The sequence below is a fragment of the Dreissena polymorpha genome, chromosome 2, assembly GCF_020536995.1.
Source record: "Dreissena polymorpha isolate Duluth1 chromosome 2, UMN_Dpol_1.0, whole genome shotgun sequence".
NCBI lineage: Eukaryota > Metazoa > Mollusca > Bivalvia > Myida > Dreissenidae > Dreissena > Dreissena polymorpha.
The window spans coordinates 103,489,594-103,633,772 of record NC_068356.1 but is presented as its reverse complement, the minus strand read 5'-3'; the positions used below and the strand labels follow the sequence as shown (position 1 = coordinate 103,633,772).

The 144,179-nt window shown below is 36.5% G+C and overlaps 3 protein-coding genes and 1 long non-coding RNA gene across 5 annotated transcripts in view; 3 read left to right on the top strand and 1 right to left on the bottom strand.

The window, feature by feature from the left end:
• Positions 1-50,935: 50,935 nt before the first annotated feature.
• Positions 50,936-59,018, bottom strand: LOC127869958 (alpha-2A adrenergic receptor-like). Its single transcript, XM_052412615.1, has 3 exons — positions 58,689-59,018; positions 58,276-58,449; positions 50,936-50,959 (listed from the first exon to the last, which is right to left on the bottom strand). The coding sequence occupies exons 1-3, from the start codon at positions 59,016-59,018 to the stop codon at positions 50,936-50,938; spliced, it is 528 nt and encodes a 175-aa protein (XP_052268575.1).
• A 2,186-nt stretch (positions 59,019-61,204) lies between these two features.
• Positions 61,205-108,404, top strand: LOC127868328 (uncharacterized). 2 transcript variants are annotated; one of them, XM_052409980.1, is made up of 60 exons: positions 61,205-61,486; positions 68,840-69,018; positions 70,013-70,163; positions 70,417-70,482; positions 70,916-70,990; positions 71,739-71,801; positions 71,974-72,051; positions 72,498-72,566; positions 72,955-73,026; positions 74,059-74,136; positions 74,365-74,436; positions 74,800-74,871; positions 75,812-75,964; positions 76,205-76,282; positions 76,416-76,553; positions 77,195-77,344; positions 77,722-77,871; positions 78,087-78,152; positions 79,098-79,241; positions 79,983-80,126; positions 80,705-80,872; positions 81,076-81,357; positions 82,007-82,216; positions 83,169-83,312; positions 83,650-83,856; positions 84,220-84,404; positions 84,709-84,835; positions 85,312-85,523; positions 85,650-85,914; positions 86,450-86,539; positions 87,020-87,293; positions 87,568-87,695; positions 88,167-88,267; positions 88,752-88,877; positions 89,177-89,361; positions 89,715-89,884; positions 89,972-90,225; positions 90,532-90,651; positions 90,905-91,116; positions 91,498-91,657; positions 91,923-92,092; positions 92,287-92,449; positions 92,716-92,934; positions 93,158-93,249; positions 93,718-93,966; positions 94,539-94,688; positions 95,002-95,106; positions 95,227-95,334; positions 95,570-95,729; positions 96,251-96,446; positions 96,571-96,656; positions 96,769-97,092; positions 98,401-98,591; positions 98,781-98,953; positions 99,112-99,336; positions 104,276-104,478; positions 104,754-104,824; positions 106,149-106,229; positions 106,871-107,065; positions 107,408-108,404. In XM_052409980.1, the coding sequence occupies exons 2-60, from the start codon at positions 68,895-68,897 to the stop codon at positions 107,459-107,461; spliced, it is 8,778 nt and encodes a 2,925-aa protein (XP_052265940.1). In that variant the 5' UTR covers positions 61,205-61,486; positions 68,840-68,894; the 3' UTR covers positions 107,462-108,404. The 2 variants fall into 2 exon arrangements, with proteins under 2 accessions (XP_052265940.1, XP_052265941.1); XM_052409981.1 differs by lacking the exon at positions 61,205-61,486 and adding an exon at positions 61,544-61,708.
• Positions 108,405-137,217: 28,813 nt separating this feature from the next.
• LOC127868330 (uncharacterized) lies at positions 137,218-137,918 on the top strand. Its single transcript, XR_008044079.1, has 3 exons — positions 137,218-137,295; positions 137,555-137,626; positions 137,833-137,918. It is a non-coding gene; the product is annotated as an uncharacterized LOC127868330 (long non-coding RNA).
• A 5,591-nt stretch (positions 137,919-143,509) lies between these two features.
• Positions 143,510-144,179, top strand: part of LOC127869956 (leucine-rich repeat-containing protein 15-like) — a 4,382-nt gene continuing 3,712 nt past the window's right edge. Inside the window, exons 1-2 of the mRNA XM_052412614.1 lie at positions 143,510-143,608; positions 144,062-144,179. The exon at positions 144,062-144,179 is cut by the window's right edge and continues 26 nt beyond it. Coding sequence (XP_052268574.1) covers positions 143,574-143,608; positions 144,062-144,179 — 153 coding nt within the window. The 5' untranslated portion in view covers positions 143,510-143,573. The remainder of the gene's footprint in view (positions 143,609-144,061) is intronic.

Sequence of the window (144,179 nt, the reverse complement as noted above, 5' to 3'; positions counted from 1 at the left end):
GTGTTTGACCTTCAATCATGAATGCATGGCTTGTCAGGAATGCACTCTTATCTCAACAATTGAACCCATTCAGCCAACTGCTTATCATCAACTAATTAATTCTCTATTGACTGTGCCTGAATTGTTCTGGTACAGTAGTATTCATTGATGCCTTTTGAAATGGTAATGTGATGAAGGGTGTAACAGGCTTGCAGCTTAAATGCCCTTAGTCCCTAGAAATAGGCCCCAGCTGGGAACTCACATCAAAGACCTTCAGACTGATGAGAGTGGAATACAAATTGTTATGGCACACAGTTTATCAATGAGGTCCGTAGTTTTGGTGTGATTATCAAAGATTAGAGTTTTAAATAGGGTTGATTGTTGTTTTAATTGGAAATATAATTGCAAGGTGAGTCTGAAAATAGTTCCAGTTTGTTTAAAAGCAAATCCCTGAGGTGGGTGTCAGATTTCTTATTATTGCTATAGTGAAACATTGTGAACTCTCTATAAGTCTAAATAAAACATGCTGAAAACAGTATGTTCCTATAATATCTTGATTTAGTTTGAAAATGGTTCCGGTGCTTTGAAGAGCATGGTTTCCAGGAGCGAGCAAATTTCTTCGTGTGAACCTCATGATAATATTTATGTTTCATGAAGTACTTTTATTATTTGAAGTTCCTTCGGGTCTCAGGTGAGCGCCTTAGGGCCCATGGCCCTCTTGTCTAGTTCTACTTTGAGTTTATTTGTTTTGTTAAATCTATTCAATTTAGGCATTCAATGACAAACTTCCAACAAAGATCAAACATCTGTTATCAAGTCCCTTAAATCATGTATGTTTATGTGTAAATGCTGAATATCTAAAGTAAAACTTGACAGTTCTTTTGACTGCTGTTTTGTGGTGTTCAGGCATCCTACAAAAGCACAGTGCCAGTCCGCTGGTTTCGAATCAAATAGCAGACTTCCAGAGCATCCAGGATATAAGGGGCTCTAGTACAGGAGGAAATCTTGTTGAAGCGCATGGTATGTAGATGTGTACATTATGTACATTCTTCAAGGTCATTGGTCAGTGCTTATATATATATAAGTTGTAATAATATACTTAATTTAAATGTTAATGTAATCACTGCATTTCACATATTAACTATCTGTATTCCATCACAAAACATTTATTAAATTGCTTTTTTTTTCAGAATTTACCTGTTTTACAGGTATCTTTATTCCTTCCGCAAACACATTTTAGAGAGGGTATATTGGAGTGACTCTGTAAGATGGTCAGTTGTTTGCTGGTCGGTGTATTGCGTAATATGTTATAAGCTTGTTTAGCAAGGTACTTCCAAAATTTCTCAAGCGATTATTTTGAGATCTGAATTTAGACATTACTATGAAGTTAAGATTTCTATGACACAGTTTTTACGCACCAAGATCCATTTATTTCTCGTTAACTTAAATTTTATGTCAGCATGGCTGCCATACTAACGCATTTGGTCAAGGGTAGGTAATGACGCGGTCTTGAAAGTCCATAAAGCTGGAGTTTTCTATCTTATAATTATTTTTGTAAACAAATTTGGTCTATAATACAGAAGGTGTGTGAACCTCATTCAATTTGTATACAAAAACATTGACCGGTATATTATATAACATATGGACAGTTGACAAATAGAATGTCAAGAAGCACTGATATTCGAATATACAAGAGTTTTGTTGAAAACTCATTTACTGTCAGTTTTTTTCGCAGATAAATATGAATGAATACGTAAGTATCGGCGTAGGGTAAGAATTATTTGTCTTTATAAAGACGTTCACGAAAATATGGTATACATATCATTTATAACTCTGTATTTCTTATTCATCACAGTAAAGAACAATAGTGAATATAAAATATGTATTTAATAATATAATGTTCGTTGCGTGCGAGGTAAATTATCTTTTTTTTATCGATATCTGTGTAATAGATATGTTTATTTTGTACATTTATTGGAATTCGCAGCATACTTCATCAATGTAAACAGTGTCGACCACTTTACTGTTTGTCTAGATTGTGGCAGGCTGATATGTCTGAACGGATGGACGCTGGACTTGAATCGATGTCCATGTAATGCTTGAAATCATTTCATATGCGACCAAATTGTTCGCTTGAGTATCGAGCAAACAGACTTATACCAATAATTGGTACTGGTCCGTTGATAAGCTCCACTGTTACTCAATTCATTTGTTATTTAAAAGAACCAGAATTCGAAGATTAATATGACTTGTTACGACTTTTTTACAGTGAATTGTACGGACGCCCTAGATGACAACTATTGTCAACACGCTGTAACAAAATATCAGAAACATCATCGAAACATTTTCTACTATGACCACCACTATCGTTGCCACCATCGCAGCTCTGTTTTTATCCACACAACATGCACATCTTTTACACATCCACTACCCATACAAGGACAACAAAACCACCATTATTACAACGGTATCACCAAGCAACCGTGACAGCAAGGGCCCGAGATCCAAAACCAACATCGCGATACTTTAATTAAATCTTAAAAATTATCCCCAACAAAAAAAAACAAAAAACAACAGTTCTTCAGATTGTAATACAAAATAAATTGAAACACACGAGCAATGAACATGCATATATAATTGCAGTTTCTTCAATGTTTCAGACAGCGAGTTTGACAAGGTGTTTCATGGATCAGATGCATCTGCATTATCTCAAAACACGATCACGACCAGTGCCATTGCCATATTAGCTTTTGCATTTCAATAAGTGCTCCTTTATGGATGTTTTTGGTCGCTTATATGTTTTGTTATTCTTATTGAAATATATACGAAACTTATGATTACAAATGCGTATGTATGCACTTTATGTCATATATTTTTATGTTGGCTTGTCGGCGAGAATTGTTTTTAACTCGCGTGATGTTTCTTCTATTTTATATACATGTCAAATGTGATGATAGAATGATTATTTTGTAGATTTATTTATATGCCCCGTGATCGAATGATCGGGGTCATATTGTTTTTGGTCTGTCTGTCTGTCATTCCGTCATTCTGTCATTCTGTCATTCTTTCCCAACACTTTAACCTTGGTTAAAATTTTGCTATAACTTTTGAAATATTGAACATAGCAACTTGATTTTTGGCATGCATGTGAATCTCATGGAGCTGCACATTTTGAGTGGTGAAAAGAAGGTCAAGGTCATCCTTCAAGGTCAAATGTCAAAAAAAGAATTTAAAGTGGCGCATTAGGGTGTATTGTGTTTCTGACAAACACATCTCTTGTTTCGTTTGCTTCTTTGTTAATTATAATGAGTTTACGTGTAATTTTTCGTAAATGCAAAATATAAGATAATTATTATCAATGATTTTATACACAAGTAATGTGAAAGCTTATTATTGTATTTATCCTGTCTTAAATGTTGTTCAGATACATTTGATATCATATATAAGTTATTATGCCCCCGGATCGAATGATCGGGGCATATTGTTTTGGCTTGTCTGTCTGTCTGTCATTCTGTCCCAAAACTTTAACCTTGGTTAAAGTGTTGCGATAACTTTTGCAATATTGAAGATAGCAACTTGATATTTGGTATGCATGTGTATCTCATGAAGCTGCACATTTTGAGTGGTGAAAGGTCAAGGCCATTCTTTAAAGTCAAAAGTCAAAAAATACAATCCTAGGGAAGTAATAAGCTTTAAAAGGGAGATAATTTCTAAACCTGCCAAATGATAAATTGAAATATTATTTCAAAGCGGCGCAATATGGGGCATTGAGTTTCTGACAAACACATGTCTTGTTTATTTTCAATCTTAACATTCCAATAAAAAATGGAAATCCAAAGTTACTACCAGATTGTATATATGACACATTGCTTACACACATATGTTTATAGACACTGGTAAGTTTGTGTAAATTGAAGAAACGCATTCAATTTTAAATATATAAATAAGAATGTTAATAAACATGTAAAATTCATAATCGTGTATCGTATATTATCATAGTATAATAGCAATGGACATGACACACATGACAATGCAATGATGGCCGTACCATGTATCGTATATTATCAAAGTATAATAGCAAAGGACATGACACGCATGACATTGCAATGATGGCCGTACCATGTATCGTATATTATCATAGTATACTAGCAAAAGACATTACACGCGTGACAATGCATTGATGGCCGTACCATATATCGAATATTATCATAGTGTAATAGCAAAGGACATGGCACGCATGACAATGCATTGATTGCCGTACCATGTTTCGTATATTATCATAATGTAATAGCAAAGGACATGACACGCATAACAATGCATTGGTGGCCGTACCATGTATCGTATATTACTATAGTGTAATAGCAAAGGACATGACACGCATGACAATGCATTGATTGCCGTACCATGTATCGAATATAGCCATAATATAATAGCAAGGGACATGACACGCGTGACAATGCATTGATGGCCGTACCATGTAATGTATATTATCATAGTTTAATAGCAAAGGACATTACACGCATGACAATGTAATGATGGCCGTACCATGTTTCGTATATTATCATAGTATAATAGCAAAAGACATGATACGCGTGACAATGCATTGATGTCCGTACCATGCTTCGTATATTATCATAATATAAGAGCAAGGGATATGACACGCATGACAATGCATTGGTGGCCGTACCATGTATCGTATATAATCATAGTGTTATAGCAAAGGACATAACACGCATGCCAATGTAATGATGGCCGTACCATGTTTCGTATATTATCATAGTGTAATAGCAAAGGACATGACAAGCGTGACAATGAATTGATTGCCGTACCATGTATCGTATATTATCATAATATAAGAGCAAGGGACATGACACGCGTGACAATGCATTGATGGCCGTACCATGTATCGTATATTATCATATTGTAATAGCAAAGGACATGACACGCATGGCAATGCATTGATTACCGTACCATGTTTCGTAAATTATCATAGTATAATAGCAAAAGACATGACAAGCGTGACAATGCATTGATTGCCGTACCATGTATCGTATATTATCATAGTATAATAGAAAAGGTTATTACACGCATGACAATGCATTGGTGGCCGTACCATGTATCGTATATTATCATAGTGTAATAGCAAAGGACATGACACGCGAGACAATGCATTGATGGCCGTACCATATATCGAATATTATCATAGTGTAATATCAAAGGACATGGCACGCATGACAATGCATTGATTGCCGTACCATGTTTCGTATATTACCATAATGTAATAGCAAAGGACATGACACGCATAACAATGCATTGGTGGCCGTACCATGTATCGTATATTACTATAGTGTAATAGCAAAGGACATGACACGCATGACAATGCATTGATTGCCGTACCATGTATCGAATATAGCCATAATATAATAGCAAGGGACATGACACGCGTGACAATGCATTGATGGCCGTACCATGTAATGTATATTATCATAGTTTAATAGCAAAGGACATTACACGCATGACAATGTAATGATGGCCGTACCATGTTTCCTATATTATCATAGTATAATAGCAAAAGACATGATACGCGTGACAATGCATTGATGTCCGTACCATGCTTCGTATATTATCATAATATAAGAGCAAGGGATATGACACGCATGACAATGCATTGGTGGCCGTACCATGTATCGTATATAATCATAGTGTTATAGCAAAGGACATAACACGCATGCCAATGCAATGATGGCCGTACCATGTTTCGTATATTATCATAGTGTAATAGCAAAGGACATGACACGCATGACAATGCATTAGTGGCCGTACCATGTATCGTTTATTATCATAATATAAGAGCAAGGGACATGACACGCGTGACAATGCATTGATGGCCGTACCATGTATCGTATATTATCATATTGTAATAGCAAAGGACATGACACGCATGGCAATGCATTGATTACCGTACCATGTTTCGTAAATTATCATAGTATAATAGCAAAAGACATGACAAGCGTGACAATGCATTGATTGCCGTACCATGTATCGTATATTATCATAGCATAATAGAAAAGGTTATTACACGCATGACAATGCATTGGTGGCCGTACCATGTATCGTATATTATCATAGTGTAATAGCAAAGGACATGACACGCGAGACAATGCATTGATGGCCGTACCATGTATCGTATATTACCATAGTATAATAGCAAAAGACATTACACGCATGACAATGCATTGATTGCCGAACCATGTATCGTATATTATCATAGTGTAATAGCAAAGGACATGACACGCATTACAATTCATTGATAGCCGTACCATGTATCGTATATTATCATAGTATAATAGAAAAAGACATTACACGCATGACAATGCATTGATTGCCGTACCATGTATTGTATATTATCATAGTGTAATACAAAAGGACATGACACGCACGACAATACATTGATGGCCGTACCATGTTTCGTATAGTATCATAGTATAATAGCAAAAGACATGACACGCGTGACAATGCATTGGTTGTCGTACCATGTATCGTATATTATCATAGTATAATAGCAAAGGACATAACACGCATGACAATGCATTGGTGGTCGTACCATGTTTCGTATATTATCATAGTATAATAGCAAAAGACATGACACGCGTGACAATGCATTGATTGCCGTACCATGAATCGTATAGTATCATAGTATAATAGAAAAGGACATTACACGCATGATAATGCTTTGGTGGTCGTACCATGTATCGTATATTATCATAGTGTAATAGCAAAAGACATGATACGCGTGACAATGCATTGATGGCCGTACCATGTTTCGTATATTATCATTATATAAGCGCAAGGGACATGACACGCATGACAATGCATTGGTGGACGTACTACCATGTATCGTAAATAATCATAGTGTAATAGCAAAGGACATTACACGAATGACAATGCAATGATGGCCGTACCATGTTTCGTATATTATCATAGTATAATAGCAAAGGACATGACACGCATGACAATGCATTGATTGCCGTACCATGTTTCGAATATAGTCATAATATAATAGCAAGGGACATGACTCGCTTGACAATGCATTGATGGCCGTACCATATATCGTATATTATCATAGTTTAATAGCAAAAGACATTACACACATGACAATGCAATGATGGCCGTACCATGTTTCGTATATTATCATAGTATAATAGCAAAAGACATGATACGCGTGACAATGCATTGATGTCCGTACCATGTTTCGTATATTATCATAATATAAGAGCAAGGGACATGACACGCATGACAATGCATTGGTGGCCGTACCATGTATCGTTTATTATCATAGTGTAATAGCAAAGGACATTACACGCATGCCAATGCAATGATGGCCGTACCATGTTTCGTATATTATCATAGTGTAATAGCAAAGGACATGACACGCATGACAATGCATTGGTGGCCGTACGATGTATCGTATATTATCATAATATAAGAGCAAGGGACATGACACGCGTGACAATGCATTGATGGCCGTACCATGTATCGTATATATCATATTGTAATAGCAAAGGACATGACACGCATGACAATGCATTGATGACCGTACCATGTTTCGTATATTATCATAGTATAATAGCAAAAGACATGACACGCGTGACAATGCATTGATTGCCGTACCATGTATCGTATATAATCATAGTATAATAGAAAAGAACATTACACGCATGACAATGAATTGGTGGCCGTACCATGTATCGTATATTATCATAGTGTAATAGCAAAGGACATGACACGCGTGACAATGCATTGATGGCCGTACCATGTATCGTATATTACCATAGTATAATAGCAAAAGACATTTCACGCATGACAATGCATTGATTGCCGTACCATGTATCGTATATTATCATAGTGTAATAGCAAAGGACATGACACGCATTACAATGCATTGATAGCCGTACCATGTATCGTATATTATCATAGTATAATAGCAAAGGACATTACACGCATGACAATGCATTGATTGCCGTACCATGCATCGTATATTATCATAGTGTAATAGCAAAGGACATGACACGCATGACAATGCATTGATGGCCGTACCATGTTTCGTATATTATCATAGTATAATAGCAAAAGACATGACACGCGTGACAATGCATTGGTTGTCGTACCATGTATCGTATATTATCATAGTATAATAGCAAAGGACATTACACGCATGACAATGCATTGGTGGCCGTACCATGTTTCGTATATTATCATAGTATAATAGCAAAAGACATGACACGCGTGACAATGCATTGATTGCCGTACCATGTATCGTATAGTATCATAGTATAATAAAAAAGGACATTACACGCTTGACAATGCTTTGGTGGCCGTACCATGTATCGTATATTATCTTAGTGTAATGGCAAAAGACATGATACGCGTGACAATGCATTGATGGCCGTACCATGTTTCGCATATTATCATAATATAAGCGCAAGGGACATGAAACGCATGACAATGCATTGGTGGCCGTACTACATGTATCGTATATTATCATAGTGTAATAACAAAGGACATTACACGCATGCCAATGCAATCATGGCCGTACCATGTTTCGTATCTTATCATAGTGTAATAGCAAAGGACATGACACGCATGACAATGCCTTGGTGGCCGTACCATGTATCGTTTATTATCATAATATAAGAGCAAGGGACATGACACGCGTGACAATGCTATGATGGCCGTACCATGTATCGTATATTATCATATTGTAATAGCAAAGGACATGACACGCGTGACAATGCATTGATTGCCGTACCATGTATCGTATATTATCATAGTATAATACAAAAGAACATTACACGCATGACAATGCATTGGTGGCCGTACCATGTATCGTATATTATCATATTGCAATAGCAAAGGACATGACACGCGTGACAATGCATTGATGGCCGTACCATGTATCGTATATTATCATAGTATAATAGCAAAGGACATCACACGCATGACAATGCATTGGTGGCCGTACCATGTTTCGTATATTATCATAGTATAAAAGCAAAAGACATGACACGCGTGACAATGCATTGATTGCCGTACCATGTATCGTATAGTATCATAGTATAATAGAAAAGGTTATTACACGCATGACAATGCTTTGGTGGCCGTACCATGTATCGTATATTATCATAGTGTAATAGCAAAAGACATGATACGCGTGACAATGCATTGATGGCCGTACCATGTTTCGTAAATTATCATACGATAAGCGCAATGGACATGACACGCATGACAATGCCTTGGTGGCCTACTACCATGTATCGTATATTATCATAGTGTAATAGCAAAGGACATTACACGCATCACAATGCAATGATGGCCGTACCATATTTCGTATATTATCATAGGGTAATAGCAAAGGACATGACACGCGTGACAATGCATTAGTGGCCGTACCATGTATCGTATATTATCATAAAATAAGAGCAAGGGAAATGACACGCGTGACAATGCAATAATGGCCGTACCATGTATCGTATATTATCATAGTATGCTAGCAAAATACATTACACGCGTGACAATGCATTGATGGCCGTACCATATATCGAATATTATCATAGTGTAATAGCAAAGGACATGGCACGCATGACAATGCATTCATTGCCGTACCATGTTTCGTATATTATCATAATGTAATAGCAAAGGACAAGACACGCATGGCAATGCATTCGTGGCCGTACCATATATCGTATATTTTTATAGTGTAATAGCAAAGGACATAACACGCATGACAATACATTGATTGCCGTACCATGTATCGCATACCATCATAGTATAATAGAAAAGAACATTACACGCATGAAAATGCATTGGTGGCCGTACCATGTATCGAATATTATCATAGTGTAATAGCAAAGGACATGACACGCGTGACAATGAATTGATTGCCGTACCATGTATCGTATATTACCATAGTATAATAGCAAAGGACATTACACGCATGACAATGCATTGATTGCCGTACCATGTATCGTATATTATCATAGTGTAATAGCAAAGGACATGACACGCATTACAATGCATTGATAGCCGTACCATGTATCGTATATTATCATAGTATAATAGCAAAGGACATGACACGCATGACAATGCATTGATTGCCGTACCATGTATCTTATATTATCATAGTGTAATACCAAAGGACATGACACGCATGACAATGCATTGATGGCCGTACCATGTTTCGTATACTATCATAGTATAATACCAAAAGACATGACACGCGTGACAATGCATTGATTGTCGTACCATGTTTCGTATATTCTCATAGTATAATAGCAAAAGACATGACACGCGTGACAATGCATTGATTGCCGTACCATGTATCTTATAGTATCATAGTATAATAGAAAAGGTTATTACAAGCATGACAATGCTTTGGTGGCCGTACCATGTATCGTATATTATCATAGTGTAATAGCAAAAGATATGATACGCGTGACAATGCATTGATGGCCGTACCATGTTTCGTAAATTATCATACGATAAGAGCAAGGGACATGACACGCATGACAATGCCTTGGTGGCCGTACTACCATGTATCGTATATTATTATAGTGTAATAGCAAAGGACATTACACGCATGACAATGCAATGATGGCCGTACCATATTTCGTATATTATCATAGGGTAATAGCAAAGGACATGACACGCGTGACAATGCATTAGTGGCCGTACCATGTATCGTATATTATCATAAAATAAGAGCAAGGGAAATGACACGCGTGACAATGCAATGATGGCCGTACCATGTATCGTATATTATCATAGTATACTAGCAAAAGACATGACACGCGTGACAATGCATTGATGGCCGTACCATGTAGCGAATATTATCATAGTGTAATAGAAAAGGACATGGCACGCATGACAATGCATTCATTGCCGTACCATGTTTTGTATATTATCATAATGTCATAGCAAAAGACAAGACACGCATGACAATGCATTGGTGGCCGTACCATATATCGTATATTTTTATAGTGTAATAGCAAAGGACATAACAAGCATAACAATGCATTGATTGCCGTACCATGTATCGTATACCATCATAGTATAATAGAAAAGAACATTACACGCATGACAATGCATTGGTGGCCGTACCATGTATCGAATACTATCATAGTGTAATAGCAAAGGACATGACACGCGTGACAATGAATTGATGGCCGTACCATGTATCGTATATTACCATAGTATAATAGCAAAGGACATTACACGCATGACAATGCATTGATTGCCGTACCATGTATCGTATATTATCATAGTGTAATAGCAAAGGACATGACACGCATTACAATGCATTGATAGCCGTACCATGTATCGTATATTATCATAGTATAATAGCAAAGGACATGACACGCATGACAATGCATTGATTGCCGTACCATGTATCGTATATAATCATAGTGTAATAGCAAAGGACATGACACGCATTACAATGCATTGATAGCCGTACCATGTATAGTATATTATCATAGTATAATAGCAAAGGACATGACACGCATGACAATGCATTGATTGCCGTACCATGTATCTTATATTATCATAGTGTAATAGCAAAGGACATGACACGCATGACAATGCATTGATGGCCGTACCATGTTTCGTATATTATCATAGTATAATAGCAAAAGACATGACACGCGTGACAATGCATTGATTGTCGTACCATGTTTCGTATATTCTCATAGTATAATAGCAAAAGACATGACACGCGTGACAATGCATTGATTGCCGTACCATGTATCTTATAGTATCATAGTATAATAGAAAAGGTTATTACAAGCATGACAATGCTTTGGTGGCCGTACCATGTATCGTATATTATCATAGTGTAATAGCAAAAGATATGATACGCGTGACAATGCATTGATGGCCCTACCATGTTTCGTAAATTATCATACGATAAGAGCAAGGGACATGACACGCATGACAATGCCTTGGTGGCCGTACTACCATGTATCGTATATTATTATAGTGTAATAGCAAAGGACATTACACGCATGACAATGCAATGATGGCCGTACCATATTTCGTATATTATCATAGGGTAATAGCAAAGGACATGACACGCGTGACAATGCATTAGTGGCCGTACCATGTATCGTATATTATCATAAAATAAGAGCAAGGGAAATGACACGCGTGACAATGCAATGATGGCCGTACCATGTATCGTATATTATCATAGTATACTAGCAAAAGACATGACACGCGTGACAATGCATTGATGGCCGTACCATGTAGCGAATATTATCATAGTGTAATAGAAAAGGACATGGCACGCATGACAATGCATTCATTGCCGTACCATGTTTTGTATATTATCATAATGTCATAGCAAAAGACAAGACACGCATGACAATGCATTGGTGGCCGTACCATATATCGTATATTTTTATAGTGTAATAGCAAAGGACATAACAAGCATAACAATGCATTGATTGCCGTACCATGTATCGTATACCATCATAGTATAATAGAAAAGAACATTACACGCATGACAATGCATTGGTGGCCGTACCATGTATCGAATATTATCATATAGTAATAGCAAAGGACATGACACGCGTGACAATGAATTGATGGCCGTACCATGTATCGTATATTACCATAGTATAATAGCAAAGGACATTACACGCATGACAATGCATTGATTGCCGTACCATGTATCGTATATTATCATAGTGTAATAGCAAAGGACATGACACGCATTACAATGCATTGATAGCCGTACCATGTATCGTATATTATCATAGTATAATAGCAAAGGACATGACACGCATGACAATGCATTGATTGCCGTACCATGTATCGTATATAATCATAGTGTAATAGCAAAGGACATGACACGCATTACAATTCATTGATAGCCGTACCATGTATAGTATATTATCATAGTATAATAGCAAAGGACATGACACGCATGACAATGCATTGATTGCCGTACCATGTATCTTATATTATCATAGTGTAATAGCAAAGGACATGACACGCATGACAATGCATTGATGGCCGTACCATGTTTCGTATATTATCATAGTATAATAGCAAAAGACATGACACGCGTGACAATGCATTGATTGTCGTACCATGTTTCGTATATTCTCATAGTATAATAGCAAAAGACATGACACGCGTGACAATGCAATGATGGCCTTTCCATGTTTCGTATATTATCATAGGGTAATAGCAAAGGACATGACACGCATGACAATGCATTGGTGGCCGTACCATGTATCGTATATTATCATAATATAAGAGCAAGGGACATGACACGCGTGACAATGCATTGATGGCCGTACCATGTATCGTATATTATCATAGTGTAATAGCAAAGGACATGACACGCATGACAATGAATTGATGGCCGTACCATGTTTCGTATATTATAATAGTGAAATAGCAAAGGACATGACACGCATGACAATGAATTGATGACCGTACCATGTTTCGTATATTATCTTAGTATAATAGCAAAAGACATGACACGCGTGACAATGCATTGATTGCCGTACCATGTATCGTATATTATCATAGTATAATAGCAAAGGACATTACACGCATGACAATGCATTGGTGGCCGTACCATGTTTCGTATATTATCATACTATCATAGCAAAAGACATGACACGCGTAACAATGCATTTACTGCTGTACCATGTATCGTATATTATCATAGTATAATAGCATGGGACATTGCACGTATGACAATGTATTGATGGCCGTACCATGTATCGTTATCGTATGGATATTATAGTTAAATACTTGATGTGACTGTAATGACGCTGTAATACACAAGGGTCGGACTTATTTCATGAGATGTGCACATAGAAGAACACGGCCAATCACATATGAAAAGAACGTGATACCCCAATGGCATTGCCTCATCTTACACGTGTGCTTAGTTGAAGATTTTGAAGTTCATGACATAAAAAAGTAACCTTCTCGTCTTGAGCAGCTCTGAAATAATACTCATAATAGAGTAGACAAGCTTTTTTTTATGTTGGTATTTTCATTATGTGATAATATAGCAAGTACCTGTAACTAACATAATGTCGTTTTATTTCAGTTAGCTTTTCGTGGATCTTCCATATTTTAACTGCAGAAGTCACGTATCAAAAATGGAAGTTAAACATGAGATTTTACTAAAATGTACTCCATTGTGTGTGCAATATTTGTTGTATTTAACACGACTGTGCACAACTACATGTACATATATTTTTGTCAATCCGAGAGATGCATATTGCGTTTATTGGAGCTCAGTGACTGAAGTAATGATTGATACGTCAGACATATTGTTCGAATTAATCAGGAACCATTGAATAATTTATCGGAACATCTGATGCGCTCTCTTCATTTAAACTATACTATTTCATTATTAATTTACATTATTGAATTCCCTTCGCGGAATCTATTTTAAAAATGGCAGCACTGTCGGTATCATTAATTATCAAATGGGTATTTTAAGACAGATTGTTTAAAATCAGCAATGAGACAATTTTGAAATTGCTATTTGGTGGTTTATGAAGAGGAACGTACTTGACAACGGTACAAAAGAGAACGGTTGACTTGCCTGGTTTATTTAGATTTCATAACACGCGTGCTACATGTACAATGAGTCTTGTTCTGAGAAAACTGGGCATAATGCATGTGCGTTAAGTGTCGTCCCAGATTAGCATGTGTAGTCTGCACAGGCTAATCTGGGACGACACTTTCCGCTTCTATGGTATTTTTCCTTTAAAGGAAGTCCCTTTTTACCGAAAATCTAGTTTAAGCGGAAAGTGTCGTCTCTGATTAGCCTGTGCGTACTGCACAGGCTAATATGGGACGACAATTTACGCACATGCATTATGCCCAGTTTTCTCAGAACAAGACACAAATAGTTGTAATTGTTAACGTGTGGAAAACACATACACAAAAAACCTATATTTTTCATAGTCTATTTTGTGAGATTAATTCTTAACTATCATTATCCGACTAATGCATTTTGTTCATGTAACTTTAAATGTATTAACCAGCTTAGTGCAACATGGCATACACTGATTTGATAAATGCTTATCTTAACTTCAGCAAGATCATTATTGATAATTTAAATTGGTATCATGAAACTGCCAACGATGACTTAGCCTTATCCTGAATATTTTTTTTGTATAGATGCTTTCCTGAATTTAGATCCATGAGTTTACACGTCACATAGACATGTTATTCTCACGAACAACCGGTAGTTCATAGTACATAACAGGACGTAGTGCATTAAAAAATAACATAAATCGTACTCAATGTGCTGATATGTATCTACCAAAATTGAGAAGGAACTATTACATAGACCGTACCATGATACGCTTTAAATCTCCTCTGGTTGAATTAGGATGCTATACTGAGTATTAATATAAAAGAGATCCATCAGGTTGAACGGGTATTAATACATGTGCGTAAATGATCAACTTAAATGCAAATGTGCAGTCCGCACATGCTGACAAGTGACGACATATTCTGCCTGAACGTTATTTGCGCTAAGAAGAGAATCATTGCAAAATCACGATGCAATAAATAGCGGAAAGTGTCGTCTCTGATTAGCATGTGCGGACTGCACCGTTTAATCTTGTTCGACACATTTCGCCCATGTATAAAGCCCGGTGTGGGTCGACACATAACGCACATATAAAAAGTCCGTTCTTTCCAGAGGAAACGCAATTACCGGTATATACATTTTAATATTGATTCTGTTTTTATTTTCTTCCAAGTACGTCATAGTGGTCATCTAGGTTCATACATAATTAAAGCCGAATTAGTAGAAGACCAGATGATGGTGGCCAAGGGGAGGACTTGTTTTCGGACAATTGCGTTATATGGACACATCAACAGTGTCGAGAGGGGGAATGGACAATGCTCTGCTCTTTTTTCGGCGTAAGCTGAATAAGCCAGCTTTTCACCCTGACTTGACCTTTGTAAGTGTCCAATAAAATTCAAATAAAATTTCCCGCGGCTAGGTACGAATGAATACACTTCATTTATTCCATTGGCTGATTTGAGTATACCACCAGAACATTGGAAACATATCCGCGTCTTTGTAACACTGTTTTACTGTATGAAACAATTTTATCTCTAATGAAAAGGCTTAATAGATAGAACAGTTTTACACTCAATTCTCGACATCAATACAGTTTGTGCGTACACCTTTTATTTTCAGAGTATTACCAGCGCAAAAGCGTTTATACTTAAAAGGCTATGTTCTCATATTTAGTACTTACTTCCATATTCCTGTCAACATGTTAACATGTAAAAGTATAAAGAGCAGTGGAAGCGAGGCCTCACTTTAAAGAATTGCATTTCAACCCGCGAGGTTTCGGGTCAATTCGCGGACATTCAGAGTTTATATACAGGTCATCACCGGAGTTCGCGGTCAGTAAAATCATCGTTATATAATAAAGACGCTATCCGTGAACTAGGTGACCTGGAATTTTCTTTAGACCAGAAATATGTTAAAAGAAGATATTCAGCAATATAATTATGGTATGTCAATAATAGATTCTTAATGTGTTTTCAACAATACAATGATAAATATTATTTTTAATGAATTTAACAATAATTATTCCACCATATTGCCTAATGTACTAAAGTGATATTATGAGCATGTAACAGTTTATAGGTGTCTATCGCAACCGTTGATTATTTTTGATGTTTCTACTTCATATACACTTATAGTAATTAATGCAGCATCAACATACTAAAACAATATACCAGAAAGAGAAAAATAATGCATTTGAATATCAACCGTACTTTCGTTTGACAACTGATCATGCGTTTACGAGTTGAACCTAAATTTAGTTTTAGTGCAGATTTGTTCATACGACACAAAGACACAATATTGTTTTACGGATCATTTCGGCTTACAGGACTGGGTGGGTCACGTAAGAATATCGAATCTAAAATATATTTTTATAAACAACTGGTAGCAAGGTGAGTTGCAGGTAATTGATCAGTAACCACATTTTAACTAACTATTTTGACCTGTTAATTCTTTTCAGCTCAATTCAACAGTGCAAAATGCCCATAATATCACTTTAAGCATGAGCACGATGATTCTCGATACTGTTAATAATCGAATCAAATAGCAATGCCCGACAGACCACTAAAACAGGTTTGTTCTCGTGTGGCCGGTTGACTCAACTGTTTAAATTTCACTTCCATTCTTCTTTTGGTTTTCTGTTTTGTATCTATAGGTTTATGACCAGCAATATGTTATAATGTAAAATAAGCCGCGAAAACTCCCCGTAACATCCCGTACTGCGTGTGATGCAGCTAAGAACTGCACAGAAAAAGACATTCGCTATCCTTGATCTCATTCATTAAACTATTAACGCCGTATATCTTTTTTAAAGATATTTCTTGTTCCACATGTCACTGCGTCGAGGCGATGTCATCTTTTATTCTCGCTCAAGTGTGTTCATTTAACAATGTTATGAGAGGACGCGAAACGTTTGAGTATGAAATTTTGCTTTCAGCACTTAAATAACTTGCTGTTACATTTATATTTGTATTGACTAAATACTTTAAAATCTAATTGTTCTAAAAGATGTGATGTTTATACTCACTGACATGTTTGCCAAACTAGCTTCTAAAGTCTTTGCATTAACACACAGGTTTCGTCCACAATACATAGCTATGGTAGATGGCCCAAAATTAATTTGTAATAATGTCGTAATTGCATAGTGTCAATCAATTATATGCTGATAAAATGAGATTTAAAGATATATTTAAGATTTGACATAATTACTGTGTATATCGGACAAACTGGTTCTTCGTGTGTGCGCGTGTGTTTGCGTGTGTATGTGTGCATGTTTAGAATAAAACATTAGTTGATGTATATGTATTTATTTGTGAAATTGCGTTATTTGTAAACGAGTTAATGTGTATCGCTAGTTCTTTTGAATGCGCATTCATGCTTAATTTTGTTTCGACATAGATTTTTTTTAAACAACACTTAACAAACAAAACCAACCCCAAGTGGCTTTTATGTAATTTTTAACACATTTATGCAAAGTGTCTAGAAAAAAACGCCTTATGCACTGCTCAGGACCAAACAATGAAAATTTACTAATGAAGTAATTAACATTCTTCGTCGGTAAATAAATAATTCAAAGAGAGCAAGAAAATGTCACTAGCATGGAACATTGCGCAGTTACTTGAACCTTAATTGACGAATGCGGCGCAAGTTAGGAAACTGCTCCTTCGCAATGTTCCATGTGGAGCGACAGTAGATTAATTGTAGGTATTGTTTGACCTTATACTACTTAACGGTTTCTAACAACTGTTTTGTCGAGCGATTACTTATCAAACACAGAATCAGTGATACTCATTGTAACACTAAAATGCTCGCCAGGGTGTCAAAGCGTTAAATGTATATTATTAGTTTAATTATTATGCCCCCTTCGAAGAGGAGAGGGTATATCGTTTCGCTGGATGTCGGTCGGTCGGACGGGCGGTATGTAGGTCTTTCGGGAGACCAGTTCGTTTCCGATCAATAACTTGTGAACGGTTTGACCAATTTGCTTGATATTTCTCATGTGCATTGGTCTTGTAAATGACCCAGATTGAAATTAACGTCAAAGTTCAAGGTCACTGTCACACTAAGAGTGAAAATTGTTTCCGATCAATAACTTGTGAACGGAGGGACCGATTTGCTTGATACTTCCCATATTCTTTTACAGCAGATGACCCCTATATAAATTGATGTCACAATGTCGAAGGTCAATGTCACTGTTGCACTTAGTGTGAACTTGTATCCGATCAATAATTCATAACAATATCATGGCGTTATTTTGGCGAACTGACATCGTCAGTGTCAAGTAACAACAAGTGCGAAAGGAATTATAAGCATTTCAATGAAATTTGATTTTTTAGTGACTTTTTTTTTTACAGATTATCATTTTTGTCCTGTAGGTCATAAGCTTGCTGCTTTACATAATTCTAGAACTTTGTTTCTTGCATTAGCAACTTGTGAAGATAACTCTACTTTCAAGACACGATTAACATACGTGTCAGACTCAATTCCATTCGTCGCAATTAAGTCGCAAATTGCCGGCCACATACATACATTTCTATGTGTCATTGATACACGTGACAGACAAGTATGGGATGTTTGTTTTACAGAACAGGACGATATAATGTCTAATAAGGCAAGACTTATATTGAACGTGAGTAGATTGACGCTACGTTTCCAAATCCACCGATTTGTTCCCAACGAAACTATTTTCATTAGAAAGATAAATGATTCAAGAATAATAAGACACAGGTGTTCACTATTTTAAGTCAGTTTTGAAATACAAGATAAACACTAAAAATTGCCGCGTCATGCGAACAAGGGTTTAATGCATTTTTATTACAACCATCCTAGCTCAATACAAACCTGCGCGATGGCGTACTCTGTTCAGGGATTAACCTGTCCGCCGTTTAGTTAAACAGTCTGCACGATTGTACAGGATTGTCTGGATCTACGATGGCCGTATGTGACAAAATACCATTTGTAGAGCGACGCGGTTCACATTATTAAGAATTGTATTATAACGACATAAAAGACGCACTGAATATTAATAATTTAAGTAAACAACGACCTGTACACGTTAATAGTCCAAATGTAATTTGCTATGTTATCTGTTGACAAGATAATGTTCTCCGTAAATACGGCGTTGTGAGTTGGCATTCGGGCATTTATAACCGGATTATTCATCGCAAACGTGGCACATGCTGCAAAATATGCAACTTCTTACGCAGACAAAATACTTTTCTGAATAAGTGTTTATATTATTACATATATTGCATTTAGATTTTTGCCTATAAGATTAATGTAGACGTTTTATCTCTTCTACAACACATCTACAGCCTATGACAAGGCAGTCGTAGTTTGATGTTAAAAATAACAACATTAACAAAACAAGCACATTAAATTGTTCTTGACATTTTCATTATCACTAAAATTTATAATATAAATCTGAAAACTACATAGAAACGTTGCAGCTAACATCCGTTTAAAGATACGATTCATTAACCCATTTATGCCTAGTGGACTCTCCCATCTTTCTAAATTGGATCAATTTATTTCCAAAATTAGGGATGTCTAGTATATTTATTTCTATATTTAGAATATAGAAATGCCTTTAAGCAAACAGCGCAGACCTAGATGAGACGCCGCATCATGCGGCGTCTCATATGGGTCTACGCTGTTTTCCCATGCCTTTTTTATAGACGCTAGGCATAAATGGGTTAAAGTAGTCGTACGTGAATGTATGTAAACACTTACAGTATCTTCTAATTGGTCCTTCAACTAGCATCAGCATTTGACATTTCTGAATACATACTAACGTGTGAGATACACCCCATACACAAGAAAGAACGATGTCATACTTTAAATAATTCGCCACATATATTCGGTAGTAAAATGATTATACAATTTCTTTATTACATATAAACACTCATCTTATCATAACGGCAGAGCAATTTACCTCGATAGATTTAAAATTGGGCATTGAAAACAATTTATCGGTTTCACAAACATACTGATTACACATAATATCATGGCACAGTTGCGTTCTTAAGGTAGGCGTATAATACTTTAACGGATATATTAAGGGTAGATGAAAAACACCAAAACATTGAACATACAAAACTAATTTGCTATTACATATGTATCACGTGAGCAGCGAAGTCCACGGCGTCTTTGCAAACTTTCCCACAAACGTTACACTGCCAATGATTGTTGACATTATGGAGTCCCATATGTAAGAAGTAGATCGCTCTGTTGAAGAATACAATCTCGCAGTATTTGCACATGGGCGCATTTGACGCGTCGTTCACGTCCAGTGCACAGATTTCATTCTTCTTGTCAAACTTTAGAGGTTTATAGTCTGACGATATTTCTGGTGAAACGTGAGGGCGAAGTTTGTCTTGAGCCCTCGTGAGTTCAACCTCAGAATCCTCAACGGTGTGGTCATGTTGTGCTTTAGGTTTGTTTGTCTGAAACTTTAAATCGAGGTCTTTTCCGAACACTGAGTATATAATACGTTGTTCATTTGTCGATAAAGCTAGAACACTGGATATATCAGTTGCCGTATCTAACGGCGTATCTCTGTCCTGTGTACTGCCCTGAGTTAAACTAAAGGCTGTGTGCATTATTTCAGTATGTCCTGGTTGAAGACTCTGAAGTTTTGTCGTCGTAGATGTATCGTCAACTGACACAGGTCTTGTCGCAGATATATCGCCCACTGACACAGGTTTTGTCGCAGATATATCGCCCACTGACACAGGTCTCGTCGCAGATATATCGCCCACTGACACATGTCTTGTCGCTGATATATCGCCCACTGACACAGGTCTTGTCGCAGATATATCGCCCACTGACAAAGGTCTTATCGCAGATATATCGCCCACTGAAACAGGTCTTTTCGGTAAACTGTATCTATCCTTTGACTTGTGCTCTGTCAAAAAAGAAGCGCTGTTTCGTCTCAAACGAATCGTATCGTGGTTAGTAGGGTCATTCTCAGGTGTAGTGTTCGCTATTTCAATTTCGGGTTGACATTTTAGATTATGGTTACATTTATTGTACGTTGGTAACGACCCTTGTTCATGCTTAATCATGTGCCACGTTAATTCAGGTGAAGCATTGAATCTTATATTGCAGATCTTGCAAAACATGTTACCGTTACACTTGCAATCGCGTTTTTCATGACAAACAACCCCGTTTGGCGCGGAAGAATACCGCGATTTCTTACCCGCAAAAGAAACTTCAACATTGCTGGTAGGGTAGTGGCGTTTGTATGAATTTCTTGATTTTTCAAAGGGCTTCTGATCAAATTGCCTATGTGTCAGCGCGTGCATTGCTAGGATGTCACGTGACCGGAAGGTCTCGTTGCAGTGCGATTGAGTGGCCTGCCATGGCATATAGTTGCTGGCCGTGGTGTTTTGTATTATCGCCGAGGACGGCGTTAGGTGCTCGTGCGACCGTCCATAATATTTAATGGTGTCTGTGTGATTCGACATCACATGCATTGCGAGCGAGTCCTGGTCGGAGAAGACGCCACCGCAGAAAGAGCACAACTTACCATCTTTTAGAACATCCGCTGCCTTGTCGCGTTTATCTGGATCCGGAAAACATACCTTGTCAAGGACGGACATGAGATATTCATCCTGATCAACGCTCGACGTCACATCCTCTAAGCATCGCTGCTGGTACGCGCCCTGCGTTTCACGGCTAACGGTGAGATCTTCAGCGTCCGACTGGAGACTGCTGGTTTCAATGACCACACTAGAGCTCTCGTCGACGTTATTGCTAGAGTGGACCTTGTTTTCAGCGTGTTTACACGTCTGGTTCATAGCCCGCACCATCATATGCATTGCGTAAGCGTCTCGATGTAGAAACACGGTTTTGCATTCTTCACAAGAGAAGGTCCCCCTGTACCCTTCTACCAAATCAAAATATTCTTTCATGCACTGTTCTCCGGCTCCTAATAGAGCGTTGATCCTGGTATCATCTAAGCCGTGACACAAATATCTAGAACCCACACTCTGATGTGACATGCTGTGAGTCACGTATTTTTTAACAGATTTGAATTTTGCGCCACACTGCGCGCAAGAATACCTGTTATTCATGTTACCTGCGCTGTCAGGAGAAAATCGTTCGCTGTTCTCCGGAAAAATAGTCACATTGATTTTAGCAACATTACTCCTTGTAAAATGGTGATGTTTCACACGCTTTCGCGAAAAATCGCTTTTTAGCAGACGACATCACATAAGAGACACAAACAGTTGTTTGTGTCCGTGTATACATTTTCACTGCTATTCTATCATTTTGTATGACACTTCGGAGCGCGTTCGACAGCAGACGACACGTTGAAAGTAAGGTAATCCTCCAGTTAAATGTTACCGGTTACACCCTTCATTGCACTCACGAATCTGCGCGATCAGAATAAACTAAAACTAAGTTTTACCGATACGTCGCCATGGGCTGATAAAGGTTGTGAATGGCGGACCCAGGCCATGCGTCCATACTATACGCTGAATATGTCATAAATTATTTACCAAAGTAGTGTCAACAAATGCATTATTTGTGAGGTACCATTCTTTATCAATGATGAACAGAAAACTAATTTGAGTGTTCGCCGACTCGCGATGAATAATTTATGCACATATCTTTAGACCGCAGTTCGTTTTGTCAATGACGCATTAATTATGAATGATATTAAAGTAATCATTATTCTCATAATATGGTCAATATACAGCCGATTAGTACAAACGAGTATATAGTTTAGGTTTCCGACGATGCACTTAAGCACATATACAAGTGTAGTGCACATTTGAATTCACGACATAATTGGTATTTTGCAGTTATACTAATAAATAATTATGTTTAATCGATGGGACATATTGCAGGACAATATATGCACATTATTGAATATTATGTTAATTCTTGTTTATTTCAATCGCGAAATTAACATAGAAAACATCATGTAACAAATACGTTTTTAGTTTCGGATCTAGCTGGTTGTATTTGTATGTACACGTTGTCAATAAGGAGCATTAAACCACAAATGGACAGTGCTCTGTGAAAAGTGTTACGTATTATTGTGCGTAAAGTATCGTCCAATATCAGCTTGTGCAGTCTGCACAGGCTTATCAGAGCTGACTCTTTTCGCTTGTATGGTATTTTTCGTTCACAGAAAGTCTCTTTTCAGCAAAAATCAAGTTTGGGCGGAAAGTGTCGTCCCTAATTAGCCTGTGCAGTCTGCATAGTCTGGGACGACAGTTTAAGCATATTGATTACACCCCGTTTTCACAGAGCACCGCCCAAATGTATAGTCTCGGTTACTCATGATCCCGCTTGAGTTAAACAAATAGTGAAACATTTGCGCGAAGTTCTTGCTGTTTCTATTTCCAATCCTTGACAATGTGAAGTCAATAAGTCGAAAGATTATGAATACAACCATAATTGTATTGTTTTTATTCATGTAACATTTATAAATATTGATAAAAAGGTTAAAAATGGAAATTTAGTGATATTGCAATATTGGTTATTATTCGCCATTACACAGTTTCCGATGACATGAAGAAGCGGAAAGTGTCGCCCCTGATTAGACTGTGCGGTCTGCAAATGGCTAATCTGGGACAACACTTTACGCACATGCATTCAGCCCATTGTTCTCAGAACAAGGCTCATTGAGAGATTGCTGGTCAAAGCAGTCTCTCCAAATTGACAATTGGATGGGGGGCTGGGGGGGGACAGCTTGACGACACTCGCTTCCGGTTCGGGTCTGCTTAGCACCATTTAAGCCGTAGAGCCACTTGTAACTATACAAAGCAGTATTGAGATGAGGCAAGAATTTGATTTAAAAGACAAACCGCTAAATACTTAACTCATCTACAAATCGTAAATATAATCTCAGTGAATTAGAATATTATTAAACTGATAACATAGATATGTTTTAATACCAGTTGTTTAAGAAATTCAAGTGAAGACATGATCATGTTATTTACCGTCATTAAAATAATCGAACCATAAAGCGTTAAAATGAAATTAAATGAGCAATAAGTAAATATACGGCGTTTGAAACTATACCGATAGACACTGTCGACTCTTATGTATTCGGTTATCATTCATACGGAGGGAAACAACTGTACGTAAATATGTGCAGAATTTTTAACTCTTTTACCTTCCTTGAAAACTCGTCGTAGTCTGGTCATGATGCTTAATCGCTAAGAACAAAAACCGGTGCGATCAACCAGTAGTATTTCCTTCTCGCTTGTAGCGCCGTTAAATGTCGCAACTCCGATATATTGCGCAGGCTACAGGATTTGTCGCAACGTCGACGATAAATGTCTCAAGGAGCGATAAATGTCGCAAATCCTACTGACGATAAATATCGCAAAAATTTCATCTGCCGAAATGTGTCGCAACATTAACGATAAATGTCGCACACCTTTGTTAATCATGTTGATCAAAGCGCTGAGAGCACTTTAGGTGTTCGCTTTTGTATACGTTAAGACGCAACTCAGTTTAAAAAATTATGTTATAGCTTTTTATATTGCAAGTTTTAAATGAACACAACCCATTCAAATTTATAAAGAGTGTGTATTAAAGCACAGGACCAGATTTTGTTTAAATATTTAATAAAAAATATAATTTAAGCTTCATTTTGGGAAAACAGGGCTTAATGCATATGCATAAATTATCATCCCAGTACCAGATACTCTCTCAGTACCAGAGACTCTCTTTAAACGAATAACATTATAAAATCAGAAATGTCGTCCTTGACTAGCTTGTGCGGATTGCACAGACTAATCAGTATGCATAGGCTAATCTTATTTGACATGCATTAAGCTCCGTTTTCCCTGAAAGAAGCCAATATGTACAGATTTCCATGATACACACTAGACTGGCCAATTTCGTCTTACAAGCTATTAAACACTATAAGTCATATAAAACCTCTGCAGTGTACCAGTGGTGAACTATAAACCGGCAAATGTGGTGGCTATGTTTCCTAGCAGACGCTCAAAGCATTTTTCGTCTGCTGCAACAGGCAGTGGTTGTCTTTCTAAGCACATACTGATTTGCAAAATATGGTCTGTAACATTAGTGTGAGCGTTAAATGAAAAGTAGAAGTTAAATGACTAAACAATAAGGTTAGATCTAGATTACACGACGAGATTCTTTGGACCGACTTCCACCAGAATGGTCAGTTTTTAGTTAGAATTGTCCGCAATAGTCAGTTGTGGTCAGTATTTTCCAAAATTGTCAATTGCCGTCAGTATTGTCCGCAATGGTCAGTTGTGATCAATATTGACCCAATCAATTCTTATAATGATTGGCTCGAGAAGACAGTACTTTATTTCCCTGTGCTAAATAGACTGTTGTTATAAAGATTCGCCAAAGGTTGTAAGATGTGATAAAACTGTAACATTATTACAGCAACACAAATTACGATAAAATTTTATTGAATATTGTATGCTAGTTATATGACTGTAGTACATCTATCAATATTTAGTTAATGTATTCCTATTATGAAGACACACTGGCATATGGCTGAGTTTTTACTGGCATACTGATGGACTAACTGAAGAATAATATGTTATTTTTATTTTTTTCAATATCGTTGCCTTCAATTAATGCTTAACATATAGGCAGTGGTATTATATGTCGCCGATTCACTGGCTCGCTGCAGAGTATCAATCTAGTGAAAAATACTTCATCCCCCTTTTTATTAGTGAACTTGGCCTTCTGATAGTTATTTCCTTTACTTTCGTAAATATAAAAGTATTTGGTAAGTAACCGTGTCCAATATCATCCTCCGTACCACAGATGGTTAGCGTGTGGCTATGATATTAATTAGTAAAGCATGTTCATTGATTGTTACATTAAACCCATTTAACCTTTTTGATGGTTTCACATGTCTTAAAAATAAATAAATTCAGGAACAATTTGAATTGGCAAAAGGCAAACTGATGAATGTATATCAAAGTGAAGCCGAACAAACTTATGATTTATACTTGTGTCATTTGATGTGACTCTGTGTTATGCTTTCAAAGTTTAAAATTTGTGTTATTCGTCCCAGAATATAAAAGCAAACACGTAATGCAACGTTCTTCTTAATAGATATATCGAAATCATCAATTGTAGATCTAGTTATCTTCAGATATTTTCTACTAGTTATACCTCATTCATTCTTGAGGTTAAATACTATACATTGTTCCTGAATCATCGATGTGTCGCATTCTGCAAGTCTTGACATAGCCATTTGAAACACATTTCAAGTCAAAACAAAGACACGTGTTTCATATTTCAATTCCTGACCAAGCCATGTGTAACATATTTCAAATCCTGACCAAGCCATGTGTAACATATTTCAAAATCTGACCAAGCCATGTGTAACATATTTCAAATCCTGACCAAGCCATGTGTAACATATTTCAAATCCTGACCAAGCCATGTGTAACCTATTTCAAATCCTGACCAAGCCATGTGAAACATATTTCAAATCCTGACCAAGCCATGTGTAACATATTTCAAATCCTGACCAAGCCATGTGTAACATATTTCAAATCCTGACTCAGCCATGTGAAACATATTTCAAATCCTAACCAAGCCATGTGTAACATATTTCAAATCCTAACCAAGCCATGTGTAACATATTTCAAATCCTGACTCAGCCATGTGTAACATATTTCAAGTCCTGAGCAAGTCAGGCAGACATTTAAATTTAAACAATATCCAAGCTGTGTCAAGTTCTTGATTTTCTCGTTAGACAACTACATCTAAATAATTCAGAAGATATGCTTACACTCAGAAATAAACGTATATTATTTGAATGTAAGTCATTCATAGTTTCAATTTTGGAAGTCCTGTGTCATAAACTTGAAATAAAAAAGAGAGACTTCATTTAATGCATGTATTGTACTGTTTGTTAATTCGTTTGATGTTTAGCCGTCTGCAATAAAGCTATGCACATTCACACACAAACATTCCTGTCAATGCGTATCCTTGCCTATCCGAGAGAGGCTCTTGATGTTCTATGATAGTTCAGTGACTTAACTAACGATTAAATACGTGAGACAATTTGTTCGAATCAATCATGAACAAATGAATAATATATCGCAATAGCGTGCGCAACAATCATTTATACAACGAAGTTTAATTATTCATGCATTTAAATTGTTCTCCTACTCACTGCGCGGTATCTATTTTACAATGGCAAAATGCCTGGATCTTTATTTATCAAATGGGTAGTTTAAGACGCTCATAGAACTTGAGGCAATTGCGAATTAGCATTTTGAAGTTGTAATAAGAGGAGACGTTTTTTATAACTGCGCAAATAAGAGGCGTACAAATAAGAATTTGAGCCTTGTTCTGAGAAAACTGGGCTCAATTCATGTGCGTAAAGTGTCATCCCAGATTAGCCTGTGCAGTCCGCACATGCTATTCAGGGACGACACTTTCCGCCTTAACTTGATTTTCGGTAAGGAGGGACTTCCTTGAAACTAAAAATACCATAAAAGCGGAAAGTGTCGTCCCTGATTAGCATGTGCAGACTGCACAGGCTAATCTGGGACAACGCTTTACGCACATGTATTGAGACCATTTTGCTCAGAGTGCTGCTCACTTGTTTATCCGCCAGCACATCCACTCTGCTAAATGACTCGCCGCTGTCCATCCACTCTGCTGAATGACCCGCCGCTGAACATACATTCTGCTTAATAACACATGCATTTTTTATCCATACATTCCGGATTTTCGTAATTCCGTCAGTTTTCAGTCATGATGAATTGAAACATTAATATGATTAAACAGTTGTTACTCCAGCAAACATCTTGTTTGAAAGGAAGAAACAGCATTCTGCAAGTTGTATTTTGACTGTGTCATACTTTCACGACCACCTTTAACTGTCAACAGTGTTGACACGAGTTAATGAGTTAACAGTAAGTGTTGTAAAATAAATATCTTCTATTATTAACAATCATAATGTTACATTCTTGTTACAGTAATGAGGTTTGTGCTTCAACATGGTACAAATGTGTCATTTGGTAAAGGGTTACAGCATTTTTAAACATTTAATCTTTCGAGCTTATTAAAAAATTCTTATTTTCAATCTCTTTGTGAGTAGGATATCTTTTGAGCGCATTTGACAAGTATTGAACATTGTACTTACCGTAATTTTGAAATGTGTATCCATTCTACCTCTGCAAGAGGGCATGCGTTTACGTAAAGTTTGAAATTTAACCCATTAATGCTCGATTGGTCATTGTCGGCTCGGGTACAACTTACATGTACCCCGGGTACTCTTAAGTATACTTACATGTACCCCGGGTACGGTAAATATACTTAAACATACCCGGGCTATATTAGACTGTACCCGAGTTGTTTTCCTGCCCAAAATCTGATGTCGTAATAAATGCTACCGATACAGTAAAACGATATTGTTTATCTTAAACGAACTTTTCTTTTAAAAATAAACACTACATCACCATGCTTTTTTAGTATGAGTTTCGATGATATAGAGGCCATTTAACAGAAAATAAACACTTATGTTAACAAAATTAATTTAACAAAAATAGCCGACAACGACCGATTTAGCGTTCGAATTCCAGGGTACGTTTAAGTATATTTATCGTACCCGGGGTACATGTAAGTATACCTAAGAGTACCCGGGGTACATGTAAGTAGTACCCGAGCCGACAATGACCAATCGAGCCCCATTAATGCCTAGTGGAGTCTCTCATCCTTCTAAATTGGATCAATTTATTTCCAAAATTAGGTTTGTCTAGTATATTTATTTCTATATTTAGAATATTTCTTACAGAAATTCCTTTAAGCAAACAGCGCAGACCCAGATGAGACGCCGCACCACGGTGTTAGCCAATGCCTTTTTTCTAGACGCTAGGCATAAATGGGTTAAACAAACATCAACTCATCTTCTAAGCAAGCGTAAGGTATTTCGAATTTCTTCAAACATTTCAAAGCGCAATAATGGAAGTATTTGGTCACAACAACCGTATAATAGTATCGAACCGGCTTTACCCTTTTCTGTTTTTCATATACTTATATTTAACGAATATGTCATTTATTCACTGGCTTGGTACTTCGACGTAATATTTTTTGTTTGATTTGTGCGTTGCCATATACCTTTCGCTTTCTAGAGCGGTACACTCTACGTAACCACCTTTATTAATCTCGGCATCTTCAACGTCTATAACTGGCATATTGATACCTGAAAATAGTAAGCATTCTATTCCGTTAAGTAAGGACATTATTCGGTTTAGGAATATTCATATATAATTATGTTCATATGTGTTAAAGTAAACAGGTAAGAATAATACCGTCAACTGCAATATATTACACACTCCAAAGTAGGTGAGAAAACATTTAATAATTACAATTAGCAATAAAAAAAAGATAACTTACCAAACAATTCGCACCAATGCGGAATTCATTCACGACTGTTATGTCGTGTAAAACATTTAACATAGGAAAGACCTGTTGTCATTTGGGAGTCAGTTCCCAAAATGAGCTTGAAAGGAAGTAAGTTCGAAAAAAATGGTCAAATCAATTTTTTGGTAATATGTAACTTATCAGATATTAAACGGCGTCGGTAAAAAACACACCAAGAGTTCCGCCCATGCGAAGTATCAAGCCAATCAGTCAATTCGTGGACAAGTTATTGATCGGAAACCATTTTCTCACTTATTGTGACAGTGATCATGACCTTTTACCTAGTGACCCCAATTTCAAAAGGGAATATCTACTGTCCAAGGCCAATGCACATGGAAAGTATTAAGCCAATAGGTCGATTCGTTGAAGAGTAATTGATCAGAAACGACTTATTGTGACAGGACCTTGACCTTTGACCTTGTGACAATTTCAATAGGAGTCATCTACTGTCCAATCCCAATGCACATGTGAAGTATCAAGCTTATCGGTCAATTCGTTGACGAGTTATTGATCGGACACGATTTTCATACTTATTGTGAGTGACCTTGACCTTTGACGTAGTGACCCCAATTTCAATAGGGGTCTTCTACTGTCCAGGGCCAGGTTCGGAAACGAACTAGTCTACCGACAAACCGACCGATATCCAGCAAAACAATATACCCCCTCTTCTTTAAAAGGGTACACAATAATCGTGCTTTTAGTTATTTTTACTGAACACGTGAGTCAATGCTGTGTATAATAAGAGAAAATTATATTTGAACATTCAATTTCTCGATTGTCACTTAAGTAAACAACATATTTTTGGACGGTTTTTCTTCAATAGCTTTTTTATCCCGACGTCTACGATCTCGAAACAAAAAACCGAGGGAAGCACAAACACCGTTGAACCGAAAGGGCGTATTCATTTAAAATATTATATGAATACTAAGTGGCTTACCGGTTGAAAATAACCGCCACTCCTTCACGAAAAAACCCAAAACGACGCCATCTTAGAAGTAAGTTCAAACTAACCTCTCTTAAACCCGATTAGCTCCCATATACATGTACGCATGCCCCATCCCCTGCTCGACTTACAATGTGTGCATGCTTACGATCAAATGTCATTGTTATTATTGAATGAATCGAGAAATTCAAGGATGTTTAACCCCTGAGGGCATGGACTGCTTTGTTTTATAAAAGGAAACCATTCAGAATTGAGAGGTTACATTATACTAAACAATCGTGTCATGTAGGATACTCTAAAAAAATAATAGTTAAGTCAAAGGCATGTTTTACACTTTAAACTACTGTTCTGGTTTTATCTTTTGGAGAGTACATGCATAGGTGTTTGCTACTAAATCCCTGAAATATGATAAATCTAGATACTATAGTAAAATTGCACAGAAGAATGTTTCATTCCACTAGAAAACGGCCGGAAAAAAATTGCAAAAACCATAGGGATCCGGCACAAGAAAAAAGGTAAATGATATATAATATATAGACAAGGGGTTGAAGATGCCAAATAGGCAGAATGTCACACATTTAACAAAAGTTCAAATTACAAAGTCATTATCGTTTGAAATTTATAAACCTATATATAAAATTGTAGCTAAATATCATCTGCAAACGTTGGCCATAAAACGCCTCATTTTAACCGTTTAAGAATAACAAAGTGAAAAATCGGACGAAATCGACAGTTTTCGCTTGGTAAGACAAACCTGCACTCTGATCTAACCATAACCTTTCGTGTAAATGCGTGCTTACAAACAATACTATCTAATTTATCGGGTTACATTGATGAAAAAGAGTTAAATACACAAATTAACCTTACAAACTAATTCCAATACAATCAGAATGAGTAAGTAATTTTCATTTAGTTACATCCATTCCGTGAAAGTAATCAGCGGTCGACATTTGTCAAAGCTTCGTTGTTGTTGTTGTGGATTTTGCCTGGCTTTTTCAGTATAATTCACTGCTAAGACGGGTGCAAGAGCATGAATGGCGACTTTCGCTTTCAAGTAAATAAAATAGGGTTAAAACAGTTGTTGCAAAAAAAAAAAAACTTTTGGAATTCGGTTTTAGGGGATAGTTGTTAATTAAACTCTTTTTTATCAATGTTAAGCGATAACTTGTGATAGTATTGTTTGTAAGCACGCATTTACACGGATGGATATGGTTAGAGTGGAGTGCGGGTTATTGTCCTTCATATAAAAAACTGTCGCTTTCATCCGATTTGTCAGTTTGTTATTCTTAAACGGTTGAAATGAGGCCAATTTTTGTATTGCCGACGTTTGCAGATGATATTCAGCTACAAATTTATATATAGGTTTATACATTTTAAACGATAATGACTTTGTAATATGCACTTTTGTTGAATTTGCGACATTCTGCCTATTTGGCATGTTCAACGCCTTGCCTATGGCAAAACAGTCGATTTTGATTCGTTACAAGGTCTTTCTTGATTTGTACACGACATACCTATTTTATTGCATAAATCGATTCCGCTTCGATTGCCTTTAAAAAATGGTTATTGGGGGTCTCTATATGCAAAATGTTGCATTTATTTCGCCTAAAGTTGTGGCTTTTACATTCAAGGTATTTACCAAAAGACAAATCCGGCAGGTGAACAATAACGTCCTGGCAGTAGATGGTTTTTGTGGTAACAATAATGTAGGTTTAGTTTCGCTGATAGTTAATCCCGCAAAGAGATGTATTTGTTAAGAATAATTCATAAATACAGAACATATATTATTTGAAAATTGTATATGATATGGACCCTTGACTGTAAGTCCGCGTAGCAAGTGAGCGATAAACAAGTGTGTGCCTGCAAGTGTATGCGTGTGTTTAAATGGGAGTCCACCAGGGTGAGATGCGTGTGAGTATGCGTGGGTGCTGCGTGTGTTCATGTGTAACTTCGTGCGTTTTACGAGGCAACCTTGTGCAATGACTCAAACTATGAACCAGAACCAAACATCAGTAAGAATGTAGGCGTGAGCAATTTTTACACAACGTGCACAATGCAGATATATTATTTTGAAGATCATGTAAGCAGCTTACCGGTTTTTCAACAGCAAAAATGTGACCATTACATTTTACTACGTTCAGTTATAAGTATGAGGATTCAAGCTTAAAATAAGAGTTCTCAGTGCGTCTACACACTCACAGATGTCAAACAATGTACACAAATTTCTTCAAACTCTTCTAGAGATATAAAAATTAACAAAAATACCACGATGGCCATGAAGCGCTCATCTGGATTCCAGTTACACCATTTGTCAACACTTATAATGGGTTTGCACAAACGTAACACAGATTAAAACTCAGTGTATTTTCAATATCAACAATTTACCATCGTTTCATCAACATTAAGTCATTAACGTAGTCTGTATAGTGGTGACAAGGTATTGCCAGGTTTTTTTTCCATGTGTCCTAATGTTCGAACATTACCCAGAATCGAACTCGGCCTTGATGAAAAGAAAACATTCTGACGAAGTGTCATCAAGATTAAGTCATACAACTGACCTCTGGAGTTGTTAATAGATTTTTCTAAATTTTAACTTGGTGACCTAGTTAAAGGATGCACGTGACACAAATTTATATTCGGCATATATGTTATTATGAACAACATTCTTACAAGGTGTCATACATTCTTAGTAATTAATGGATCATAAGCAGTCGCCAAGGAAACGCACAACTGGACCTGGTCGTAAGAAATGGCTCTTCTGTAAGATTTCAACCCGTCATTACTAAAGCAGTCATCACGTCATTGTCATTATTCATACTTCTTTGAAATCATTTGACCAATGCCATTTGCAGGGACTAGTCTTTTTTTGTAAAAAAAATAGGCATGTTTAATAGTCAATACATTTCTTGAAGTCTAATATTCCCGATGTTCTTGCTTATCGCTTTCCGCGAATAACAAATTACAAATTGTTATGGCGCATTTGCTTATCTTCATGTTGCCCTTACGTTCCAGTATGTTTGTAAAGCCGAGTGAAAGATAATATGCATTTTGATATACAAACATGTTGTTGTATTAGGTTAACATGAAGTTGTCATTAAGATATATGCAGTTGTCATTGCACAATATATTGTTGTCATTTAGTAGCACGCATAGTCTGTTGACTATTACATTCCATATGTAATTGAGTGGATTATTAAGAATTCATTTAACACACGTGAGCAGCATTCAAGTTCTCACTATGGACCCTAACTCGTGAATAATAACAATGTGCCATAACAGCTGTGACGGTCATAATCTTAGCGGTAAAAATAAACAATTTTCAAGTCTCGTTGATCGAGAATAATGTTTTTAAACTAGTATCAGCTATTTCATAGATTGAATGATGCTTGTTTTTTGTTTTACTTCTTTCATGTATTTTATGGTGATCATTATTGACATATACATACATGTAAGTTCAGGCGAATAATTATGTGGACAGACGAGAATAGCTTAGTGAGACGACCACTAATCTGGCTATTGCGTTAGATAAACACACGGTGTTATGGCAGTGGGTAATTTATAGCGTTCTATTTGAAGATCCGACGGTCGGTTTGTCGATCCGGACTGATAACTGATGCCGTCACCTCGTGAAAGTCTTTTTTCAAAATATCCAGCAACGACTCATATTTTCCCAAGGACTTGTGTTATGTGTGTGTGTGTGCGTGTGCGCGCGTGTGCGCGGGCGCGTGTTTGTGTATGTGAGAGAGAGTGAGTTTGTGTGTGCGGGCGTGAGTTCCTTCGTGCGCGCGTGGGTGGGTGGGGTGGTTGTTGAGTGTATGTGTGTGTTATTATTGACTGAAACACTATCTATAAAAGTATCTTTATGTACATGTACATGCGCGCGTCCCGTATCCCTCCTCAATATATTTATGACGAAATAAATGCAAAACCTAATACCATCTGACATGCATGTGACCTAACAGATGAATGGCATTGTTTAACCCGTTTATGCCTAGCGTTTAGAACGAGCCCTTGGCAAACAAAGTAGACCCAGATTATGCGCCGCATGATGCGGCGTCTCATCAGGGTCTGCGCTGTTAGCTTAAAGTTATTTCTGTAAGAAATATTCTAAATATACAAAGAAATATAATAGACATTCCTAATTTTGGAAAAAAATTGATCCAATTTAGAAGGATGGGAGAGTCCACTAGGCATAAATGGGTTAAGAAATTCAAATTATGTGTGAGTGTGTGTATACTCAATATTTGTTAATAAAGCAGACAAAAGTAAAGGGAACAATAGCATGGAAATAATAATACAATTAAGGACAGTATACATGTATATACCTGTTTATGCGTTCTAGGCCAGTATTATAATTAAAAAAAACAGCATGTGTCGATGGTAAAATGGAAAAAAACAACACAATTTTAACCCATTTATGCATAGCGTCTACAAAAAAGGCCTTTGCAAATAGCGTAGACCCAGATGAGACGCCGCACAATGCGGCGTCTCATCAGGGTCTGTGCTGTTTGCTAAAAGAATTTCTGTAAGAAATATTCTAAATATAGAAATACATATTAAATTTCGAGGAACTCACTACACTACCGATGAAGCACGATTATTAAATCAATATTGCACATACAAACCAACAAATGACGCTTTACCTATTCCCTGCCACACTATGAACTGGCAAGAAATGCTTATTAAATAATTAAATCAAAAGGCAAAGACCTCGTTTCGCTTACACTGTTTTGGGGTGAAAACAGCTCTGAAATATTCATGCCCTGCCCAAGAATACACAAGACATGTGTTAATGAAGCAATTAGCATTCTTCGTCGGTTTATACATTATTCAAAACGGTACAATGAAGAACATGTCAAAGGCTTACTAGAATTGACGCTGCTTTTCGCGTTCAGAAAGTTCTCCTTCATTATATTCCATGGGGCGTGACAGTAGATTTCTTAAACGTATCGTTTCACCTCAAGTAATTTAACGGTTTGTTACCACAATATTCACGAATGATGACTTGTCAACCAGCACAGATCCATAGCTCGCTCATTGTTAGGCTAAATATGCTCTTTATGATGTCAAATATTTTTAAACTGTTAGGTGTTACATTAGTACCAAATGAACTGGCTGATTGCATCGCGTTTGCTACGCTCGGTATATACCCTTATTTAACATTTATCTTATAAGTGCCTATATCTAAAACATGTCAGTGATGCTATTTTAAAGTGATATGCGCATTTTCACTGTTGAATTGAGCTGAAAAGAATTAACAGGTCAAAAGAGTTAGTTAAAATGTGGTAACTGACCAATTATCTGCAACTCATCTTGCTACCAGTTGTCTATAGAAAATATGTATTATATTCGATATTATACATGACTGTACAGTCCTCTAAGCCGAGCGGAACTGTCTTTTTATAAGGATCGGAGATAGTGTCCGTATGTTGTGTGAACGAATCTGCACTAAAACTAAATTTAGGTTCACATCGTACATGCATGATCAGTTGTCAAACGAAAGTAAGGTTGATATTCAAATGCATTATTTTTCTCTGTCCGTGATATTGTTTTATTATGTTGATGCTGCATTAACAAATATAAGTGTATTTTAAGTGAAAACACCAAAAATAAACAACGGTTGCGATAAACACCTACAAACATAGCATATACTGTTAGATGCACATACTATCACTTTAAGTTGTTTTCTGACTGACCGATCCCATCGTGCCTGACAAGCGCATGGCGTTCTTTTGGTATAATTTGGCAAAATAAAATATAGAGGAATATGACTATATTGTATATGACTATATGATTATTGTATTGCTCATTTTAATCTCATTCTGTTTTCATTTCATTTATACCATGTTTCATTCATCTCCATCATTCTAGATGAAATATAAAGATTCTAGAAACAGTAGTCAATACTCACTAAAAATAACAGATAAAACAGGAGTTAGCAAGAATTTATAATAATGTTTCGCAAACTTTGATGTGTTTATGTTTTAAAGCATTTTGCAATACGGTTTGCCATTGTTTTAAATTGTCTTAAATAAATACTGAACTTGTCTATTCAATCCAAGTCTAAATGGAAACTTATTTCGATTCATTTAAATCTTAACTACAGTTAATATTCTTGTTAGAATTCATGTATATTCGATGCTTTTTAGTCGCACGACCCTACAACAAATTAAATTTCTATGTGCCCTCGCGTTCTGGTTTATATGGCATACGCCCGGGAATACTCTGGGCTCTATGACATACGGCCGGGTTTACTCTGGGCTCTATGACATACAGCCGGGTTTACTCTGGGCTCTATAACATACGGCCGGGTTTACTCTGGGCTCTATAACATACGGCCGGGTTTACTCTGGGCTCTATAACATACGGCCGGGTTTACTCTGGGCTCTATGATATACAGCCGGATTACTCTGGGCTCTATGACATACGGCCGGGTTTACTCTGGGCTCTATGACATACAGCCGGGTTTACTCTGGGCTCTATACCATACGGCCGGGTTTACTCTGGGCTCTATGATATACAGCCGGATTACTCTGGGCTCAATTACATACGGCCAGGTTTACTCTGGGCTCTATAACTTACGGCCGGATTTACGCTGGGCACTATCAATACGGCCGGGTTTACTCTGGGCTCTATGACATACGGCCGGGTTTACTCTGGGCTCTAAGACTTACGGCCGGGTTTACTCTGGGCACTATAAATACGGCCGGGTTTACTCTGGGCTGCATGAAATACGGTCGGGTTTACTCTGGGCTCTATGAAATACGACTGGGTTTACTCTGGGCTCTATTTCATATGGTCGGGTTTACTATGGGCTTTATGACATACGGTCGGGTTTAATCTGGGCTCTATGACAAACAGCTGAGTTACCTCTGGGCTCTATGACAAACGGCCGGGTTAACTTAAGGCTATATGACATACGACCTGGTTTACTCTGGGATCTATGACATACGTGCGGGTTTACCCTATGCCATAGAGTTGGGTTTACTCTATGACATATGGCCGGGTTTACTCTGGGCTCTATGACATACAACAGGGTTTACTCTTTGGCATAGGACCGAGTTTACTCAATGACATACGACCGAGTTAACTCTAGGCTCTATGACATACGGCCGGGTTTACTCTATGACATACGGCCGGATTAACTCTGGGCTCTTTGACATACAGCCGGGTTTACTCTATGACATACGGCCGGTTTTACTCTATGACATACGGCCGGATTGACTGACTCTGGGCTCTTTGACATACGGCCGGTTTTACTCTATGACATACGGCCGGTTTTACTCTATGACATACGGCCGGGTTTACTCTGGGCTCAATGACATACCGCCGGGTTTACTCTATGCTCTTTGACATACGACCGGGCTAACCCGATGATTTACGGCCCGGTTTACTCTGGGATCTATGACAAACGGCCGAGTTAACTATGGGCTCTATGGCATACGGCCGGGTTTACCCTATGACATACGGCCGGGTTTACTCTATGACATACGGCCGGTTGTAATCTATGACATACGGACGGGTTTACACCGGGCTCTATGACACACGACCGGGTTTACATTATGACATACGGCCGGATTTACTCTATGACATACGGCCCGGTTAACTATGGGCTCTATGGCAAACGGCCGAGTTTACTCTGGGCTCTATGACATACGGCTGGGGTAACTCTATGACATACGGCCGGGGGTTACTCTATGACATACGGCTGGATTTACTCTGGGCTCTTTGACATACGGCAGGGTTTACTCTATAACATACGGCCGGGTTAACTCTGGGCTCTATACCATACGGCCGGGTTTACTCTGGGCTCTATGAAATACGACCGGGTTTAATCTGGGCTCTATGACATACGGTCGGGTTTACTCTTAGCTTTTTAACATAGGTCGGGTTTATTCTGGGCTCTATGAAAAACGGCCGAGTTAACTCTGGGCTGTATGACATACGGCCGGGTTTACTTTAAGCTCTATGACATACGGCCGGGTTTATTCTGGGCTCTATGACATACGGGCGGGTTTACTCTATGCCATAGAGTTGGGTTTACTCTATGACATATAGCCGGGTTTACTCTGGGCTCTATGACATACGACAGGGTTTACTCTATGGCATAGGACCGAGTTTACTCACTGACATACGGCCGGGTTAACTCTGGGCTCTATGACATACGGCCGGGTTTACTCTATGACATACGGCCGGGTTTACTCTATGACCTACGGCCGGAATTACTCTGGGCTCTTTGACATACTGCCGGGTTTACTCTATGACATACGGCCGGTTTTACTCTATGATATACGGCCGGATTTACTCTGGGCTCTTTGAAATACGGCCGGGTTTACTCTATGACATACGGCCGGTTTTACTCTATGACATACGGCCGATTTAACTATGAGCTATATGACATACCCCCGGGTTTACTGTATGCTCTTTTACATACGGCCGGGTTTACCCGATGACTAACGGCCCGGTTTACTCTGGGCTCTATGACAAACGGCCGAGTTTACTATGGGCTCTATGGCATACGGCCGGGTTTACTCTATGACATACGGCCGGGTTAACTCTATGACATACGGCCGGTTGTACTCTATGACATACGGCCGGGTTCACTCTGGGCTCTATGAAATACGGCCGGGTTTACTTATGACAAACGGCCGGGTTTACTCTATGACAAACGGCCCGGTTAACTATGGGCTCTATGGCAAACGGCCGAGTTTTCTCTGGGCTCTATGACAAACGGCCGAGTTAACTATGGGCTCTATGACATACGGCCGGGTTTACTCTATGACATACGACCGGGTTTTCTCTATGACATACGGCCGGGATTACTCTATGACATACGGCCGGATTTACTCTAGGCTCTTTGACATACGGCCGGGTTTACTATATAACATACGACCGGGTTTACTATGGGCTCTATGACGGGTTTACGCTATGCTCTTTTACATATGGATGGGTTTACCCGATGACTTACGGCCCGGTTTACTCTGGGCTCTATGACAAACGGCCGAGTTTACTATGGGCTCTATGGCATACGGCCGGGTTTACTCTATGACATACGGCCGGGTTAACTCTATGACATACGGCCGGTTGTACTCTATGACATACGGCCGAGTTCACTCTGGGCTCTATGACATACGGCCGGGTTTACTTTATGACAAACGGCCGGGTTTACTCTATGACATACGGCCCGGTTAACTATGGGCTCTATGGCAAACGGCCGAGTTTTCTCTGGGCTCTATGACAAACGGCCGAGTTAACTATGGGCTCTATGGCATACGGCCGGGTTTACTCTATGACATACGACCGGGTTTTCTCTATGACATACGGCCGGGATTACTCTATGACATACGGCCGGATTTACTCTAGGCTCTTTGACATACGGCCGGGTTTACTATATAACATACGGCCGGCTTTACTATGGGCTCTATGACATACCGGGTTTACTCTATGCTCTTTGACATACGGCCGGATACCCGATGACATACGGCCCGGTTTACTCTGGGCTTTATGACAAACGGCCGAGTTTACTTTTGGCTCTATGACATACGGCCGGGTTTACTTTATGACATACGGTCGGGTTTACTCTATGACATACGGCCGGGTTTACTCTATGACATACGACCGGGTTAATTCTATGACATACGGCCGGGTATACTCTGTGCTCTATGACATACGTCCGGGTTTACTCTGGGCTTTATGACATACCGCCGGGTTTACTCTATACTTTTTTACATACGGCCGGGTTTACCCGATGACATACGGCCCAGTTAACTCTGGGTTCTATGACTAACGGCCGAGTTTACTATGGGCTCTATGACAAACGGCCGGGTTTACTTAATGACATACGGCCGGGTTTACTCTTTGACATACAACCGGATTTACTCTGGGCTCTTTGACATACGGCCGGGTTTACTCTATGACATACGGCCGGTTTTACTCTATGACATACGGCCAGGTTTTCTCTGGGCTCTATGCCGTACGGCCGGTTTTACTCTATGACATACGACCGGGTTTACTCTATGACATACCGCCCGGTTAACTCTGGGCTCTATCGCAAACGGCCGAGTTTACTCCGGGCTCTATGACATACGGCCGGGTATACTCTATGACATACGGCCGGCTTTACTCTATGACATACGAATGGATTAACTCTGGTCTCTATGACATACGACTGGGTTTACTCTATGACATACGGCCGGGTTTACTCTATGACATACGGCCGGATTTATTCTGGGCTTTTTGACATACGGCCGGGTTTACTCTATGTCATACGGCCGGTTTTACTCTATGACATACGGCCGGGTTTACTCTGGGCTCTATTACATACCGCCGGGTTTACTCTGTGCTCTTTGACATACGGACGATTTTACCCGATTAAATACGGCCCGGTTTACTCTGGGCCCTATGACAAACGGCCGAGTTTACTACGGGCTTTTTGACATACGGCCAAGTTTACTTTATGACATACGGCCGGGTTTACTCTATGACATACGGCCGGGTTTACTCTATGACATACGACCGGTTTATTTATGGCATACGGCCGGGTATACTCTGGGCTCTATGACATACGGCCGGGTTTACTCTGGGCTCTATGACATACGGCCGGTTTTACTCTGGGCTCTATGACATACGGTCGGGTTTACTCTGGGCTCTATGACATTTGGCCGTGTTTACTCTGGGCTTAATTACATTTCGCCGGGTTTACACTGGGCTCTATGACAAACGGCCGGGTTTACTCTGAGCTCGTTGGATTTCCTCAGAGAACGAGACTATATCGATATTAGCAATACTTTATTTAAATAAGTGATTGAGAAAAGAAATGCTTCTAGCTTAGCTAACGTTCCGTTCATTTAAGCTTAAGATGATTGTAACTTATGTTGTAAAACACATTCTGGAATAAATATGTTTAAACCAAAATAAGTGAATTTACCTTTTTTTCTAAATTCATGCATTTCCTTTAATTAAATTAGTTTAAATAGGAATGTAAAGATGTCCACTGGTTAGGCAAGCGCACGTTACGTACGGAAGGCTTTTTCAGCAGGCTTGAAGGATTTTTTTTACATTCATTCATCATTATCGTATTTTAATGATACCGCAATAATGACAAAACAGACTTTATGAATATTAAAAGTGTGTTACGGGTCAAGACATTCACATGTCAATTTAAATTTGGCTAAGTCGCATCAAATATTAATTTAGTTATTGGTGACAAACATTACATTTTAAAATTTGTCAAAAACTTAATTTATCCTTATCAGATTGAGGCGCACATTTCTAAAAAAAAATGTGCACGACACAACTTCTAATGCATAGTTGAGGTATTAAATGTATGAGATGACTTAAATCTCTTTAAATGAAAAAAAAAAGAAAACCTAGCTATGAGCCGCGTTCTGAGAAAAGTGTGCTTAATGCGTGTGCGTAAAGTGATTAGCCTGTACGGACTGCACAGGCTAATCTGGGACGACACTTTCCGCTCTTATGGTATTTTTAGTTTCAAGGAAGTCCCTTTTACCAAAAATCAAGTTTAGGCGGAAAGTGTCGTCCCTGATTAGCCTGTGCGGACTGCACAGGCTAATCTGGGACGACACTTTACGCACATGCATTAAGCCCAGTTTTCACAGAACAAGGAACATATTTTTGAAAACTTAATTAAATCGTTGAAGCTTACATCCTTTGAAAATACGGTGTATTCAACACGCAGCACAATCAACATAACATTTACAGACGTTGTTTTTAACATATTACAAATAAATCATGGTTCTAAACTGATTAGTATATAAATTAAATACAATATCTAATAGTTATAGAAAGCGGTTATCGGCTAACGCTAAAACGTTCTAAAATGATTTTTATAAAAGATATATACTTTGCAATAGTTATAGTATGTCTTTCTCGGTAAACACTAAAATTATCTTCTTATTTGTCATTTACTAGTATCAGTTTCTTAATTCTGTACTAAAATATCACACATTTCATATAAAACGAGCAATAAATATGAAATATAATGCATAAACTTTGACTGAAAACAATGAATATGTTTGATAATTATATATTGCACACTAGTGTATAATACTTTTAACAATAATTGCAGTGGTCATTTTAGGAAAATACTTATCAAAGTTTTCACTGAAAATAATGCATCGGTATAATGAGCATAGTGATGTACATTATTCGCATAAGTTGTCAAGATAAACATGAACATTTATTATCTATAACGGGGTCTATGAGAGATAAATGAAATACACTAAAGTGTGAACAATCTAAAACTAAGAACTATGACCTCACATATGTATCACGTGAGCAGCGAAGTCCACGGCGTCTTTGCAGACTTTCCCACAAACGTTACACTGCCAATGGTTGTTGACGTTATGGAGACCCATATGTAAGAAGTAGATCGCCTTGTTGAAAAATACAATCTCGCAGTATTTGCACATGGGTTCGTTTGACTCGCTTTTAGCATCTGGTCCACGGATTTCATTCTCCTTGTCAACACTTGGCAGTTTTAAACCAGACAATAGTTCTGGCGCTGCAATAGAGCTTTCATTTTTGTGTAGATTGAGTTGGTCTTGAGCCCGTGTGGGTTCAATGTCAGAATCCTCAACGTTGTACTCTTGCTGTTCTTCCGGTTGATTTACTGGTAATTTTAAACCGAGGTCCTTTCCGAACACTGAGTATATAATACGTCGCTCATTGGTCGATAATGCTTGAACACTAGAGAGAACATTTTTCAGATCTGACAACTTATCTCCTTCATCTTCACTGTCCGGAGTTGAGCAATGTCCGTTTTGTAGTGTTTCAGAATGTTCTGGATCAAAACTCGGTTGTGTTTGCACAGATATTTCGCCCAACGACACCGGTCTTTGCGGTAAAATGTCACTGTCCGTAGATTTTTCCCTGGTTAAAAATGAAGCACTGTTCCGCCTCAACCGCACGGCAGCTTCTATTGCGGTCTGTTCATGATTTAGGGGGTCATTCTCAGGTCCTTTGTCTGCAACAGCACTGTATGTTTGAGGTTGTAGATTTACGTCACAACTTGTATTCGTTTGTATTGACATTTGCTCATGCTTATCCATGTGCCATTTATATTCAGATGTAGCATAGAAGGTAATATTGCAAAGCTTGCAAAACAAACTACCATTAGCTGTGTCATCACATTTTTCATGAACAACAACCCCGTTTGTTGCGGTAGAAAACCGAGATTTCTTACCGACAGAAGAAACATCGGAATGGTTGGTCGGGAAGTGGCGTTTGTATGAATTTCCTGATTTTTCGATGAGATTGGTATCAAAATGCGTATGACAGAGCACGTGCATTGCCAGGATTTCACGTGACCGAAAAGTCTCATTGCAGTGCGAGCAGACGTATGCCATTGCCATGGACTTTATAGTTGCTAGCCATGACATATAGTTGCTGGCTGCTGTGGTTTGAGTAATCGCCGAGGACGGGGTTAGGTATTCATGTGCCCTTGTGAAAGATGTCTTTGCGTTGGCGTGATCCGACATCACGTGCATTGCGAGCGCGTCTTGGTCACAAAAGATGCCACCACAGAAAGAACACGTCTGACCCTTGCCATATTCTTTAACTACAGCTACCGTATCGCGTTTATCTGAATCCGGAAGACATACCTTGTCAAGTACGGACTTGAGATATTCGTCCTGATCCACACTTGACGTCACATCTTCTAAGCAACGCTGCAATGTGTCATGATTTTCACGGCTAATGCTGAGATCCTCAGCGTCCGACTGGAGACTGCTGGTTCCGTTGACTACACTGGAGTTCTCGCCGAGGTTATTGTAACAGTGGAATATGTTTTCGGCGGGTTTACATCTCTGGTTCATAGCCCGCATCATCATATGCATGGCGTAAGCGTCTCGATACAGGAATACCGTTTTGCATTCGTCGCAAGAGAAAGTATTCACATATCCTACTTCCGAATCAATGTAATCTTTAATGTACTGTTTCCCGTCTCCTAATACAGTGGTAGTCCTATTTTCGTCCAAGCCGGAAAACATATATTTAGATCCCGTACGCTGGTGGGACATGCCGTGAGTTAAGTACCTTTTAAACGATTTAAACTTTACGCCACACAGCGCGCAAGAGTACCTGTAGTTAGAGTAAGCTGAGATAGCACGAGGTGAGCTTTCGTTGTTCTCCGTAGAAATGCTCGTATTCTTATAAGAAGCATTACTCCTTGTGGAATGGTGATCTTTCAGATGTTTTCGCAGGTCATCGCGATCTTTGCAGACGACATCACACAAAAGGCACGAAAAGTTTCTTTTGTCCGTATGGATTTTTTCGACGCTCTCGTGTGAGTTTGTGTGGCCATTTTGAATGTTTTCGCTTGCAGACGCCACTTTAAAAGTCTGGCTATCCTCTTCCGTTTCGATTTTAACAGTTACACTTTCCATTGCACACGAGATGTTTCCGAATGTGCCAAATAGGTCTCAACTTCTGACTAGATGTTGACCACTACGTCGCAATAAGCTGGTTCGCTAGTTTGTGTTTGGCGAACCTAGGCACATGCTTCCCGCTGGTGTCAACGAATGAATTATTTGTGAGGTACAATTCGTTATAACTGAAGTAAAGGAAAATAATTTGAGTTGCCGACACGCGATGAATAATTTATGCACCTATCTTTAGACTGCCATTCTTTTCTCGCAAACTCATTTATTATTAATAAAGTTGGAATTCAACGCAACTATTACTATCAGAATACGTTCATTATACAAATTGTATGCTATAACGGGACGATTCTTTCAAACGAGTTTAGTTTGTCGATCATACAACTAAAAACACCAACATGCATGCATGACTTCATAATGAAATATCTTTTTCGCATTTGTTCTCAATAAAACTCATTTCTTTATTATTTCTTTATAATGACAGACATATTGATCGCAAACTAAACATCGGACATCATTACAATAAAACTATACACTACCATATAACTTCAACTGAAATTACCTTTAATAGTATTATAACAAATTAATGATTTTCAAATGATAGTTTTCACAGAAGAGCGTAAAAAAGATGTACGATTACATTCTATGTATTTTAAGAACGCACACACTGATTAACTGAAGACGGGTAACACACGGCGTACATTAGAACGTGACAGCAGTGAATGTAAAATTTTGGAGATGATTGAAGCATGACACATGTTAATAATATAGGTCTGTGAAGGCCGCATTTTGCATATACGTAAACAAAAGGATCTTATTTGTTGATACATTTGAAAACTTTGATTTGTGATTTATATCGCACATCACTTTAATGCGCCGTTGGACTCGTGTACAGTAAAAACTACAACCAGTAAAAAATGTTATAAATTAGTTATCTCTGTCAGCTTTGGTATTAAACTGCTTTCAGCATAGTAATTTATATATAAAACTAAAATGATAAAAAGCAATTTCCCCTGAGCGGATTATACCCAGCAAGCGTTGTAACGTACATACACCGAGTACCCTGCATGCTAAATTATTCAGGACTGTCACTCTCATGGTAGGAAAATCAATCGCTTGTCATCAGAAATTCATCAATTATTAATAGTCATAAGCTCTGAGTTTAACATTTTTCCTTAAATGCTAAATTATTGACAACTTCTATAGAAATGGGCAGAACTGCCATACACATGTTGATAAAATGAACAATTAATTGGTTTCATACGAAAAGATGGTGATAAAATTTGAAATATATTAATTAATTTTAAGCCGCGCTCTGTGAAAAGGGAGTTTTATGCATGGGCGTAGAGTGTATTCCCGGCTAAGAATGAGCAGTCCGCACAGGCTAATCAGGGACGACTCTTTCCGCATTAACTGGATTTTTGCAAAGAAGAAACTTTCTTTAAACAAAATCATAAAAGTAAAAAGTGGCGTCCCTGATTAGAATATGCGGACTGCACATGCTTATCTGGGACGACACTTTACACACATGCGTTAAACCCCATTTTCACAGAGCACGACCCATTCGTAATGCGAGTTTTTCATTTCGTTTGGTTTCATTTGTTAACCCTTTACCACTGAAAAACGTATTTTGACGCATTTGTAGTTACTGAGAAAGTTTAATTGAATAAAAGACCTTTCTTACTAGATTCAAGTTTTAACAATTTCATTTACAACCCTTGATTACTGATGAGCAGAAAGCAGCATAAAACCTGAACAGACTGTGAGTTATTCGCAGGCTGTTCTGGCTTTATGCTGTTTGCATAAAGCCATTTTCACTTTGCTTCTTATAGGGTAAAGGGTTAAACCACGTCTTTCGAGTGAGCACTATGTTCCTTATTCCTTTTGATTTTAAGGAACCTGTTTTAAGATTGACAAAATAACAATTAAACATTCAATTGCCTCCAAAATATATGCCTTATATTCAAACAAGCGAAAATGCACTCAAAACAACATCATAACACACGTTATTTACAAGATTGTGTATAGACTACATCCATAATGGTCATTCGTTTTTAACATTGCAAACCAGACCATATCGAAAAACAACACTTATATATACGATAAACAATCAAAGCAATTAAGTATAAACAATGCATAGCAAACGTACTCAACCATACTTCCTAAATACAAGCTATAATTATCGCGATAACTAAAGATTTTTTTCAATAAAATAACTCAGACAGACATTTAATATGCGCATTTCGACCAATGATGACATGAAATTTTATAGACGAAACTCGATTCATGCATTTGACACCTATGTAACATTCATATCAACGTTTAAATATCTAAGTATGAATAATACATTTGTGGGGAAAAAAACTGTTCCTCGTATAAGAAAAAGCATAAGACACATGTGATACAATCAAAGCTATAGCTATATCACGCATTTGAAACGCCCTTTGCAAACACGAGTAATAAATAAAGCATGTAATCTATGATTATGTAATTCAAGAGTATCAGGATAATAAACGCGAGTCAGCGTACTACGATGATGTTACTATAGGGCCTGTCCTTGTACACGGCTCTCGCGGCACGTGAGCTAAGCACATGACTCCCCGTAGCAGTTCGGCACGCAACAGACGGAACCTCCGGCGTTAGCACTTCTTCAGCCAGATGCAAACTAATTGCGATGGAAATGGTGATGAACATAGAGACTCCGACTTGATGGCGTGTTGGCGGCAGTGATGATCATGGTGAGACGCATTCTGAGAAAACTTGCTTTAATGCATGTGCGTAAACTTTCGTCCCATATTTGCCTGTGCAGTCCGCACAGGCTAATCAGGGACGACACTTTATCCCATCATCAGACGTGCATTATCGAAATAAACCACTGTGGAATAAACTTTCCTCTATTTCGGCAGTGCTGAAATATAGCTGTCACGCGCGGCGGAGAATGGTCATATTACTCGGAATCAACTATAAAGTAATCATTTTTAGTAAAATCGAATCAGATTCAACGAAACAAACAATTTGATACCAAGATGTAATATATTTTTAACACATGCAACTAAAAAAAACAACACATTATTTACAAATATTAAGTACTCGTGACGTCATTATTAACACGTCATACGACACAATGCATGTTCTTTCACGCTAAAGCTGCAGTTGTTTAGTGTTTTTTCCCATTATTTCTTAAAAATCAGGGACGTAGAGGTATGGTAAACAGAAAAACAGGTTAGTTACTGATCTTTATGTAATGTATTAGGCTCGGCACGATAAAACCAATAAAACAATGTTTGCTTAAAATGACTTTGGGATTTTCCGTGTAGTTCGATTTTCCTATTCTATTTTTAAAGAAATAATTTACGACTAAGAAATTGATGGGATAAATCGAATACTAGGTCGGTGCCGAATAAAGCAAAGTTTATTTTGCTCGGCATGAAAATCTGAACCACTCGCCAAGGCTCGTGGTTCAGATTTTCTAAGCCTCGCAAAATAAACTTTGCTTTATTCGGCACCGACCTAGTATTCTCTATTTCCGCCTTAACTGGATAATCGTGTAAAAGAGACTTCCTTTCACGAAAATTTCCATAAAAGCGGAAAGAGTCGTCCCTGAGTAGCCTGTGCGGACTGCACAGGCTTATCTGGGACGACACTTTACGCACATATATTATGTTCAGTTTTCTCAGAAGACTCATGGTAATAGCAGTAGTGAAGATTATTTTGTTTTGGTTGTTTAGATGATAATCTGAATGAAGAATATAAGAGTACTGATTCATACGTGCATATCGGTTTGCGACCATTTAAGTATCAGCAAATATAGCCATTGTGTTATTAATGGCCGTGCAATAGCATCATGTAAAAATGAAACCAAGTTGTTTATAAAGTTTTAACATTATAATAGCATGTTTAATTTCCCCCTAATGTTTTTAAACGCCGGGAATGTGTCTTCAATATCGGTCGAATCGAAACAAATGCAGTCTTGTTGGTGTCGAGAGTTGATTTCTCTTGCATAACAACCGTTTGAATATGTAATGGGTGCCGTTAATCTCAGTCTGGTGAAAAGGTATCTCGAACTTCTTGGCAGAATGTACGAGCGCATATTCAAATTTGATTCAAAACTTCGATAAACATCTAACTTTGAATGTTATTTAACGTAATATACCAGTCTGTGTAAAGTGATCAGATATTATGCGTCTAATTCAACTTAAAATGTGCTAGGGTTATTATTAATTTGAATTATAAAATCAAATGCATAACTGAAGCCATTGTCATCAAGCAGTTTTGAACATTAAATATCCAAATTTGACTTTCATCAGGATATTTACTTACACTATCTTTATCATCAGAAATTAACAGTAAAATCAAGTCAATGTCGTCAATCATTAAGACACCTATGGAGGAGTATTTTACTTTTCCTCTTATTCAAAAGTCAAATACTCCCCCATAAGTGTCGTAATGATTACTATAGATTTAATTTCTTCAAACAAATATACATATTGCTTTTTCAACTATTTATATCACAAGGAGGTGCAGGCTATTCTTCATAACAGTTGGGTAATTTCATATCCTATTGTGAACAACACTGGTCATGAATATTGTTTTCTGTAATTATAATATTTGTGTATATCAGCCACTTCTGTTTATCGTAAACTATTTCAAGAATAATGTAATCCACGTTTTTAAACTCTGACTTTGTACAATAATGTACTAGGCTGTTTTTGTTAACTTTTTGTTATTGTTATTGGTCGTGTTAATTAAGATATGGAAATTGTATAAGTGTGTGTGTGTGTGTGTGTGTGTGTGGTGTGTGTGTGTGTGTGTGTGTGTGTGTGTGTGTGTGGTGTGTGTGTGTGTGTGTGTGTGTGGTGTGTGTGTGTGTGTGTGTGTGTGTGTGTGTGTGTGTGTGTGGTGTGTGTGTGTGTGTGTGTGTGTGTGTGTGTGTGTGTGTGTGTGTGTGTGTGTGTGTGTGTGTGTGTGTGTGTGTGTGTGTGTGTGTGTGTGTGTGTGTGTGTGTGTGTGTGTGTGTGTGTGTGTGTGTGTGTGTGTGTGTGTGTGTGTGTGTGTGTGTGTGTGTGTGTGTGTGTGTGTGTGTGTGTGGTGTGTGGTGTGGTGTGTGTGTGTGGTGTGTGTGCGTGCGTGCGTGAGTTAGAGTGTGTGCATATGGGAAAATGTAATCAACAATACATTTATATTCTTAAATACCGGTACTTTCTGTTAATAAATATTTGTTCCTTGAGACCATTTCAATATTGGAAGAGAAATAAATAATATAAGAGAAGTCATACAATATACTTGCTTTTTATGACACTTCTATTACACTGTTACAGTACTCTTATGTCCGTCAAAGTCTACATGCTTGCATTATAATGTAGAAATGCATTATACATACCATAGTTGTTTGAAGGCCTCATTGAAAATAAGATTGCCATTGTTAAACTGTTTGCATGACTTTGTATCAATGCGTTTGTCTTTATGAGTTACCTTCGGAAAAAAAGAGATTATTATTATTATTGATATGCAAACCGGATTGTAAACGATTTTGTAAAAACTGCTCGAGATTTTCTACAAATAAACAAAATGATAAGGGAGACATTAACTCCCCATGCCGGAGTCCCACTGCAAATGAAAAATAGTAAGAATAGTAAGACAATTACTTCATACAATATTTAAACTTTTTTACATCTTCCGCTCTCTTATGTTTGAGCGTATCTATTTAAATAAGCATATTTTATTAAAATCGTCACTAATTAAAGCATGACTTTCTAATTATTTCTTTTTTGCGAACAAAAATATTGCGCTCGATAAAGATATTTAATACTTCTGCTAAATCCTGGTAACTTCAAACATAAAATCCCATTTATGTACAGCATATACGGTAAATGTTATTTGCGAATAGCAAATATTTCGAACAATGATTGTAAGTTACAGCAATAAAAAATTATGTGTCGAGATAATCTGCGTAGCGTTATCCAAAGAGGATAACTCCAAAACTATAAACGGTTTACTGACATAAAACCTCAAGATATGGATATTGGATCCCAATCCCACATTTCATATCCATTCCTCCCCTCGTGGGATTCGACAGTTTTAACGACGAGTTATTGTTCACAAGCGGCGCGGATTAGAATACCGGTAAAAGAAACAATTAAATTTGCTCTAATGTTTTACGCTATAATTATTGCTTTTATTGTTTCAATTAAGGTTCTTCTGTTATTACATACTTTAAGTATGAACAAATGTGAACAAGCCCCGTCAAAAGACAATGCTATTCATATTCGTGCCCGGTTTGGTTTAAATTAGAAAATCACATCGTGTTTAGATAAGATTTTTAGAAAGAATTTAAAAAATAGCAGTAAACACGAGTAGTTTGAAGTTACACTTTTAAAGACGGGCAGCATGTTTGAAAGATAGATTACATATAATAATAGATTTACAATGCAAAACGTAAACATGCTACGTTAAACTGCTTTTTCAAGTAAGATTAGATTACAGAGCATCAAATGTTGTTTCCTAAATTAATCTTGTTCACATATTTTATACAGCTTTCTCACATTTGTTAAATTTAATTTCAACCATTAGAATGGTTTGTTTTTACTTTATTATAACCGTAACCTTTAAGATATCAAGGAATTTCCGTAAGAAATATTCTAAATATAGAAATAAATATACTAGACATCCCTAATTTTGGAAAATAATTTATCAAATTTAGAAGGATGGGGGAGTCCACTAGGCATAAATGGGTTAACTTGTTGTGTTTGCGGAATAAATAAATACGATAAATATATCGATCATGCAACATTCTCTTGATATCGATCTACATAAAATTCTAAGAAGATACACGCTGCGTTTCATAAATATAAAAAACACACAGAATTATCAACATTTAACGCGTAAAGGGAGATCTCAAGTCGGATCACAGCGCAATAATCTGTTTTTGAATACGTAATGTTTGTCGTATACGATATGCAAAATCAGGATACATAAAAATAATATTTACTTAAACTTATGGTTAATAAACAAAACAATCTGAAGCGTTCGGAACTCGGTTTTAACGCATTCTTTGTTGAATTTCAATTCACCAGGACTCAAAATATTTATTGATTGATTAACAGCGATACATGGAAAATGAACACGGTTTTTCTTTCTTCGTCGATTAAATTATTAATTACAGCCAAAAAAGGAGATAATAAACTGTGTATGATATATTATATATATATATTTTTGTGTTTAAAGTGTATTTGTCACTTAAGTTGTTACTTTATGAGGCGTCATCTGATGTTTCTGTAGGAAATGCGCCTTTAGTGGGTTTTTTTACTTTTTTTTAAGGGAGGAAACTGTTGTTCAATACAAATGAGGTATTCACGAGTTGTCTCTAAGCGTTCCTTTGCTCAGAAATGTTGTTATAAACAAGCAATTTTATGGGATTATTGACATATATTAGTTGTTATTTATTTTGTTACTCATCATTATTATACCACCGGTATGTATTTCTACGATCAATTTATAATTAAAACTATTTTTATTACAACGCACATATAGATCTACCTGCTAGTACGAACAGCTTGTCAGTGTTCGTAAAGTAAAAAGGAAGTACGAAGCAATTCATAAAAACCATTGGCTTCGTCAAGGCAATACAGATTAACAGCATAGCAATCATTTCAAAGTGTGATGGTGAAATAGACGCGTATATCAAACGTCACGGGTAAAAGTTCCACCATTTCACTCAGTTTTTGTTTTGTTTGACTATGGATTAGGTAAGAACCTCTAAGTTACTTAGCGCTATTAAGGTCGAATATAGGCTTTTATATACGTTAATGAATACAGATGGCTTCAATTATCCGTATCAATAGTAATGAAATAGAAAACTACACTGCGAGCCATATATACAAATAGTCAACACAGCTAGGCATTCCAAGCATGTATATTACCGACTCCTATTTCCAGTCTTTAGTTATGTAACATCCACTCAGTTATTTTGCTGTAACGATCGAATTGAGGATTTTTTATGCTTTAATGCGCACAGTTGACTTCAAATATCCCTGTAAATAATAAGGAAGTAGAAAGCATATTTAGGACCCCTTTGCAAATAGTGAACAGAAAGGCAGCCACCAATTGTTAACGAACGGAAGTTTAAGGCCGCATGGCTTGCCAATAGTTCACCAATAGGCGCGAGGTGGGGTTTCCAAATATTCCATTTATGATATTTTACACATTTTCACCTTGTGTATAAAACTGTGTATACACAGTGATGTTAACAACACATATTCACATTCAGACACATTTAGATATATGTTTCATGTAATATGCGAGATCCGCACTGTCGCAAAGTGCCATTTTGCTGTGTTACTCGAGGCTGGTCTTTCAGAAATCAATCTATCTTGCAGACGAGTCTGGAGATATTCTATGTATTACGATTGACGCCATAATTATGTTAATATTTTGCATGCGTAGTTCATCTTTAGCCCACGTGGTCCATACTATTATAGTAGTGACGCTCGATTGGTCATTGTCGGCTCGAGTACTTTAAGTACCCCGGGTACGGAAAATATACTAACACGTATCCGGCCATTTTAGACTGTAACCGAGTTTTATTCTCGCCCCACAATCTGATGTCGTAAAACGCGCTTCGGAATACGAAACAAATTCTCTTTGAACAAAACGTGCCTCGACAGGTTTGATTTGAGTAAGATTTTCGATAATATAGTGGCCATTTTTCAGAATATTGACACAAATATGAACATAATTAACTTGACAAAAGCCGACAAGTGTTAGAATTCCCAGGTACGTTGCAGTATATTTTACGTACCCGAGGTACATTTAAGTAAACTAAAGAGTACCCGGTGTACATTTCAGTAGTATCCGAGTGACAATGACCAATCGAGCAGTAGTGACAGATCCATGTATAAAAGATCTATCAATAAACAGTTTAATCGATAGAACTTTGCATATACTCCAGGCCCGTACCCAGGCACTGGGCCCAGGGGCCCGGGCCCCCAGCTGGCTGTCGAGTAATGATTTTTTAATAACGGGCCTACTGCAAATTTTCTCACATGAAAGGGCCCACAATACACTTCCCTGCAATACAAATGCGCCCTGATACACAATGGGATTAGCGCTAATTTACTCGCCAGTGGAGATAAGCCCCTAGGCTATGTTTTCTTATCACCTTGTACACACATCCCCGATCTGTCAATTGCCCATTGTGCTCAATGCTTCATCTATTGATGGTGGGTGTAACACGTCTTTTGATTGGACAAGGAAAGAGAAACAGCGAATGGATGGAACTGATACAGAAGGTCGTAGGTCTGAGCGATGATAGTGTTTTCTCTTTTAAATTCAAACCTCCTCTAGAGTCATAGCTTATTAAACATTTCTGTGAAAACTGTGTGTAGATGATAAACATTTTATAATGAATTTACTTTGAAACTTTATCTAGAAGAGGTTTGATTTCAAAGAGAAAATACTAGTAGGTTATATGTCAGTTACTGACATATAACCAAAATAGTATTTTGTCTTTGAAATCAAACCTCCTACACAGTCACAATTTATGTTACATTTCATAATAAAGGTTTTTTAGTTTCAAACGTTGCTGTTACTTCTTCATAAAGTGTTATACATTTCTGAAATCTAAAGCTTAAAATATGTGTGTGAATTTCACACCAAGGGGCCGTCGATAAAGCATGTCACGACTTTTTTTGACCATTTTTACCCCCCCCCCCCCTCCGCATGTCACAATCTGTTATAAAATTTTGGACCCCCCACCCCTAAAGTACGTCACAAACTCACACTTTCGAACATTTTTTTAAAATTAATACTTTATTCAAATTTAATCTAAAACACAATTCACTTTTAAACCGTATTAAAATGTCACTTACCGGTAAAAGAACTTTCTAATTACAGGCTTTTATAACTGTAGGATTGTTACGATGGGCAGTATTAATATTTATCCACATGTTAACCTCTGATAAAAACGAAATTATAATTTGGATTTTCTTTTAAACCATTACTAACTAAAAATGGAACAGTCCAATAAATTATTTCGTCATTGAAATATGTGTGGAGGTTGTGCCTATAAACTTGAAACTTGCTAATTTGATGAAACGCCTATTTATATAATTATATTCAATGGCTTTGTACAAAACATATATATGTACATAAAATTGATAAAAGATATTGATATTGATAATATTATGCAGCATTAGTTAAAGGATTAATGATCTTAAAATGTGTGATATAAATAAGAATGCTATAAGGAACTTAAGCAATAAAACAATACCGGCTACACTATTAAAACACATTAAAAGTAAAATATTATGTAATAAATTGATATAACTAGAGTTAAGACAATAATTATAATGATAATATGAGCAAATATTTGGCAACATAAAGACACTGTTTTTCATTAACTAAAAGGATACTTAAAAGGATAGTTCTGCTCTCTGGCTGTCGGATCCCACAGCTACCGGTCACCTGTCATACTTAAGGACACTTCTTTTGGGTTTTAACCTTATTTGAACTATCGTGACTACAAGTCACAAATAGACTGACCAAGTGTGACTACAAGACACAACTTGAAGGTTAAAATTACAGTGTGACTATAAGACACAACTAGAAGGCCTAAGCATGACTAAAAGGCAGCTGGTTTATGTAATTCAATCATTGAGCAAAGAAGCCCTAATGATTCTTGGTTACCAGTCACTTGTACAATAAATATCCTTTTCGAGCAAAGAAGCCCGCACAATTCTTGTATTGCTTGGTCCTATGAGTCCTAGTGCGCGCTTAGTGACAAATAAGCCCGTACAACTGAGTCTCGATTATTTTTTTAAATCACAGGTATTCCAATTAAAATAGGTTGTAAAAGTTTCTAAAGAGAAATGTTTTCAAATTCCTTTTGAAAATGTTTATTGATGCGGAAGTCCGGATGCTTGATGGAAGGTCATTCCACAGTTTCGGACCAACAACTCCGAAACTCCTGTCCATGAAAGTTTTTCTCTTTGTGCGTTTCACATCATAACATCCGTCATACATCCTATTGAATAAGCCCAGGGCCCTCAATCTATCAAATCTGCCGCCGAATTTCGGCAGTCCCCCACCTGAAAAGTATACTTTTTTCCCCTTTTGGGGGGAAAAATTCCCCCTAAAAAAAATGTGTCTCATGATTATTATATCTCAATTCTATTTCAATTTAATCTTTTCAAACATACTCAATCATGAAAAATGCAATGAATATAGTGCAAACATGTACAAATGTAATAATGAGAGAGAAAGTAAATAAAATCCCCCAATAAGGGAAACGCCGCGAAAATTCCCCCTCCTAAGGGCTGCGGACCCCTTCTCCCAAAGTAGTGTGAGGGCCCTGAAGCCGGCCCAGCCAAGTTGCCTATTAAACATTCGAACAACAGAATCAGGAGATACGCAATTCGTCTTATTTTGTACATAAAACTAATTCAAATGTTTCACAAAGTTTTGAAAATTATTTTTAAATTCTACTTAAGAAATAATAAATAAATTAGACATTTTTTTTAAATAAATGTGTGACATCACACATGGCCTGACCCCCCTCCCTCATGTTACAAACTGTCACACTTTCTTACCCAACCTCCCCCCACCTGGAGCGTGACATACTTTATGGACGGCCCGTAATGGTTAAAGCTTTAGACTTCAGAAAGATGCTGGTTTACTTGTTATATATCCATAAATTTATAAAACAACACAATGTTTCTATATGCACAAAAATTACCTTGAACAATGCCTAATTAAAAAATCTATTCGGGAGGGTCAGCCCCTCCCGCACCCTTCCCGTTTGGCCCCCCCCCCCCCCAGTCAAAATTTCCTGGGTACGGCCCTGTACTCTTGTTTGCTTATATCGTATTTTATGATCCAAATGGGACAAATATAACATATATAAAAATAGGGAAGGATTAATTGTGCAAGATTCTTATCATTTAAATATATAATCGGAAAACAGACTGTAGTCCCGGGGTTTCAACGCAATACTAAATTATACGCGTGACTTGTTTTCATTCATACTCGGTTTAATTTCATAAATTACAACAAAGCCAGTGTGATATTCCTGTAGCATTGAGCACGATTCATGTCGGAGAGCTCATACATTCGTCATAACGTTACGATGTATTTAATGATTCATAAAGGTCAATGTAAGGTTAATGTTGGCGCGATGCAGGATCTTACGAAGTGTTCATGTATAGTAAATACCGACTATAGAAATTGCTTACACTGATAAGTTTTAGTTTAAACCTTTTTATTTAAGCTCGATTGCATCTGAAGCCTAAGGCTTATATAAACGCTCTCGAGTCCGTTTCGTGGGCCTAGAACCAGAACTTGGTGTTTTTGAGGATGAAAAGAACGCTCCTACGGTGGGAATCGAACCCGTGACCTCCCGGTCGCTTGGCGGACACCATAGCCATTACACCACGGCGACCTGTCAAAAGTTTTGATTAGTTTTGACGTAAGGAAGAATGTAGACTAAGATTCATTATTTTAATTAAGAGAATGGTTTTTTAGTAAATAAAAATGGATGCAAATCTTCTTCGTTTGATGTTTTAGAAACAGTTTTTTTTGTTTTGCTTATATGTATATACCAATACAAAGCACGAGGTGTTTAGTAGGATTTCAACATACTAAAATATATGCTGTTTTTATATATAAGTGCGATTAAATAAAAACAAAATACTACTTCAAATACACATTATTAATGTTTTTGCAACAAAACAACACACGCTAGGACAAGATGTCTATTAATGCGACATTTCAATTGAGCTTCGTGCCCGCAGATCGTTCTCCAAAACGTGTCGTCTGCCGCAGAGAATTAATTTAAAGGCTTTTCGGAACCTTCGGATTTTCATTCCATAAATCAACCAATTCAACGCGCAGTTCAGATATCCCAACAAAAGAGCGAGACTTTGCCATACCTTCAAATCTTCTGCCACAAATATTAACTGGTACAAGGACATGACACAGAAAGGCCCCCAGCAAATGAGAAATGCTGCAGACATAGCCATGAGGAGGTACATCTTTACCATGTGCTTGCGCACGTTCTTCCGATCAAGGTCATCACAACAGTTCGGAAGACGGCTTCGCGCCACCTTTATGATCAATGCGAACAGTATAACCTTGATAATAATGATCGTCACGACCAGGCTGGTAAATAGCATCTTCAACGGCAGCGGCCAAACGCCTTCGATATTGCATGTGTTGTCGCTCGACGTGAAGCTATTCCACCCGAATACCGGCACAATACTAAGGAGATGATCCACGAAATGGGGATGAAAAGCTTAACAAATGTGTGACGTTTTGACGCCCTGTGTTTCCAGGGAAACCTTACGGAATAATAGCGTTCCATTGATATAGCCAGCATCGTGAGCAGGGAGACGAGCAAGAAAGCCGCATTGGACGACAGGTAAAACAGGCAAAACGCCCTCACTCGGTTCAGCTCAAGGAATGCGCCGACGATGTGCCCGGGGGTGAGGATCAATACGGTAACTAGGTCACTGACAGCAAGGTTGCCAACGAGGCCGTTGAGCGGCGTCTGGAGCCGACGAAAGCGGCCAATACTGATCAGAATGAGTACGTTTCCGAACACAGTTGGCACAAACAGCACAGCCTCCAGGCATATGACGGCGATTTCAAATCGGTCAATTTCGTCCACCTTCATCGTCGAAAAGACCACTTTGTAAATATGTTACAGCATGCGATATCGGAGTCGCATTTGCTAGTTCTGTATTTTAAAAGGGTTATCTATATCCTGATATAAAATAAATAAGTAGTGCTGGTTGATGTTTATATTTCACTATATTCCATCACGTATCTTGGACAGATGATATTTCGCGGCAAATTATTTTTTGTTTAATTTAAGATTACTTCATCGCCGTCGCCTGTATACAATATCAATAGCATGCACTATTATCAGAACAGAACAGGACAGAACAAAATATTTTATCCGATGAATAAATCAAACAGCTTTCTTGTTTAAGTACAAATACACCATCAAACCATAATAAAATGATCTCCTATGAATGATCAACTGATTATTTTGCTTACATGATCTCTTTATTAAATGATGAACATAACAAATAACAAACGCCGACAGTGACAGGTCATACTCATTTTGTGGTCATTACATGGCGCATGGTAATGTCCGTAGCATTTTAGCGTACATTTCCTAAATCTTTGAAAATTTAGACTTCTTTTTTTTTACTTTTCGTTTGCACTTGTTTGCAAGTAAAGAATTTATAATAGCTTAAAGAATTAATATGTCAACGTTAAGCCATAACTACACTGACTTCATAATTAACAGATGCTATGCGGCCATGGGTCTTCTGTCATATACTGTAAGCGTAGCTCCAGGCCAGCATGTGAATCTAAATAGAAAACTGTTGCGTTTTTTGTTTTTGCATGTGTGCTTCAATCTAGTTTTAGACAAACATAAGAAATTATTTCCCTCCAAACACATTTGTACAGTTTGCAATTCTAATTTCATATACATTTCATAACACGAATGGCTGTATACATTATTTACGTTATTTTAACCGCGGCATTCGAAAATGGGTCGTTTACCAGCATTGTCCCAGACCAATCTCTGTGTTCGCGCAGTCTGATCAGGAATTAAACCTGTCCGCTATAAAGGTTTCGTGATCTCATGATCGGACCGGGTATTTCCCGACCAGACTGGCCCCACCATGAATAGGTGTGAGGGGGGGGGGGGGGGTCCGGAAGCATGTTGCCCCTAAATTTATAGTTTGAAATAAAGGTATAAAGGAAAATGCTCTTCCCAAATCAGTAAAAAAGTACTTAACAAAACACGCGAACAACTCAATTGATAAGTTACTATAGGTAAAATCATATCGATGCAAAAAGAAACACATTGAGATATCTTTTTGACATTTCAAACGGCATAATGCTATAAATACATGTTTATAAAATGTTTATAAATGTTTGGATATTTCTAATTGTCAAATAAGAATGGCAACATTTATATATGCTATGCAACTTTGATTGTTAGATTTGTTTTGATGAACTTTGGAAGAGACCTAAATAAACTAATAAACTAAACAACGTAACCTGCTTTTGTGTATTGCCCAATTCATATTCAAGGGAGAAAACTAGCATTTAAAGCTTATTGTGTCAGGGCGAGTTAAAGCTGTTTACAATATGTAACAATTTAAGGGTACGTTTTACGAGCTTAAACATCGTTTCCCAATTATTATTTTTATAATCCTTGAGAAAAAATGATGGTTTAAATGAAACCATCATGGATAGGATCTATACTCGATCTGGTATTTTATTTTTTGGTGAACATGTTTTGACGGGTAACAAAGTAACAGGTAATACTGGTACATATTTTCTTTGAATTTATACTAGTGATAATACTGAAATTTAACTACATGTATTTATATTGTAATATTCAAACGTCATTCTAAATCAAGTCTTACGTGAACTAATTTTGCTGCAAATATAATTTGTAAAATTATTCTACCCGCAAAAAAGGTAAAATAAAGTAGAAGTTTTGTGTCTGACTTGACACAAAATATTGATTTACCAAACATATAAATTGTGGTATGGGCTCCTTCTTTGATCATTTATATCCGGTAAATCAAATGCTTCGAGCTATTTGTATCTATTCATTTATCCGAGTTTTGCTCTTCCTAATTAAAACGCCAAGGACGGGTCAATGTTAAATGACGGGTGAAGTTTTATCATTTGTTCGGCGTAAATATAAGGCTTGAAGGTCGTAAAGGAAATCCCTACTGTGAAATTTCTTTTCACCAGATAGAAATGGATTTTTTAATGCTATGCCAATCGACCATCAATCTCATTTAATTTTAAATTCAAACCTGGCACATTATTTGCGTATAATTTATAACCACTTCTTGTGTGAAAGCAAACAAAGCGATAAAATCGACGATTTAACAACCTAAACGCTAGAAGCGTGTTTGGACTTTAAATGTTAACATAAAAGCGACTGCCTATAATTACATTTAATACGTTTAATCCGAAATTTGACAAACAGTTAAGTATTATAAGGCTATGTAGTATACTATTATTTCCATTTACAGTTGGATTAAGCGTACTGTGACAGCGAGCGACGTGTGTGGTTTTTATCGATCTAAATTTGTTCTTAAGGTAATTTATTTGTTCTTTTAATGTGAATTTAATGACATTGTGACCATGAATTGAAACTTACATCCCCATTAAATGTTTATAGGTTGGGATATAAAGGCACGCTTATAAATATTGTTTTTCTGCCACGCCAATTTTATTGGAACAAGAATATAATGCATAGTTTGAGCCATGAAATTATTGGAAATTAAAAACGTACTTTGAATGGAATAACAACTTAATACAGTAAGAACACTCACAAAAGCTTCTTTGTTCATATTGTTCACGCAATTGCTACAAACTACTATTACTTCTAATTCTACTGCTACAACTACAACAACAAAAACAACTACTACTACTTCTACTACTTCTACTACTTCTTCTTCTACTGCTGCTACTTCTATTGTTACCACAACAAATAGTAAACTGTATAATAATTTATAATACTAATAATAACAATATTTATAACGATGATGATGGTTATGATAATGAGGATATGGAAGAAAATGATTATGATGATGATAACCGGTCGCTTATTGTTGCTCACTGTTTAAGTCTTACTTAAGCTGTTAAATATAATTTAATTTAGTGGACAGCGATCGTTTAAGATACATGTCTCAATAGTCTCAATAATGAGACAATTAGCAATCATGAAAAAAATATTTTGGGGAAGTTAGGCATACGCTTGTTTCATTTACTGTTAACCCTAAAAGCGCTGGAGCTGAATTTTAAAGGCCTTTGCAAACAGTTTGGATCCAGATGAGACGCCACAGAACGTGGCGTCTCATCAGGATCCAAACTGTTTGCTATTCTGATAGTATTCTTTGAAAAAAATCGAAGAAAATGCTAATTTTAGAAATTCTGCAGACGACATTTTAGCAGACGACAAATTTCCCAGCATGCAAAGGGTTAAGAATAAAAATGCACGTCTCTATACTACCACCAATTAGTTTTTCTACAAGAGGAATGTCAATCACGGCTTTGTGCAAACTAATAAGTCGGCCATATCGTTGACGTCATTTGTTTGTTACACTTTTATTTTGTACGGAGTGAGCGTGATTAACATGGCATGTATGTGATTTTTGACTGTAGGGGAAAAAACTATAAAAGTTTCAGCTGCCAGTAGTGTTTTAATTACGTTGAAATGAACTTAAAACGTTTTCATGCACAAATTTCCAAATTTATAAAAAGATCAATGCGCATATTAGTTCCACCCTTTAACCCATTTATGCCTAGTGGACTCTCCCATCCTTCAATATTGGATCAATTTATTTCCAAAATTAGGGATGTCTAATATATTTATGTCTATATTTAGAATATTTCTCAGAGAAATTCCTTTAAGCAAAGGTTTTTGCCAAGGCCCTTTTTCTAGACGCTAGGCATAAATGGGTTAAAGTCAATACGGACATGCCTCGATTTGTGACACTAAACAAGCAATAAAACAATTCCCGTGGAACTAATACCCAGGCTTTTCAGTAGTGTGAACGTAGACCGGAAACTGCGCGACATGAACAACAAACGCCATATGTAAGGCTTTTTTAAATTCCAATGTGTTCATGGATGAAACGCTTTATGAAATATTCAAGTTATTTGATTATTTTCGACAAAGCATGTGCTAAAAGAAAGAAACAACAATTTCAAAAAATTCAACCATTTATTAATAACATAAACGAAGCATGAAGAATACGAATACTTCTATATATTATTATACCGGATTTATATAGCGCCCTTTTCATGCAAGAGTGCACATTCAAAGGCGCTTAACATAAGAACATTTTACGTATCGCAGAAACGAATACATTTTGCAACACTTTTTAAAAGAAATCGATCAAAACTACTCAATTACCGGTATACTGTAAAACTACTCTATTATACTATAAGTACTACGTCAAAACATGCATAGTAACACTAGATTAGAAAGATCAACAAGACACTATAAAACTACCCTATGTGTATAGCTATAAGACAATTAATGAAACAATAAAATCTAAACTTTAAACAAAAAGTACTACGTTAACAACAAAAAACATGCACAGTAACCATAGATTTGAAAGATCGGCAAGACAAAAAAGAGACAAAACAGAGACAGAGACAAGGGTAACGTCAGGATACCATTACCACGAGTCCACAAACCCCTAAAGGAATAATTATACTTCCTTTAAAAGGGTTAATTCAAGTTCATGCTGATTGAGACAAGGGTAACGTCAGGATACCATTACCACGAGTCAACAAACCCTCAAAGGAATAATTATGCTTCAATGGTGTACTTCTGTGGTATTTAACGGTAACATCAGATCAAAAATGTTCCAAAAGAAGTCAGAAGCTTAAGAGGTTAAAAGCCTAACCAAGTTTTTCTATTTTTTACAGATTTTATTCGAACTTTTAACAACTTCAATATTGTTTTTTTATTATTATAAAAACACAACTCATCAGATTCAATTACTTCATTCATACGTCTTTGCATCGTTAGAAGATATCGTACACATTTAATATTACATTGTCACAACAGTTTATGCACCAATTAAGCGTTTTTTTGTGTGCTTGTTTGGCTGATGACTATTCATAGCATATTGTCTTTGATTTTAATGCGATACTCAAACAATTTTACCAGAAATAAGTTATTTATTTTCGGATAAATATTAAACACACATATGTGTTACTTAATTAGTATATATATATATATATATATATATATATATATATATATATATATATATATATATATATATATATATATATATATATATATATATATATATATATATATAAGTATGCCAGGAAAAAAGAAGTGTACTGAATGCATCCTCGTTTTTAAAACACTGTGCGGAATGTCTAATCTGCTGTTGCTGCTGCTACTGCTACTGCTACTCTACTGCTACTGCTACTGCTACTGCTACTGCTACTGCTACTGATACTGATACTGCTACTGCTCCTACTACTACTACTACTACTTCTCATTTTCATTATTATTACCTACAGCTAAGCGATCAGGAAAAAATATTCTCTTTAGCTGAATTGATGTTTTTATTAAGCATTCAAATACATTGAATACCTTATCATAATATTAGAACTTTTAAAACCGCCATTAAATTGTACAAAAGCGGGGAGCTATTATGCCGACGTATTTGAAGAATACAAACAGGTGTTTAATACCGTTTGATAACACTGTTTTCAAAACTTAGATCCCCGCAATAGTTTTATAACACAAGACAAATGTCAGATCTAATTGTATTTAAACGCCAGGCAACGGTGGACAATGTCAAATATTGACATACCATGTTTATAGGTGGTAGTGGTTTAAATTGCCTTTAAAATGAAATAATAGCAGAGACGTTTAAATAAAGAAATAATGACTTTTACAAACATTACATCCATATTTGGCACAACACCGTCGCTTTATTAGCGTTTTTTAGTTCGGTATTGATCATTGTTGCTCTTTGATCTTTATTCTATTTTACAAAATTGACGTATTGAACAATCTCACAAGTATAAAACGCATATTTGCAAAGTTTACTCATGTTTATAACAATATACGTTTATTTACGTTTTGGAATCAAAATAACACAATTTCACTGTAAACCTCACAGATATTCAATCTACCGTAAGTCATTATTTATGACATTGCAGTCTTGATTGAGTGTTTAAGCACTACTTACCGAGTCTAACTTTATTTATATTATAAAATATAAGAGCAAGATCACGACCTTTAGATTTGGGTCCCTTAAAATTGGAATACATCTATTTTATCGAGTATAATCAGAGAGCATTTAAAAAAAGATTCATAATGCAAATATGTCAAATGGACAATGTTTTTCATTCAGTGTATCCAAATAAAAAATTACACACATAAACACCAATCTGTCAATCGTAAGTACTATGTCACATGGCTAATACACATATGGGAACAAGATAAAACCTATGTAGATGCATATGAGAGTGGTGAAATTGCAAGTTTAATTGTCATGAGGAACCTTACAAACCAATCGACAAAATAATTATTGAAACCAAACCAATCGACAACATAATTATTGAATACTCCTTTATATAAATATAAATGTTTTTTAGTAAACGTTATTGTCTTTCCATTGTTGTGCAGGAGGTTATTATATAAACATATAAAAAGACAGAAATAAATACTTTATCATTATAACTATCAAGAATAATTTAAAAAATGACATGAAAATGTCTCAACATAAGAATCGCGTTTTTTTCAAATCTTGGCTGCATTCTTGTCCTAATGCTAATTTTAGAAACTCAGCAGACGACATTTTAGCAGATGACAAATTTCCCAGCATGCAAAGGGTTAAGCCGTTTTCCCATACCGCGACTCATATCCAAATCTCTTTAGAAAAGATATATTCTCATTTTTAAACGCGTTTTGTAAAAATGGGAATGGTTCAATACGTATGCATGCTAACTAGAATTGAAATATAAGACACTTGACAAAATTTCCCCATGCTTTGTATTCACAAGGTTGAAATTGAATTGAAATATGATATGCTGTAATACATTCGATTAAGCGCACGTTTGTGTTATACGTTCTGATTGGAAATAAGAAATAATGCTCCCAATTAAGGTGCCAGATATGTTATCAAAGATTTCATTTAATTTTACGATTGTATAATTACAATGTTTGATTAAGTGGATTTAGACTTCAATTTTTTACAAATGTACGTTGTAAAACCAACAATAACAAAAACACAAAAAACACCAACTACACTAACAGCATATACATGTCTTCTCATCGCTAGCACAGTTCTAACATTATCGTCGCTATTATTTAAAACTATTCTCTTTATACCTATAGCTTTGAGAGATGAAACTAGGTGTACCAGTTTAAGAAATTGTAAGCATTATTACACATGTATTTTAATAAACAAATGTTAGCATAAATTTGATCCCGATTTATAGCTGTATTTATAAACATGAAATTTGTATTTAAATACTGTTTACTATTTTACAGATTTAAAAAAAATGAATCATCAAAGGGTAAACAATAAACACTGAATTACAAAATCTAGGCATTAAATTATTAATAGCGGTAAAACAAAATAGTTTACAATACGTGCATTGGATATCAATAATAGACTGTCGACGACTATACGCATTGCATTTATTTCAGGAAGAATGTCGGATACAATAGCCAAATACAGGAACTTCTGTCACCATAACGTATTCATTTACACGATCAATTACTTTGCACAATATATTTTCATAATAAAATATAAAATGCTATTTCATGTTTGTTTCAATTGAAGATGATCTTTGAAAATCGATTCTGTAAATATTAAACGCCTGATTGTTTTAAAGTTGATTGATAAATAGCAGTAATGCGAACATTAATTCAGTTTGAACTTGATCTGAACAAATTGTGCTTTTTGTTTTAGACTAATATTTTACTCTAACATTTTACTATGGTGCTCTCAACAACGGTATTTATTGTGTTTTTTTGTGTTCAAATATCAACGATTATAACCAAACTATACGATTGCCAAAGAAGGAATTTAAAATGGACCTACATATCTGCTATGATTCTTTTTAACAACTCAGTTAAGCGTAGTCCTTATTGGCTGATCGTCGCTCAAATTTTCATAATAATATTTTATGTAAATATGCGAACTGTAAAACCAAATAACCGGTCGCTTTTTATATTAGTTCGCAATAAGCGGACACCCGGTTGCTAATAAAGGGTGGTCACGGATTGTTAATACGTGCTAAAAAAATAAATAGATTAACATTATAATTAAAAAAAAATCAGTTAAAAATGAAATCCCAAGACATTAAAATAACTTTCTAAGGAGGATGGCGATAAGGGAGATATTTTGTCAAGCTTCTTAACGTGAGCTTTTGCCTTTAATTGTGTGAGAAGTTTCTAAATTTATACATATTGTAGCCCGTTTTTTCGCGGAAAAGCTCGGTCTTTAATATCCATCCGTTCGTTTGAATAGAGTCGGCATAACGCTCTGGTTATTTTGTTTGCGAGCAACCGGTACATATCTCAGTAACATTTTTGAAATTTTGTTTTATGAAAACAAGAAACGTTTATTAATTCATGGGATCATCTTGCTCTATAACTGACCATATCTCTTAGACATAACCCTTGGATAGTACCCTCTGTTGTTAATCCTTGGATAGAATCCTCTGTTGTACTTTTAACAGTTTCCTTTTATTATTATCAAGCAGCTACACTCCTCTGTCAAATATACCAATATGGACTAGCATTTCACATTCGCCTCATAAATAATCATATATTTGGTCACTAACGATAGGTCATTATAGTGAAAAACTTGCATAAATAGTCAAGACTCTTCAAGACTCTCATTCGCTTTTGTTACGATATCAAAGCTATGCATGCGTAGTATTTTAAATAATTCAACTTTTACAGTGAATTCGGTTGATTAAATTTCTGCTATAAACCACGGCACGAAATGACGTCGTTTTTTCGACAAAATGACGTCATAAATCCAGAGAAATTATCAAGTTAAACTAATTTTGTTTAAATCAAAAAGTTTACTGAATAAAAAGTGGGATAAATAGAATAATAGATGAAGGTTAATTATAGATCAGGTTTATCATTCTCGGCACGAAAACGAAAAAGCACTCGTCAAGGCTCGTGATTTTTGTTTTCTAAGCCTCGCATGATAAACCTGATCTATAATCAAAACTTACCTATTATTCTCTATCTAATGTTTCCCATTATTATAGTTTGAACGTTATCTGCTGAATGATATTTGCTGCAATGTAGATAGCACGCGCTTTTGTAATATAATTCTGGAGAGTAATTTTAATATTTATTCTGTGTCGAATACAGGACCATTTAAAAAGACTATCTTTTGGTATCGCAAACGAGCAACAGGAAGCCGGTCGTTCGCTGAGAACGTCTCTTTAAGTTACACTTCGCGCTACATTGAATTATATGTCAATATATTCAACGAATAGGTTGTCTAAATATGTCGAATTCAAAGGATTATGGAATTATATCTTAAAAGTTCACACACAGAATAAGTGTATGCCTAAAGGTGTTAAAAATAAAATAGTTTATTCAGCTTGTTATAAATACTTACTGAAAAAGACACTATACAGAATTATTAATAACAAATCTAAAACAATATTTATAACCTATCCAAACAATCGGAAACGCAAAGTAATTAGAGCTAAAATTATCTGATTATGTTGGTTTTGAATATTATAAATTGATGTCCCAGTCAAACAAAAACCACACAATAAAAGCAGAAAAAAACAGACAAACACAAAAACCGTAACATTTCATGATATTAAAACAGTCAACGCATCATAAACGAGCAATACAATCATTCAGTTTGCACCTTTAAAACACAGCGTTGTTTCTATATACACGTTTGACAAATATCATTTCAGGATAAAACGGATCCTGACAAATAGTCCTATCGATAATCGTTATCCTGGTAACAGGATGAAGCTTGAACTTGTATCTCTGTGCCTCCTGCTGGCATCCTTCCGACCCACGGAGCAGACGTTCTTTGGAGAAACTTACTACAACGACCGCTACGGCGCACAGGGAATTTCCTACGATGCAGGTGAAACAAATAGAACATTGTTTCTGAAATAGAGCCTAAATTTCCGTTCAACCCATTTATGCCTAGTGGGCTCTCACATCCTTCTAAATTGGATCAATTTATATCCAAAACTAGGGATGTCTAGTATATGTATTTCTATATTTAGATAAATTCTTACAGAAATTCCTTTAAGCAAACAGCGCAGACCAAGATGAGACGCCGCATGCGGCGTCTCATCTGGGTCTACGCTGTTTTCCAAGGCCTTTTTTTATAGACGCTAGGCATAAATGGATTACAGCTTTTATAAAATAATCCACGAGATTGAGTTTAAGATACAGGTTCATTATACGATTTGATAGGACAATACTTACTCATATATTTAGGAATACAATCATAAGTACGTAACTGGAGGCTTTACCACAGGCACTCGGCATAAGTTGCTACCCCCAGCTGCTATCCCCTCCAAAGCCCTATGGCTGTGTCCTTTTGCTATACATAATATAAAAAAAATCAACTAACTTTTGCTTTTGTTGTTTTGATATTTTATATATTGTATATCAAATGGAGGATTGTGAGGGTTTTTTTCGGGGGTGGGGGGGTTGCAGCTGGGGAGGGGGGGGGGGGGGGGGGGGGTAGCAGCTAGGGGGGAGGGGGGTGTAGCAACTAATGCCGAGTGTCTCTGGGCTTAACGTAATCAGTCCGAGTTTGATTAGTTTGTAGAAATTGATGAATACATTAAATAACGTGAAACACACTTAAGCTTACGATAACACGTACTCATTTTAATGAGTACCTCTATGTATTCATTTGTTAGTTCATACTTATGCTTCATGTGCTTATCGAATTTGCAACCTCATTCCAGAATTTAATATTGAAATTAAGAGACAGAAGAATTTAAATAAATAAACTAACTTGCGGTGTAAAATGAAAGTGTATGCAAGAAAAATGTACCCTACACAAACGCAAACCGATGATTTTAGAGAAATGTATCGTTATATTGTCATGTTTCTCTCAGATGATCGGACGTCTGGACTGTGGTCGGACGAAGGCTCACTCCGTAGCAACTACCTAATGCTCGACTCGTTCTTTGATGGAGATGCAGTTTGCTCGGGTTGCACGTGTGATGATGCTAACAACAACATCACGGAATGCACGGGGAATACGGTGTATGTATCCATGTTTAAGGTTTAGTACTTTTGCATAACTGAATTGTATTTACCTTTATCAACAAAGCCACATCGATACGGCTGTTAATATTTGTGCTAAACGGGTTGAAATGCTCACTTGCATAGATTTCCTTGTATAAAATTAAGTAAAAGATATCCACAAGATTAACTTTAATTGAACGTAACACTGTTACGTGTATGGTTATATTTTGTCTGATGTCAGGTTACATACTACAGACCCTTCATATTTCAGAGTGCTAAAAGGGAAGACGTTCTATAACATCACAGCAGGCGTGTTCTCCGAAACAACGACGAGCATGTACGTATCTCAAGCAACACAGTCCAATCAAGTTTTGACCATTTTATAAATAACATCGATTAGCTTTGTGTCATTGAATCGATGCATTTTCAAAATGATAAGTGAGTTGGTTATGTATCATACATAAATATATACCTTACATTGTGTTGTTGATTTATGACGTAATATAATACCCAAATATGCTTATGAAGGCGCCGTGGCGTAGTGGATAAGGTGTCCGCCTAGCGACCGGGAGGTCACGAGTTTGATCCCTAGAGACGCTAATTACTGTGTTTAGTCCCAGGAAACGGAATTGAGAGCGTTTAAAAACAGCCTTATGCGTTCTATGCAATCGAGCTAAAATAAATAGGTTGAAACTAAACATGACAATTTAATTATCTTGGGAACAATAGGTGTGCTTTTGATGACAATTCGTGTGCTTTTGTTATTTCAGACGGATATTTAACTGTCCTAATTTCGAGTTATTCGAAGAACGGACCTTTGAGAATCTAACGAATTTGGTCGAATTGTAAGTAATTGTTTTAATTATATATGCATGGCAAATGTTCTCGCTATCTTATCCTTAATATGTTCGTTAGTTGCATTAAGACTAAAAAAAAATAATGATATCATGAACCATCACTGAATGGTTGACATTGTATTGACTGCTAGTGTGTGGAAAGACCATTGTTGTGCGACAAGCGAAGACAATTATTCGTTAGTTTAAGAATATCATCTACAATCTTTGATGTGGCCATAATTGTGTGGATTTTCGCAGTAACGCGTGTTGTATATACACACAATAGGCATAGTAAATCAAACACATAGTTACAGTTTTAGGATAAAAGAAAACTGATATCGGACTAAGTACTATGATTATCGGCTGGACAGCCTCTGAAAGAATCAGCTTCCATATGCCGATATCACCCTTGTGCGATATCACTCTGCTGTCATTAGAAAGAAATCATGCATTTTCTGTAGCCTTGACAACTTGACAAGTATCTTTTCACTTTTCGCAGGATTAACCCATTTTGTGCCTATCGTCTAGAAAAAAGACCTTGGAAAACAGCAAAGAACCAGATGAGACGCCGCATGATGCGGCGTCTCATCTGGGTCTACGCTGTTTGCTTGAAGGAATTTCTGTCAGAAATATTTTAAATATAGAAATAAATATACTAGTCATCCCATATTTTGGAAATAAATTGATCCAGTTCAGAAGGATGGGAGAGTCCACTAGGCATAAATGGGTTAAACAGATTGTTATAAACATGTTTCAGGATAGTCCAAGCAACAGCCTTAAACCACGTGCCCGACCTTTCAGCGACTAAGGTCACAAAAGTGTAAGTAGAAAAAGGTTACAAATAATGAAGCCGATGATAAAATAAGATATATTAACATGCGGTTAATTACTTCAATACATATGTTGTTTTGTCGGTTAAGACGTGGTCTTTGGACATAGTAAAATAATCTTGATTGTTTACCAATTTGTGGCGAATGTGTTTCCTCTTCCAGGAATTTAGCAGGGAATAAAATCAAGATAGACACTGAGAATCATAGAGGCTGGAAATGGCCGTCTACAATTAAGTATCTGTAAGTATCTAGCAAAAAATACGATAAAATACTACTTGTACATCTTGGCTCAACAAGACTCTCCTGCAAGTATCATGATTCCGATTTTTCCTTATACCAGTATGTACAAGTGTATCATTAATATCAGGCAGCGTTTAACGTTCATATTTAATTTTAGTCGTTTTCTGAGAAAACTTGGCATAAGGCATGTGCGTAAAGTGTCGTCCAATATTAGCCTGTGCAGTCCGCACAGGCTAATCAGGGGCGACACTTAACGTCTTAACTGGATTTATGCAAAGAAGAGACTTTCTGTAAACGAAAAATATCTTACAATCGGAAAGTGTCGTCCATGATTAGCCTGTGCGGACTGCACAGGCTAATCTTGAACGACACTTTACGCACATGCATTAAGCCTAGTTTTGTTAGAACGCGTCTCTATTTATCACACGTGTTTTGTTCCACTTTAGGGCATTAATGGACAACAAAATGCATTGGATCCCACCGAAGTTTGTAGACGGACCAAATCTGCGGATTGCGTAAGTCGCATCGTAATTTACATTATTCTATGTTTAACTTTTGTACCCCGTTAAACCCATTTATGCCTAGTGGACTTTCCCATCCTTCTTAATTAGATGAATTTATTTCCAAAATTAGGGATGTCTAGTATATTAATTTCTATATTTAAAATATTTCTTACATACATTACTTTAAGCAAACAGCGCAGACCCTGATGAGACGCCCCATCATGCGGCGTCTCATCTGGGTCTACTCTGTTTGCCAAGGCTTTTTTCCTAGACGCAATGCATAAATGGTTTAATATGAAAATGAATATCGTGTTCAAGTATGTAGAATAACAAATACAAGAGTATGCTACCAGTTTTGGTCATCGTTGAACAAAATTGATACGAAAATTTTACTTTTCAGGAGTTTCGCCAATAACGAACTACTTCAAATTCACCCGAACATTTTCGGCGACACTTCCGCCTTGGTATACTTGTAAGTATGAACGACCACTTACAAAACACAAGTGATAAAACCCTAATACCGCCAGTGCAAAGTCCTGCTGGTATGAAGGGAAATCAATACAAATTAAGCTATAAATATTCTTTGTATTTAAAATGATTAAATAGACGCGTTGATCCGCATTCCTTGGTTGTCTATTCCCTCAAGGTTGACCCAATATCAACGATTTCTGTGTTACAATAAATTACCCAAATTGCAAATAATGTATTGAATCTAATACTTGTGCGGATTATAACGTGATCGAATTTATTTAACATGTCGAGTTTGATGAGACGTGTTATCATGTTGTAAGATATTCAATCTCTAAGCTTAAACTTATCGCAAGCCGTATATAACCTTTTAAAAATTATCAAACATTTAATATATGGTATTGGTTGATAAGACAATGTGAACAATAATAACATCAAAGCATAGATAGACTTGTTCAAAGAACAACCCTTTTATATCCCTGCCAAAATACACAACACGTTATATTGGTGGATACATGTTTAATTATTGCATATTATTTAAAGTATTTAGTTTTGTTACCTAATTTTACATTTTAACAGTTGTCCATAAAATTAACAATTAATTATTTACTCTGATTTCTCAGATTTGCATAAAAAGTATTCAAAAGTAACAACCAAGACATTAGTGCAAGTCGTAAATGATTAAACTTGTGAATTCAGTAGATAATACTACATGTATTTGTTTTGGCTGTTGCAGTAATTGTCATGATTATTGTTGTGGCAGTAGTAAGTATGCTTGTGCCACATGAAATTTATTAATCGACAGTATTTTCTTGACCGAAATGAAGCCACATAAAACATTATCATTGCATAAGTATTCAAGTTGGGTGATCACACATTAGAGTGATAGTAGCTGTGGTTAAAATAGACAAATATGAATACGTTCAACAGGATCAGAATAAGCGACAAATGTAGTGAAAATGGTCATATGTGAGTCGTAAGTCAACACACGTTCAAAATAATGTGCACATAGTAATGCATTTTGAATTGTTTCCAGGGGTATGGATGGTAACAAGATCACGCGGATATCTCGTATGAGTGTGGCACCCATAGCAAAGTCTAACTTCCTTCACCTGTAAGTCATAAGTGCGCAGATGAAACACTTATTTTATAACAAAGTTTCTCCCGATTGTTTTCCAAAATATATTTCATTTAAAATCATTGACGGCTATTTAAGACCACGTTTTTTTACAAGAAAAGTAATGCATCGTAAATACATACTTAAATTACTTAAATGGACACTGTTGTCAACGGTGTGTGTTTATATCAAACGAGTGTCGGTATTTCTTGTTCTTTCTTACAGCAATATAAGCAACAATTTGATCGAATACATCCAAGGTGGTACATTCAATCAGTTTCCAGCTCTGAAAATACTGTAAGTATTGAAGTAATTTAAAGACTTAATGTCCTGCTATTCATTTGTATTTGACAACAAAACTAAAGTTTGAATATATCGTAAAATACCTCAAATTAAAAGGTTAATGTATTTTGCATTTTAACAAAAAATACATGGCATTTGTACATGTTTTAAGAGTAAAACATTTGACAAACGCATCACGTATTAACATATATGCGTTTTATATGAAAACTATCATAATGCTTTTTGACGTAAATAAGCACGTGTTACGTTACGTAACGTGGAAATATTAGTCCAAACAAACTTAGAATTTTTTAAGGTAAGATGTACCAGGAAACGGTGTATGATTTGTTTCTGTGACTATTGTGTTTGTTCAACCAGGGAGGTTCACCAGAACTATCTGCCGACTATCAATCAGGACGTGTTCTGGAACATACCTACTCTTTTACACTTGTAAGTATAGCGTGATACAGAAAAGATCCGACACCGTCATCAGAAATATGATAATGAGCGCCTCTCATGGAAAACGGGGTCAAATGCATGTGTGTAAAAGCTCGCCTCTCATGGAAAACGGGGTCAAATGCATGTGTGTAAAAGCTCGCCTCTCATGGAAAACGGGGTCAAATGCATGTGTGTAAAAGCTCGCCTCTCATGGAAAACGTGGTCAAATGCATGTGTGTAAAAGCTCGTCAAACAATAGCCTTTTCAGGCCTCATAGGTTCATCAGAAACGAACAATTCCATTCAAGCGGAAAAGTTGTCACTGACTAGCCTGCCACAGGTTAACCTGGTACTACACTGCGCACACTTGACAGAGCGCGGCTCATAACTAGGCTTTTTTGAGCTTCGTTATTCTTTATGTAAAGGGTTTTTACTTCTGAAACAATTGCGTCGCACCAAACTTTCTTATATGGAACAATGTTTGTTAACCGAAAGTGTACACCTTTGAATATGCACGTACATCCAATGTTGTTCTCTGTACCCTTAAGCTATTTGAATGCCACTTATCAGTTTGCTCGCAAAGGTATTCACCTTTATATATTTCTGAGATTGTTTTCTTTGGTATTGCTTTTGACTCTTTACAATGCCATAACATGTCATATTATAAATATGAGTCGCGTTCTGAGAAAACTGGGCTTAATGCATGTGCGGAAAGTGTCATCCCAGATTAGCATGTGCAGTTCGCACAGGCTAATCAGGGACGACACTTTCCGCTTTTATGGTATTTTTCGTTTAAAGGAAGTCTCTTCTACACGAAAATCCAGTTAAGGCGGAAAGTGTCGTCCCTGATTAGCCTGTGCGAACTGCATAGGCTAATCTGGGATGACACTTTACGCAAAAGCATTATGCCCAGTTTTCTCAGAACGCGCCTCATATGTTACTTGTGATCTCAGGGATCTGCACAACAACGACATATCCGCGCTCCCCAGCCGCAGTTTTGAGAACCTCCCGAAGCTCGTGGAGCTACGTCTACACTCGCAGAAAACTAAGATGAAGTCCATCGCCCACGAAGCCTGGTCAAACATCGGAGCCGAGCTTAAATATTTGTAAGCAGCGTTTTGTATGCGGTTCTATCGTCTTGTTTAGAAGAATTAAAGGCATATTTCCGCGTTCGGATAACTTTCTAATATATGTTGATAAAAGAAAGTCGATGTCAACCAATCAAAATGCGCTTAACGCCATTAACAAAAAAATTGTCGCTCGTAAATCAGAGATGATGAGAGAACTTTCAAATCTGGATTCCCAATTGCACTCTGCTTACTTGTACAAAATATCGTCTGCTTCAGGTTTGTGAGCGAGAACGAGTTGCAGACGTTCCCACACCAGGTCATGGAAGAAGGATACTATCCGAAACTGGAAATCATGTAAACACTATAATATAATGTGATACTCACACCTAGACTAAGTTACACACGTAGAATCAGTGAAATGAATTGTTCATGAGCATTGAGGTTGACAACATAAACATATAGTGTTTCATAAGCCTAAACGTTTCAGATTTGCCGATAACAACGGTATCAGAAACGCAACTGAGTATGGCGAGGAAGCGTTCCTGACCTCACAGAAGTACCTCTGGGCGCAGAAAAGACGCAGCTTTCACTTCGCATTCACCACGTACCCAGCTTTAAATACCCTGTGAGTTATACTTCCTTAACACATTTATGCCTAGTGGACTCTCCCATCCTTCTAAATTGGATCAATTTATTTCCAAAATTAGGCATGTCTTGTATATTTATTTCTATATTAAAAATATTTCTTACAGGAATTCCTTTAAGCAAACAGCGCAGACCCTGATGAGACGCCGCATCATGCGGCGTCTCATCTAGGTCAACGCTGTTTGCCATGGCCTTTTTTCTAGACGCTAGGCATAAATGGGTTAAGAATAAGGCTGTTGTGACGTGTCAAGGTCGCAATTAATTTGATTTAACTAGTACAAACATTTCTAACGATGTGTCTAATGTGATGGCTTCAAAATCAACCTATGTGAAGGACCCTTAAAAGAAAGAACCCAATAATGGGTTTGAATATGTACGTAAATATACTGTAACAAAACCCATTAAAGGCAACTACATTGTGGCTACAGTATGATGTATGTTTAGTACCGTTAAATTTTTAATTGAAATGTTGAACGGATTAGATAGAACGAATTTACAACGCTCACACCACTTTTAAATCCCTATGGTTTCATTTCGCACACGTGGTAATTGCTTTTTGAAAATAAAACGGTCACCAACAACAACGCAAAATACGTAAAATACCCTTTCAATCAATTTCAGATACCTTCATGGTAACTTTATCACAGATATCGAGAACGATGATTTCTGTAACATGACCAACCTACAGAACCTGTTCCTCGGCGGCAATTACTTGACGGAGGAGAAGATCGACAAAGATGCCTTCAAATGCCTCCCTGTCCTTGACTATTTGTACGTATACAGCTTTTGAATATGGGTTACATATTTGCAAATATAAAAAAACACACTTAAAATGTCGATCGGTAGCGTAAACAGTTACTGGAATAGACATTGGCCCACTACTAAAAATATTGAAAATGACGTTATCCAAGTGAAGTGTACAATATTTTAAGCAAATATTAAAAAAAAAAACTTAAAATGTCGATCGGTAGCGTAAACAGTTACTGGAATAGACATTGGCCCACTACTAAAAATTTTGAAAATGATGTTATCCAAGTGAAGTGTACAACCTAGCCTAATTATTGCAATTGTGCAGTTTCTTATGATAAAACGAACACTCATTTTCGTTTCTGCCTTGCTTAATAAGGTTTTTCATATTTCATTTCAAGACATATGGGAAGCAACTTTATCCAGTATATACCTGATGCCGTGAAGACTAGTGCCGTGTTACCGGCCCTGACAAAACTCATTCTGATCAACAACAAGATAACGTTTATCAAATCCGGAACCTTCAAAAACCTAACGACATTGTCAGAACTGTAAGTATACATTTTTGGCACCAAATGTTTATGGTTCGTATAAACAACTAACCCTAAATGCGTAAGATGGTCTATTTCTGAACTTAAAAAACGGGTTGTCCTCAACATTTGGTTTGTATTTGGAACACTTTAGCCTGAAGGTAAGAATATAATTTTTTCCATCATTTTTAATCTGTTTCAGATGGAATATTGACGAGTTGCTATTCTATTTTCAGGGAACTTTCCGGAAATGGGATTATCGCGGTTGAGAATGATGCTTTTAATGATAACATTGCCATTATGTACGTACACTTATGTTTCTTTACATCTAATATATTCCTAGCGTTGAAAAATACATATGTATACCAATAGTATTTAACACAATATTTATATATATAATTGTATTGAATCTTTATTTTATATGTAGTTGATCAGTGAAAATATTTTTAAGTGGTTCACTTTTTCCGTTATCTGGATTGCTTTAGGGAAAGCAATAATTAATATAAAAAATAAAATTTTATTTTAATGTAAAAAGTTTTTTAAATGTTTAGTAGTAATGATTCAGTGTGTTATTTTGATATTAATAATTTGACCCCTGTGTTGTAAATTGTGATTCAAATTACCCAGTTTTGCAAAATGCATCAGCGTGGGCATTAATCAGCTGTTATAGTATGCTTTTAAGTTTATAAATGAACTGCACTCCTGTCATATCTTGACATCTTTGGCACTGCACCGGATCATATCTTTTTTTTCATCAACATGTTAAATGTTAAGTCGAATTTCTCCACCAATACGATTTCGTTTTTTAAGAAACCCTGGCGGATATGTTACTCGGGGACTTTGTTGGTAACATTTTCGGTGCAAAAACTTTTTCACTGGCATACCTTTAAAGAAATTTGTAAATAAAGTGCTAAATAAGGTACAAATCCATGCATCGTCGACTTCAAATAGCCATATTTCAACAAATCCTGAATAATAATAACCAGGATTTTTTTAACATACATGATAATTCCTCCTTTGCATATACCCAAATATATTTTGATTAAAAAATGTTTTTAAACATTTATAGAACTGGATTTACTTACCCTACCGAAATTTAGCAAAATTTATCAGAAACTTTTCCAAGCACGTCAAACTTTTTACATCATATCGGGTTTCCTGGGGTGAGGTAGATGATAGACATTTCTGGGTGGTAAATGAATATTAAAGATCAGCGACTTTTATCATGGCACGCCATTTTGTTTTAGTCTCCTTGACAACAACGAGTTCCGGTTTACCCACAAGTACCCGTTCAGTAACCTTGGCAGACTGGTTAAGCTGCATCTCAGCAACAACAAGATCGACTACATTCCGCCAATGGCCTTCCAGAATTGTACCTCGCTCCTAGAAATGTAAGTTACAGTCTTGCAATCCGATTAAAGGGACCTTTCACAGATATTGACATTTATTGAAGTTTGTCATTGTAAGCTTTACATTAATTAATTTAAAACTTGGAACTAAATAGATCTAGTAAAACAAGAATACAAATAATGAAAGAAAAAAAGTTATCATCAACTGTACTTGAACTAATGACCCTTGGAGTAAAAGTCTCACACTAATACTACTCAGTCATTCGTTCTAATGCGCCGAATAGTGTATTTTATACTTGATATAAGCATTCTTCGTAAAGTCACAAAATATAACGTTAACAACAGAACTCTAAAAATTATTCAATCGTTTTATTCGCGTTTGGAACGCTATTTGAATTTCATTTTTTAAATCGCAGAAAGATGCATACAATTGCTATTTTAGATCATGGTAAATATTCATTGATATCATCTCCTCGCAAATATCATAACAACAACACACATTTGCACATCGGAACCATTTTTGTCATTTTTGTCAATTTACCAAAAACGGTAAAAGGTTCCTGTAAGTTATGATTTATATACACTTTATGTTTAGTTTATATGTAAGTTTAAAGATACAACACTAACGCTTATAGTGTTTTCGTAACTTCAATCTTAATAAACAAGCTATATCATTCAATTAAACAAATGATGTAAATTTATAACACAGACTTCTTCATAAGTGCGAGATATATTCAAACTGATATTCTGGATGCAGAAAGTCTCATTGTGTCCCCATTTCAGTCAGCTGGCGTTCAACACCATTCCACAGATCCTGAAGTCTCACTTCCAGAACTGCCCTCTGGCGGGTGACATTCTACTAAACAACAACGACATAGGCTACATCGAGGACGGCACGTTTGATCACGTCACTGTGATGACTCGATTGTAAGTTCACGAGTATTGGAAGGTTTTGATGCATTGAATACATTTAGAAGGCCTCATACATATGTCTATTTTATAAATGCTAACATTCGTGGTGTGTATACAGTTTGCATATAATGCGTAGAAACGTTGTTTGTATCAACTAAACTACCGACCCAAAGTGTTCGTGGCGACCTTAGACGTTTTGGTATTTCAGGTTGAGTATTTAAACATGTTTTGCTTCATTTTGTCAAAGAAAATTATAAACGCAAAATTTAAATTTAAATTCAAATAACGATATTTTGAAAGCGCTTTGATGATTTATGTCATTGAATGTCGTGTTTTAGTGGGAGATATCTCCAGTGTTATTAAAAATATTAAACGGAATACATGTGCAATGATTTGCGAACCGATATTACCTGTATTGTTTAGCTATTAGTTGAAACAAACAACGTTTTTAGCCTGAAGTTTTTACGCAGTCAGTGCATTTTCTAAACACATCACATTTACCAAGGCTTGTCTTGGTGCTATTGTGGAAGAGCATTGCAGTTTTCTGTTTTATTCAATGAAGAATATTTTATCACATGAATGTTTTGTTGAAGCTCGGTCGCATACAACAAACTGACCCGCCTTCCAAACGCCGGAGACTTCGCAGATTTGTCAATCGTCAATGCAGGCGACAATGGTCAGGGAGTGATGGACTTCAGTAATAATAGGCTGGTCATACTGGAGAGCAATACCTTCGAACGTTTGAACGTCGCTGAGTATTTGTAGGTGGTTTTATTTACGAATATAATTGTTCATTTTTGTACTTAAGTTAACTAGTGAGTAATAAAACATATCCTTGTTAAACGAATGTTATGTATAGTGTATTAAGAACTCGTTCTTGCAACAATATTCGTTTGAAACATCTCCTTACCATAAAACTTGACAAAATCAAGAATAACCAGAAAACACACCTTTACTTTTGCAGTGATATTCGCAACAACAAAATTACCCGGATCAACACCCTAGCGTTCAATGGTTTGACTACGAAATACCTCAATTTGCAAGGAAATCCAGTTCGGGATCTTCACTGGAAGTCGTTTTCGGACGTTACTTTATCGGAAACTATGTACTTGAACGAACTCAATTTTACAACAATTCCAACATACGCTTTCTACGACGTCTCAGCAAGATCACTCCGTCTTGATAATGGGGCAGTTGATACGGTTGAGAGAAATGCCTTCTACGACGTGGTTATTTCAGAAGAAATGTAAGATTCGTTAGTAATTTGTTATTCCAGCTAACCCAATTTCAAGTCAGTTCAATTAATCTTTGCAATAAAGATTTTTATGAATACTTTTTTTTGATACGGTAAACTTTATTTCACCTCAATTCATTACAATAATAGTTGTTAATTTACATGTCAATTTGTTAGAATATAATAGAGTTCCTTTAACAATTCTTCTTGCTTGATATAAAAAACAACAGGTATTGTTATAATAGAAGTAAATAAAATATATGCATAACATTGTATAGATACTAACATGCACACACACAAGCCCACACAGAAACATACAACAAGAGCACCGCATAACGGGTGTCACGCTCCTCTGCGAAAGCTTGTCAGAATTTATTTTTCGGAGGTCACAGTGACCTTGACCTTTGACCTAGTGACCCAAAATGGGTGTGGCGTGTAGAACTCATCAAGGTGCATCTACATATGAAGTTTCAAAGTTGTAGGTGGAAGCACTTTGATTTTAGAGGCAATGTTAAGGTTTTAGCACGACGCCGGCGGACGGCGGACGAAGAGCAAGCTATTTTTATCAATACCATTACGAAATTGTATTTTGATTTGTTATTCTTTTTTTAAATAAATTAGCGAGTGTAAAGTAACGCATGCACACATTGTTTCAAACTAGGACTCTCGCGGATAACCATATTTCGATCCAACCGGTGCCGATGTTCGGAGGGACTTCCAGTGTCGGCGAGTTTTTCCGTATGACAAACAACAATCTTTCGGCCCTTAGCAGCGATGCCTTCAACAACGCCAACCTGAACAAGATCGATCTGTCCAACAACGACCTTGATATATATCCCAGCGCGCTTCTGTCACAGAATCCAAACACAATGTAAATTCGTGTTAAAAGCGAGTATATACGATAGTATTACTTATTTTTTCAAAACATTTAATACTGATTATGAATAAAACAGAAGTTTGGAGTGTTTTCCAATAAATATTTAAATAAGAGCTATATTCAATATCAGATAATATTGTGATATGAAGCGAAACAACTTCGTGTACAAAACTCGTGAACTCTGTTAGGAGATGTTTATAAGATTGTTCAGATTCGTTTATAAATCAGACAAAAAAAATATGCAAATACGAGTTCACATGGCGTTATCGACGTTCCTTATTTCTTTATTAATTTGATTGAAGGAAACAATATATGATCTGTGGTGCCGTATAATAATTGTATTTTTTAATCAAACATTCCTCGTTCATATTAACCCATTTATGACTAGTGGACTCTCCCATCCTTCTACATTGGATCAATTTATTTTCAAAATTAGTGATGTCTAGTTTATTTATTTCTTTATTTAGAATATTTCTTACAGGAATTCCTTTAAGCAAACAGCGCAAACCCTGATGAGACACCGCATCATGCGGCGTCTTATCTGGGTCTACGCTGTTTGTCAAGGCCTTTTTTCTAGACGCTAGGCATAATGTGTTTGGGTTAATATGTTTGTTTCATATTGCGAAAACATGAGATTTAAATCGTATACACTCGCTTTAATGGTTTGTTTATACGTTTAAAAAAAACTAGTGTTGCGTCTGTATTGTTTTAAGGCTTTGTGCTTTTTATGTGATGATTGGGATATGCCTAATAGCTTTTTTTATTTGTTTTTGTTTGAGATGTTCGTTTTGCGTTTTTAAATGTTGTGTCGAGTGGTTCAATGTTTGTTTTATAACTTCTTAAACAAGGTATGCTTTTCGGATTTTATGGTTTGTTAACAAATAACACCGCTTAATGTTTCATGTCATATGATATAACGTATACATCCTCCGTTTGCGTTTTTCAGTGTGGTAAGCAATAACGGGATGTCGCAGATTAACGATGGTGCATTCGTGGGGCAAACTAATCTGGAGACGCTAACAATGTCGTCAAACGACATTCCCGAAATTCAAAAGAATTTGTTTGCTAACCTAACTGGAATGAAATATTTGTATGCATCATTTTGTGTTTGCACTTTTCATAACTTAAGTAAAAAGTAAATATAATACATAAGTAATATTAAATTGTGTTATAATAAAAAATGTGACATCATTGTATAACATTTTCGTTTGAATGTATTAAAAAGTAAATCGTTCGGGATGTTTGTTGTATAAATGCTTTGTTTAAAGTTGGTGCTGGCCAAAATGTGTCTGCCTCATCAAGAAAGTGTACGCTGTCCAACATAGTCATTGCACATGTCATTTGACTTATACTTCCTTTTTAACACACCGCTTATAACGACTGTATCGGGAGTTTGGTTGGCATTAACCCAACGGTTTTGATTTTAGACATCTGGATAATAACAAGATTGCCACCATCGACGAGACAGCGTTTGACAACATGGCCCAGTTACTGGAATTGTATCTACAGAACAACGAGTTGACGCACATGCACGACTTCCTGACGCAGCCGATCACGACTATCGATTTGACCAACAATAAAATTGAAACGTTTGGCATCGATGCGTTCTCGCTGCTTGCAAGTCTTGAGTCATTGTAAGTTGAAATTATGCCCTATTGTTTTAATTTTTATCGTGTTTTTGTAATAATATCATTTATGCGTTTAAAGACAATTAAATGCCTCTACAGTAACATGTTATCTCTAAAGTATGTAAAAATTAAAATGTGTAACTCACATGTCACTCTAAATAAAGCGAGTCAGAATTACTTATTTGATCTTTGCAAATCGAATGCATAGACCAAAAATTATTTTCCTAGATAAACAAGACCAATTACTAGTAGTTGGCACTCAATCAGGGTTTTTGTCTACAGCAGTTCATAAATCTTACGTTCATTCGCTTATGTAGAGTATCCACCCAGTACAACACTGTTGTTCAGCTCATGTTAACTGTTAACCAGAAAACTAACCGGAAACCCGTTGGCGTGCCAATGTCAGACAGTGTCCACCATGAACGACGTACACGAAGCGCTGCTGGGCGCAGTCTGCTCCTCGCCGTCTCTCGCGTATGGCGTCACGTTCGACGAGTCGACTTCAAAAACCCCAACGTATTACACAAACGTCAACGCTTCCATGTTTCAATGCTGTATGTCATTATAATCATTCGAATTCTGAAATGTTTATTGACTACGTAATTACCATATTCACTCTTAGGATTGTCTTCTCATATCAGATTGTGTGTAGATATATGTTACCCTTTTCCTCTGTGTCTTCATAAATCTTGTTTGCTATCATCAACCCTTCTAGAAAAAAACAATAATAAAAAAAAATAATAATAATAATAATAATAATAATAATAATAATAATAATAATAATAATAATAATAATAATAGTGATAATAATAATAATAATAATAATAATAATAATATACCAATATTTTATTTTCACAGCTGCAGAGAGTTTGTCTGTTTCGGATATCACAGGCACGGAATTCAAAGTTAGCTGGAACCAACCCGCGAACATTTTCTACCAGCCAAACGCAACATTCGGAGTTTCACCGCCGATTCAGGGCGAAATGTGAGTAAAGGTATTTTTAAGTTATGCGATGCTGCCACTTAGTTCGAACCGATGAGTTACGTAAGAAAATTGTAAGTCTATTTTGGGAATTATAAATTTTTATCGGGTGAAAACGTTAAAAAACTACCTCTACTATATCTGAAATCAAAATGATCAAACTTTAAAGACGGACAGATACATGTGTGTTCTTTAACAATAAAATATGTTAATGCAACATATATAACACATGTGTGCTTTGAGGCGATTGTTAACAAAATACTCATGTATGCCTACCGTCTAGAAAAAAGGCCTTGGCAAACAGCGTAGACCCAGATGAGACGCCGCTGTTTGCTTGAAGGAATTTCTGTCAGAAATATTCTAAATATAGAAATAAATATACAAGACATCACTAATTTTGGAAATAAATTAATCCAATTTAGAAGGATGCGAGAGACTACTAGGCCTACATGGATTAAATACCCATGTTCACCTTTCAGCGAGTACCAGCTCACGTGTGTCAGTAGCACAGCAGCGACTGTGTCTGATACAAAAAAAGATTCGGACGCCAGTTCCGGTTCAACTTCGTTCTCGCTCACTTTATCTACTGGCGTGGTAGCCGGTACGATTTACGAGTGCTCCATCAAACTGGCGTACAGCGGCTACACGAGCGCTAAGAGCATCCCGGTAACACTTGTCACCCCGGACTCAAGTAAGTCAGATGCTTTTTTAATATGTATCATTCATTAATTTCGATTTAAACGCCTTTTCATAACTTGGAAACAATACACGTATTGAAACGGAAACTAAGCAAATATCTAACGATCCGCTTTTACAGCGATCCCCGGGACCGCCGGACCCCAGGACGTGATATTAGATGTCATGCACTACGACTTCAGCAAGACTAATCCAGACTTCGCCGACATCCTGTATCCGTCAATCAAAAACCCCAGCTACGTCGCGTCACCTTATGGGGCGTGGTTATCGATCTCGAACACGCCCACGAGTGATTCGTTTTCCAAATGGTACCGATCAAACCCAACGGTCAACTATGCACTTAACAATACGTTGATTCTTGCACATCAGTCCGGCACCATCAAAAGGTGAGACTTTCATCTATTTATTTTATGTTTTCCGGTGGTTTATGGAGAAATATCAGTGAAATAAAACTGGTATTTCATACTTTTTATACAGTGAAAAACAACGGTAAAAAATATCGATATTTTCACTGTTTTACTGTGAAATGACGTCATTTTTTCGACGAAATGACGTCATAAATCCAGCAAAATTATCCAGTTAAACTCTTTTAGAATGTAAATTATCGGTGAAAAAAAGCATAAAATAGAAAGAAAATGTGTTTGATTCGATGGAATATCGATTTTAATTCACCCGTGATCATAAAAAATACATATTTTCACTTGTGGCTGCGCCACTCGTTAAATATTATTTTATATGATCACTCGTGAAATAAAATCGATATTCCATCGAATCCAACAAATATCCTCTATATATCGCATTTTTATACGTGTGATATCCTATTAAAACCTCAGACCGAAGCGCTCTATAACAGTAATTGTTCAAGTGTTAGTGTAGTCAAGACATTCCGCAGTTCATTTTGTCAATTTACGTTTTCGGCAGGTTTTGGTCGGATGAGTTCTTCCCAGTAGATGGCAGCGGGTTTTCAGCAGAGCAACAGAAAGACTGCACAGGAACATACCACAACTTTGGGTAATCTTTCTATTACCACATCATCCTAAGGTTTTGTCCGTTAAACAGCATTGGTCACTTACGAAGATTTTCTTTCAAATACTTTTAATTCTTTAAGCAATTTAGTTCGAGCTTCCTTTAGCTTTGCGTAGCACACTTGCAGTCAAATATATGGTCCATTGTGCGTACAGTTGTTTAATCAAGCTTACTAGCTGTCGCTGTATATACATGGGCACGTAATAATATGTTAATGTGTTACAGAAATGGTGCGAGGGAATATTTTCTTATATTTAAATAACGGGTGACATAAAAATATAGAACGCGCATACAATATTTGATTTCATTTTAATCACTTACTACGCAGAACATTTTACTTCTACTCTCATTTTTTAATTCAGAAAAAATAAACACCGCATATCACCAAAAGCGAAACATATTTAAATCACCAATAATAAAAAAGTAATGCAATTAAATAATTGTACATCCTGAATAATTTCCTAGTTTTACGACCGCCGTTCGCACCGGTATCAAGTTTGCTGGCACCGAGAAGATTACTCTGGGAGGGGGCGAGGCACTGTGGCTCTTCATCAATAAGGTCAAGGTCATAGATTTCGTCTCGACCGGCCAGAACTCAAAGGAATGCTTCTACCTCGACCTGTCCCCGGCCGCTACTAAAGGGGGCGGAACTATTCAGCCCAAGGTGGGGGTGTTATCGGCTGCAGGGTCCTGTGGCACATTGGTGAACACGACGTATTCCATTGCTACAGAGCTGCTGGTACGTTTTCCGGAATGTTGTCTTGTCGCAAATATGTTATTTTCAACGTGTCAAACGGAGATGAGATACTATATTATATACGATTAAAGTCATATCAAAGAAATTAAAGCGATGTTTATTTATATGCAACGTAATATTAAATACACACAATTAAGTATCATATATTATTTTATTTGCAATAAAGCTGTTTTCTTAAAAAATCACGGTTTTCAGTAGAGTCTTCTCACAAAAAAAACAGGAACATGTAAATAAATCCCATTATTTGCGATTTAAGGTAGGTGAGATCTATCACTTCGACCTATTCCACGCGGAGACAAGGCGCTGCACCTCCCACTTCCTGTTCCAAGTCGAGGGAACGACCTTCAGTCAGTCGCCCCAGACCGAACTACCTCTGGACTACAAGTAATAGAGCAGGGAAACCAGCAGTAGTTACACCAGTACTAGCTATAATGCATCTCCATCAGCACGTTCCATTGCAACAACAACAAAAACAACAACAAAAATTACACCAATAAACATCAAACGATAACATATAATAATAATTATTACTACCTCCAAATTATTTTAATAGTCCACATGTATTAACCCATTCATGCCTAGCGTCCTGAAAAAAGGACATTGCAAACAGCGTAGACCCAGATGAGACGCCGCATAATTCGGCGTCTCATCTGGGTCTGCGCTGTTTGCTTAAAGAAATTTCTGTAAGAAATATTCTAAATATAGAAATAAATATACCAGACACCCCTACTTTTGGAAATAAATTGATCCAATTTAGAAGGATGGGAGAGTCCACTGGGCATAAATGGGTTAATAGTCTACATGTCTCAGGAGGCTGATAGATTATGTATTCACAACAGCTATTGATGATTTCAGGGTTTCAATCGCAGAGGATTTTTTCATAAATGATATCTTGACAAACGTTAACCTGAATGACGCGTTTGCTGTTGGGCCGTACACCATCACATTATATGCAGGTTGGTAGAGAACTATTCAACAAAATCACGTGACTCAAGCATTTGAGACGCGCTCTGGGGAACCAGGACTTAATTCAGGCGCGTAAAGTGTCGTCCTGGATTAACTTGTGAAATCTGAAAACCTTCATTAAAAGGCTCAATTTCATTAAAGCTGAAATTATCCCTCCTGATAAGCCAATGTGGTTTACACGGGCTCATCTGGTACGATATTTTACGCACATGCGTTTAACCCGGTTTTCGAAGAGAAGAAAGGTGTATTAGTTTCTTAAGAATTCAAGACGCTTCTCGGAATTTTAATGACCTTTTTTTATAACATAAACGTTGCTATCATTGTGCTCGTGAAATAAATATTGATGATCGCGTTCGTTATTTTTCTTTGAGTTATGTCTTTCGTTGGCGTTAGACGGGCAATCAACATGTTATTACAATTGCCCGATTAAGAGAGTTTTAATTATGTTCATTGTGCGTATACATTTGTATCCAGGAAACGAAAACCGGCTTTTTGAGTTCAAGTCAAACATTCCTGCCAACGCATTCACACCCCCTGTACAGCCTGCTCCCAACTACACAACAATCGTTGACCAAGATAACAACACTGTCCAATTCTTAGGTAAGACAAACATATTTTTATATGCGTGTATTGATTACATGGGCACAATACGATGTTATTAACAGTGTACATTTATTCCATACTTCACGTTAGGCCTAACGGTTATATTTAGATTGTTCGCAATGAGAACACAGAATGAACTATCGACATACTTAAATTGATTAACTTTCCATTTCTCATATTTAATGGGCACAATGACGTAATTAGACGTGTGTACACTATTGATAAAATAAACATTTTTATTTAAGATAAATAATGACTTTGATGCCATGTACTTATAGCTTCCGTTCATTTTTCAGAATGCTCCACTGTGTTTACGCCCACATGGAGCAACGCCACTACCGATGAGACGTTTCCTATCTCAACGCCAGTAGCTCTATTCACTCTCAAAGACAAGCTGGATTATGAAACAACAAAGGATTACTACTTTTTGTTGAATGTTGTGGACACGGGGACAAGTCTTACTGGGTCAATAGCAATCAGGGTAAGATTGCTTTCTTATTACTACAAAAACAGTGTGGTTATCAAATTAAGTCTTCACATTGAAATATCATAACTATATAAATATTTTACATAAGGGCAACACGATAATCTAATAGAAAATTTAAGAAAAATGCATATCTATATGTTCGTAAAAATATTAGTTTTGTTATTGCTTTTATATGAAGCAAATTTTATATGTGTTTGGTTATTTACGGGGAGAGATATTATTTCTTTTAAAGGCTATCTTTTTAAAGCTTCACAATACATGTATGATGTATTTGTAGTTATATCAAGTGTGTTAATTTTGGACTGTGCAATGTGTATTTTACGGGTATGATTTTTTTCTCATGGTAGGTAGCGATAACGGATGTGAACGACAACTGTCCCGTTATGTCCCCGCTTACAGTTGTGCTGACGCCACTTCCGGTCCTAGTGACAAACGATCTTGTCACCTTCACCTCCAGCGACACGGACAGTGGTGACAACAGCGACATCCGTTATATCGTTTCAAAAGTGATTCCCGAGTAAGTAAATAGTCAAGATATTCACACTTCTTTGTAGGAAAATAATCTTATTCGCTGTAAATAATATGTTTGAACATTCCATTACAGCCCACCAGTCGATTACAACAGCTCAATGGAACTTTACGATGACGTCTATCTCAACTACACGACGCTGCAGTTCCAAGTGATCGCCATTGACAACGGAACCGTACCGCGCGGAGACGTCGCGTCCGTTAACGTCACCGTGAGCAACACGTGCGTCATGGACGTCCTGTTTGGCGACATCAAGTACATCTTTGCGGTGGATAAGGTCACTGGAGGCATGACGCTGAGGATTCCGAAATACTACGTAGTTGATTTCCGTGAGTTTTTTCTTAGCAAAAATTTATAATGTCTCAGGATACAATTATTTATAGTATGAATATATTGTAATTATTTACTGTAAATATGTTGTGTTCACTTCGTTTTGATCTCTCTATGAACTTGGTCAAGCGAGGGGGGAAAGTGTGAGGCGACTCGGTTAGCTCAGCCGGCAGAGCACTGGACCTGATACTAGTAGCTAGTGAACTGTGTTCTTGAGCCGGAATGGCAGCACATTTTTTCGTCGCCCTGTTCCATTTTCGTCATTCGTTATTTGCAAACGCCTTCTTTTTTTCTTTTTCTAACAGCGTGCGACAGAGAGCTCGGTCTAACAAAGGGAATGGTACTGGACAACATGATGTCGGCGTCGTCTTCTTTAGATGACCACTCCACGGGACCTGGACGGGGTCGCGTTAACAGCACAGCAAGTGAGTTATCATTTCATCAACGAGTTAAAATGCTGGTCTCTACGATGATTATATACGGTGTATACAATCAATTCGTTGCGTACCAATATGTTATTGTTATGTTTAGCTATTCTTTGTCACGCATTTTATTTTATAAATAAAGCATCAGATCATGTGGTAAAAGAATTACAAACAACTTGACCTGTCCTAAACTAAATTGTCATTACCAAAGTTTGTTTATAATATGACCACTCACTTCACTTTATATCTCCAGACGTCTACAGCGAACTCGCCGGCGCCTGGGTTGCCGGCGTTGCCGACACGAACCAGTACCTGGAGGTTGACATGGGGCTGCCTTACAAGTTTACCAAGGTACACATCCAGGGCCGTGACGACGCCGACGAATGGATCACCTCATTCAAGTTCTTCTACTACAGCGATAGCACAAGCTCCTGGGATGAGTACACCAATGCGGCAGGACAAAACGTAAATTAATACTTTGAACCGTTAAAAAAGGCTCTCACTACAATATTAGAATAATGATAACTATGAAGTCAATGCTTGACAGACACAGCTTGCAAAACATGCTATTACTGTTTATTGGTTTATCTTTTACTAAATATATTATTGCTTTGTTATATTGCCCTTATTGTATATTCTGTTTACTTGGGTGAAAATAACGTTTTGTTCTGTTCTGTTCTGTTCTGGTTGTATTTTCCGCATTATATCCTGACTATACATTCCATATAGTATCTTCATTATGTTTGACGTTATTTATTTAAATCAGTTTGGATCAATCTCAGATAAAGAGAACTCTGCCAACATAATAGGTTTGACATATCGTTAAGTTATTTTTGTACATTTAAGATATTGCTGGGAACAACCGATAGAGACGCAATCAACATAGTGTTGTTTGATCCGCCAGTATTGAGCAACAAAATACGAGTAAATCCTCAGACGTGGCAGGGAGGCAACGTGTCTCTGCGCATGGAGCTGTCCGGGTGTCAACAAGCGGAACAGCTCTACTGTAAGCATGACGCATAATGGACACAGACAATAAACACCGTTATTCCGTTTTTAGTTTTATTTTAAAATTTGTATTGAATTGAATAAAGGAAAATTAAACTTTCCTCAATCGAATAATGAATTCGGATCAAGGAACAAACAAGTCTAAATTCATTTTTTTGAGCATTGTAAAGGTCAACAAGACAACTACAGCAGTTAGGGCCACATTGGCTGTGTAATGTCAACTGGTATTCATTCTAATTAAAAAAAACACCTTGGTATTTCAGACGACGTCAGCTGCGTGCGTTGCGAGGCGACGAACTACTGCGAGGGGGAGGGAGGTCAGAAGCCTTGCGGGCGCTGTGACCCGTATAACCCGACTTCAACCTGTGGCCGCAACCCCGTGGAACATTCGTTCGGTCACTCCTCGGAATGCTCGCCGTGCCCAGATGGATGGGTATGGGAATACAGTATCTACTACTTTTATAGACGGTTTGATGTGAAACTAAATGAATATCTGACAAGGCAATTGTTGAAATCCGTTTAAGCAATCTTCATTACTTTATTTAAGGAATTCCATAGTTATACTATCATTTATCATTGTATTCAACGGATGTTTTAGTACATCACTCACCATTCTGTCTCATTCAGATCTGCAAGGACGGCTACGCTACGATCTGCGATGAGTTCATGTATGCGGAGTGTAACGCCACCTGGTGCCCGGACTCATGCGCGCAGTGTCAGCCTGGCTGGGCCTGTTACGATGGACGCCGCACACAGTGTACTCCGGGGTACTATTCGGATGGCTTCATGGGTATGAAGTATTGTCTTGGCAGTCTTATTTCTGCTGTTCTGTCCATGCTCATCTAGTGTTAACTTAAAGCCGATTTGCATAAAAAGTTTCATATTACTCTGTAGACTGAATCACGCAAGAACTTACAAATAACGTAAGAAACATCTAACATTCAAAGTTACATGTAGTTACAACAGAAACATTCATAAGAGTTTAAGTTATAGATATACATGTTTATTTTTAAAAATTGCGATATTAACGCATTATAACACGTTCTTTATATCCAGACCAATGCAAGGCCTGCGTCCCGGGGACATTCAATAACATCACTGGCGCCTCCAGCTGTCAGAACTGTCCATCCGGATACTATAGCGGAAGTGCCATGACGCAGTGCGCGGTGTGCCAACCGGAAGAGTATGCGCTTAATGACGGGGCCGGCTGCATCGCCTGCTCAGGCGTGGGGCAGTGCCCGTGTATGACCTTTGACAAGTGCTTTAACGGAATCGGTACGATATGAAATAGTGCATTAGTATATAATTAAATTATAATAAGCAAAACTCTCGAAATTGCATTTGGCTATTCACAGAGTCGTCAAATTTATATTGACTTATTAATGTGTCGAACAAGGTTTAAATGGTGATAACATTTAATGAGTCACGCCCTTAATTTATTTTAAAATAATTGAAAAATACATGCATATGATATGCGCGCTTATTTTTCCTTCTTCAGGCTGTTACAACAAGGGTAGCGGTACATACGCATGTCTGCCGTGCCCGGATGGATACAAAGTAGACGGGGAGTCGTGCACGGACATTGACGAGGTAAGACGCGTAGTCAGTGGTTGGTATCTGGTAAGTGACCCAGTTCATTAGGGTTTTAAATAATGAAGTTAAACATAGACTTTTAGAAATAAAGCAATTACAGAAGATACATTTATTTTATACACATTTGTTTGATAATGTGTACATAGGCAGGTACAATTAATAAACAATTGAAGTTTTTAAAGTCGGATTAATTCTAAAGAGTATAAATTCTTGAATTATATTCGCCGTTCTTTTCCTTGTTCTTGACCAATATAGGTTGCAATTACTGAATAATGACCGTGGTTTCGTATGCTGTCGACCGTCATTAGTTATATAAGCAGACGCCAGTTACACACTCAGCGGTAGCTCTCTAAGTTGTTCAACACATTTTCAATCAAGTCTTGTCAGCTCATCAAAAAATGCTAGATTAATTTATCCAAGGAATGTATGCATTCACTTACGAGTTGCTCTTGTTGTTCATGCCAGTGCTACGAACACAACCCGTGCTTCAACTCCCGCTGCGTGAACACGGTGCCTGGTTTCCAGTGCTTGGAGTGCCCCCAGGGCTACTCGGGTACGTACGAGGACGCGTACGCCTGGGACGTGCATCAGCGCGTCTTCATCTGGCAGAACTTCGTGCGCTCCAACTTCTCAAATCAGAGCTGCGACGACATCGACGAGTGCGCTGTAAATAATGGCGGATGTGACCCCAGGATGCCATGTGTGAACACAGCTGTAAGAAATACATGTTCGATGGATATCTATAATTTTTATAAGTGGCCAAGTGTAACACATTTAGTGTCATAAATCATATTTATTTATTATTTGAAATGAACTTCACGAAAATTTGAACTATTTTCGCCTTGGCTTCTTACCAGAGGGAGTGATCACGTGATAGTCAATATGACGACGTCCATGCCGAGACAGGTATTTATCGCCGTTTTATTCCCTTTATTACCTTTGTTTAACGTTAAAATGACGCTCACTTTCCAGTCATATAGGTAAGAAACTGAATTGCATTTATTTCGTATTAAAATTCGCTAAATAGTTCGACTTTACTCGATGCGAATTTTCTTAGTTGAGTGAAGTCGAGATTTAGAGCGAATAGTAATACGATATAAATGCAAATCACTTTCTTGCCGTCATAGCTTGAAAGTACGCCAAATTTTAACAATTAATATAAGGAATAAAGGGTAATAAACGGCGAAAATAACTATCTCGGCATATACGTCGCCATCTTGTTTGTGACGTGATACCCCCACTGCTTACGTATGGTCCATTCAACTTAGATCGTCTTCCATATACAGGGAAGCTACTATTGTGATTTCTGCGAGACGGGCTACATCGGGACAAACAAAAGCGGCTGTTACTTAGACAACTTCTGTATTTCTGGAGCGCATAATTGCATCGCAGAGGCGGACTGTATTTATCTCGGCCCGGCGCAATTCCGCTGTGTGGTAAGTAATTTGCATTTGGCTACAATATTTGCGTAGCATAAACCGGTTAGTTTTGGATTGGTGTATAGTCATGAATATGTATGCAATTAATCAGCTGTATTAACCTAATGACTTGCAGATATAAACAAAAAATAATCTTAAAATAAAGCTTATGCATTTTTATTATTAATAAACTGTTGAAAATAAAGCGATAAGTGTTATCAAATAAGATTTCTAATTATGTGAACTGCGTAACGTTATCATTCAACGTGTTATTTAAAGATAGTTAAATAAATGAAAATAGTGCAAATGATGGCTTGTTTTTCTTTTGCAGTGCAAGCCAGGCTACGCTGGTAACGGCAAGGTGTGTGGGCTGGACAGCGACAATGACGGCCACCCGGACCGGGGCGTCTCCTGTCTAGATTGGGGATGCAGAAGGGTTCGTTTTGAAATATTCCATACTTCTTGCAATGTCCCTGGAGAGTTGGATTAAAGTAGTACTGACAGTTAACTATTGTTGTTTGCAACTATTTTGTTATTACCCTTACTTTTCGTGTAGGACAACTGCCCGGCCGTCTCCAACAGCAATCAGGAAGATACGGCCAATGATAACAAGGGAGACAACTGTGACAGCGATGACGACAACGACGGAAGATACGACTGGCTTGTACGCGCCTGATCTTTTCATGCCATCTAAATGCATTTCCTTTGAAACGGAGACAAATTGTTAAATTAAACACATTTTGTATTATAAAGACACAATATTTTTTTAGACTTTTCAGATTAACTTTTTAATGTGAACCAGATTCATAAATGTGAGTTGGATGTATAGACTCTTATGGATCATTTTGTTTTCTTAATGTTGCGCAACCATAATAAAACGTCGGTTATTTTGCCTAAAGGATAACTGTCAGTACGTCTCAAACTGGAACCAGGCCGACGGAGACGGTGACGAAATCGGCGACGCCTGTGACAACTGCCCTAGCATGGCCAACGCTGACCAGCTGGATACCGACGACGACGGAATGGGGAATGCGTGTGATACAGATGACGACGGCGATGGTATGTTCCCGCTTGGTGTTATCGTCAATAGTCATTTTCATTTAGCAAATAACATGTTGTACAAAGTACATTTTGAAATGAAAGTGACTTCCATCCGGATATGTTTACAGAAGAGAAATAGGTATACATTGAACATTTATATTTGAAATTAGCATGTCAGTTCCATTAATTGTTAATAATATTTATTAGGTTAGACATTTAAACCTACCTGTAATGTTCAAATGCCTGGTTTGATCCTTATATGAGCCCAAAACTGTTGCGGCATTCTACTTCAGTGTATTGGTAAGATGCTGTTATTTTAATGTCGGTACCCTTAGCATGTTAGCAAATGGGACCAATAACTGACGCAATTAATGGAGTGCACTTGCTCATGTACTAGTACGATGAAAGAAAGCTATAAAGGATTACTAACTGTTTAAAATGGCAGACAAATACACCGAGTGCAATACCAATGGAGGATGCTAGATATTCCTGTTCTATCACTATCTGCGTCTCTCATTTACTGTATATACATATCTCAGGAGTACTCGACGCGAATGACAACTGCCCACTGGTCAGCAACCCCGGACAACAAAACTCGGACTCGGACACAGTTGGTGACGCTTGTGACAACTGTGTGAGCGTTGCTAATAGTCCGACGTTGGGTGTTCAGTTAGATCTTGACCAAAACGGATACGGCGATGCGTGCGACTCTATTGGAGGAACAAATAAAGACGAGTAAGTAGAATTTCAAAACAAATTCGAAGAGTTCTTCTAGCAATCGCGGTGTAGTTGCATTTGCATTTAAATTTACTTCTCTTTTCATGACGGCATGATAATTGTCACTTTTTTGAAATTTTAGGGATGGTGATGGCGTTTTGGATTTTGACGATAACTGTCCAAATTATCCAAATGGAGACCAGTCCGATATTGATTCGGACAAAGCAGGTAACTATTATAGTGACACTCTTAAACTACATTAAATAGAGTACGCTCTATATGCTCTCTTTGAAAAGCATGCAACTTAAATGCATATATGCGATTTATTTTTGTGATGCAGGAGACCTGTGCGATGACGACATGGATGCTGACACTGTCGTTAACGGCCTTGACAACTGCCCGTACCTTAGCAACGCCGACCAGACGGACGTCGACGGCAACGGTGTGGGAGATATTTGTGAGGAGGATTCCGACGGCGACACCGTTGTCGATAAGAACGATACATGCCCGAACAACCCTGCGATGAGCGTGACCACCTTTAAGAAACACTTCATAGTAGATCTGGACCCGGCTGACGGACTGGATGCTCCCAACTGGGAAGTGAAAGACAACGGAGCGGAAGTGCAGCAGATGCGCTACACCAGTAAACCGACGATGCTTATCAGTAAGATATTTTATGTTAAATCAAGTATTTACCAGCAGGTTTTGTTTACTTAGTTGTGATATTGTTTAGTGTGTGAGATGAAAAATACACTATTTGGCGAGAACGCATTGGCAATTATTCCTACCAGGTCTTGCAACTGCCACAAGGTGGGAGCCACTGCATTGTTTTGGATACCATCGCAACTCAAAATTCAGTCACCTTGTGAAGCGATTCGATTGCCATTGTGTTTGCCATAGAGAAAGTAAAAATTTTAAGAAACTTCTTCACAATTTGGCAAAATTACAATTTTCAATATAAATGTTTTAGATTCGAAAAATACTAAATGCATTGTATTCAAACAAGCCAAATAACACTTCTGATTAACCCTTTGCATGCTGGGTAATTTGTCTTCTGCTAAAATGTCGTCTGCTGAATTTCTAAAATTAGCATTTTCTTCGATTTTTTTCAAAGAATACTATCAGAATAGCAAACAGTTTTGATGCTGATGAGACGCCACGTTCTCCAAACTGTTTGCAAAGGCCTTTAAAATCCGGTTTCAGCGCTTAAAGGGTTAAGATAAAAATCGGTTCATCAAAAAAATCATCTATCTAAATCGGAAAAATATTCACTCTTTTGTGACGCTTTTTATCGCAAGTATAGCTACAATGTGCCCTACAAACAAAGCGTTTAAACTACTAATTGAAATCAAATGCTTTCGTGGTTAAGTAGTTAAGCGTTAGCTTTTACTACTTGAAGTCCAAGGTTCGAGCCGTAGTGATTGCACATTTTGTTATTTAAATTTTTCAATTTTTATAATAACTTTTTTAACTACTCCAACTATTTGTTTGGTTGTGGAAAGTTTCATTTAATGGAATTTGTCAAAACTATGATACTCTGTGATCAAAACCCTTTTATTGTTTGACGAAGCCGACTTCTTACAGCATTTGCGGTCAACGGTCTACCTGTTTGTAGGACTTTATTCAAGATAGTCATCATTATATATTATACAGAGTATCTTAAATAGCAGAATATGTCCGACATATTTTATAGGCAGTGATCCATTATGACCATTGTTATGAGTACCTTTTAAGAAGCAAGACATTTAACTGGTGCCTTTTTAACCCATTTATGGCTGGTGGACTCTCCCATCCTTCTAAATTGGATCAATTTATTTCCAAAATTAGGGATGTCTAGTATATTTATTTCTATATTTAGAAATTTTGTTACAGAAATTTCTTAAAGCAAACAGCGCAGACCCAGATGAGACGCCGCATCTAGACGCTAGGCATAAATGGGTTAATTAAACACGCAAAATAATGTTTGTTCCAGGCGAGCAGTCTTACGGTGCGATTGTGTACGCTGGTACCTGGTTTACAACGGAACCGTATGCCAGTGAGTATTTTGGCGCCATTTTTGGTTACGTCAGCAACAGGAAGTTCTACGCTGTCATGTGGAAGGGAAATCACTACAACTATGGCAGTACGACGTGGAAAGCAGGAATAACTGGCATCCAGTTAAAGGTGAGTGTTATTTTCAGTATGCACGTATGTAAACAATGCTCATTTAAATAGTTACGAAGTTCGCAAGAAAAGTATACTGCAAGACAATATAACTTGACATTGCGAATTAGTGACATTGGTGTTTTAGCAAATTAGTTAATTTAAGCTCATACGGTTCAATCTAAGCTGAAGTCGTCCTTCTGGTTTTAGCTGGTTGACTCAACTTCCGGTCCCGGTTCCGCATTGAAGGAGGCTCTGTGGCACTCATCGGACACTGTGGGCCAGGTGACCCTGTTGTGGCAGGACCCTGACCTCCAGGAATGGAAACCGCAATTATCATACAGGTGGTTCATCACCCACCAGCCCTCCACGGGATATATCAAGTAAGTTCGGATAGATGCTGCTTTTTGCCATTTGATTACATATGATAATATAAATTGTTATTGACATGTGCACGGTATATATAATATTTTTAATGTATAACGTGTTAATACATTTTTTTAATCTTTTGATTGCTTCATATTTATTTTATTTACTTCAGCATCAAGGTATATCGCGGACCCACCCTGATGGTAGACTCCGGGGCTCTGTACGACGGTTCGATCACAGGAGGCCGTGTGGGCGTGGTACAATTCGGAAACTTTCCTGTCATCTACTCGAACCTGAGGGTCGAGTGCCAAGACCATATTAACATGGCGCTTCACTTTGACGGCATCGACGATTTTGTCACTCTGGAGTCAGTAGCGGAGATGGAAGTTGAGGAGAGGTATGTTTTGTCTCTAAGATGTTATATGGTACATGTATTAACAAAACGGCAGAATTAATGTTTAATTTTATTACTTCAATACATCCTTAAATATGATGCGATGATGATTTGTACTCTAACAAGTCAACATTTACCGTTTTACTAACTAATCGGCAAATCCCTATTTGTAAATCAAAGCGCTGAAGGCACTGAAGTTGTTTGCTATTGCATAATTTAAGACGCAATTCATTTTTCAAAATTAATCGCAAGTTTGAAATTAACACACGCCATTCACATTTATGAAGAGTGTGTCATAACGCACGGGTCGAGATTTGTGTGCACTTTTTATCATCCTATTTATTTCATAGAGATAACTTAGACAAACTAAAAACAACATGGCCTTTATGGACGTTCTGAACGCATAGAAAGTATGATGAAAATGGCAGTGAGAACTGAATATAAAGACAATTTGCATTCACCATCATATTAAATGAATTTTGTTGGAATATCGAATACTTTCTCACTAAGAATATAATTTCATGATGAAAATTCACTTTACAAAACTTTTGAATTTTGATACCATATACAAATTCAAAATATACAAGAAGATCATTGATGAAAATAAATAAATAATAAATCTGCGAGCAAGACTTTTTACTCACGAATTAGGTAGTCATCAAGACAGTCCTGTTGACCCGTACATTGTTGTTTATGCATTACTTGTAACCCTAGCAGTTCACACGGTGTCAACAACTCTTACCTAAACATAGGTATAGAGCACTCGTGCGCTTTTTCGGCATAGCTGTTTTACTCAGCTTTTCATCTTAATGACTTTTACATAACGCCAGCAGACACGCATGAATATTTTCGAATATTTCATAGGCTGATTCGAGATAAAACCTCTGAACTTTGGCTACATCACAGTGTCTGTGCTCGGCGCAAAGGATGTAGTTCAGTGTAAGGAATTCCGGACTAATCTCTGAATGTTCAAACGACACAAATTGTGGCCCATTTACAATTACGCGTTAAAATCTATTTCGCGGATTTCAGTTTTGCTTTCAAGATGAAAAAAAATCATTACCCAAAATAGTATAGTGTCACGATAAGAAGAAAATCGTTTAATTATCCAACCACAATGTTTGCCGTACTCCTTCAGCACGTCTGGAAATCGTTCCTGAACGCCTGGATAGGCTGCCCTTAGTTACAAGTTTGCTATTTTGAATTCAATTGAGATTTTTAATGACCCTCGTCATGCGAAAGTGGATCTTATTCCATATGCGCCCATCATATATATATAGCCCACTCAGCATGCTCATCTCTCAGTCAGGTCAGGAGATACATAATGAGACCATAACATATTGAGTGATTTTACAGCGAACAGCATAGCCTCTGACCAGACTGCGCAAATGCACATGTTGAGTTTAAGAAACGCTGGTCGAAACGCATATGACCCATTTTCGCATGACGCGGCTATGAAAGTGTGATTTAAATGTGTCGAAAGAAAACTGCGTTTAAATCAAACATTAACATACTATATATTGCGATAGTGAAGACATTTTCTCATAATAAGGCATGTGAAGACACATATGATGTACATTCCCGTAGTATATGTTTATCTTCTTACACTAATGTGTGGTTTGACACTGACAACACACATTTCATGCGGTGAATATGCAACTTATAAGTGAAAAAAAACACAATAGTTAAACTTTTGTTTACATTTTATTTATTTATTTAGAAAAGTAAATTGCAAACTTTATGTCAAAGTCAGCGTTTACGCCGACTACATTTTAAAAAGATATTTCTTCTATTTAGTCGTTTTCGGTTTTAGCGATTATAAAGCATTTGTGAGATTGTCTATAGTATACCTGTAGTAATTGGTGAACTCATGTCCAACGTTTTATAAATTGAGAACTGTGAATATAAACAAGCTTAACCTTCTACTATTGCGTTGTTAGCACCCATAAATACAAAAGATCGCCGCTTTCTGTTGAGAACAAAAGAACGTTTCCCAGAAATCCCCACTGTAGAAGCATGAACGAGGTTACGAAACATCATTCGTTTTATATTTAATTGTTTGTTATATTCGGTTTTAGCAATTATGAAGCATTTTTGTTGTTGTCTATCGTATCCCTGATGTTATTGTTGAACTCATGTTCAACGTTTTATAAATTGAGAATATAAACAAGCGTAACCTGATATAATTGCGTTGTTTTCCCGAATCTATTAATAGCCTCAGATTAACAAGCGTAACCTGATACTATTGCGTTGTTATCACCCGTGCAATTGACATGACGCCTTATCTATGATCGCTCCGCCCACTAGAATTGATCCACCAATCAGCGATCGATTAATCGGGCGCACTCGTTAGCAACGACCTGTCCGCCATTTTCTAGACAAGCTACATGTTTAGGTTCACTTTTATTCCAACGAGTTTCTTTTGTTTTCCTCTTTAAAAAAAACAATTAAAATGGTTAAACGGTGTCAATGGGGATTATGTAACTCGGACAATCGATATCCTGAAAGATTAGTTGGTGACATTTAATTTATATCGGTTCCAAAGCCGAAAAGAGATCTTGAGAAGTGTAAGAGATGTATAAATACATGCGGTCGTCACCACGCCAACTGAACGTCAACACTGTCAAAGACAATTATAATATATTTTTATCGGATATACTAGCAGATTTAAATAGTTTATGTTATCGATATGATTATCACATAATATTACACTTTTTTAAAATAGTTTTATCAGTTACTAGGTCAGAAGCGAGGTTCATCTGCATTACTTAAAGAGAAATTAACTCTGATAGTAATGCACTTAATTGGCATCATACATGTTATTTGAAGGTGACATGTGATATATTATCTTATTAACGGTATCTACACATTTGCACTCATGTGGTGTCACAAATAAACGCTTTTAATCCACACTAGGAGCTCGAATGCCTAGATCTCATTTTTTAACGAGTTTCGTTTATTTTGTTTGGATTAAAAAACGAATATGAAATATGGCAAAAACGGTGTAAAAAGGGTTAATGCAACTCTGACATTTGGTATCCAGAAAGATAAGTCAGATGAATTAGATTTATACCATTTCAAACGCGGCAATTCGGTCTTGACAAGAGCGAATGGAAGCTTCAAGAATTACCGAGATCCCCTTTATAAAACATTAATTTATTTCACATACTTGAAATGTCATATAAGCAATAACTAAGCATTATTAAGTATGTATTATGTCACGTGTGCATGTAAAATAATTGAGAAATTTGGTACCCAATTCGTGTAACTTTACGAAATCCCCGTTAAAAATTGCGTTTCTGTGTGTGTCAGAAACAAGTGAAAACCATTTTGTTATTGTTTTAATAAAGACGTATCGATAAATGCTATTGTAAAAGAGTTATTATTACTGCTGGTAGTTAACCAATTAATGCGGTAACTTCGGGGAAGTCGGTACCTGCGCGAGCGGCTGATATTGGTAGCCTTATTAATTTATAATAGCCTGACCGTATTCCATTTCGTACAACGCTAATTTTATATCAGACAATGTCCAAACTTACTGTGTTGTTTTTGCGCTTTAAATTACAGTGATTGATAAATGTCCCATAAGCAATGTTTAATATGATTAATATCACTTTTATACGCAATAACATGTGGAATTGAGGTACCCACCCGGCGTCAGAAAGCGCGTAAAACTTCACCGAATTCCCAGTTATAAAGCGCTATTTCGTGTCAAATACACGGGTAGGGGGGAATGTTTCGGTAATAATTTTGTTAATAACACGGGTAAATACCGGTGAAGTATTAATTTATTGCAAATACCACCATTACACGTAATAACGGGTTCGATTTCGGTAAGCGCGCAAGCGTTTGAGAGCGTGTTTAATGTACCGATTTACCAGTTATAAATAGCTGATGTTCTCTTTAATCGCATATTTTTTGCATTTGCAGAATAACTTAATGGCATCAACCCCTTTACAAGTGTAATATGGTGTTAAACAAGTCCATAAAATCATCCGGAATATCGCGTAAATCTATATGTAGTCTATAGGCAAAGAAGCCATTTTGGTGTTAGCTTGTCTAGGTTTTCTTCCCGCTGAGCCACGTGATTAAGTGGGCGGAGCGATCACTGATAAGGCGTCATGTCAATTGGACTCTCCCTTGATTATCAGCAGCCCTATCTATTAATAGCCTCAGATTATGAATGGGCTGATACAACGTCATGAAGACGCAGCAGAAAATGGACTATTTTAATCATTCATAAACAATCTTAATCATTCATAAACAATCTCTTCCGCGACATGTATCATCATTACAATCATTGTTTATTGATTCTTTTCAATATAAGCTCCGTTCGAAACTATAACATTTAACACGATATTCAATTATTCATATAATGTTTCCATTTGTGAATGAATATAGTTTGAGAACTCAAACCTGTGGCATAAATTATACAACTCTTTCTCGCGCGGATGTGGCAGGTAGTAGGCTCTCCGTAGATAAGCCGAACCGACTTGAAATTTTGAGTAACAACATAAGCTGGTCGCTATGCGACCAACTAAACTTTCCCTACCTTGTTTTTTGTCATTTATGGTGTCCCTCTTTTAAACGGTGCTCCTAAATTAAAAGAAGGAGTTAATATCGACAATGCATCGTCCTCCTCATTAATTAACATGGATTTTGCAGGGATTTATCCTGGCAATATTCTACATATATCATATTTATAGTTGATTAGGTATTCAAGATGCTTTTATTGGTTTATGAAATTTGTGTTGCTCTGTGTAGTGTAGTGTATTGACCTAATTTTCACATCTTGTATATTGTCAGATTTCCATTATTTGTTGACCGTGTGTCCAAATAAATCCCTAAAATTATGGTATTCATATCTCAATAATGCAACATTTTTCAACAACAAAATACATAATTAGTTATCAAAATACGAATGCATTTATTCGTATTTCAGTTTCACGATCGAGACGTGGATGAAGCTAGACGCTGGCTACACGGCCGGACCATATCCGATACTGTGCACATCTAACGGGACGTTTTGTCTCTGGGTGGAGGGAGGAAAGGTGCGCGGCCAGTACGGGGAGCAGAATATCACGTCCGGTTCCACTTTGACGGCTAATAAGTGGTATAACGTCATGTTCCGCAGCAGTATTGAAGGTACATACTAGCGGGAGATATGCATTTTTCCTCCGCCATTCGAAGAATGATTTTTGCCTGTACATTTATGTGCATCCTTTCGTCCATCTATTTTAGCGGGAATTATTGTCACTTGTATTGCATAAGGGCTTGTTTTAAACCTATACTATTTGAGCGATTTATAAAAACTAAACATCACCGTGTTTTCAATCATTAAATTCATGAACTGTTTGTGCTTGTTCTCATGAAGATATTTGTATATGATTCTCGGATGGTTTCTTTAATTTCGTTTACAGATGAGGCGCTCGCTATATTCATAGACGGAGTTTTAGACGCGACACAGACGCAAGTACCGATGGTCAACTGGGTAGGTCGCTCAGACGGTTTATGTTTTTTTTTAACCTATGTATTTTAGTTTGATTGCATTTAAAGTACTTTATACTTATTTGAAACACTCTCAGGACCGTTTACTTGGGCCTAGAACCAGTACTTGGTGTCTTTCGGGGAGATCTAAAGAGCGCTCCCGCAGTGGGGATCGTACCCGTGACCCCACGGTCGCTTATGAATATGCAACATGTGACCAGCGTATATCCAGCTCAGCGTGCGCATGCTTGCAGTCTGTTCAGGAGCTTCGCTATCCGCTATACATTGTCTTTAGGTTTGATGGTCTCAATATCAGACGGTGTAGCTCCTGATAAGACTGTGCGGATGTATGGTCACGTTATAAGACGGTGTAGCTCCTGATAAGACTGTGCGGATGTATGGTCACGTTATAAGACGGTGTAGCTCCTGATAAGACTGCGTGGATGTATGGTCACGTTATAAGACGGTGTAGCTCCTGATAAGACTGCGTGGATGTATGGTCACGTTATAAGACGGTGTAGCTCCTGATAATACTGTGTGGATGTATGGTCACGTTATAAGACGGTGTAGCTCCTGATAAGACTGCGTGGATGTATGGTCACGTTATAAGACGGTGTAGCTCCTGATAAGACTGTGTGGATGTATGGTCACGTTATAAGACGGTGTAGCTCCTGATAATACTGTGTGGATGTATGGTCACGTTATAAGACGGTGTAGCTCCTGATAAGACTGTGTGGATGTATGGTCACGTTATAAGACGGTGTAGCTCCTGATAAGACTGTGTGGATGTATGGTCACGCTATAAGACGGTGTAGCTCCTGATAAGACTGTGCGGATGTATGGTCACGTTATAAGACGGTGTAGCTCCTGATAAGACTGTGCGGATGTATGGTCACGTTATAAGACGGTGTAGCTCCTGATAAGACTGTGTGGATGTATGGTCACGTTATAAGACGGTGTAGCTCCTGATAAGACTGTGTGGATGTATGGTCACGTTATAAGACGGTGTAGCTCCTGATAAGACTGTGCGGATGTATGGTCACGTTATAAGACGGTGTAGCTCCTGATAAGACTGTGCGGATGTATGGTCACGTTATAAGACGGTGTAGCTCCTGATAAGACTGTGCGGATGCGAAGGGTGGGCTGGGGCTATGGCGGCCTCATATAAAATAAGACCCATTTTCGTATGACGAATTTCAAACGAACAATTTGCATGTCAAACATATGTGTTTTTTCAAGTAATCAATGACCGTTTTCTGTTATTTACGTATTAAAGGATTTCTTTTAGCCACTGCAACACTATACTGTTCAACCTTATTTTTATTTAGACAATAACCGAATACACACACGACCTAACCTTATACATTGGCAAGAAGAATGCTACCTTCTTCAAAGGATCTATAGATGAGGTAACTTAATGTTTAAGTATTGCATTCACAAAAGATTTTTTTTTCAATTCATACATTCGTAGATTGATAAGTCTACGGCGAATACAGTTTTTGTGTAATTACGTTTGTCCGTTTCCCTTTCGTCATATAGAGAAACGTACTTTATGTCAATTGTTCCAAATTAACCCATTTATGCCTAGCGTCTAGGAAAAAAGGCCTTGGCAAACAGCGTAGACCCAGATGAGACGCCGCATGATACGGCGTCTCATCAGGGTCTGCGCTGTTTGCTTAAAGGAATTTCTGTAATAAATATTCTAAATATAGAAATAAATATACTAGACATCCCTAATTTTAGAAATAAATTGATCCAATTTAGAAGGATGGGAGAGTCCACTAGGCATAAATGGGTTAAGCTCTGTTAAATCACGATCATGAAACAAGGATTCTCATTATTGAATTATGGAATACATTTAATGATATGATTGCTATTCCAATCGTGTATTTCGTTTATAATTTTCATTTAATTATATATTTTTATGATAACCATGTCAATATGTGGTATGAACTTTCGCTTGTCTTTATGTTAATACACTCTTAACTCGCATTTAAGATTATTGCGAACAGAATTTTCCATATACAAAACTGTTATATTTCTAAATTAGTTGCGTCTGTACTCGGTGGCAATTCCTGACGCAGACATTAGTTCCCATATCGGACTGGTGACGCTCCAGCGGCCCATCTGGAAGGACTATGGCGTGCTCCACTTCCGCATGGAGGACTCCGTTGCTAATGACTCCCTTGCGAACTCTGGGAGGTTCGCGGGAATGTCCGTACGATCCGGCGGAGATTTTGTAACGGTAGGAACAAGATGATGTGATATTACCATCAACATAAAAATATTTCAACAGTTTAGTAAGGAATCAACCATAAAAGTATTCAATCTGAGCTTATACATACATTCCATTGTCGTGTTTTGTTAATTTTATTGTATTTGAACCGACAAAATCCTGCGAATCCAATTTCAAAATGACGATATAAAAGCGAAGTTATAAATAAAAATATCAGGTTAATTAATGTTATTTGCATGGATTGCATTCTAATACAATGATTTTATTGTGTCAATGTGAAATATATGTAAAAACTTGCCTTCATCATTTCCGTTAAAGTATTATCATAAAGATGATATGTGACGCTTTCAGAGCTTCCAGCAATACCATCAGTTCAAGCTCACGTACCCCAACAACAAGAGATAAAGACAATATACGAGACAAGACACGTCATGAGATTAGTGCTGGCTATATCAGCATTTGAGTCGCGTTCTGAGAAAACTGGGCATAATGCATGTGCGTAACGTGTCGTTCCAGATTAGCCTGTGCAGTTCGCACAGGCTAATCAGGGAAGACACTTTCCGCTTTTATGGTATTTTTCGTTTAACGGAAGTCTCTTCTGCACGAAAATCCAGTTAAGGCGGAAAGTGTCGTCTCTGAATAACCTGTGTGGACTGCACAGGCGAATCTAGGACGACACTTTACGCACATGCATTATGCCCAGTTTTCTAAGAACGCGACTCATTTGTAAATGTTTCTGTGGTAATTTGCAAAGCCACGAGTGGAGAAGAGATTGTAATATTTGTCAACCTGTTTTTAATGTGAAAAATGATTAACATATAGTGCATGGGCGTACACAGATTTATTGTTATATATTGCACTAAAGGCAGTTGACAATGTTCAAACTTAATAGTTCGTTCAGCTTTTTAAATTTTGTATGACTAACATATTTAAATATTTCAAATGCTTTAACACTCTGTGCTTTTCTAATAGATGATATGTAGTATTTAGGCAATCTTAAAAATGAATTCCATATTTATATTTAGTCCTAATCACGAGCTTCATTGTTCATCATAGTTTTATGTTACTAGTTAATGTCTTAATTATATGAATTCGATAATATCTATAACTATACTACTGTTGCATCTTTATGTTGTGTTTTTTAATTTTTCGTTGACGACTGTGATATTTTTTATAACCGCATTTCTTATACTTATGTTCTTATATAGTATTTTGCAGGTCAAAATATTTACATATATATTGTATATAGTCTGTTGAAACTTGTAACATTAAATTTATTTTAACAAAATCGCATTTCTTTGTATTTATTTTTGCAATGTCTGTTACAAAACTGAAATCATATTTCAAATAAATATTGCAGTAAAAATGAAGCTAAAATGGTGCAATTATTCATAAGTCATGATTATCAACAATTGCAATATATGTTGCAATTATTTAAATTTCAAATCAAATGTTGCAAGTATTCATTAGTGAATAATTATGTTTATAAAAAGTTAAAGGAATATTTTTGTTTAGTCGTATGCACACATTTAAAATGAAACGACATGCCTTATTTATGCAAACTTACACAACATCAGTTGCACTGAATTGAGCTTTTTTCACAATTAAGTTTTGTCTTATGACCTTTCGAATAAATATGAAACATCTGGTCAATAATTTAGTTTTGATGAAAAAAGTATGGTCAATTGAAACAACCATGGACTCCTGTATAATACAACAACTTGACCTTGACCATGACCTTTGACGTTTGTGATGTATCCCTCACTCCCAGGTCCTGACATGCGAAGGGTTAGAGTTCTGACACTTAGCCTCAGCATAAAATACTGTCAACCTAACATGCCATTAGCAAAACAGCTTCTGTTACCTACTTAGTACAACGGAACAATACAGGCAGTACGCAGCCCACATGATAACGCACAGGTGCGTGAAGTTGGCACTAACTTTGACAATCGACATTTGAATATCGAGCTAGGACGAATATCGAGCTAGCTCTGACATCGACATTCGGCACTAGTCCCGAATATCGAGCTGGGGCGAATGTCAAGCCAGCTTTGACATCGACATTCGGCACTCGTCCCGAATATCGAACTGTGGCGAATCTCGAGCCATCTCTAACATCGACATTCGGCATTAGTCCCGAATATCGAGCTGGGGCAAATATCGAGCCAGCTCTGACATCGACATTCGACACTAGTCCCGAATATCGAGCTGGGGCGAATGTCAATCCAGCTTTGACATTGACATTCTGCACTAGTCTCAAATATTGAGCTTGTGCGATAATTGAGCCAGCTCTTATATCGACATTCGACACTAATCTCGAATATAGAGCTGGGGTTAATGTCAAACCAGCTCTGACATCGACATTCGGCTATAGTCCAGAATATCGTGCTGGGGCGAATGTCGAGCTAGCTCTGCCATCGAAATTCGATACTAGTCCCGAAAATCGAGATGGGACGAATGTTGAGCAAGCTCTGACATCGACATTGGAAACAAGTCCCGAATATCGAGCTGGGACAAATATCGAGCCAGCTCTGACATCGACATGCGACACTAGTGTCGAATATTGAGCTGGGACGAATATCGAGCCAGCTATGAAAACGACATTTGACACTAATCTCGAATATCGAGCTGGTGCGAATGTCGAGCAAGCTCTGACATCGACATTCGTCACTAGCCCCGAATATCGAGCTGGGGAGAATATGGAGCCAGCTCTGAAATCGACATTCGACGCTTATCTCGAATATCGAGCTTGGGCGAATGTCGAGCAAGCTCTTGCATTGACATTCTGCACTTGTCACGAATATCGAATTGGGACGAATATCGAGCCATCTCTGATATCGACATTGGACATATGTCCCGAATATCGAGCTGGGACGAATATGTAGCCAGCTCTGACATCGACATTCGAAACTAATCTCGAATATCGAGCTTGAGCGAATGTTGAGCCAGCACTTACATCGACATTATGCACTAGTCCCGAATATCGAGCTGGGGCGAATATGGAGCCAGTTCTGACATCGACATTCGCACTAGTCCCGAATATCGAGCTGGGGTAAATATCGAGCTGGGGCGAATATCGAGCTGGGGCGAATATCACACAAATCAGGTCTGGTATTCCAAAAGAAAAACTAAATAATATTTCTTTGCACAATCGTCATATTATTCTAACAAAATGGAAAACTAAAAAAAATGAGAACAATTTTCAGAAAAAGAGGGAAATTATCCCCCAAAAAACAGTTGCACAAAACATTGAAAACAACCATCTGTTTAACCAAATTATTGAATTTAAGAATTATCTTAGATATTCTTTAAGACACTTTGAGAATACCGGTTGGACTTTTTGTTTTGCAGACTTCGTTTTATAGAAAATAAAGATAAAAATAAATAAACTGCGATTCCTAAACGTTCATTAAATATGAACAGAAATTTGACCAAAGATCGCAGGCAAACTGAACCTTTATTAATTTGCACACAACATTGCTCTTCTAAATTTCAGTATGGAAAATGAAATTAATGAAATACAAAAATCAAGTTGGTAATTAAAATTAATAAATTAAATACATTTACATAAAATACAGGTAGTCTTTCTGCATGCCCCCGTGTTACAACACACTTTCGGGTTGGACCCAAAAGTTTGACACGCAATTTGGGGTCAAGTTTCAACCCTTAAGTGCATTTCACAGATACATTTGCATTTTTATCCTCACACAAAGACCGCAATTTGGAGTTTCATAAACAAAAAGAAGTCAATGTAAGGGATATTTATAGGGCATTATTTATAACTGATTCATATGCTTTGATTTATTGTTTGTTAAATAAAGATAATGCCTGTGAATAAGGCCGGAAATATGTTAATAGTATTAACTAGCATCATAAACGTTGATATTTCTTCATTTAATTTGTTTAATTCAAGGAATTACATTTGAACTGTTAATATATATATAAATTTGTATACAAATCAAACAAGAACCATTGAGCCACGTTCTGAGAAGAATGGGCATAATGCATGTGCGTAAAGTGTCGTCCCAGATAAGCCTGTGAAGTCCGTACAGGCTAATCAGGGACGACACTTTTCGCTTTTATGGTATTTTTAGTTTCAAGGAAGTCCCTCCTTACCGAAAAGTTTAGGCGGAAAGTGTCATCCTGGGCCCCGTTTCATCAACGATCGCATCGCAACTTTAATGCCAAAATATCGCACATTTCTTATCGCATCGCAATTTGCGGACTGCACAGGCTAATCTGGGACGACACTTTACGCACATGCATTATGCCCAGTTTTCTCAAAACACGACACCATTTATTATGAATAATAATAGCATTACAGGAGTTATTGTTACCTCTCTATAATATACATGTAGAAACGATGTAGACGAGGTCCATTCAATACACGAGGCACGCCCAACAAACACATCCGGGAAATGATGTTCAAATAATATTTTACGATGGTTAAACCTGAAAGCTATAAAACTAAGAAAATTTTACTTAAAACAACAACGGCTGGAACGTTAATATTTGGTGTGTAGAATCGTCTAATGAACTTCTTTTAAATTTTCAAATTATGCCCTCGACATAATTTACCGCTTGGGGACTTCTTATCCCAGATATTTTCGTTTTAAAACGATTTGTCTGAAAATTGTACTTTAACTTTTGAATATGTGTTAGAAAAAAATTGATTTGTTTATTATGATATTTAAATTTTCAGTTAAGATTTTAATAGTAGGCCCTAGCAGCCATAACAGTATTTTACGGTAATTTTTTTAAAATATGTATATATATATTGTAGGGTATACCTTTATTACATTTACACATATGCATTTCACATATGTACTATTTTAGGGAATAACCGCAATAACGGCAATATAAAGTAGAAAGCTGGTAATGTGTCTAAAGCCTGGATGCAAATCTCAAAAATAAATACACGTGTATTTACAACGTATTTTTTATTTTAAAGAAATTTAAAAAAACAATGCAAATCTGTAATTTGCAGTACTGTGTAACCCAACGTGCGTTGATAAGTAGCGCACTTTGGGATTCAATTCCCGATTTTGACCTCGTAGTGCATTTTGCCGCACGGTGTGGTGAGAGGCATACGCACTTTGAGGTTCAACCACAGAGTGCGTTGCCACATGCCGTGTTGCCATTGACAGTTTCCTCGTACAACCAGGTCCGCCCAAGTACATTACATTAACGTCTCACTTGTTGATAAACTATGTAATGAAAAAAAAAAGCAAAAAAGTTCAATTCGATAACATTTCGGGCCTTGTGATATTTAATATTTCATCAGCTTTTACACAATGATTGTTCTGAACTTATTTTTTATTACAATTTTCAGTTTCTACATAAAACGATATGTGTCTTATTTGTTAAAAGACTGATCAGTTATCATCCAGTTCAGAACAAACACTATATAATCAATCTATATAACTTAGTTTTTAATTTAGAGTCTAATTTTATACCAAAAGTTCCGCAGCACGATGAATTCGATCAAACTCGTGTAGAATTTTTCAAATTTAATGTGTCTACTTTTAACCGTACCAAAATGAATGGGAGTAATCTACAGGTAACTTAAAGGCTGGTTGCTACATCAACCCAATTTGTTAAAAAAAAACTAGCGTAATCAGGAGCGGTACCCTTGTATTTAGCCCCGCCTTAGACTTCCCCCGTGAGAGGTGACCTCTCTTTTAATTCTCGACCTTTATTGATTCGGTTGAACCGGTTGTAGGCGATTGTTTGCATGCCGGAACAGTTCCTCTTTCCAATCACCCACGTCAATTGATGCATAATTCAGCCAGAAGCTTATACAAAGATACACACGTTTATTGCTCGTACATATTTTTAAAGAAATACTTGTAAAACTAAGAATAGGTTTCCCTGACACATCTGCATAATTATTAGTAAATACTTGCATTTAATAAATCATATCTGCCTAACGCCTCAAATTATACATGCATTCCATATGTACAACTCATTGTTCATCGGACAAAATGGCATAAAGAAGTGTTGCTTTGGGCTGTTTGAAACGTTGATGTATAATTGTCTAGTGCCAAATATCGATGTCAGACCTGGCTCGACATTCGCCCCAAGCTCGATATTCGCCGAATCGGAACAAGTGCCGAAATTCGATTTCAAAGCTGGCTCGATATTCGGGACTTTTGCCGAATGTCGATGTCAGAGCTGGCTCGACATTCTTCCAGCTCGATATTCGGGACTTTTGCCGAATGTCGATGTCAGAGCTGGCTTGACATTCGCCCCAGCTCGATATTTGGGATTTTTACCGAATGCGATGACAGAGCTGGCTCGACATTAGCCCCAGCTCGATATTCGGGTTTTTTGCCGAATGTCGATGTCAGAGCTGGCTCGATATTCGTCCCAGCTCGATATTCGGGACTAGTGCCGAATATCGATGTCAGAGCTGGCTCAACACGCGCCACAGTTCTATATTCGGGACTAGTGTCGAATTTCGATGTCAGAGCTGGCTCGAAATTCGCCTCAGTTCGATATTCGGGTCTAGTGCCGAATGTCGATGTCAGAGCTGGCTTTATATTCGTCCCAGCTCGATAATCGGAACTAGTGTCGAATGTTGATGTCAGAGGTGGCTCGATATCGCCCTAGCTCGATATTGGGGACAGGCGTCGAAAGTCGATGTCAGAGCTTGCTTGCTTGCTTCGTCCCTGCTCGATATTCGATTGTCGAATGTCTGTAGCGCCGTTAAATGTCGCATCGACGTTATATGTCGCAGGTTACGAGATTTGTCGCAACGTTGACGATAAATGTCGCAAGGAACGATAAATGTCGCAAATCCTACTGACGATATATGTCGCAACTTAAACGATAAATGTCGCAAAAATTTCAACTGCCGATATATGTCGCAACATTAACGATAAATGTCGCACACCTTTGTAAGTCATGTTAAAAACGAAAACTTGAAGTACAATGACTAAAACTTTAAGGTAAGATTTAGATTACCCGACGAGGTTCTTTGAGCCGACTTCCACTAGGATGGTCAGTTTTTAGTTAGTATTGTCCGAAATGGTCAATTGTGGTCAGTATTTTCCATAATTGTCAGTTGCGGTCAGTATTGTCCGAAATGGTCAGTTGTGGTCAATATTGACCCAAACAATTCTTATAATTCTTGGCTCGAGTAGTCAGTTGTTATTTCCCTGTGCTAAATGGACTGCTGTTATAAAGATTGGCCAAATGTTGTAAGATATAATAAAACTGTAACATTATTACAGCAACACAAATTACGATAAAATTGTATTGAATATTGTATGTCATCACCGCCAGCGCTCAGGTTATCACCGCCAGCGTTAAGGTTATCACCGCCAGCGCTCAGGTCATCACCGCCAGCGCTCAGGTCATCACCGCCATCGCTCAGGTCATCACCGCCGACGTTCAGGTCATCATCGCTCGTAGGTGGATCAGTTTCCCACGTTACTTGTGCTGATGTGTCTACAATTCTTTCTAATACATGTCTATTATAACCAAGGGCAACGTAATGCTCACCGGCGCCCTCTGGGTAATGTCCAAGTATTATTAGAGGGTAACGGCTTGACAGACATGAACTTCCATCCGGACTAATCAATGTAGTGGCACTATTCCTGGTCGACACTATTAAAATCTGCATATTATACAGCTGCGGCATCGCTTGCAATGTTATTTGGTCACCGTATTCATATTCTGTAGACATCCGCGACAAATAATTTCGTGGTTCGTTCCGCCAGTTTGCTCCACAAATCCTTTTACCAAGTACGGGTGTTTGCCTCAAAAAAGTTTCTACGTCGTGTCTAAGCGTTTCTTCCGACCTATGTATTCCATTCTGGCGTAGGTGATATGAAACAGCTCCAAACTGACAGTTTCCGTTCCCAATAGGATCCATTACGACGGGCAATCTGAATTCCGATCTCAAGTTTTCAAGCAGAGACGATTTTGTTGTAGCTATGCAATACTGTTTCCGATGTAACCGTTTTTTGTTGCACCAGTTGATGTACACGTATATTGTGCGAGGTTTCTTACGTGGTACCATTTTTCATCCGAACGCGTAGATTGTCCTGCTTGAGCAGATTCGGGGACACCATATTTTTAATTTTGTGCATGTTTGTTTTCATAGATCGCTTCTGTATCACCCCATCTACTGCCCATATTCTCCTATTTAATAAACATTTTTTCTTACAGCGTAACAGCACTGAGTCTCCAATATTATAAATCGGTGTTTTGTTTGCCTTCTCTTGAGCTCTGTCGTTTTTCCTATTACACTGTAGTGTTGCGACTTTTGCGGCATCTCTTAGTTTGTTTATTAGCAGTTTGCGATATAGCTTTGAATTGTCATTATAAGGATCCCTTCCATTGTAAACTTCATGCGGTGACTTCCATGCTAGACATTCTTTTGGGTCATTGTTAAGTATACGTTGATACTCTGGTAGCTGTTTTGCCCAGTTTATACCAAAGCTATTCGCATGCGTCAAATCGTATGCAATCTTTTGCTTCAATGTTTTTATGCATCCTTTCAACTTTACCCTGACTTTGAGGGTGATAAGGGCGACTTTTGATATTCTTTATATTGAGAACTTTCAACAACCGTTTTACTTCCCCATCGAATTCACGTCCTCTATCATGCTGAATTATTTTTGGTTTACCAAATTCTGCAAATATGCGACTCAAATGTTGAGTGATTACATCGGCTGATTTGCTAGGTATAGCTCGTAACCGCACAAACCGAATAAATATATCCATTACGCTTAGAATGAATTTGCACTTTTCTTTATTGTATATAACTGCATGTCTCTGCATATCGACGAGATCAATTTGAAGTACATATATCGTGCACAGAACTGCTGCACACATGCTTTAGAGAGGCATTGTTCGAAAACTTTTCATTTCCCTTCTGATAATCCGGCATTTAAGAAATAACTTGCTTTATCTTTGCCTCTGAAACTCCAGTATATCTTCGTTTTCACACCAATGCCTTTACTTTTATGGTAATTATGAGTTATAACTTTGCTGCATTTTGATTCACACAAAAGTTCTTTTCCCTTATAGTACAGTCGATTATTTTCAATCGAATGTAACTCTTTGTTTCTGTGAAATCTTCGTAGTGTAGATCGTTCTAAGGGTGTCTTTTCTGCAACCGGTACATGATAGGTCCCTTCCGATACCGCTTCGAACATGATCCTATACTCTGTATCGGACATTAGCCCGCACGTCCTCCAGCCCTTTGCTAGCGCCATCATAATCTGCAACAGCAAACATATCAACCTGAAATAAAGCATTACTATTATGTTAGTTAACAGCAATAAACTAAAACTCTGTTAACGGTTCTATTATCTTATTGCTTTAACTAATAATTATGTTTTATCAACGTTAAACTGTTGTAATATTTTTAGAATACGTTTTTTTCGAAAAATCGCACAATACGGGAATTTGAATCTTTATTATAAGACCTTGATCAACAAGCAATAGAGCTCACTGTTTACCAAACTTGACATAAAAGTACACTGCTGACATTATTCCAATTAAAACGTTATGGTTACGACGTCATTTCCCCTGACCTGCACCGGCCGATTATATGAGACCTTAATTGTGCGTTCCCTGATTCCATAGCAAGCGAAACGTATTTTCCCCATGCGATCGCACATGTAATAAGCATTTGGTAATACGATGGATGGACAAAGTGTCAAGTAAATTCGTCAAGTACTTTGATAATGATTGAAACACTCTAGATGCTTTGGGGCTGACCCTCGTACCCCCTTATCTCAACATTTTACAGTATTGTTTAAATTAATGTATCGCGAGACACGCGCACTGGGTTAAAGGGCGAATACTCTTATGATTTTGTCGGAGCAGAAGTCAAAATCTGCCTCCGGGGTGAATACTATCGATTGTTTCAATTGGCTTATTTAATACAGAGCGCGTGATAACGAATTGCGACGGCACGTGGGCCAATCTCCACGCAGAGTTGTCGTTCCTTGCTCTCACATACAACTCTGCGAAAGGCTCAGCCCTCCATTTTGTCTATAAAATAGATAAAACCGAACAAACGCATCCAACGTATATTTGATTGGATATTTAAGATCGCATGCATTACATTAAGAAATATGACTTTTAAATGTACGATAAATCGTGCAAAAACTTGCGAGTTTTAATGCAACTCTTTGGAACTAATTTATTGCCCATTTACGCAGATGGAATCATTCCACGCACTTCACAAATGTAAACAATTGAACATATTTTTTTTTGAGTGACGTTAGGAATTGCTTCGACGTGTGTATGTATGTTGGTTTCTTAACATAAAAAAAACATATCAATTTTATAATAATGAATTAAGACTGATAAAAGATATCATGGTATGAGACGGTTTTCTTTAATGCAGTGAATGCAATGTAACCGTCGTGCAAGAGATTGCTTAGTATTCTGTAACCTCAATGATGAACGATTGGAATGATCATGACATAAATGAGACGCTTTCATAACAATAGTCCGTTCTGAGCCCAACACAGAGGTGAATGTAATGTAACCGTCGTGCAAGAGATTGCACGTGGGCTTCATTAAATTAGCCAATGAAAAAACTCGAAGTTTTCAGTCCGGTGGCAGCATTATACTTCGGCTCCGACAAATTCATTTAGAGTAGTCGCCCTTTAACGCTCTCGATACGTTAATTGGCGACGTCGACGGCTTTTGATTTGACGTCATAGATTTTGCAAAATTTCCGCTAGAAAATTGAATTATTACAATAAATGCATTCATTAATTAAAATATATTTCGCCATAGAAAAGTAATATTTCACTGTGGAGAAGGCAGGCGATGCAAAGACGTTCCTTTTCTGAATTTAAGATTTCTAATTTTTGCATATAAATTTTATTAAAGTATGTTGAAACCAAATAGGAAATAGATAATAAAATCGGTCCTGGTCTCGATGCTTTAAGGAAAATACTAGTTGCGACAATAATACGTTTTTCTTATACATATACTTTTCATGTTAAATGCATTTTATAATAATAGTTAAACCATTTAGTAAATAAACAGTATTAATGTACCAATTTGAATATTTCGTTAAAAGACTATTGGCAAAGTCTTTATGATACAAGAAAATGAACAACCAATAATATTGCACCCGTGTTCTACGTTTTGAAGGAATTTAATGTTCGCCTCCGACAACAACAAGTAATTGTAAGCGTCATGTTTTTTCATAATCGCCATTCAAAATTAAAATATATTTTTTAACATTAAAAAAAGTCAAAATGCACCAACAAATTTCATGCAAATCACATTTACTTTATGTATATGACTTTGCAAAGCTTTTTATGAAATCAAGGTATATAAAGGTATGTTATAGTTACCATGGTTTAATCACACGAGCAATCGTGGTATATTCATGCCCAACTAAAATCAAACATAAACAATAATTACCTAAAAATCAGCATCGCTGTCTTCATGGTTCTTTCTCTAGTAAGCGTGCCAAAATTAAATCCCAGATAATTCAACTGTTGGATAAGAATACTTCATCCAATTAAATTTTATAATCGCGAATCGTGTTTGCATCTTGTAGAAACATGTCTAAACTAAATGTCAACCAGATGGACGATCTCATTTTGCTGCCATTTATTTAAGTTAATTGATTTGTCTGTTAAAATGATTGTTAGCAATAAGACTTTTGTACTGTGGCTGTAATCTGAACATCTGTAAATTTGTGATATCATTTTTGTGGCATCAAAGCAGGTGCGGATCCAGGGTTTTCGAATACGGGGAGGGGCGTAGGTCAAGGTTTACATAGGGCGGGTACTTTAATGAAAAATTGTTAACCCTAAAACGTTTGATAGTAGTTTGTGCTATCTAATTCCATCGCCGAAGGCATTTTTTTTGGTTAAGCAACCTTTGGCATTCGATTTTAGGGCCCAAATATGCACATTTTAATTTTTAAAAATCTTGGCTGATTTAAGGGGGGGGGGGGGTGGGCGCACGCCGCTTCCACCCTTCTTGAACCGCCCTTGCAAAGATCCGAAAACGTTCAGCGGAGCACAAACACGAAATATTTGTTTGACAACTATGAAGATTTGAATATAATCTGGTGAAATTAACATATTAAATAAATGCCATAAATATATTCCGATTTCTATGAAGAATTGTCATTTGTATCTTATTTTTGTCAATGACAACAGTAATGTATGTGTCGTTAAAGAGACTTTTGTCAGCTACTTAACTTATCTTATCGCCGTACAAAAATATTGAATTGACACAGACCTTAGTGCAAGCCTTTCTTCATATTTAGGTTGGAAAATCGTACAAGCTTGTTAAGTTTACTGGTAATTACGACCGACACGGAGTCCTTGTCATTTGAGACTGATTACTGACGTTGGGTGTAAAGCCGTTCACACAGTAAAGTTAGCTGTAATCGGCGATAATTTGATTATGGGTTAAGTATCTAATGCATTACGCAGCTGCACCCGCACGACCAACCGTTTCAGAAGAGAACCGCTATTTCCTGACAATTTTCATAGAAAGGCATTGTCCTTTGCCGGCCCCACAACGAGCCAAAGAGCTGAGCAGGTACCGGTGCGATTGACGATTCTACCCAAGAATATTCGTCTTTTATCGCTTATTCAAAGATGGCAAAGTTGTCAGTCTCCAGCAGATAAACCGAGGGATTCACATTTTGTTTTACCCAGACGGTTCCTGTAAGACTGACCTTATATAACCAAACTTGTCGAAACGGCCTCAAACCCAAAGAAAACTTACGGGTACCTCGTTTTTCCGATTTCCGATAAATTCAAAACAAGGATTTTTTTCATATTGAATAAAACTTAACGTTTTTGGTCGAAAATGAATAAATATGACCGCTTCGGTCGATCTTCACCGCAGCTGACATTTATGGACAATACTGACCACAACTGACCATTTCGGACAATACTTACTAAAAACTGAGCATTCTGGTGGAAATCGACTTAAAGAACCCCGTCGGGTAATCTAGATCTAATCTTTAAGTTTTAGTCATTTTTACTTCACCATTTCATTTTTTACATGACTTACAAAGGTGTGCGACATTTGTCGTTAATGTTGCGACATATATCGGCAGTTGAAATTTTTGCGACATTTATCGTTAAAGTTGCGACATATATCGTCAGAAGGATTTGCGACATATATCGGTCCTTGCGACATTTATCGTCAACGTTGCGACAAATCTCGTAGCCTGCGACATATAACGGCGATGCGACATTTAACGGCGCTACAATGTCGATTGCCGATGTCAGTGCCAATTTCACGCACCTGATCACGCACATTTAATTGAGATTAACATCTTAATAAGCCTGGTTTCAAAAGATCCTTTTTGCGAGTTATTGTTCTATACAAAGTGTGATTCTTTGCTGTATTCAGCCTAGATATTTAACAAAATCACTGCATTCGGTAGTAAAGATAATGTGTGCTCTTACAGCAATGATTTAATTGTTTTGAAGCGCATTAGGAAGGACATACAATAGTAAGTAACTTAAAAAATGTCGTTTTAATCAATATGTCTTGTTTTTTTATGTTCACGTATAACATAATTAATAATAATGATACTAATAATAATGATTTTCCACTTCAGTATACAATATAAATGGGCCGTGCTCTGTGAAAATGGGGTTTAATGCATGTGTGCAAAGTGTCGTCCTACATTAGGCTGTGCAGTCCACACAGGCTAATCAGGGACGAATCTTTCCACCTAAACTTGATTTTTGCTAAGAAGAGTCTTTATGTAAACGATAAAATAACATTTAAGCGGAAAGTGTCGTTCCTGATTAGCCTGTGCGGACTGCACAGGCTAATCTGGGACGACACTTTACACTCATGCATTAAACCCCCGTTTCACAGAGCACTGCCCATGTGTATGTCTATTGAAGTGTGATAAACCCCAAAACAGACGGCTTCTTTTCAGAACAGTGATGACGACCTTGAGATAACAAAAACAAAACGCACTACATGACAAAGTACTCTTGTCAATAAGATATATAGATACTGTTGTTCAATGTCGGAAACGATACGTTTTTTAGCAAACCAGTGTGCATACTCGTACAATGTTTCATTAATATACGGTGTATACCATTGATCGCTCTTGATCATATCGGCATCTACAAAGCCATTGACCACACACACATTGTCATCATCAATCGCCAAATAACAATCGCAATCAAAGACGCACAAATATACTTCTTTAAAGAATACACAGTACAGAGAAAACTTCGTTTAAATAAGAAAAATAATGATCTACATATGCGTATCAAGGAATATCATTAAATGATATTTGGCGGTAATTGCAATGAATTTTTATACAATTTATTATTTTTAATGGCTTAAAATTGATTTTTATTGTATAATATAGGTAGATCTATACATAACCTGTGTCTATTTATCACATGCCATACCCTATTTCCCATGTAATATAACCATTACGAATATAGAGAATACTAGGTTAGCGTTGAATACAGAGAAGTTTATGTTGCGAGGCTTAGAACGCCGGGAGCGCGAGCCTTGGCGAGCGCTTTTGGTGTTCGAGCCGAGCAACATAAACTTCTCTGTATTCAACGCGAATCCTAGTATTCTATTTATACCATTTAATTTTTTTCAACGTGACATTTAACATAAATAGATCTAATAACCTAAACAATAATTTAACTTCATTCTTAAAAAGCGCCTAAAATCTAACAAATGTAACCATGCGTAGTGATTTATTTGTTCTGGTACGCAAAATAGTTTTTTAAAAATTCACACAAAAACTGTAAAACGAGAACAAATATCACCATATGCCTCGATTCAATTTTACGCAGCATGCGAATTGTAACACATTACGACCGCCAAAAAGAATATTTTACTTCAATATAATTCATTTTATTTTCGAAAGAAATGATCAAAATCAAATATGGCGGCGATTGCTCCTGACAAAATGATGTCGATGTCAACATACATGTACATGTAGATTTACACACAGAGTTGTTCTAAACATAGATTATCAAAAACCTATACTCGCCTTATTTTTTCATGGACGCTTCAGATTTTGATGGCGTCTAGATCTAGCCTTCACATCCTGTAGTTTGTGACCCAACACAAGATAACATGTCATAATTCTATTCGATCTAAACTTTGAAACACTTGTTGCAAACGGGTTATTCTTACTGAATAGACTTTCTTTGATAAAATAACAAAGACAAAGTTTATTCATCATAGAAAATACCCTTACGTTTACTTACATCTAAAAAGCAAAACAATTCGAATAGACTACTGAACCAAAATACACACCCATCAATATGTTCTACACACACAATTTCACATCCAAATAGGCACGCACATTCTAAACATCAATAGCACGAATAAGCTAGATCTACATGCAGATCTAAATCCTTCGTCTCACCGGTTCCATCCGAGGTAAGTAATCCATATAATATGCACTTTTTCATAATTACATCCAGGATAAATTATATTTATATACTTTGCTCATTTAAAAGCATGTGATAAAAAAAATCTGACACTCGTGGTCATTTCAAACCATATTTTAAATTATTAAACTCGTTCAGGAAATTCGTTAGTTAGCTCGCCAAAGGCTCGCTTACTAACAAAATTCCTCAACTCGTTTAATAAAATATGATATGATATGACAACTCGTGCCAGATCCTATATTTATTAAATGAAGAAAATACTCGTCAAGCTCTCTAACGTCACAAATGACGGGTCAGATCATTAAACTATTTTTCCCCTTATCACGACACTATAGTACCTTGGATTTTTTTTTATCAAAATTCAAATTAATGGTATTTTCCGGATTGTTTTCATTCATTTCTTTCCCTATAATTCGTATTATTTTACATCTTGAGCATCACCGTGTGATCATCGTAGCTTTTTGATCGGCCTCGAAGAATTGGCTACGATCCTTTGATGGCCCTCGTGTTAAGTAATTCTAATAATATCGGTAATAACACAAACTACAAACAATTCTTCTCTGAAACTCCAAGGGTACGGCCTCTACTTTTTGGTGTGTAACATCGTTTAGTATTCATCTTCTAAGTTTACTAAAGTACTGCTCATGTGATTAAAAGCTAGCCTATGGTTTTGGTTTAACATTGATTGCATTTCTTCATTTCAAAATTATAAATGTATACAATGTTTCGTTCAAAAATATATCAGTTGATTTCAGAAGTTTACTCTCGCTGATATAAAGTTGCACATTTAGTTATACAAATGTGTCTTGTTCTGTGAAAGCTGGTCATAATGCATCTGCGTAAAGTGTCGTCCCAGATTTACTGCACAGGCTAATCAGGGACGACACTTTTCGCCTTAACTTGATTTTCGGTAAGGAGGGACTTCCTTGAAACTAAAAATACCATTAAAGCGGAAAGTGTCGTCCCTGATTAGCCTGTGCGGACTGCACAGGCTAATCTGGGACGACACTTTACGCACATGAATTAAGCCCAGTTTTATCAGAACAAGACACAGATAAATAAAACGTGCACATGAGTTTTAATATTCTAAAATAAGTTTGTGAAGGCATTCTATTTTAGCTATAGTCAAACAAATTGTACAGGACATACATTTATATAATGAATGGGAAGTGTAGATTTATAGAAAACATTAAATTGGTTACAATTCTTTGTTAAGGTAACGGCATTTAAAATCAGCTTACCATACATGTTGGTAAATCATTAATGGTATTGGTTTATCTTGTTTTTCTTTATATTAATGTTTATTATGTGATCAGCTTTTTTACGAGAGCATTACTAAGTATATATATTAAACATATTTGTTTTCACGTTTTGGGGATTGGTATCAACCCACCGCAATATCTAAAAGCCCATTGGTCATCAAGGTCATGATCGATCATTGAGTCTCTCAAACAGAAACAAGGTCTGGCAAACAATTATAATGTTTTCATACATTTCCAAAGTATTTTTTAAAGTATTTAAAAACTTTACAGAGATTCAAAGGACCAAAACATCACGTGACCGACTCACATGTATTGACATAATGATAACTGGAAAAATGTAATGGAAAATAAGCAAAACAACACTGAACACTAACAAATCATAACACACTTACAGTATTCTAAAGATTTTTTTAAAACCGAAATTGAATAAAAACAAAGCAATTCTCAATTTAAAATTCAATTATTGTATACCGAAACTGCTCAGGTTTTTTTTTCCTTCTTTAGAACGGGCCTTATTATGCCCTCTTCTCCCAAGGGAAAGGCCCCTTCCCCCAACTAATTTTATATAAAATAATGCAAATTTCCAAAAATGTTTAATTAACCTTGAAATTTCCCCTCTTTTTAAGTTTAATGGATATTTTAACGCCATGCATTTCCCCGCATTAAGAAAAAAAACGATGCGGATATTAAAGCGATTGTTACTGAAGAATGTAAATAAATTATTTTTAGACACAAAAAACACATTTTATATACTTGATAGAAATCGACGAAGAACCCAAAACAACAGAACACATGTGGGATAGCTTAAACACAATGAAACAAACTAAGTTTTAAAAGCACAAAGCAATTATCGGTTTTACAAAAATGTAATTGACAACTATTTCTCGGTCGCGAAATTATATGACAACTCATAATTTTCCTATAAATGTAAGTAAACTGGCCACAAAAATATATGAATCAATGAAAAAGCATTATAAAGCGTAAATTTGACCGGTAACAACCCCGACTTACTGCCCCGATAACAACGATCTGAGTTGCAGAACGTGTTTTCATTTAACCGTAACGACTATTGCCATGTATACTCGGAAGTGTTCGTTGCGCATGCTAAGGAACATTTTATGAATGTAAACAAAAATACGACGTTATTTTTACTGCTCATATTTCTTTTAGGGTCTCTATTATTTTCAGATTTTAATTATATGAAATAAATAAATTTCTGCTCTTGTATTATTTACCGGACAATCGAAACGGCAACATAGCATTTTGAATCGGACCTGTCTTGAAAACGTCGGTAGGTTCCGACGTTCCAGCATTTTTTTTAAATGTCTGCTGTGTTTTAAATTATTCGTCATTAAATTTAAAACACCGAGCATGTACATGGCGAAAGAGAAATATATATGTATAGGACAATACAACAATATGTGTATAAATGGTTCTAAACTATTCATTCAGACTCATGAACACATTTAAATCTAAAACCGGATACGAGAAAACACACATACATCAGTATGCATACATATCAGCTAACCGGGAATTCGGAACACTTACGAAGAGTTTTGTAAAAAACCATCTTATATGCAACTTGGTCGTTATGAATTTCATTGAGGTGAACATTCGATTTATTTTTGTTTCTACTTTAGATGTACGTACCGACGGACGGATTTCTGTTTGACCATGGACGCAATAGGAAAGAGCAAATAAACTGCAAGTTGACACGTCTTATAGCTAAACCATAGGTAGTGAAAACTATTTGGGTATGTTATTTTTGTTTAATTTAAGAATAAAACGAGGTACGCGCGTTTGCTGAAACTGCGATCACAGAATGAAGTTCAAACTTGTTGCTGTGTGCATTTTGTTTTGGGTGATCGTTCCTACAGAACAGGATATCTTTGGAGAATCATACTACAACGGCAGATACGGCGCTTACGGAATCTCATACGACTCAGGTGAAATGACTTACACTAAGTGTTTTATACGACAGAAAACTCTTATCAGTTTCCGTTTGTTTAAGATTGTTTTTAAAGTTTCTGACTGCAAACAAAACGGCGTTTGTCATCGACGTTTGTATGCAGAAAACACACCAGAATTGTATAGGTTTGGTTTTGTTTTGACTCGAAACGACGACTTTCTGTATCTACCGTTAGTCTAGTGAATCGACTATTGCCTTAAGTCAATTTCATTATTTGTCTAAACTTAACATTAAGGCAATTGTGTTACCTACTGTCATTCAATTCAAATAGCCAACGCTTTAATTTAAAAAGCGCGGTGATGTTTGCAATTCTTAATTATAATTCATGTTTATATTATATTATTTGGAATACAGTTAATATATTCAACACATGTTTCTGTAACATGTTAGTGTTCGTGTGTCTTATAAATACCGATATATATCGTTGCAGGAAATACAAATGGAATATATTGTGCAACAAAAAATAAAAACGAGCATTTTATATCTCGTTAAATCAATGTTACCATAAATCATCTAGCGTAGAAATTTTGGCCATTGCTATATGGAACACTGATTTGTTTATGGGTTATCTTTATTTTGCGAAATATTCGTTGATTTTGAGTATGTATGTTACTAAAACGAATAGCTTTTGATCATACTTCCAGCACAATGTATATAATGTGTTCAACTTAATTTATGTTTAATGCATTTAATTGTCTATTTATTTAAATGCCGTTTAATTTGTTTTATCACATGATAATCAACAATGTGTATTATATATTGTTATTAATTATAAATGTGTTGTCATATCGGGTCTTACGTAATTCTAAACAGTTAAGTACCGACATAACTAACTATGATGGCTTTCATATGACATGTAGAGCCTATAATAAACACATGACTACACTTAAAAGAGGGTGCTGAGTTAAACCAACTACCAAATAAGGCCTAACGAGATTTTCCCAACAGTGAAATGTCTTCTTTACATGAGAATGTACGAAATTTATTCACAAATGAACTCAACAAATTAAATTGTTTCCGATTCTTCGGAGCTGTACTTCATAAACATTTGACATGTTTTGAAAACGATCACGATCGTTCATAGCCTCTGTAATGAAGTATTAATAATAGCCAAGTAATTCTTAGTCCGAAACTGATACGTTTACTGCGTCTTTGTTTCAGATGATAATTTATATTCGTCGGATAAACAAATCTATACAAACACCGTTTACATTTTGGATATTTGAACAAATGTGAAAACTCCATACATTTTCGGCTCACTGGCGGAAAATGTTCTTAACATTTATTTCATTTGGGTATTAATAAAGGTCGCAACCTGGTTAAGACTGCTTTGCTTGTCCATTTAAATAAATAAAGAACAAAGCCCATGGTATTTCTCATCTGCGACAAGAACTGAGGTATACTGTTGTAAATATATTTACGGTTACCATTATTAAGTATTTTCTTTTTACTTTGACGACTCTGTTTCCTCAGTTGATCGGACGCATGGGCTGTGGTCAGATGATTCCTCACTCCAGAGCAACTACCTCATGGACAAAACGTTTTTCAACGGAAATGAAGAGTGCACGGGCTGCGTATGTAACGATAAATACAACAACATCACGCAATGCACAGGATCTACGGTGTATGTACATGAATACTATCAACCCTTAGCTGCACATTTTGGTTCATCGTTTTATGTATTGACTGAAAAGAAGGACACACCTAAAACAGGGCATTAAATATATGATCACATTATTTGTTCTATTCACATTTATCAGAGTGTCTAGAATTACCCCTATTTAACGTATTAGTTTTAACATTAACTCAATAATGTATTGTTTAATTATGCCAACCTTACATCGTAAATTAAACTAAACGTGAATATTGTCTCAAAACTTCTGCTATTTCCGCCACTGCAGCATCTTATGTGATGTTTCAGAGTACTAAGGGGAAAAACGTTCTACAATATCACAGCTGGGGTGTTCTCCGAAACTACAACAAGCATGTACGTATAGTCTGATTTTTAAAGAAGCTGTATCTATTTCAGCAGTAAACTGGATTTTAAGAGATCATGAATCAAAGAGTTTGGAACAAATATACTGTATCAGATCATGTATTTAAAAGTCTGTAGTAAACATCATTTATAATATAGTAAATAAAACAGACTAAAACAAAAAAAGATATGAGAACATGAATAAAAGAGACTGCAGCAAGACGAATGTATGAGATCATGAATAAAAGAGACTGCAGCAAGACGAATATATGAGATCATGAATAAAAGAGACTGCAGCAAGACGAATATATGAGATCATGAATAAAAGAGACTGCAGCAAGACGAATGTATGAGATCATGAATAAAAGAGACTGCAGCAAGACGAATATATGAGATCATGAATAAAAGAGACTGCAGCAACACATATGTATGAGATCATGAATAAAAGAGACTGCAGCAATACGAATGTGTGAGATCATGAATAAAAGAGACTGCAGCAAGACGAATATATGAGATCATACTTAAAAGAGACTGCATCAACACGAATATATGAGATCATCAATAAAAGAGACTGCAGCAACACGAATGTATGAGATCATGAATAAAAGAGACTGCAGAAACACGAATGTATTGAGATCATGAATAAAAGAGACTGCAGCGAGACGAATGTATGAGATCGTGAATAGAAGAGACTGCAGCAACACGAATGTATGAGATCATGAATAAAAGAGACTTCAGCAACACGAATGTATGAGATCATCAATAAAAGAGACTTCAGCAACACGAATGTATGAGATCATCAATAAAAGAAACTGCAGCAACACGAATGTATGAGATCATGAATAAAAGAGACTGCAGAAACACGAATGTATTGAGATCATGAATAAAAGAGACTTCAGCAACACGAATGTATGAGATCATCAATAAAAGAGACTTCAGCAACACAAATGTATGAGATCATCAATATAAGAGACTTCAGCAACACGAATGTATGAGATCATGAATAAAAGAGACTTCAGCAACACGAATGTGTGAGATCATGAATAAAAGAGACTGCAGCAAGACGAATGTATGAGATCATGAATAAAAGAGACTGCAGAAACACGAATGTATTGAGATCATGTAATAAAAGAGACTTCAGCAACACGAATGTATGAGATCATGAATAAAAGAGACTTCAGCAACACGAATGTATGAGATCATGAATAAAAGAGACTGCAGCAACATGAATGTATGAGATCATGAATAAAAGAGACTGCAGCAACAAGAATGTATGAGATCATCAATAAAAGAGACTTCAGCAACACGAATGTATGAGTTCATGAATAAAAGAGACTGCAGCAAGACGAATATATGAGATCATCAATAAAAGAGACTGCATCAACACGAATATATAAGATCATGAATAAAAGAGACTGCAGCAAGACGAATATATAAAATCATGAATAAAAGAGACTGCAGCAACACGAATGTATGAGAGCATGAATAAAATAGTCTGCAGCAAGATGAATGTATGAGATCATGAATAAAAGAGACTGCAGCAATACGAATGTATTAGATCATGAATAAAAGAGACTGCAGCAAGACGAATGTATGAGATCATGAATAAAAGTGACTGCAGCAACACGAATGTATGAGATCATGAATAAAATAGACTGCAGCAAGACGACTATATGCGATCATGAATAAAAGAGACTGCATCAACACGAAAGTATGAGATCATGAATAAAAGAGACTGCAGCAAGACAATTGTATGAGATAATGAATAAAAGAGACTGCATCAACACGAATATATGAGATCATGAATAAAAGAGACTGCAGCAACACGAATATATGAGATCATGAATAAAAGAGACTGCAGCAAGACGAATATATGAGATCATGAATAAAAGAGACTGCAGCAACACGAATGTATGAGATCATGAATAAAAGAGACTGCAACAAAACGAATGTATGAGATCATGAATAAAAGAGACTGCAGCAAGACGAATGTATGAGATCGTGAATAAAAGGGACTGCAGCAACACGGATGTATTGAGATCATGAATAAAAGAGACTGCAGCAAAACGAATGTATTGAGATCATGAATAAAAGAGACTGCAGCAACACGAATATATGAGATCATCAATAAAAGAGACTGCAGCAACACGAATATATGAGATCATGAATAAAAGAGACTGCAGCAACAGGAATGTACGAGAGCATGAATAAAAGAGTCTGCAGCAAGACGAATGTATGAGATCATGAATAAAAGAGACTGCAGCAAGACGAATATATGAGATCATGAATAAAAGAGACTGCAGCAAGACGAATATATGAGATCATGAATAAAAGAGACTGCAGCAACACGAATGTATGAGTTCATGAATAAAAGAGACTTCAGCAACACGAATGTATAAGATCATGAATAAAAGAGACTTCAGCAACACGAATGTATGAGATCATGAATAAAAGAGACTGCAGCAACACGAATGTATGAGATCATGAATAAAAGAGACTTCAGCAACACGAATGTATGAGATCATGAATAAAAGAGACCACAGCAACACGAATGTATGAGATCATGAATAAAAGAGAATAAAAAGAGAAAAAATAAAATAAACGCCATCACTACTAAGTCATTTATTACCGTCTTAAAAATGAATTAATTATAAAAAATAGAGTTTAATGTTTGATTTTTTTGGTGCTAGAATATTTAAAATACTATTTGTAAAACATTTTCCTTATTCTGAATCAAATATGATTGCTTATATTATTTTTGTGTGTGTGTTGGTACTCTTAATTCAGTAGCAAAACTTATTCCTTTAATTGCAAGCATTTGCTCAGCAATATGAAAATTATTTCACATTCAAATACAATGACATTGGATGAAAAAGACCCATTAACAACAGTAAGTATATATGTCATTGATACCATGGTTTAAATGAAATCGTATTTATCACCGATAAAGTCGATTATGATGGGTAATGATAGACTGTATATATATGCTAAGACAAGGATAGAAAGTACTGATGGTTAATATTTTGTGTTTTCTTCTACTTGTAGACGGATATTCAACTGTAAAAATTTCGAGTTATTCGAAGAGCGAACCTTTGAGAAGCTTACGTCATTGGACGAGTTGTAAGTTTCGATTTATATTAAGGTCTTAGTCTATATTGTCTAAGTTCTGTATTTCTTTTGAAATGATAAAATCAGTTTAAATTAATTTATTCATTTAGATCTATGGATTTAATTAGAAACCAATCAACACCTAGCATTAAACGTAATGAAGTCAATCTATTGAAATGCGTTATAAAAAAACAAACAATAAACATCTAGTAAAACAAATCGATCTAGTACACATACAAGCGAACTGCCACAAACAAGTTCGCTGTGTTGTTGTTTATTTGCAACAGAATTGTCCAAGGCACTGCATTACAGCACGTTCCAGACCTCTCAGCAACCAAGGTAACCAAGGTGTAAGTATACCATATGCCATTTTACATTTATCAGTCGCGGTTGGTTTTCTCATCACACTAGACAGTGCAACGGTTTTGTTTAAACTCTTCATCGAATACGTAGCATGTATTTAACTTCGTTTAAAATCACAAACATCACCTCTTGCATGTTATAAAAATTAAGAAACAACTCTGTGCTGTTAGTGTTTTAAATAATAAAACCACTATACACATGACACCACAAGCGATTCTTGAATAAAACGATGTGTTAATTGAAATATGATTGACGTTGGTGAAAGCAAAGTAGATGTGTTTACTTAGGTCATCATTGATACAAACAATAAGTTTAGTTACACACGTTTTGGGGGTTGTGTTGTGAAAACTTTATGAAGATTCATTTATTTATTTTTTGTAATCGTCGCTCATATCCGTGTATTTATATAAAATAGTGCATTGGTTGATTCAGGAATTTGGCTGGAAATAAAATACGAATGAACACGACAAATCACCGAGGTTGGACCTGGCCTTCAACGATTAAATATTTGTAGGTATTCAGAAAGGGTTCACGTTTGTTTAATATCTGAATACACTAAGAATAAGTGTGTTAACTTGAACAATGAATATGATGTACATTGACGTTTATCATTTATACATGTAGATAGATCATTTGAATAACGTCGGATCGATAGATTCATATTTTAAAGGGATTATGATCTATCATTTTTACAGTAATTGTACTCAGAGGAATGTCATTAAAATCAACATGGTCGAAATACACTTGGGACTCGCTCTTTGAATCGGGGCTATATTTACGTGCGTAAAGTGTTCCAGATTAGCTTGAGCTTTCCGCACAGGCTTTTCAGCAACGACAATTATCGCCAAGACTGGATGTTCATTTAGTTGCACTTACATTTTAACGAACAAATCTATAAAAAGTGGTAAGTGTCGTCCCTGATTAGCCTGTGCTGATGGCAAATTCTATATTGGGACAACAATTTACCCACATGCTTTAAAACCTGTTTTTCCAGAGAGCGTCTCATTTACTTTTTAATTATTTCGCTCCAGGGCACTGATGAACAACCTCTTGTACTGGGTTCCACCTAATTTTGTAAACGGACCAAATATGCGTATTGTGTAAGTTGCTATTAGTAATATGTTACGATGTCAAATATTCAATAAATACTAAGGACTAAGGAGCAGAGGGTATGTACACGTTTTTTTGTCATTGTATTGTTTTATATTGTAGTACTCATTTTAAAGTTGTTAACCCATTTAAGCCTAGTGGACTCTCCCATCCTTCTCAATTGGATCAATTTATTTTCAAAATTAGGAATGTCTAGTATATTGATTTCTATATTTACATTATTTATAACAGAAATTCCTTTAAGCATACAGCGCAGACCCAGATGAGACGCCGCATCATGCGGCGTTTCATCTGGGTCTACGCTGTTTGCCAAGGCCTTTTTTCTAGACGCTAGGCATAAATGGGTTAATTTGTCTGACCATGGATACATTAAGACAGTCGCTCATTTTGGTATTTTAATGTTTTATGATTTTTCAGGAGTTTTGCCTATAACTCACTTCTTAATATCTTCCCGAACATTTTCGGCAACACTTCCTCACTGATATACCTGTAAGTATATAAAGTCACGGTGTCTTGTAGCTGCTTATATTCATCAATTGAGCATGCTTTGTTAAAGTTAACTAACATCAAGTTTTTCAAATATAAAAAATACACACTTTGTTTCAAAGTTAAAATATATAATACATGAGTAATAAGTTAATTCGCACTCGGAACTGAAACTACATCTGGCGTGATATCTGCCTAAAACATAGTCCCACCGTGGACAATTTTGCGTCAGCGTGGACAATCACCGTGATCGGAAGGTGATTCCATCGTGTTAGATCGCGGTGACAGTGGGTAGCACCGCGGGCATTATCGGGAAATCGATCTCAGTGGATCGCGGAAAAATTCTGGTACGTGTGAATGGACATGTATATTTCGATATTACAGACCGTATAATGTTTGTAAAGTTCGTGAGTATTTTGGAACATTTGTATTTTTTATTTAGTTGTTAACATTCGCCAATATTTTCTCTTGTTTCCGCTCGGTCCATAATCATTTTACATGTCTTCTTACATTGAGCGTAAGCATAGTAAGTGGTAAGTATAGTTTGCGTTTCATATTTCATTATTTATTTATTTCTATAGTTTGTGCATGAAGTTGTACTTGTTGTTTATTTAAACAGAACAGAACAGAACAGAATAGAATATTTATTTACGACTTAAGCATTTACAGCTCATCGTCACAAGAATATGAACAGACAAAAACATATTCACATGCGTCAACAATACGTGTCATAGTATACAGTACATCATAACATTCAGTTATATACTAGCATGGCTTAATGTGAGAATGCCAGAACAATATGAGGTGACTCTTAATTTACAAAGAGTATTAACAATACTTAATAAGTAATACTTGAACAATGCACATTTAAATAATGGAATATATATACTTTTGAAAAGATACTTTCACATCGAAAAATAATATAACATATTAATATATTGTCAGCCCTAAGTTTAAAAGTTTTAATGCAAAAATAAGCTAGACGAATTCATACCGTTTTTTTAGTTTCATTCAATAATTGCACAAATTTAAACATACTTGGTCCTCTTTTGTAAAAGTTAGGCAAATAAGTATTTCTCAAATTGTCATAAAAAGGACATATCAGTGCATAATGGTATTCATCTTCAATTGCGTTCAATGAAATGTTGATGTCTACCAGTTTCAATAAAAAGGCTATGGGATAATAACCGCATTTTTCCAATGATATTTCTGAATTTCGAATTCTCCAAGATATCTAAGAAGACTAATCGTTCAACAATTTAAAATTTAAAGAATAATTTGTGTAAAAATTTTGAAATGCTTTCTCGTTTGTGTACGCATAGCTTGTCAATAATTACATATAAACATGTTACTTGTAAATTTAATTTGATATCAGACTATTTTAGTGATTTCCTGTTTCTATTTTTACATATATCGATTCGGATATAAATTCGAGACTGCTGCAGTAAGTATTTAATTCAGTGATATTTAAACAACATAAGAATTGCGAAAAGATCAGTTGTTATGTTGGTGATTGACTATGTCTATATCTGTTTTGTTCAATAACAAGAACATTTCGACACATATTTTATAGAAACGGTGTATACGAAGAAATATTGTGATAAATATTGATTAATTCATTGCCACATTATTCACATGTAGAGTTAATGATAACTTTATGTCTTGTAAAATATCTGTCGGTGTTTACTTAGTTTAGTTAAATGTCAAACTAGAGTTTCTTTATTTACCAATTTACCTAATAACTTAAAAAATATATCATCGTCTCAGCGAGTAGATGAGAGTGTGAATATTTGTTTTGATTGTAATAGAAAATACAGTCAGTGGTGAGAAGAGGCGTGCAAATACTCTCTGTTCAGTTCTGTTATGTGTAAATGGATTTAAACATCAAATTTACCATTATTAATTTTTAAGCACGCAAGCATTTTATTCGTATTTTTATCCGAAACATGGGCAATAAAAAGACATACATGTATTTGGAATGTGTAACATTATCAGTATTTTTATAATTATTTATAATATAAATAATAAAAATCTTATCAACGTTGTTGTTACATCCTTAAACACATATTCGTTGTCTTTCCTGGAATAAAAAAACGTAAAACAGTTATAAAAGAGCTCAATGCGGTATTATGACTCGTTAAATTCACCGCGATTTATTTTCAACATTTCTTATCGAGACTGTATATATTCTATATGCATGTACATTGTATTAAACAGTGACGTAAATGTATATCGTTTGAAGCGAAGATTTGTGTTTTAATTAATATAATACATATTACTATTGTAAAAAATATCGATTAACATATTATAAGGATCAATAATTTTTATCGTATTAAGATTTCTTCGTTTACGCTCTAAACATATGTATCAAAATGAACTTGTTATTGAACAAAGCACAGGTATACACATGGTCATTGGCCAACATGACAAATTATCCTCTAGCAAACTATAATATGAAAATATCACTGAAATGAATACTGACAGCCGATGTCTCGAATTGACACATGTACTCTAAGCAAAACATGTCACAATAGAAACAGGAACTCACTGAAATAGTCTGATATCAAATAACATGCAACATGCTTTTATGAAACTTGTGGCGAGCTATACATGTACACGAACGAGGAAGCATTTTCGAAATTCTAACAATAAACAAACCCGTAGTTAAAAAAAACTATAAGTGAAACTTCATGCAGAAACATTTGAACGCAACATGAAGCATGAAACGCAATCTTTACTCACGCTAGATGTAAGACATGTCGAATGATTCTGTAAAGAGGGTAAACACAATAGAAAAGATTGGACCAAATGGCGATTTTAATATTAAGTAGTACATAAAAGTGAAAACATATCAAAATGTACATGTTTATTGATATTTAGCTGTATTTCACCGCAACTTAACAAGACCCGCAGCAATCTCCACGCAGAGTTGTCGTTCCTTGCTCTCACATACAACTCTGCGAAAGGCTCAGCCCTCCATTTTGTCTATAAAATAGATAAAACCGAACAAACGCATTCAACGTATATTTGATTGGATATTTAAGATCGCATGCATTAAATTAAGAAATATGACTTTTAAATGTACGATAAATCGTGCAAAAACTTGCGAGTTTTAATGCAACTCTTTGGAACTAATTTATTGCCCATTTACGCAGATGGAATCATTCCACGCACTTCACAAATGTAAACAATTGAACATATTTTTTTGAGTGACGTTAGGAATTGCTTCGACGTGTGTATGTATGTTGGTTTTTTAACATAAAAAACCATATCAATTTTATAATAATGAATTAAGACTGATATAAGATATCATGGTATGAGATGGTTTTCTTTAATGCAGTGAATGCAATGTAACCGTCGTGCAAGAGATTGTTTAGTATTCTGTAACCTCAATGATGAACGCTTGGATCATGATCATGACATAAATGAGACGCTTTCATAACAATAGTCCGTTCTGAGCCCAACACAGAGGTGAATGTAATGTAACCGTCGTGCAAGAGATTGGACCCGCAGTGGTCAACCGCGACCGCGGTGGTCCACCTTAGGATTGATTTCCCGAAAACGCCCGCGCGCGATTTCTTTTCAACATAATTTATGGAGCATGTCACCACGATTTGCCACGGCGACTTCACTGTTTTCCACTGTAATCCATGGTTTTCTACGAAAGTATTTCGTACGCTGGGCTTAATCACGGTGATGCGCGGTGGCAGAAGGCAGAAAATCATGCTAGACGTAGTGTATCTAAAGCTGGCAATATGTCACAGACATGTAAGGACACAGAAAAAGCCGTTAGTAATTCGCCAGTGGATAAAACTGCGAAAAGCGACAATGATGAATCGGTCAAAACTGTTCGCAGTCAAAAAAAATGTTTGGATCAGATATCTTTTCATGAAGATGACTCAGCTGTGAAACTTTAATAAAATTTGCAATGCTATCAAAGAATCTGAAAACACAACATCCGTGAACTATCCATTATATAATTGCTTTTTGTAACTTTATGAGTCGCGTACTGTGAAAACTAGGCATAATGCATGTGTGTAAAGTGTCATCCCAGATTAGCCTTTGCAGTCCACACAGGCTTATCAGGGACGACACTTTCCGCTTAAACTAGATTTTCGTGTAGAAGAGACTTCCTTACAACAAAAAATACCATTAAATCTGGGACGACACTTTACGCACATGCATTATGCCAAGTTTTCTCAGAACGTGACTTATATTATAAATGGACACTCAGACAAAAGGCCATGATCCTTTGAACAACTCTTCGAAGTCAATGGTCCTTTTTTACGATCATCTTCACATTGAGATCATTCAACTTTGACTTTTTTATCGAGATCCGCCCAGTAGTTGAAGAGATTCGAAAACACAAGCAAATAGACTTACGTACGTACGGACGGACATACGAGTGAAATGCCTAAACATTCATGTAAAGCTTAATCAGCACCGAAAACAGTTCACAACAATGTTCATGTTTGGATTTCCAGGGGTTTGGAGGGTAACAAGCTTACTCAGCTAACTCGGCAGAGTCTTGTTCCTATTGCAACCACTAGCTTCCTTCACTTGTAAGTGAGACTTTTGGGGACACACTACACATTCATCTTTTAATAAATGCCATGTCAGCTTTCAAATAACAATTAAAGAGTCTAAGAGTAAATGACTCAGTAAAACGTAATATTTATCTTCTATGAATAAAATGAATTTCATTGAATCCTGTTTGTTTTTAATCAAACATATATACATGTGTATGGCTTTGACGTACCCTATATGCATATTATAGATATTAATAAAATTACTCTGATATGAATGATGTTTGATTTACAGGAATATCAGCAATAACTTGATCAATTACATCCAGGAAGACACCTTAAGTCAGTTTTCGGCTCTGAAAATTCTGTAAGTATAGAAACAATTTTAGAAGTGGCATATGTTTATCATGGACAAAATGTTTTACTCCATAATGATAGTGCAAAAGTCTAGTGCAATCGTTTGAAATCTTACTCTTTGCTGGATACAAACACACATCTCATCTTAATTACGGGAAATTTAAATAGAAACATTAACATGCTCATCTACATAATATTTACCATTTGTTTTTTCAGTGAGGTGCACCGGAACAGCATTGCGACTATCAATCCTAATGCGTTCGCCAACATCCCCACACTTCTTCACTTGTACGTACACACGATGTTAAAACACTACATAGAGCAGACGCCATACGCAAAGCTCACTTAAACCCTGTGTCAGATACATGCCATGCATTTAATAGTTTCAACCGCATCAAGTATACATTTGTAATTCATAATGTAAAATGTCTATGCTTACAATTTCTCCCATTACCATGATTACGCGCACAAAACACACTTAATGGGATTTATCAGTATGAACCGAATTTGTATATGCATTGTTTAAGTAGGCCTAACATCGTATTTGATCACAGGGACCTGCATATGAACGATATATCTGCGCTTCCAAGCCGCAGCTTCGAAAACCTTCCGGCTCTTATTGAGTTGCGTCTACACTCACAGAAAACTGGCATGAAGTCCATCGCGTACGATGCCTGGTCGAACATCGGGAACGAACTCAAATATCTGTAATACTCGCTCCATTATCAGATATATGTAATACTCGCTCCACTACCAATCAAACAATAAATATGGTGCCCTTCGATTTAAGCGATTTGTTATTCGAGTAATGTTACAATATGATTTTCATTCCGTTAAAATTTGACTCGAAATAGGCTTTGTTGATAATAACATATTGAGCATACAATAAAAAGTATATATATACGAAAGTGAGTCCAAATGTAATTGATTTTAGTCCAATATTTTCAAAATGTATACATGCACGACAATTGTCGTTTTTGAATATTGTTACGTAACAGTTGTATAGTCCAAGGAGTCAACTGCGTCAACATCCGACTCCTCAGAGTAAGTCTCCCCTGGATATATCAGTTATTTTTTTAGCTGATATTGATAACAAACCGGCATGATAACTCTGGTTCGCATGTTCGATCTCCCGCTAAACCAGTATCTATTAAGTATTTTGCATGTGACTTTTAATTGAAGAGCACTGCATAAGATGCCCACATCTGCCACTAAAAGACCCAGCGTAATTTCTGGAACCTGTTTCCGGTAATTCGCTCAACCCATGTATCCAAACTAACAAACGGTTGAGCTTGGATTATTGTATGGGAACATTCCGATTCATTCGATAAAGAATATTTTTGAAAATATCGTCTTCTTCAGGTTTGTGAGCGGAAATAAATTGCAGACGTTCCCACACCAGGTCATGGAAGAAGGATACTATCCGAAACTGGAAATCATGTAAACAAGTGTCTATAGTAATCTGTACCCTCGTAGATATTTTAAAGCAAACATAGATATACTTTAATAAATATTCCTTCCTTCATTGGTCCCAAACACGATCTTTGACATCCCAAGCGATATATTTTATAAAAAATGTATTTATCAACTTTTATCAACTAGTTGGTGTTTTCTGCAACTCCTGTTAGAGAAAATCATGATTACTATTGCTAATTAAATATGTATTTTTGCTATAAAAGACTATCGTGAATTATAGTTTCGCGGACAATAACTTAATAAGCAACGTCACAGAGTACGGTGAGGAGGCTTTCTTGGCGTCACAGGAGTACCTTTGGGCGCAAAAAAGACGCAACTTTCACTTTGCATTCACAAAATACCCAGCGCTGCACACCTTGTGAGTTGTACTTTGTTTATATACCTTTTAAAACGATAACACCAACATAAAACAAACGAAAGTGGCCGATGTATGAAAATTAACTAATGAAAGCCATGTATATTTGTAAATTGATTTAATTCCATAAATATTTTTTTAATCCCGAAAAATACAGCAAAACAGAGCTACATTAAAGAACACCATTATATATAAACATATATGTATATGTTTTCTTTAATTATTATTGATACGGTGAGTATTGTAGATAAGTTTTGGAAAATGTGTTTATTTCCGCTGAATGAACTTTCTAAGAATAATAAGGGAATTATGAACTGAAAGTTATTTATTTCACATCTAAACATTTTCATCATTTTAAAATATATGTTTCTTTTCAGAATTTTATTAGTTTAATGCACTTAAATGACCCTTTGCATAATTGTTCTACTTCTTATCCACATACTGTTGCAAACATGATAATCTTCGATGTATAAAACACGAGAAAAAGTAATGATGTCTATACTGATCTCCATAATATTGTAGATACCTACAGAACAATCAAATCATCAATGTAAGGGATACAGACTTCTGTAACATAACGAGCCTTCAGAGCCTAGTTCTTAGTTCGAACCGACTGACAGAGGCTAGCATAGACAGAGATGCCTTCAAATGTCTCCCGGTTCTACACTATCTGTAAGTTTACTTTTCTTGCGAAGATGCTTTTAAATTTTCTTGAGTTATATGCCTTATTTTTTCTCTTTATGTGAGAATCGTCATAAGTTCAAATATGCTTATGTTGAAAATGATTGTTATTGGCGTCGCTCTGGAGAGCGGCGACTAGTATGTAGTGCATTTTGTTTTCGCTTATGGGAGGAGAAGTTATTTTACGGATCAATGAATATATTTTTGTTTTAAGAATATCTTGCATAGTGGTGATTTTTTGTGTAAATTAATGTAAATAAGTACTGCATTTGTGCCAATTACATTTATTACAACATTTATTGCCAATAATGCAAAGCTAATTGTTTCAATTAATAACTGATCATTAACTGATCACAGGGGAAAGATCACATGGACTGGGCAAATAAGCGAAACTTTCTGGTTTTGTATAAAAACAAAACATAATCAAAATATATTTATTTTGTGGTTTTTCTAATTTGCTTATTTAGTGGAGAATCAATGTAGTACGATATTTGACGACCTATCGCGCAAGCAAGTTTATTGGAAGGCGTAGTGGTACGAAAACGTACAATGTATTAGTTTATTAATAGACATATCATAACTATCGCTATACACAACTTCACCAAATAGCAGTACATAAATGATGTCAGCCGGAATAGCTCAGTTGGGAGAGCTTTAGACTGAAGTTGTTTACGCAACAATCATCTAAAGGCCCACGGTTCAATCCCGGGTTCCGGAACGAACGGAACAGTTCGGCGGCTGACAATTTTTTCCAGTCAGGTTAATAAATATAATAAAGCTTTATTTTATGTAGACATTTTAAAATCCATTTTACTACAATTGAACATTTTTATTAAAATTAATGGATGCCACGTGGTGACAACGTTAATAAAAATTTCTTACATTACTTTAATATCTTATATAAAATACACGTGTTTTTATATTAACAAATAAATGCAAACAACACATCTATTATCCATGTATTTTTATGGTTGTCTATCATAGGCCCTAAGTACTATCCCTACCACATATAGAGCGCGAAGCGCGACACGTATTATTGATTGTAACAATGAGTTGCGATAAAGGAAGCAGCCGCTTATCAAGGAGGAGCTGTGTCCCAGCAACCCGTTTCCCTAGAGTCAAGCACTCCTCGGATTTTTTTTTTAACAACCACATATAGAGCGCGAAGCGCGACACGTATTACTATCCAGGTGGTATGGGCCCTTTAGCATTATCCGACCATTACGTCCATAGTTATCTTCCTTAGAATTTGAAAACTTTTGAAATCGTTGTTCGAAGTCCAAAATGTTCATCCGATTGTTCCCAAACTTGCACAGGTTTTTTTTTTATCAATGAGGACCCAACCCAAACTCTATATGAGCAATAACGGACCATAAGTCCAGAATTATGTCTCTTTGAATTTAAAAATAAAAGTGAAAAACTGCTTTTCATCAGATTCTTTCCAAACTTACAGTGTCTTCATATCAATGAGCATTTTTACCTCATTTGAAATGAGAAACATCGGGACAATAAGCCCCGAATTTTTTTCTATTAAATTTGACAAAATAAACAATTTCCACTTGTTTCAAAGATTTCACAACTTTCGTCTGAATCTTTCCAAACTTGTTAAGTGTTTTTATATCAGTATTACTCGAACCCTATTGAAAATGATGAATATCGGAGCAATAAATCTTTTATGATCTTTTACTGAATTTCAAAGTATTGTGAAATGCAGCTTCTTTATGCAATTTACAGTTTTCATTCATTTTTTTTCAAACTTTTACAGTGTTTTCATATCAATGAGTACTCAACCCCTATCGTAAATAAGCAACGTAAGAATACGTTCAGAATCATCTCCCCTTGAAGTTGAGAAAAATATGAAATCAGTATTACTCGAACCCTATTGAAAATGATGAATATCGGAGCAATAAATCTTTTATGATCTTTTAATGAATTTCAAAGTATTGTGAAATGCAGCTTCTTTATGCAATTTACAGTTTTCATTCATTTTTTTTTTCAAACTTTTACAGTGTTTTCATATCAATGAGTACTCAACCCCTGTCGTAAATGAGCAACGTAAGAATACGTTCAGAATCATCTCCCCTTGAAGTTGAGAAAAATATGAAATTAAGCTTACAAGATGAAACAGATTTTTTTAAACCTACACAGTTCTGTTCCATTAATGAAAACTGCACACGGATGCCAGTAAAAAAAGGAAACCAATATAAATAAAAAGAACTAAAAAATATTTGGGAGTTACAACACAAAATTATAGATAATGGTTATTTGGGAGTTATAACACAACATCATAAATAATGGTTATTTGGGGGTTATAACACAAAATTATAGATAATGGTTAAACCAGTATCTTTTTCTATTTTATATAATCGGCCGAAATTTTAATATTTACAGTAGAAAAAAAATCGTTCCATGTAACTTCATTGAGTGCCTTTTACACTGAAATTCCCGACGCCCTTTGATGCTTTGCATTAATACTTATCTTGCAAAGCCGTGTTTTAAGGTCTTTTAGCACTTGTCTTTGTTTGCTCCCAGGGACATGGCACACAACCGTATTAAGTATGTACCGGAAGCAGTGAAGAGCAGCGATGTGTTACCGGCCCTGACGACACTGATACTGGCCGGTAATATGATCACGTTCATCAAATCGGAAACCTACAAAAACCTTTCGACGTTGTCTTATCTGTGAGTTTATTTTCGTAAATGCACCTTAGTCTGTCAAATAAGTTTAAGAAACATTATTAAGCATTTGCAATTATCGCTTACATGTATCTCAAAACTTAAATTTCTTTCAAAGTGGTAATACGGCTTGTCGCAAATGCATCCAAAACGTAAATGTTTATTTTTATTGCAACTGCTAAACTTTTCAAACGCAACATGTGGGCATATTTTATTATTAACATGTATCAGATGTCTTTCCTATGTGATTTATGTTTTGTTTCAGAGACCTGACTAGCAACAAAATCCTAACAATCGAGAATAACGCTTTTAATGATGATATTCAAATCATGTATGTACTGTTTTCCCTGTTATACTTCCAAATTGCACGTTTGTATCATCTTAAAGGGTCATACAATTTATTTTGAATTTTGTGTAAACACTTCATTTCACTTATAAAAGGAACACATTTTGATCAACATATATTTTATATATGTCGCATTAAACATAATTTTATTCTAATCAGTCTTTATTCAATAAAACAATGTCAATCGGATGAATATTTTCCCGTTAGTGAGTGATGTTTGTTGTCACATTTGTAAAGTGACTAACGGAACATGCGTCTTCATATTTGAATGGTTAATGGTTTATATCGCTATGGAACGGCGTTTTGTTTTTTAGCCTTCTTGACAAAAACGAGTTCCGGTTTACCCACACGTACCCGTTCAGTAACCTTCGCAAACTAACTCAACTGCATTTGAGTTACAATAAGATCGACTACATTCCGCCAATGGCCTTCCAGAATTGTACCTCGCTCGCAGAAATGTATGTTAGAACGTTTCTTACACACAACAAAAAATGTTTTATCGGAACAATAAAAAACCGAAGGCATATTTTTACATGTTATCAATATTTAACATTGGAATGATGTTATATTTTAACTCATATAAAAAGGGGCATCGATTACGTATCATATTAACGAGAAAACATTTAAATTATTTTAACAGGGCTTTCACATTTATTTGGATGTTGCATCATTTAACAATGATTTTATTTTTAAAACGAGCAAACGTTTTAAAGCACAACATTTACTATGATAAAATAATATATCTTTTAAACAAAACTATAGTTAATTATACATGTATTTATAATATGTGCCGTAATGCTTATAGATTGTTCTGCATTAAGGTATGTTTTCGTAAAGTTACTAACACAAATCAGACTAAAGCACATCGCGTCCAAATTTGTTAACGCTGATCATTTTTGTCCCTATTTCAGTCAGCTGGCGTTCAACACCATTCCACTGATCCTGAAATCTCACTTCCAGAACTGCCCACTGGCGGGATTCATTCTACTAAACAACAACGACATAGGCTACATCGAGGACGGCACATTT

Coding starts and splice junctions, on each gene's coding strand:
- LOC127868328 (XM_052409980.1), top strand. CDS start 68,895: ATGAAGCTTGAACTTGTATCTCTGTGCCTCCTGCTGGCATCCTTCCGA. Junction 73,027..74,058: donor ACTTCCGCCTTGGTATACTT/GTAAGTATGAAC, acceptor AATTGTTTCCAG/GGGTATGGATGGTAACAAGA. Junction 92,450..92,715: donor CTATTCGGATGGCTTCATGG/GTATGAAGTATT, acceptor CTTTATATCCAG/ACCAATGCAAGGCCTGCGTC.
- LOC127869958 (XM_052412615.1), bottom strand. CDS start 59,018: ATGAAGGTGGACGAAATTGACCGATTTGAAATCGCCGTCATATGCCTG. Junction 58,450..58,688: donor CAATGGAACGCTATTATTCC/GTAAGGTTTCCC, acceptor TTGATCATAAAG/GTGGCGCGAAGCCGTCTTCC. Junction 50,960..58,275: donor TTGTGGCAGAAGATTTGAAG/GTATGGCAAAGT, acceptor TTTCATTTGCAG/TGGGACTCCGGCATGGGGAG.